The sequence below is a fragment of the Ambystoma mexicanum genome, chromosome 1q, assembly GCF_040938575.1.
Source record: "Ambystoma mexicanum isolate Mex_15411 chromosome 1q, UKY_AmexF1_1, whole genome shotgun sequence".
In the NCBI taxonomy this organism is placed as follows: Eukaryota; Metazoa; Chordata; class Amphibia; order Caudata; family Ambystomatidae; genus Ambystoma; species Ambystoma mexicanum.
In genome coordinates this window covers 1,459,487,858-1,459,632,036 of record NC_090922.1, presented here as the reverse complement: position 1 = coordinate 1,459,632,036, position 144,179 = coordinate 1,459,487,858, and positions in this window count along the sequence as shown.

The window sequence follows — 144,179 nt, the reverse complement described above, 5'->3', positions numbered from 1 at the left end:
AATCAGGCCATGGAACAATACTTACGCTGTCTTTCACTACAACATCAGAAATCATGGGTACACCTGCTACGCCCTCGCTGAATTCGCCCATAACAACTCCTTGCACTCCTCTACTGCCTTTTCCCCGTTCTACTCCCTCTATGGCCAACACCCCCGTACATTGCCCATTCCCGATTATGCATCCTCTTGTGCTCCTGTTGCCTCGTCTTGTGTTCGAGACTTGGCCACGGTTCATGCCCAGACTCTTGCCCATCTGCGGGAAGCCCAGTTGGCCATGAAAGCTTCAGCCGATAGGAAACGGGTTGCTGCTCCTGTTTACCATGTGGGGGACCGAGTTTGGCTGTCATCCCACTATCTACATTTGCCTGGCTGTCGCAAGTTACTTCCCAGGTTTGTTGGTCCTTTTCGGGTGTCTGGTGTCCTGAGTCTGGTGGCTTACCGCCTATCTCTTCCTTCAGCCTGGATGGTTCATCCATTCTTTCATACTTCCCTCCTGAAACCATGCCCTGGTCCTACGCGTCTGGTCTCTCACCCTGCCCCTGTGTCACTGGATGACCCTGATGTTTATGAGGTTGGGGGTATTCTAGGCTCTCGTCTCTTCATGGGTCGGCTCCAGTACCTCGTGGATTGGTTGGGTTACAGTCCTGAGGAGTGCTCTTGGGTTCCTGCCCGGGATGTGCATGCCCCTCGTTTGGTGGCCCAGTTTCATCGGGATTTTCCTGCTTGCCCACGGGTCGTGGGCCTTTGGGGGGGGCTCTGTTACAGCATCCACTGGTCACCTTACGCACACAAATACCTGTGCAACCACTAAGCCCTCCATCTCAGGTCCTGATCTGCCTTCCCCTTCTGACCTCATGTCCTCACTCCCTCAAGCAGCACGGCAGCGGCGCACACAAGGGCATCTAACGCGCTATGGTCATACTCACCCATTGCAACGTTGGCAGCTGCCCTGGCGTCTTGGAGACAGTCGACAACGCCGGTTTTTTTCTTTGCTTCATCACGCCCTCAGGAAGACCTGGCAGCGTTTTGAAAACTTGGTGGGCCATGTGACAGGGAAATGTGCTACATCATCGGTCACGTGATGGGGTCATGTGACACTCCTAGGCCCCTTCAAAACCGGAGAGGGAAACATTCAGTGCTTCACAGCTGACCCAATCAGGCACGGTTCGGCGTCTTCCTGTCTCCACATCTCGATTCTGGATTACAGACTTTTCTTCTTGGATTCCCCTGTCAAGCCCTTGGATACTGTTTTGCTCTGTTGTTTCAGGACCTTTTGGACTGTGTTTTGGATTCCTTTGGATTACCCCTGGTTTCAACGAACTTGACTGGCTTTTGACCTTGGAACTCTTAACGGACTGTTTTCGGATTTCTTCTTCTGTTACCTTTCGGAGTGCCTTCTCTATACAGGTGTTGCAAACATTTTACTCATGACCTCACACCATATATTCAGGGAACAAGAAAAGGAAAACCACTCTTAACACACCTCCTTCCATTGCACCACAACCAGACACACTTTTACAACAAGACAGCACAGCGCACGCACACATCACAATCACCCGCACACCTGACACATGCTCCTCCGCTCAATCAGGGGGGAATACGTTGACCAACCAGGCGCAACTAACATACATGTAGCGGCCCCACACCAACATTGCAAAGAACCACAACCACCTAGTCATCACACAACACATTCCACCCACCACTGCCACCAGTGGGTCTCCAGCCTGCCACGCTGGAACGCTACCTGCCCCATATTGGGCCAACAGACTACACTCAAAACCATCCTACAAAACCAAGATACCTTCTCCACCACTGCCACTGGTGGACCTCAGGGCTGCCACCCGTGAGCACAAACTTCCCCTACATGAGCTGGCATGTTGACCATTAATCCTCTCAAAAATCAGAACTAACTCTCAAAACAGAGCATTCCAACCAGATCACACTGTGATGGATTCGACCATCCGCACGGGAGTACCAGCGCTGGCCTCCCCTGTCATGTGCAGCGGACACCTGACAGCCGTGGGTACATCAAAAGCCTTTTGCCGTGGGCAGCATGATTAGAATTATTTATTTATTTATTTATTTATTTACATTTATATAGCGCACAAACAGCCCAGGGGCATTGAGGCGCTGTTACTTGCAATGACTTAGTTACATGGTGCAGGTAAGATAGCGGTTGTTGACACATTGTAAATGTTGCAGGATGACATACTGTTGTTACAGATATTGCTTTTGATCATATGATACAAAATACATGGGGTAATCGTGCTAGTATGTCTAGCCTTATGTGAACAGGGTAGTCTTCAGCGTTTTGCGGAAGGTGGTGAGGGAGGCCTCTCCACGGATAGTGTGTGGTAGGGCATTCCAGTGCAAGGGCGCAAGGTAAGGGAAGCTGGATCCGCCCGCTTTTACTTTTTTTACTAGAGGCACTGAGAGCATGTTGGTGTAGGGTGATCTGGTTGGCCTGGTGGAGGAGACAGGGTGTATCCTTTGTGAGAGGGATGCAGGCGCAGTGAGGTGGATGCACTTGTGGGTCAATGTCAGGGCTTTGAATAATATCTTTTCTTTTATTGGGAGCCAGTGGGCTAGTTTTCTGGCCTCAGAGATGTGTTCTCTTTTTGCAATACCTTGGGCTGCCCGGAGCGCGTTGTTCTGTATTACTTGTAGTCTCTCTAGGTTTTTTTTAGAGGTTCCTAGAAAGAGTACGTTACAGTAGTCTAGCCTAGAGCCGGTGATGGCTCTGGCTATGTTAGTGCAGTTCTCTTTGGAGGGAAAGGGTCTGACTGCATTGATAAGTTTGGCATGATATGCCGCTGCAGAGGCAATTGCATTGATTTGTCTGTCCATGGATAGGCTAGAATCCAGATAAACTCCCAGGGTTTTGACAGATTCGGAGACTGGAATTTTAATGGAATCAATGGTGAAGTGACTGAATTGGGCATCTAGATTCCTTAGGGTGTCGGGAGAGCCTACCAGTAGGAGTTCCGTCTTGTCAGAGTTGAGGCATAGACCGTTGTCTGCCATCCAGGCTTGGATGGTATTGTAAAGGTTGTTGAGGGCCAGGGAATCAGTGTTGTAGTTACCTGTGAGAGTGATGAGGATTTGTGTGTCGTTCGCGTAGTTGGTGTATGAGATGCCCATGGCGTCGATGATGAGGAAGAGGGGGCGTGTAAAAATGTTGTATAGCGTGGGGGAGAGGCAGGAGCCTTGGGGCACCCCACAGAGTATAATGGTTGGTGATGCAGCGGCTAAGTCAGAGAATACTTGCATGGTTCTGTCTTTTAGGAAGGAGGTGATCCACGCTGTGGCTACAGGGGAGAATTTGGCCTTGGTGGAGAGGTGGTGGCATAGGACGCCATGATCCACAAGGTCGAAGGCCGCTGAGAGGTCTAGGAGTAGGAGAAGTGCAGGTTTGCCCTAGTCTCTCGCATCGTCCATCTGGTTTTTCAAGTCAAGTAGGGGGGTTTTCTGTTCCGTGTCTGGGGCGGAAGCCAGATTGGCGGAGACCAAGGAGTTTGTTCTCTTCAATGAAGTGTTGAACCTGCAGGTAGGCTGCTTTGTCCAGTATTTTGAGGAGGAAAGGGACAGTGGTGATGGGTCTGTAGTTATTGGGGGAGGTGGGATCGAGCGTTGGCTTCTTTAGAAGAGGGAGGACCCAGGCTTCCTTGAGGGAGGCAGGGACTATCCCTGTGGTAAAGGAGGCATTTACAAAGGCTGTTAGGAAGGGAGCTAGCGGTTCTGCGCAGTCTTTGATAATGGAGGCTTGGCAAGCATCACCTTTGCAGTTAGAGGGTTTAATGTTCCTCATTATGTTGATGACATCTTTATCCTGAATGGGTTTGAAGGAGAAGGGTAAGGGGGGATCAGGGGCAGGCGGTGGGACTGGGATGTGCTTGTTCGGTAGGGCTTGTTTAGTGGCTAGTATTTTGTTTTTGAGGAGGCTAATTTTGGATTGCATGGCCTTCTGTATTTCGTCACACCAGTCCTTGTCTTTGGTGAAATTGTGGGGGCGGGAGTGGGTGTTTCGAGTTCTCTGAAAATGGCGAATATTTCTTTAGTTGGCCCCATGGATTTGCATCTCAATTGTTAAGCCTGCTGGTGGTGGTGAATACTGAAGAATGTCAATAAGCTGGCCTCAGGAAAGGCCTGGGTGCAGGACGTGACAATGGAGACCAGATGCCAACACCTCTTTGTAATGCAATGTGTCAACTTGGTACTAACACCCCTCCTTGGTATCACTCCTTTCAGAGCAGGGAAGTATGTAAATTGTAGGAGACAAAAGTCTGCCTGCAGCCCCCTACTTCAAAGGAGGCCCATGTTGTGATCAAGTCTGCATAGGGTTCAATTAATTAGGGACACACTGTGATGTACAGCAGACAGGAAGATGGGTGGGACTTAGAAGTTTATGTTGTAATCCTTCCCCTGTCTGTTGGCAAGCACCCTGGTTCTGACCTGATGCATCACTGAAGATTGTTGGTGGAGACCCAGGATTGGCTAATTTAAGTTAGGCTTGGCCTACACCAATCCCAGGGCTCCGTGAGGGCGGAGTCTCTCACTGATCAGATCATCTGAACACTTTGCAAGGAGTAAGAAGAACGACTCATTTGGACTTGAGCTGTTTTACCTTACATCTTTCGGCAGTGAAGGAAGGCCAGGAGCTCCAAGAGGGAAGCAAGATCCCTCCCATAAACATCTCCCAGGGAACAGAGGGAGATACCAAACTCAGAGGACCCATCCAGCAGCTCCAGACCGGTACCCAGTCAGCACACAGCGTGCCCTGCTAGGTTCTGACAGCAAGCTTCCTAGGTGAGGAGTGCAGGCGAGCCTCTGGACAAAGGACAAGGCTGTTGCCTGCTAAAACTGTCCTGAGCTTTGGGCCATACGCCTTGAAAGAACACCAGCCCTGCGAAGAAGCTAGGAGGAGTGCTACACAAGCATCATCCAGCGTCCATCTTTTTTTTTGTTTAACCACAATTTTATTTCTCAGCTCAATTCACATTTATAGATAGTTTACATCTCCTTGCGCATACTGTATATTACATTCCAGTCATCATCTTAATTCTTCAACATCAGAAATCCTTAACTTTTACCCCCTCACCACACACCAGACCTCACAGGCAGCCTTTTCAGTCCTCTCTCACATGCTTCGGCTCATTCCTCTTCTCCTTCAAGATTCCCAGTGCCTGCAACCTCTTTTGGATGTATAAATGCATTGTCTTCCTGATTGCATGTTGTATGAAAGGAGACCAAACTTTACCAAATGTCTTCAGTGTCCCTTGTATTGTCGCTGTCATTTTTTCCACGTCCACAGTGTCCCATATTGCATAGTACCAGTGTATAATGGATGGGGGTTCCTTCCCGTTCTACTGTCTCCCTATGCATCTCTTTGCAGCCATCATTAAATTTGCCCAGTCTACCGGCACTCCCCCCTACTCTTCGTTGCCTATCAAATATGGTGCCCAGAAGTATCTCTGCCCCCTCAAATTCCCTTTCCATCTTCATTATCTACAGTACCTTAGACTTCACCTCTTGCCAGAAATGCTTCAGTCGCTGGCATCCCCACCATATATGTTCCATCATTCCCTTTTCACCACACCCTCCCCAACACAACTCTGACCTTGTGCGAAACATTTTGTGGAGCCTCGCCGGGGTGTAGTGCCAGTGATGTAGGAGCTTATATTGTAGCTCTTGGTGTTGTACTGAGGTGTATGAGTTATGCCAGCCCCTCATCAGCGTTTCCCATTCCTTGTCATTGAGCGCCTTCCCTTGTCCCTTCTCCCATGTATCCCTCAGAGCCCCGCCTTTCCTCACTCTCCCCTCTCATTAAGATCTTATATATTGCTGAGCTCATACCCCCATTGTTCTCTACAGATGTCATAAGCTTTTCCCAGTCTGTGTGTTCCCACAAGGTCCCTTCCATCATTATGGGTGTCCCTGCCCAGTGCCTCAATTGTTGGTATGCAAACCGGTCTGCATCCTTTAGAGCCATGTCCCTTTTGCGGTCTGTCTGCAAATGCCTGAAATGGTGTCCCTTCATAGAGATCACTAATCACCCTTACCTCCCCTTCCATCCATCTCTTGAACCTGCCATATTCTTTGCCCGGTGGGAAGGACAGGTTTCCAAATATGGGTGTGTGCGAGGATGGCCAGGGCGACAGATTCAGCCTCTCGTTCACCTTTTCCCAGACCTTCAGGGTGTTGCTCGTTATTGGGATCCTAGGTAATTCCATCGGCTTGTCTCTTTTCCTTAATCCCGTCACTTTCCACAGGTGCTCTCCTGCCACTGCTTGCTCCATACCTACCCAATCCTTCTGATTCTCTGCCCTTCCACACTCTGCCAATGCCCTCAGCTGTGCCGCCTGATAATATTTAATTATACTAGGGCATGCCACTCCCCCCAGCAACTTATTTCTAAAGAGCATTTTCTTTCATACCCTCTGCTTTTTCCCTCCCCAAATAAAGCTCATAATGCATTCCTCGATCTCCTTCATCAGCTACGCGGGCAGTGCTGGGGGATTGCCTGGAATAGGTATAGCAGTCGGGCAACACATTCATGTTGATCGCCGCCACCCTTCCGAACCATATGTACAACCTCCCCCATCTTGCTAGGTCTGCTCTAAGTTGCTCAATCAACGGGCGGTAGTTGGCCCCGACAATCTGTTTGATGGACGCGGTTAGATTCACCCCTAGATATTTGACTGGACCCGATGCCCACCTAAAAGGATTACTTCTTTCCAATCTGTTCTTTTCCGGCTCCCCTATGGACAAGTTTAAAATGTTGTACTTCCCAAAGTTTACTTTAAAGCCAGATACCTATGCATATGCTCTTATCTCTCCCCTTATTACTGGTAATGACTTCCCAGGCTTGGTGATCATTAAGATCACGTCATCCGCAAATTTTTCTACTTTGTGTTGCGTCCCTGACCATCTAAACCCTTTTATCTCCCCATTTTCCCTTATCTGGTGTGCAAAGGGCTCCATCACTAAAACGAAAAGGAACGGCGACAGTGGGCACCCCTGCTTTGTCCCCCTCCTTATCGAGAACAGGTTAGTTAGTCGCCGTTTGACTTTTACCTTTGCTTGTGGTTGTTGATAGTTTGCCTGTATCATTCTCACAAAAATTGTGTACCTTGTCTATTACGCGTAAAACCCCCCATATATTGTCAAACGTGTCCCGTCCTTGTATAAACCCTGTTTGGTCCTGCGCCACCAGCCCCGTAGTATCCATTCTAGTCTTGCTGCTAGTATCCTTGCATATATCTCGGCATCTGCGTTGATGAGTGCTATAGGTCTGTATGAGGAGCACAGGATTGGGCTCTTCCCCGCCTTTGGTATCAGATTGATATGCGCCATGTTCATGGATTTTGAGACCTCCCCAACCTAAGTGCTTGAATAGATCTGTGAGGAATTGGGACAGTGAGTCCCTAAATATGTAAAATATTGCCATTTGTCCATCTTCCCCCGGCTTTTATTCAACTTCAATCGAGATATTGCCCTCTGCACCTCTTCTAACCCTTTGGGCACTTCTTGCTGATCTCTTTGCTCAGGCGTTACCCTTGGACCTTCCCAACCCGGCAGGCATGCCGCTTGCTTCCCCCTATCTGCGGGGTCTTCCCCATATAGGTCTGCAGGGAAATCCCTTACAACTCTTCTCTTGGCTCCCTCTGCCCCCACTCGCCTGCCATCTTTGTCTGCCAGCACGTCTATAAATGCTTTCTGTTCTCTAGCCCTCGTTTGTCTTGCCAACGCTGTTCCCACATTATTGCCCTGTTCGTAGAACCTCTGCCTGCTCCTTAGAAGAGTGCTTTCCACCGCCTTGTTTGTCATCTGCCTAAATTGTCCTCTCGCGTGCGCTAGTTCCCTAGCCACTTTATACATGCCTTTTTCTTTGTGCCTCTCCTCAAGTTCCCGTATCACTTTCTCTAAACCCTCCTCAGCCTCCCTCCGCTCCTCCCGCATCTCCTTTGCACCCTTTATTAAATTAACCCTTGATGTGCTGTTTGAACACCTCCCATCTCTCCCCTAGGTTACCCCCCTTCGCTCCTTCCCCCTCAAACACCTGTAGCTCTTCTCAGTCTGCTGCCTCACCTCGTGGTCCCTAAGTAGTATTCCTCCAATCTCCAAACCCCCGTCCCTCTCCGGGTGTTACCTCCCTCCCACTCTAATGTGAACGGAGCGTGATCTGACAGCGTCATGTTTCCCATTTTTATACAACGGTTCGCTTGAACTATTCCTCGGGTTGCCATCACATAATCTATCCTGGAGTAGGTCTTGTGGACATGGGAGTAATAAGAATAATCTCTTTTTTGCGGGTGATTAGCCCTCCACACATCACAGACGCCCTCCTCCTGGAACCTTCTCAGCAGTTGCTTGGACATCGTCCCCGTTGCGACCTGTCCCGGACGGGATCTGCTGCTAGGTTGAAGTCCCCGGCTATGATTATTTCCCCTTCCCTGAACTTGCTCAGCTCTTCCAGGCACCCACCAGAAATCCTTCTTGTTTCCTGGTTGGGGGCATAGACTGAAGCCCATGTGTATGTCTGGCCGCTCATTCTCCCTTTCACCATCACATATCTCCCTTCCGTGTCCCTTTTAACCTTGGTTCCTTCGATTTGCATGAATTTTTAGAGTAGGATTGCCGCCACAGCACGCTTGGCTCTTATCGTGGCATGGTGTTGCTGCAGGTAGTCGCTCATCTTCCTTCACTAGGTGTGTCTCTTGCAGGCAAACTATTTCTGGTCCCTCCTTATCTATTTCTATCAGTACTGCTACCCTCTTGTTGGGGCTGTTCAGTCCCCTCACATTCCATGTCTTCAGTCTATAGATCCCGCCTTAGTTAAATTTCTCCCTGTATTCTCCGGCACTGTCCGTTCCTTCTGCGTGGTTGAGCCATCTCCCCCTTGTCCCTTCCTGCCCTTCAGACTGGTTGTGAGTTCTCCTCCCATAACTGTCCCTGGATCCTCGTCCAGGTTCTTGACGTGGTCCCCACTTGGCAGACCGTGCGTGGCATTGACCCTCCCGCCCCTGCCTGCCCTTTCCCCCCAATTTCTTACCGAACATCAGGCTATACTCTAGTCCAAGAGTTATTTTTACTGTGAGCCCCAGCTCATCCCATACTGCTCATCCTCAGGTTTTCCTTGTCTTTATTCCTAGACCAGCCCTGCAGCCCGGCCCGGGTGTTCGCCATAGTTTCTTCCTGAAAGGTTCCCATATTGTCGCCTCTTGCCTCCTTTGAAGCCATCCCCAGGGCCCTCAGTCCATCCTCTACCTGGACGACCCTCTTCTCCTCATTGACCACGCGGAAATGGATCTGTGTCGGGAAGAGCTATCTATATCTTAGCTTCCTCTTATTAAATTCCTCTGTGAGTGGTTTGAAAGCCCATCTCCTTGACAGTGTGGTTTGGGATAGATCCTCATATCTGCACTTCATATCCTCTCACTCGGCTCTTACCCTTTGTCCTGGCCGCCACTATCAACTGGGCTTTGTCCTTGTATTTGTGCATTTTGACTAAAATGTCTCTGGATCTTGCCCCTGGGTCCAATCTCCTGTTTACCCACTCTGTGCGCTCTCTCTGTCCCCATGTTTCGGGCCACCTCTCCTTCCACCAGAGCCTCAAAGATTTCCTGTATGCAGGCCTCCAAGTCGGAGTCCTCCGCTCCTTCCCCCAGGTTCTTAATTGTTACGCTCACCTGGTATCCACGGGGACGCCACCCAGCCCTGGTTGGATGATTTGCACTCTCAAACCTTCTCCCGGTCCCTTGGTAAGGCCTCTGGTTAAAGATAGGTCTGCGGTGTAGGGGAGCTGGATTCAATACCAGATTGTTTTTATGTTTTCCCACCTCCCTTGGCCTCAACTCCTTCCTCCCCCTTGGGCCTTCTCCTCACCTTAATATTGTAAAAGGTGGATTCTCCGTCCTGCTACTCATGGCAGGGGCGCGTAGATGTGGGGGGCGAGCAGCGACCAAGTTACTTCACTGGTGTAAGCCCCCCTGTGGGAATCCAGGCCTGCTGCGACTCCGTAGGTTTGCTGCAATAAAGTCTTTATATGCAGTTCTTATGTTCCTCTCAGTTTGAATAATAATGTCTTGCTTCTTTCCTTTTAGGTATGGAAAGGTATTTTGGTGTTGTCATGCAGTTTGAAGATGAGCATGTGCCGGTAGGCGAAAGCGAGGTAAGAATTGTGTGGCTTTCTCCATTCGGGAGGAAACGTGAGTAAACGCTTACTAATGCTGTCTTTCTTTCTCCTCTTTCCAGGTTATGTTATTCCAGGATGCATGCGGTGCCGGATGATGGAGTTCATACCTTCAGGTGAGTGGAACTGAAGTCAGCGATGGATTGAAGACATCATACTGTTCCAGGAAAGATTCGTAGTGTTCTTTCTCTCTTTGGAGGTCCTTGGTTTCAGGTAAGCTGGCATAAAGAACTGGACACGGTGAGCGTTACGCTGCCCACAGCAGAATAACGCAAAGCATGTTCTGCTGGTTGGGTGCGGTTTAAATAGTCTCAGGTGAAAGTAGTCCAGGTAAAATAGTCCCAGGCCTGCCACACCCAAAGTAATCCAGGTAAAGTAGTCCCAGGCCTGCCACACCCAAAAGACTAGACCGCATAGCTCAGTTCCTTGTAACTGAGCTATGTGTGTGCCTCCATGTTGGCTGAACCCCCCAAGTTAAATAGTCCCAAGTAAATAGTCCCATTCTAATGTTGGTCTTCATGATGGTTATGAGCCTAGCGCCAAAGGCGCCAGGATTGACTCCAAGAGAGTCTTGGATGAGGTTTTAAGGCATTTGACCTGGCCCTAACTGGAAGGCTGACTTGCCAGTGCGGGCCAGGGGCAAGGGTCATGACATTAATCTGAATGTTGTCCCTTCTAAATCTGTTTTCCAGGTCCTCACACTTCTCTTCCAGTGCCCTTAGTCTCTCCTCTGTTTCCTTCGTTTGTTGCGCCCTTTCGGGCCCTTTTGCGTCCCACTCAGTTAGGCGCTTTTCCATCACCATCACTCACTCCCCCAATGAATCAATGTCTTTCCGGTTGTTTGTGATGGATTGAGATAGCTCTTCTCGTATGCTCGCACCCTCCGCCTTGACAGTATCCATTAGTTCGCCTTTAAATTTGGCCAGTGCTGCGAGTAGGTCTTCTTTAGTGTGTGCCATTACACCTTCGATCTGCTCCGTTGAGTTGCCAAAGGGGAGCTTTGTTTGTCTGTGCCCCTTGATGTGGCCTTCCTGCTCACGCCCACCCTGGTTAGGATTCCTCTTTTTTGGTCCCATCGGCTTCTCGCTAATCCATTGCAGCCTGTCCCCCTGCACACTGATCACAGTTGTCTTGGCTCTCCTGGTGCGGCCCCCCCAGGTTGATTTGTACTCCCCTGCTGTCTTTTTGGCTGAGCTGCTTCACCTTCCTATGTAGCTTGTGCTGTGCGAGCCTCTGCACCACCCTTTCTCTGCCAAGCGTATTCCTTCAGTGTATTCCGGAGTCACACCCCTTACATCCTTAGTCCTTTGGGCTCTGTTACAGTTCCAGGGCCCGCCCCTGGGATCTCTGGGCTTACCCCTCTGCTCTCTGGTTTGGGTATTATGTGCCCCCCTTGGCAATTGGGGCTGCTTCTCCTCCAGGGGTCTTGTGCGCAGTTGTGCAGATTCTCCAGTCGCCCCCAGACTGCTTGAGGGCTACGCTCTAGCCTGTAGAGCAGCCTGTTCCAGGATGCGTCCCACTGTCTGCCAATCACCCACTGGTTTATTGGGCCTGCTCCCCTCATAGTTGGATGTGTCTTTTCTGCCCCCTCCTGCCGGCCCTGCTGACACTGGCTTCTCCAGTGGTCTCTCCGTCCCTTCCCGGCTATTCAGGGGTTAAGTTTGCATGCTTATCACTGGATCCAAAGCCAATTTACCCTTAGGGCAGAGGCTCTGTTGACAGCCCTGCACTCTTGGCTGTTTGCTGCATCACTCCGTCTCCTCTCTGGGGAGTCCTAACCGACCCGGGCCTCCTCAGTGATTCTGCCCTTCAACTGCCACTCACACATTGTCTTCCGCCCGGGTCTCCTCCTGGTGCTGGGTCCTCTCACCATTTCGGTCACCCCGGTATAACCCGACGTGTAGACACCGACGTCCCCGTGAACCACGGTCCTTCTCCTGCGTTCCGCTCTGCAGCCTCTCCTCCTCGCCTGCTTCTACGCTGGGGCCATTGTATTTGTATTTTGTATTTATTTGTATTTATTTTATTCGTATTGCGCACCTTGCCCTGAGACATCTGGGTGCATAATTTACAAGAAAATGGTTACAAGCAGGCTTAGCAGGTTCCCCCAGGGAAACAATCTTAAAAATGATAATACAATAAAGCTTAACACAGGTTACATAACGGTGCAGAATTACATATATTACTATAGATAATACACATAATAATGCTATAGCAGAACGTCGGAGGTGCTAAGGTGAGAGAGTGATAGAAGCAATACAACGATGCAGAAAGGTGTATGAGACGCTAGTAGAGATACGATATGCGCCTATTATAAAGGTGTGGTATGCTCATCAATCTTGTAGAGCCAGAGTTTAATTTTGATTTTGAAGGAGTGGAACCTAGGTTCTGATCTGAGTGTAGTGGTGATGGTATTCCAGAGTTTAGCCGCGAGGACTGGGAAGCTTGATCGCCCAGCAGACTGCAGCTTGAAGCTAGGTATAGAGAGTGTGTTGACATGGGCTGTTCTCAGCGTTCTATTAGCGGAGTGAATCGGTTAATCAGATAAACTGGTGCCAGATTGTTCAGTGCCTTGTTAGTTAAGGCTAAGGCTTTAAACGATATTCTCTGCGCGACGGGGAGCCAGTGTAAGTTGCGTCTAGTGTCAGAGATGTGAGATCTCCTAGGGATGTTGAGGGCAGCCCTAATGACATTGTTTTGTGTAACTTGTTGATGTTTCTTTGGCTGGTCCCTAGGTAAAGAGCGTTGCAATAGTCTATTTTTGCCATGATTAGATTTCTAGCTAGGATAAGGCAGTTCTCAGCGCTCAGGAAGGTCCTGCAGGCTGTAATGAGTTTGCAAGTATAGGCCGAGGCAGACGTCACAGCATTTGTTTGACAAGTTAGAGATATAGTTGACTCCAGATAAATACCTAGAGTTTTTGCTACGTTAGACACTTTAATGATGTTTCCGTCTATGGTAAATGATTTGCAGGCAAGGTAAAGTTTGGCCAATTTGGAATGCGATCCAAGGATGAGTAGCTCTGTTTTTTCATCATTAAGGCAGAGCCCATGATGCGCCATCCACGCCTGGATGACTGAGTAGACTTCTTTAAGTGCCTTCGCGTATAAGGCAAAGTCACCCGAGATAGGGATGAGTATCTGGGTGTCGTCAGCATAATTGGTGTAGGAGACACCCGGATAGTCAAGTATGTCAAAGAGTGGCTTGGTACATTGTATAATGTGGGAGAGACACAAGACCCTTGAGGGACTCCACAGGGGACATGGGCAGGGTTTGCAGAGGCTAAAGGAGAGAAAACCCTCATAGTTCTAGTCGCCAGAAAAGAGCTAATCCAAGATGACGCAGAGTCTGAAAAGTGCACAGCAATTTTGAGGAGGTGACAGAGAATTTTGTGATCAACCAAGTCAAAAGCCGCTGACAGATCAAGCAGGAGGAGGAGTGCCACCTTGCCCTTATCTTTTAGGTCATTGATTTGAGTTCTTAAGTCAATCAGGGCGGTTTACTGTGCTGTGTCTGGGACAGAAACCTGATTGACGGAGACCGACTAGTTGGTTTGATTCAAGATAGTCCTGAATTTGCATGTAGGCAGCATAGTCCAGAATTTTTAGTAAAGATGGTACCGTAGTGATGGGCCTATAATTGGGGCGGTTGCTTGGGTCGAGTGTGGGTTTTTTGATTAGTGTGATAACCCAAGCAACCTTAAGGTTATCCGGGACAATGCCAGATCTGAAGGAGGCATTTATAAAGGTGGTAAGGAATGGGGCAAGTTCATGCGCAGCCTCCTTGATGATATGCAAGTATCACCTTGACAGTTGGATGGTGTGAACTTTTTGATAATGTTTTCAACTTCCTCAATGGATAGCGAAGAGAAGCTGAAAGGTTTGAAAGGGTGTTTAGGGAAGGGGAGGTTAAACGATGGTGCATTCAGGGTAGAGTCTGTAAGGTTGTGCTTTTTAGCATTTATTTTCGTTTGAAGTAAGGCAATTTTATCTAAAAGTGCCTTTTGAATATTAGTACACTAGGCAGTGTCAGGGGAGCACATCACCAGAGGGGCAACAGGGGACTCCAATTCCTCAATCACTGCTTTCAGCACTTCTTGCCGCAGAATGCATGGCGGATCCCACGCACCCTCTGCTCCGCTCCTTCTCGGTTCCGCGCCCCAGCCCTCCTTCACCTGCAGGCCTCCTGCCGTGATGCCAGACCGCCCAGTCCTCTCCGCTTCCCGCCTCCAGCTGGCTGCGCGCAGCTCACCTCTCTGTTTCTACCTGATCTCTTCACTTCGTTGGAGAAGACTCATTCCGCTCTCCCTATAATCTGCCTCCTGCTTTCCCGGGACTGTCTCCTTCGCTGCTCTGGGAGCTCCAGACCAGGTTCCGTTGCAACGCTCCACGGCTACTCATTGCCAGGCGCCATTTTCCCTCACGGTTCTCCTACTCCAGCTGCAGCTACGGTCGCTCCTCTCTCCTTCTCCCTTCTTGCCACAGCTTTTCCCAGTATTGGTCCTCTCGCAGGCTGCTTCCGGCTGTAGCTCTCTATTTCTTTTTCAGCGTGCCTGATGGCGGTTTTCACTTTGATTCGCCAGGCAGGGACGGAGCTACTCCACTGCACGTCCCCTCAGCTCGCCATCTTGGGAACGTCCCCAGCGTCCATTTTTTTAAGGACAATTTCGAGACAGTCTAGTCCCCGAACCGCATCGGGCAGCACTGCGCACTGTTGACATGCTGCAGTCACCAAAGCCGTCTGGGCCGCCTCGACCAGCATTCCAGATCCGCCAACCTGCACAGAGGCAACAATTCTTGGCCCTGAGCTGCCACGCCGGACAGCCTGCAGACGTCTGTCCAGCCTCATTTGCTGAACTGCCTGCCGCCTGGTACTTTTTAAAAAATTGTATTTTTTGTTTATGGTTAGCAAAGCAAACCTTTACAACAAAAAAAACAGAACATCAGTTCATAATTACAGTATGAAACATAAAATATTTCATAGAGCAATATAGAATTAAAAATGGCATTGGCAATACCATTCCCACGCTTTGTACAAAGGCATTTTCATGGCCCATTTCATTAATAATTTCTACATTTCACTCCAAACAATTTTTTTTTAAATATGTTCATTTTTTAAAAAGGCAGGAAAATAACAGTACCACTTTTTAACAACACTTAGAATGCATTACTGTAAAAGCCTGTCTTTTCACTCTTCCCACCCTCCTTGAGTTTATCAGTCCTTTTAAGTGTCACCCTCTTCATTCCTGTTCCTATGGACCATCCCAATTCTCTAGGACCCTCATGGCCAGCTGGGGTTTGTAAGTCAGAGCTGGGAAGTCTCGATCAAAGTCGAGAATGGGGTTCCAAATGTTCCGGAAGCGGTGGAGGAGACCCGCTCTAGCTGCCGTCACATTTTCTGCAATTAGTACATCCCATAGCTTCACCCACCAGAGGGGCAGGAGCGGGACCTCTGCAGATTTCCATGTGCGTGCCACCACAATACTACCCGCCAGCAAGCATTGGGACAAAGGTTTGGCTTTGGGATCTGTTCGAGGGTAGGTCCCGGGGACCGGGACGCCCAGGAGAATGGGTTTGGGGTCTAAAGGGAGTTTTGTTTGCGTGATTTCTGTGATGGCCGCCAAGCACTGTCTCCAGAAACTTTGGACTTTTGGGCAAGTCCACCACATGTGGAAGAAGGATCCTGTTTGGCCGCATTGTCTCCAGCAGGCCGGGTCCAAAGTATGGTTCATATGGTGTAGTCTTAGAGGGGGATAGTACCAACGCAGTAAGATCTTGTAAGCACATTCCCTATTCGTGATGCATGCGGATGACGATTGGGCGTGGGTCCAAATGTCCACCCAAGATTAGTCCTCTATGGGGTGGTGCCATGGATCGAGACTTTGAGATGAGAAAATCTTTCTGGAGGCGCTTGTATAGCACAGAGATCTTGCCCCGGATTGGTAACAATTCTGTTTCAAATAGTAGTTTTACAATTCATTTTCCACAACCGTTTTCAAACAGAGACACTTGTGAGGAGTTACTTCGATCGTAACCAATTGAAACCACACAACAGATTTGTGACAGAAAATAAACCACTGCGAGTTTCAATGACACTGATACTCCACGCAACATGTTCCACCATAAAGCACTAGAATTTACCCATTCTACAGTCGGAACAAACTTTTTAAAAACATGTATACAATCTGGGAGTAGTGCCTTACAGTACAAAGGTAAATGTGCAAGTGTTTCTTTCACTTCTTTTTCTTTACAAAACCGACAAACAAACGTATCATTCAATGTCACAGGAGACCTTTTCATTGATCGTATTTCCATTATTTCCCCCGTTAAACATACATTGTAACGGAATCTTATATAGACATTTCGCCACCATTTATTTGGGAATCTAAGCAAGTAGGATTCCGCAACAGACAACTTCTTTTGATGGGTAACCAGGTGAGCAAATAATTTCAAGGAGGCTACTTTATCCAGCCACGCAGCCCAATCTGCATATTGTACTAACTTTTTTACCCGTACTGGGTTTTCTATAAGATTTTTACAGGTAAGTCTGAAAGTTTCAAGTCTTTTATACATAGTGCCTGAAACTTTAACAATACAACCACCTGTAAATGACCAGACCTTAATCCCCCACCCAATATTGTATACAGATTGCTTCCTCAATCTACGACCAGCCTTCTACACAGGGACAGCTGACACCAAAGGACATGGTATCCCAATGAAAGTAACCCTAAGTCATGCATTATTGCCTCAATCGGAACAGATTGTGGTAACCAAAAGATTATGGTTTTCCATATTTTGGCTTTAAACTTCCTAAGGTCCACAGTAATACTTTCTGGGAACAATTCCAGGCCATAAATGATCTTTGGAATAACCTTCAAGTTATAAAACTGTATAAATGGAATCATGGAATACCTTCCATACATTTGTTCCGCCTTCTTCATTTGAATAATTTGAACAGATATTTTCTACTTCAGATACTCCTGGTATTAACATTTCTTACATTTATCGAATATGGGGAATTCCAGATATTTCATTGAGTTCTTTACTTCTAACTTTTCCCGATTTATATACCATGAATACCCTCTCATGAGCTTACAGCTTGTTAATTTCATAATGACTGTCTTAACATAATTTATTCGTAGCCGATTCAATGCAACATAGGAACTAAAGGCTGTGATCGTGTACTGCAAGCCCTTGAAAGCAAGCGTCTCAAAAAGGCAGTACCCTCCCCACAATGAGAGGCAATAAGGACACACCCCCAGGAGCGAATGAGACCAAGATCAAGTGCGGTTGATGTAAAAGGGGTTTATATAATCAAAATAGGGCATGCAAAGGACTCTGCAAGCTCCGAGAGCGCTCTGTCTGATAATAGCAAAGACAGTCATATTTATTACAAAACCACGTCATAAATCCTGTAAGCTTTAGGGGGCACATTTTCTCAGGGATTGGGTGGCGTTGACTAAGCTATAGATGGTACTTTGAGGAGCCGCTCCAGGATTGGTGGACATCAACGTTGGGTGGACGGGTCAGCTGGGCTCGTCGGGGTGGAACTGCCAGGCCAGGCGCGGTCTGTGTCGATGATTGATGGCTGCACTAACACTTTGCCCTTGTGGCCACACACACACAAACACTCATCCCTTAGACGATTCCAGTTGTCCTGTAAATCCTACAATATGTTACTCAAAGAAATAATAGGAGACCGGAGAAACAACATGCAATGTGAAGCTTCACCAATACATCAGTGCACTATTACTTTTGACCTGTTGACCAGGTGTCATAAGTCTGGGTGTCTTGTCAGAGGGCACAAGGTGGGCTGCCTTGTCGTTCTGTTCTGTTAGATGTGGTGAGGAATTGCTTTATGATATGTTAGTACAGGGTTGAATACCTATCTTCAAGGCCCATTAACTTGGGGTGAACTAGAGTAATACCTGATCAGCGAGGGCACACCTCTGGCCCCTCAAGGCAGGGGGGTTTAGGACCAGATTGTAAATAATTTGTTTGGCCGACTATGGCAGCCTCGAACACGGGGGAGGTGAATACTTGAAGCGGGTCCAGCAGAATGAGGGGAGGTGAGGTTGTGCTGCTCGAGTACCAGCAAGCCCTGGTGGTCCTTGGCGGGAGGAGGGGGAGATGGCCTTGTGGCTCTAAGCGATTCTCTGTGCCTGGGCTGCATAATATATCATACGGGGAACAGTTAGTAAAGTTACCATTATTGGGATGAGTACATATTTCTATCATCTATAAATTTGTTTACTTCTTCATACATGGCTATGAGAGTCTGGCAGTGGCACATGCCTTACATAAAATTAGTTGCACACGTATTGGTAATTCATAAGGCAACAGATAGATAACATGTGAGGTAGCATCGGTTGGATCGTGTACTCAGGAGCATAGAAGCAATACGTTCATATACAATCATGCATTTGCATTCTCGGTTATACCAACTTAAACGTGTTTCACTGTATTACACACAAATATTCTTAGTAGTGCTTTTTCACCTTCCTTTGTACACTAGCAGCAATCATTAGTTAGCATTAGATGGGGCTCTATCAAGCCCTTTCATTAAGTCTTCAAGGCACATGGTATCGTTCAATGGACTGAGGTCACTCTTGCTTTATTAACGTTATAAGCTTCATCCCTTCCCAACATCCGTATTATTATTTACAAACAACCCTGTGAATCGGTGGGCTTTGGTATGTAGTCAACACTTCATCTGGGGGATGTGGGCAGGGGTTCAGACAGGAAGGGTATTGACACCATATATTTTAACTGTTAGGGGTTAGATGCAGGGTCGAGGCCTGTTCGGGATGAGTCTTGTTATTTTCCAGACGCAAACCACGAGTCAGGTCACTCTGGGGACAGTGATGTACTGCGGAAGGTAAATGATACAGTGTTTGGTCTGATACTCGTTCGTGTCTGGTTGCTCGTGAGAATGGGCCTTTAGCGGATCTGCCATGGGGTGGAGGCACATGGGGAGTGCATGGCACCATGCACGCAGTGAGCGGGGGCCAAGCTGCAGCTCTCGCAGGCAGGCTGTTTCATTGGGGTTTTGGTCGTTTATATCTAAAATGTAGTCTTGAAGCTTTCAAAATGGTGTCTATGGTATGTTACCATAACTGAGTCGATTGGCCTTTGCGTATCGATCAGCAGCCCTCCTGCCTCTCGAGCACAGGTGCATGGAGGGCTGACGACTAGCCACGAGCCTCACGTAGGTGGGGTATGCCGGGGAGGGGGTCCTATAGACCTGTCCTCCCATACATTTCCCCCCTTTCAATACTTAAGTAACGAATACTGTAACTCGCCCAACCTCTGGCGCTCTTTCTCATTTGCAACAGCCTCATCCCATGCTGGCGTACCTTTTATTGGCATCCAGGCTCTACATACCCCCTGCAGGCTCTCCCCCCTCCTAGCATACTCATCTGGTGTGCAGGTCATATATATACATCCCCCATCTCCTTCCACGTCCACCCATACCCCTGTATACCATTCCTGTTCTTGGGGCTCCTTTATTGTGGTATGATATAACCTATTGTAACGCTCACCTGGTATCCACGGGGATGTCACTCAGCCTGTTCTGACCTCTTACGACCTCAAACCCTTCCCTGGAGTCTACATGACTGGAGACTGGGCCTGAAACACAGGATTGGTAGAGTTTAACTCCCTGTTGTCTCTGTGTGCTTGAACCCCTTCTTCACCAGGGTCCAACCCTTCTCTTTTATCCACAGCTCACCTTGTTTTGTTGGAAAGTGTGCTCTCCGTCCTGCTTTCAGCGCAGGGGTGCGTTGATTGATGTGGGCTCGTTGCTGCCTAGTTACTTCACTGGCAAGAGTCCGACAGGTAAGTATAATGAGTCTTTTGAACAGTTCTCTAACTTCGTTCCTTTCCTTCCTTAGATGATGGCCGGCGTCCGGGGATGGCGACGTGCTGCTGAGATGAGTAGCGCTGAAGGTGAGTGAGAGCGCGATGCGACCCTTTCGTATTTGTATTGAACTGAGTTATTTTTCTGTGTCTTTTAGGTGCCGCGACGTTTTCAGCGTGGATGCCGGTTATGAAGAAGAAATGCGGTGAGTAAGTGTGGTATGCAGCGTCTCTAGATGTTTCCACGCTAACCAGGAGTGTCTTTTCCCTCTTGCAGATGGATGAGAAGTTCCGGAGACAGAGTTTCCCCAGAGCGGTTGGGATTCAGGTAAGCGTTTGAAGCTCGTACAGTCTTTAAAAATAAGCAAAGATTTGCTGAATGCTTACTAATGCCTTTCTTCTGTTCTTTTCCCTTTTCCTTAGGAAGCGACGTGCCGGGATGGGAATGACACCGTCAAAGATGCCCGCAGAACAGAAGAAGCGATGAATGATGGGCAGAAGCGCCGCAAGGTAAAGCTGTTCCTAACGGTGTTCTCGTTCTTGCAGGAGCTGAGCGCAGAAGAAAGATGCAGGCCTACTGGAGATCGATCCGAACACGGTGAGTGTCACGCTGCAGGTGCAGAAAACACAAGCATGTTTCTCAGCCTGGGCGTGGCTTAAATAGTCTCTGGGTATCCCACGTGTCTCTGGGCTGAACCACACCCAAAAGACTAGACTGCACATGCAGGTCTGGGAACCGAAATATGTGGGGGCATCCATCTTGTCCCCATCAATGCACTACAAGTCCAATCCCCAATGTTATCCTATGGGAGTGAGTGAGTCTGGTGCCACAAGCGCCCAGTCTGACTCCAAGTGGGTCTTTGGAGGGATGGAGAGGCCCTTGAGGGCCATGTAGGTGATCGTGGCCTGGCTCCAGCCTGACATCTTGGAGGGCTGGGGACATGAGAGGCAGGAATCATGACAGCACTCCCCCCCAAGGCCCCTCTCAAGGTGGCTCTTCTGTCTGGTACTGGTTTGTTTGGATGGTTGTGATGAAATCGTCTAAGCAAGCGAGGTGCATGGATGTACTCACAAGGCTCCCATGTCCTGTCTTGTGGACCATACCCCTTCCAGTTTACTAAGTAGTATAATTTGGATCTGACGTACTTTAAATCCAGGATGTCCTTGACTTCGAATTCTGGCTCCTCGGCGCCTACTTCTGGCTGCGGTGGCGTCGCTACCCGGGTCCCAGGTTGAGCAGGTTTAAGGAGAGACACGTGGAACACAGGTTGAATCTGCATGTTTGACGGCAAAGCTAGTCCGACCGCCACAGGATTTATCACAGAGGTGACGGTGAATGGACCCAGGTATCTTGGACGGAAAGTTTAGGTTCCTTTAATGGACACATGTTTAGACGCCAGCCAGACTTTGTCTCCCACTTGGTAGTTGGGGCCCTTGGCTCGGTGTTGATCAGCAAACTTCTTCTGGCGATTTGTAGCTTGAAGTAGGTGTTGAGCTGCCCTTTTAAAGGTTTGAGAAATGGTCATGTGCAAGATTTTGACTGCTGGCATTTCCAGGGTTGTAGGAACGTCCAACTCAGAAGTACATGGGTGCCTGCCATACATGGTATAAAAGGGTGTCTGCCCAGTGGTGGTGTGTAGGGAATTATTATAAGCATATTCAGCTATCCATAATAGGTCGAACCAGCTTCCTTCAGCTTGGTGTAACATGCAACGCAGATACTGCTCGAGCGTCTGATTTGTCCTCTCAGTTTGACCATCCCTTTGGGGATGGTGACTGGTGGATAGCCGGATGTCGATCTGGGCCATAGAGCAGCATTTTCTGGAGAAGTTAGATATGAATTGAGTACCTCGGTCTGAGACTAAAACTGAAGGAAACCCATGGAGCCGTACGATGCCTTCAAGAAATACCTTTGCCAGAGTGGAACCATTTGGGAGCCCCTTAAGAGGAATGAAATGTGCCATTTTTGAAAATAGGTCCACGACCACAAGAATAGTGTTAAACCCTTGACTGGGTGGTAAGTCAGTAATACAATCGAGCGACAACGTGTGCCAGGGTGCTGGTGGGATTTCCAATGGTTGTCATAGCCCAGCCTGTTTCTGCTTGGATGACTTGTTTTGAGCACACACCCCACAAGACAGGATGAATTGGATAATGTCTTTACGCCACGTGGGCCACCAATAATTTCGTTTTACCTTGGCTAGGGTTTTAGCGATTCCGGGGTGGCCCTCGATCAAGGAATTATGATAACCGGACATGACCTGTTCTCGTAGTTCTTGGTTTGGTAAGAATAAAGGATTCCTGAAGTAGGGCAAGGAACAAGTTACTAACCTGTAACTGTTGTTCTCCAGCATGGGTCTGGCATGGATTCACATGCTCATGAATATTCCCCGTCGTCAGGCTGGGAATCCTCGGTAAAGAAAAAATCAGTATCAGTTTCGTTTCTGATCTGTCTTTCGTAGTAGTAACCAATCACTGATCTCTGCGTCATACTGACCACAGCCAATGACTGCCATCTCCCTAAGCCCCGCCTCTGGCAGCCATCTTCAGATTTGGTAGCACGTGAAGTGACAGTATGACCAAGTGAAGAGCCACAGAGGGGTAGGCGGGAGGGTACGCATGTGAATCCATGCCAGACCTATGCTGGAGAACAACCGTTGCAGGTAAGTAACTTGTTCCTTCTCCAGCATGGGGTCTGGCATGGATTCACATGCTCATGAATATAAGAATACATAGCAGTACACACATGCACAACCACGGGAGGTGGCAACAGGCTCAACATTAAGCAATACAACAACTCAACATTAAGCGTGTCTTACCTCCTCACCAGGCTCACCTTAAGCGAACAGGTTGCGCAGCACTGCTTGGCCGACCCTGGACTCCTCCCTGGAATCCCGATCGACGCAGTAGAATCTCGTGAAGGTGTGCGTCGACCTCCACGTAGCAGCCCTGCAGATGTCCAGCAGGGGCACACCAGATAGGAACGCCGTAGTAGCAGCGATCGTTCTGGTCGAATGGGCTCTCGGACGGCCTGGCAGCGGTCGGTTAGCCAACCGGTGGCAGTGCATGATGCAGCCGGAGAGCCATCTGGAAATAGAAGACTTAGAGAGAGCCTTCCCCTGATTCACAGGTCCAAAGTTCACAAAAAGCTGTGATGTCCTCTGAAAACTCTTTGTGCGGTCTACGTAGAACTTCAGCGCTCTAGCCACATCCAGCGAGTGCAAAGTCCTCTCGGCCGGCGACGAAGGAGACGGGAAGAAAACAGGTAACACCAGGGGCTCGTTAAGATGGAAGTCCGTCGGCACCTTGGGCATAAAGGAGGAGTGCGTCCTAAGCACCATCCTCGAGGCATGGAAAGTCAAGTACGGTGCTTTGCAGGATAGGGCCTGGATCTCTCCCACTCGTCGTGCGGAGGTAATGGCCACCAGGAATGCTGTCTTCCACGACACAAACGTCATTGGTGCGGAGTGCATCGGCTCGAATGGGGGCCCCATGAGCCTAGTCAGCACCACGTTAAGTTCCCACGCCGGGGCCGGGGCCTTCACTGGCGGGAATGACCGGAACAGTCCTTTCATAAACTCTTTCACCAGTCGATGGGACCACAGGGATGTCCGTCCTGTGGTTCTGGTATATCTGGAGATCGCCGCCAGATGAATCTTAAAGGAGGCATGGGCTAGCCCAGCCTTTGCCAGCGATAGCAGGTACGGCAACACCTGAGGGGCCGTAATCCGTAGGGGGTTGATCTTCTGTGCTCGGCACCAGATAGAGAACCTCTTCCACTTGTGACCGTAGCATTTGAGAGTTGAGGACACCCTGGCCTTTGCAAGAACCTCTCTGCAGTCGGCCGGTATATCGTACCCTCCAAACTCTAGTGCTGCAGGAGCCAAGCCTGCAGGTTCAGCGACGCCGGGTCGTGGTGGAAGATGGCGCCTCCTTCTCTGGAGAGGAGATCCGGGTCCGCCGACAGCTTGATGGATGGGAACGTTGACAAGTCCAGAAGGTCCGGGAACCAGATCTGCCTCGGCCACGCCGATGCGACAAGGATCATCCTGCACCGGGACCTCTTGAGCTGGTTGATGATTCGAAGCAGCAACGGCAACGGAGGGAACGCATACTGGTATAGGCCGTCCCAGGGGAACGAGGACGCATCGCCCATGCTTCTCGGCTGGGGAAACCTGCTGGCGAACCTCTGGCACTTCGAGTTCGTCGCTGTTGCGAACAGGTCGATTTGGGGTTTGCCCCATCGTCGGAAGAGTTGATCCACCTGATCCTGGCGCAGGTCCCACTCGTGACACGCACGCAGCTCCCTGCTGAGCGAGTCGGCGATGGTGTTTCTTTCTCCTGCTAGGTGGAAGGGAACCAGGAACATCCCCTGGGCGACCGCCCAGTGCCAGAGATCCTGTGCCTCCTTGGATAGGGCTGGGGATCTGGTACCTCCCTGCTTCCGTATGTAAAACATTGTCGTGGTGTTGTCCGTGAAGATCCACACCACCTTGCCCTTGAGCGACGGGAGGAACGATTTGAGAGCCCAGAACACGGCTCGGAGTTCCAGGATGTTGATGTGCAGGAGCTTCTCCTCCGGGAGCCAGAGGCCTCTTGCGTGGAGATCTCCGGTGTGGGCGCCCCAACCTTCCAGGGAAGCGCCCGTCGTCACCGTCTCCTGAAAGTCCTTGCCCGCCGTGAGGTGCGCTCGAACGCCCCACCACTGAATCGCCCGCCGGAACACCTCGTTGAGGGAGACCCTGTCTTCGAAGGTGCCTGTCGCCTGCATCCAACGGGCGTCAAGAAATTCTTGAAGAGGGCGCATCCGTAGTCTGCAAAGGCGCACCAGGTAGATGCAAGAGGACATCATCCCCAGGAGGGACTTGATGGACCTCACCTTGGCCACGTCCGTGGCTAGCAGGCGCTGCACTTTGCCCAGAATGGTCTTCGCCCGTTCTTCCGACGGTGCCGCCAGGCGCCTCACTGTATCGAGCTTCGCTCCCAGAAACAGGGCCACCTGCGACGGCACCAGGTGGGACTTTGGGTAATTTATGGCGAATCCCAGGTCTGTGAGTAGCTGGACGGTCCTCGCAGTGTGTTCGATGGCGAGTTCCCTCGTCCTTGAGCGGATGAGCCAGTCGTCCAGGTAGGGGTAGACGTGAATCCCCTGCAGACGCAGCCGCGCCGCCACAGGTGCCAGGCACTTGGTAAAGACCCTGGGGGCCGACTTTAATCCGAACGGCAGTGCTCTGAATTGGTAGTGGCGTCCCTGGACGACGAACCTGAGGAACTTTCGGTGACTTCTGAGGATGGGAACGTGGAAGTATGCATCCTCCAGGTCCAGCGACGATAGGAAGTCGCCTTCCTCCAGCTGTCCCAGCATGTGCTGGAGGGTGACCATCCTGAACATTTGTGACCTGATGTATTTGTTCAAACGACGAAGGTCCAGGATGGGGCGCCAGCCGCCCGTCTTCTTCCTGACGAGGAAGTACCTTGAGTACACCCCAGAGCCCCGGAGCCTCTTCGGGACGGGCTCGATGGCGCCTTTCCTGAGCATCGCCAGTACTTCCAACAGCAGTTGCGGGACATGATTTTCCTTCCTGGCCACAGGTGGAATGTGAGGGCACTTCTTCAGGAATTTGATAGAGTGTCCTCTTGCCAGAGTATCCAGCACCCAACGATCGGTGGAGATGGACTTCCACACGCCGACGAACTTCGTCAGCCGGCCTCCCACTGGGGTGCTTCGATGGGGGCCGAGGCCACGGCCGGTTCAGTCCTGCTTGGAGGTGGTGGCCTTGCCGCCCTGGCCACCTTGCCGACGGCGGCGAGGCGCTCCCCGCTTGCCGCGACCCCTGTAGGCCTCCTGAGACGAAGAGCGTGCCGCCTGGCGGTAGGACGACGAGCCACCGCTGGATCCCTTGGAGGCCCCCTGTCTGCCTCCGGAGCTCCGAAAGGGCCGTCGTTGCTGAAGGGCTCCTAGAGCGCGGGCCGTCTCCGTGTCCGTCTTTATGGCTTGGAGGGATTCGTCCACCGCCTTCCCGAACAAGTTGCTGCCGTTGAACGGCATGTCCAACACCCTGGTCTGGACGTCCTGACGGAAGTCGGTCGCCCGGAGCCAACCCCGTCGTCGTAGGCAAACTCCGTTGCCCAGCTGGCGGAACCCGGTATTGGCAATATTGGTTGCCACCGTTATGGCGTGGTCCGACGCCACCTCGCCTTCTTGAAGTATTTCCAGGGCCTCGGACCTCTTGTTGTCCGGTAGGAAGTCCAATATGGGGGCAAGTTTAAACCAGAGCTACCTGTCGTAACGGGCCACGATCGCCAGGGCGTTGGCCGCTTTGATCATCGTCGCCGCCGACGAAATGACCCGTCGCCCCATGGCGTCCAACTTCTTTCCCTCGCCGTCCGGAGGGGAATTCGACGTTGAGGCTCCTGACCCCGCCGCTTTCTTCTTCGCTGCCACCGAGACGACCGAGTCTGGCGTTGGCTGGGACCTGAGGCACAGGGGAGCGGTCTCGGGGACCCGGCACTTCTTCTCGTACCGGTCACGTTTGGCTGGTGCCATGGAGGGGTTCTTGAGTACCGACAAGCCCTCCTCCCAGATGTCATTGATTAGAGGTACCGCGATGACAGTCTTCCTCTTGGCCTCCTGGCGCTGATAGAGGAAACCTTCCTTTTTCTGCTTCTCCGGGCAGAGCTGGAACAATTCGGACGCCCTGGCGATCATGGCGTGGAATGAGCCAATCTCGTCGGGCGGAGATACCCGTGCGACGGGAGACCCGTTCCGTCGTCGTCGCTGTCGCCCTCAGAACCCGTCGTCGAGCCCACCGCACCGTCATCTCCAGACTCGTGGGAGGATGAGGAGGGAACTGCAAGCCTCACGAGGGCGAGCGGAGGAGAGGGTTGGGTTCTCTGTCGTTTGTTCTGAGGACTTCCCGACGGGCCAGGTTGCGGGTCCTCCGGCCGGGGCCGTGGAAATCTCGTCCTTATCTCAGAGCATAAGGACTGGATCGCAGAAAAAATGGCCGCCGAGCTATCCTGAGGCCTAGGTTCCGGCTGCGCCGGAAGGGAAGGCTGCTCTTCCTCGCCATCGTCGTATTCCTCGGTTATCTCCCGAGGATCTTCCTTGCGGGACCGAACCTTCTCGAATTTTACTTCGAGATTCCTCGTGACCTCCGTCAGTTCCTCCTCCGAGGCTGACTCCGAGCTCGAGGAGGCTACCGTGCCCCCCCCCCCCTTGTTCCATCATGGTGGCCATGACGATGGGCTGAAAAGAGGATTCCCTCCTTGGCGGCAGGGAAACTCTAGTCCCGGAGGCAGTCTCCGCTGGTGGCGTCTCTGCCGGCTTGGCCAGATTCGCCGCGATCGCCTTGATAGAGGCCTTTGCCTGCTGGATAGGGGCCTTCACCACCTTAGGTGCGTCCTGGGCTTCTCCTTAGGGGGAGGGGCGACGCCTCGCTCCCCATCTCCCGAGATCGGACGGGGCTTCTCCCGAAGCTTACCCGGGGTCTCGGACTTCCTCTTCCCCGAACCGGAGCACTAGCTCGTGGTTGACGGTGCCAGGGAAGGTGCGCCCTGCCTGGCAACCGAAGAGCCCGACCTTTCGGCGCTCCCGGAGCCAGCGGACTCGCGGCGCTTGGCCTGGTATTGGGCCCCCATCGCCGGGGCGCCAGCACAGGACTTAGAAGCCCGCTCGGACCCTTTCTTCTTCTTCTCACCCGTTGAGCCCTTCTCCAACCAGCTGGCGAGACGAGATCGACGGTCCCTCATGGTCCGCTCCGACAAGTTCTTGCAGAACTGGCAGTCCTTCTCTACATGAGTCTTGTCCCCATGGAGACAGTAGAGGCATCGCGAATGTTCGTCCTCCTTAAACACATTCTGCAGCCCGCATCCAGGGCAGCTGCGAAACAGCTTGGGTCCGGGTGACGAACTCGCGTCCTGGGCCATCTCGAAGTAGGCTGCGAATCTTCTGGAATCCTCCAAGAGGTTGATTCGACGAAATCTTCACCCTTGAGGGGCGTAGGAAAATCCTGCAACGGGTACCCGTTAACGGGAGTAGAAACGGTGGAGCTTGAGGCTCGATTAACCGAAAAAATGTGAAAATTCACCTGAAAAAGCGCAAAACACGCAGTAAAAGCTCGAGAGCTAAGCACGGGGACTCCCAACACTTGAACCTGCGGTACAAATCTGAAGATGGCTGCCAGAGGCGGGGCTTAGGGAGATGGCAGTCATTGGCTGTGGTCAGTATGACGCAGAGATCAGTGATTGGTTACTACTACGAAAGACAGATCAGAAACGAAACTGATACTGATTTTTTCTTTACCGAGGATTCCCAGCCTGACGACGGGGAATATTCATGAGCATGTGAATCCATGCCAGACCCCATGCTGGAAAACAGATCTTTTATCATGTAATGTTCTCCTTGTGCACTCCACGCTTGTAATTGCTCCGGACTCATCAGGTTTTGGATTTCTTCATGTAATTCTTTCTGAGTTATGGTTGCTGTGATTCCTAGGATCTTGTCACTCGGGATGATTGCTATTGGGTCAGGGGTCTGATACCCTTGCTCTTCCACCCCCATACGGGAAAGGTATCGGCCATCCAGTTTTTCACCCCTGGTCAAAATGTAATCACGTAGTCATATTCAGCAAAAAAAAGAGCCCAACGTAGTTGTCGTGAGGATTGGGCCTTTGCCGTTTTTAGGTACTGGAGGTTCCGGTGGTCAGTTATTACAGTGATTGTGTGTCTGGCACCCAGGAGGTAATGCCACCATGCCTTAAAGGCTGACTTAATGGCCAGGAGTTCTTTGTCTGTGATAGCGTAATTGAGTTCAGGGGGTGTGAATTTACGCGACCAAAAGGTAACAGGGTGTAACTGGCCCGTTTCGGGGTCCTTTTGTGAGAGGACGGCTCCCATAGCCATGCTTGAGGCGTCCGTTTCCACCAGGTATGGGAGATAAGGGCGAGGGTGGTGTAAGATTGGGGCAGATGTGAATCTTGCTTTGAGTTCCTGGAAAGCTTCCTCGGCTTCTGTTCAGAAGAAGCAATGAATGATGGGCAGAAGCGCCGCAATGTAAAGCTGTTCTTAACCGTGTTCTTGCAGGAGCTTTGCGCAGAAGAAAGATGCAGGCCTACTGGAGACCGATCCGAACACGGTGAGTGTCACGCTGCAGGTGCAGAAAACACAAGCATGTTTCTCAGCCTGGGCGTGGCTTAAATAGTCTCTGGGTATCCCAGGTGTCTCTGGGCTGAACCACACCCAAAGGACTAGACTGCACATGCAGTTCTGGGAACCGAAATATGTAGGGGCATCCATCTTGTCCCCATCAATGCACTACAAGTCCAATCCCCAATGTTATCCTATGGGAGTGAGTGAGTCTGGTGCCACAAGCGCCAAGTCTGACTCTGAGTGGGTCTTTGGAGGGATGGAGAGGCCCTTGAGGGCCATGTAGGTGATCGTGGCCTGGCTCCAGTCTGACATCTTGGAGGGCTGGGGACCTGAGGGGCAGGAATCATGACACCTATCTACTATGTCCCCATCATAGTATAATGGCACCATTGCTACCATCATCATTGCCCCATTTGGCACTGCATTTGCGCAGCATCGAAGACCCAGCTGGCACATGCAAAAAATCAGGAGTAAAAATACCACGATGAGCATCAGCATTTTGACCGTCAGTCCTAGCCATGATGGTACCCAGGAAAAAAGATTGTGGAACCAGGTGCTGGCGTCTGCTCCACCTTCATTTTTCATTTGTTCCCCTAGGTTGTGCACCGCCGCAATAACATGTGATAATATCCCATTGTCTGCGTCTTCAGAAGGTACAAATGTGCAACATGCACTCACGATTTTTCGGCAAACACCTCCATCCATCGCCGTTAACAGGTCTAAGACATACCTGTTCTGCATGGTCATTAACCGTAGTGCCCTTAGCTCCACCTTGATCACATTAAACCCTTCTTCAGTGTCGTTGGCCAGTTGGATCAGCTCCAAGCGCGTGATCTGGAGCAATTTTGCGTTTGCTCGAGCCTGGATGCTCGGGATAAGGGAGGCAAAATGTTTCTGCGGAATTGAACAGCCGGTACTTGTCTGGAATCTGTGCCAACAGGTCTGAAGAGGCTTTGGATATGTAATTGGATGATCTCCGCTGCTGTGACAACACATCTTGCACATTGCCTGGGGACAGGGCATATAATTGGGGTTCTTCTGTTGGCTGTGTATTGTGTTCACGATGGGCAACTGGCACTCCTTTTCCTCCACTAATGTGGCTCTTCAGGATTACCATCAAAGCTGAATGCAACGTGCCAGAGCACATATGCCCCTCCAGGATTGCGAGAGGTGCAAGTACGCCTGTTTGCCGCAGACCCAGTAAGTGTCCATGAGTGCTGCTGTTCCTTTCTTCATGTCTGGGATAATGAGTGTCCGATTGCAGTTCTTATTTGCACCAATGATGTTTTTTCCTTCGCCATGGAAACACAGTTCGTATGAGATTTCTTTTTGCAATTTAAACGGTTTGTCTATGGCGGTCACCCAGGTTAATTTTGTGATATGTTCCTTCCAAACTGGTGTACAGGTTTCCTCGATCCATTGCAGTTTTTCTCCCGGCAGCCCTCGTAGCGCTTCAGCTTTACATGATATTACTTAATCTTTCCACTTATTCGTCCGAAAACAATGTCCCTTTGATCACGAAAAACAGTTATTTTAAACATATCACTCCTTTAGCCCTTGAATAGCAGGTTTTTTCGTTTTGCAGAATTTCAAAAGAGACATTGTATGCCTGGAAGGTGTTCTTAATTCTGCACAGAGTGAGATGAATGAGACACTGGGCATCTGCAAGAGGCAGTTCTTTAGGCAGCAGGACTTTAGGTGTACCTGAGGCATGGGGAATAAGGGAACAGACATAACAACTCTTGTTGGTTGTCTGTTTTGCAGTGGAGCTCATGTGTGCATACCATTTATTTGCCTGATGTGGATGCCTATGGTCTTCTGTTGTGTCTAGGCCCAGGCCAGAATATTCGTCATATTTTTTCCTCCCCGCCTCCCTCCTTCTCCTACTGCTTTTAAGGTAACTTTTCGCTTCTCTTGCCGCTTGTGACATCGTCCCCTCTTTCCCTGCGCCCCCCTTTTCTCATTCATCATATAAAGCCAGAAACCTTTGTGCCATTTCTACATTCTCTTCCTTACTACGTGAAGGTGGTCTAGTTTCTGCAGTTAGGGTAACTTCTGGTGTAGGCATTGTGGCAGTAGTGACGTACAACCATGATATGACAGAAGGGTTACGATCATTTAAACCATAAACATTATATTCTAAGACATTTGAGGGTGGAGCTGGGCTTGTGATCAATCTGTTGTTGGTGTCATTTGGAGGCTGTACATGGGTAGGGTCTGTATCATAGCCCCATATAAGCTGAAATCCATCCCATATTAAATAGGCCCCCTCCTTAACCATTCTGGTTCCATTCACCATGTTAGTTCCATTCCCTCCCCCCACATTCATCTCGATAGAGATGAATGCCAAAAACCAGTAAAAGACAAGAACAAAAATCATGGCAAAAAATAGAACAGCGCACACAAACAGGCCACATTCATACGAATATCTACGTAAGTCAAATGAATTATTTACATCTCTAACTGCCCTAATGTTATTCGTTACAGGCTGCCCGTTCGCTGCCATGGTTACTCCTATATGTTAAAACATAAGAGTGCATTAAACAGTTGTATTCATCATTTTTACTGTAGAACGAAGGAGAGGTAGAAGGAGAGAAAGAGAGAGAGAGAGAGAGACATTTCAATACTTACAGTTCAACCTTATTTACATGTTTTCATCTCTTATAAACACAATGTTACCTCACTACATTTTCTTTTCATCATTCATTATCCTGTACCCTTGTATAACATAGATATTTCTTGTTCTTTCTTTTTTCTTTCCTAGTGTGACACGTCTGCTGTGCTTTGTATTTCTTCCTCTTGCTCCTCTCTGATACTGTCATAGGCTTTCCGTATGTCGGTCAAATGTATCCAATATCTCAGGCCCTTTACTTTTACAGCTGTTGGTGTGCAATACACCACCTCATATAGGCCATGAAATCTTGGGGCATTCCACCTACATACGAAGCTCCTCACATATATCAACTCCCCTGGCATTAACTGGCCTTGTGGGTTTTCTTCTACAAACTTAACTGCCTCATTTCCTTCTTCTCGTATAAATGGTGGTGCAAGCTGGCTTGATATCATGCGAGCTGCTCTGATGAGTTTTGTCAGATAGTCATTAAATTCTTCACCCAATATTGTGGCGCTTTTATGGGCATATGAGTTTCTACGGAGTGGAGAGTGTGCTGTGTGCATGCACCTTCCAGTCACTATCTCGTGCAGTGACAGATGGTGGTCCTTGCTGGGCTGATTTCTCAGCTCGAACAAGGCCAGAGGCAGACAATGCACCCAGTTTTTTTAAGGGAGAAACACAGTTTTGACAACCTCCCCTTCAGGAGGCTGTTGATTTTCTCGACCACGCCATTACTTTACGGATGATAAATCGAGCATAGTTTATGTTTAATTTCTAACAGAGCTGTAACTTCTTTGAAGAGATCATTGACAAAATGTGTGCCATAACCCGAGCGAATCACATCGCAAATTCCCCAGCGTGGGAATACTTCCCTCACTAAGAACTTTGCAGCGCACTTGGCATTTGGACGTGCACAGGGCCCTGCTTCGACCCATCTGGAAAATGGACAAACTACCACTATCATGTATCGTGCATCATTGCACCTTTCTCCCATGTCTGCATAATCAATATGCAGTTCTCTGAAGGGCCCTACAGGTTTGGGTATTGTTCCTCACAGTGTCCTTAGGGGTCATTCCTGAATTGTATATTTGACATGTTGTACACTCCATTGCCAACTTTGATATATGTTCCTGTAGCCCTGGCACAAACCAGTCCTCTTGTATCTCTGCGGCAATATGTTGTTTTGCATTGTGCGCTTAGAAGTGCAATTGTTGGAATGCTATTTCTAACAGTTTGACCAGCATTACCACTTTCCCTGTGTTATTTTGACGCCATAAAAGATCTGTTGCTGAGTGGCTACATCATCTTTTTTCCCACAGCCTTTTCTCTTCTTCACTTGCTCCTTCCTGTAACTCTAGTATTTGTGACAAAGGCATAGTGTTGTAACCATCTGGGGGTTCTTCCTCTACGCGTTGGTGCATTAAGTACTAACCTGTCTGTTACTTCACTAGATAAGAGGCTTCCTTGGCTGCAGCGTCTGCTGCTGTGTTTCCCAAACAGATAAAATCTGTGTTAGTAGTATGGGCCTGGCACTTCACGATAGCTACCATGGTGGGCTCTTCCAAAGCTTCAATTAGTTCCTTTAGGAGATCTGCATGTTGTACCGGGGACCCATCTGCTCTGTGGAACCCTCTCCGTCCCCACCTTGCTAATCCGCCATGTACTGTAGTGGTCGTGTAAGCTGAGTCTGTGAGATGGTTACTGCGCACCCTTTCACTGCATGTAATGCTTTAATGAGTGCTATGAGTTCTGCTGCTTGAGCTGAATAATGGGCTGGCAGGCGCTGCTGTACTATTTGTATTTGTATTTGGTTTATTTATAAAGCGCAACCAGGCCCAGGGGCATACGGGCGCGTACATTTTTTGATCATGTTACATAAGAGTACAGTTACATTAGCAAGCAGTACGCAACAGTTACAATAGTTGCGGTTACACATAAATACATACATTGGTATTACAGGTACAAGCATACATGTTGCAATTAAGGCGGTTAATCACTTCGTACACACCTTCTTCCATCCTCACAACAGCTACCCCCACATGTTTTTCTCCTGTGTCTGGGTTTATTGATGCTGACCTGTCTATGAAGAAGACCTCTCCTTCGTTTAATGCATTTTCGCTCACCACAGTGCTTTCTCCTTCCTCCCCCTTGTAAGTTGCACCGTCGTGTGCCTGCATGTCTTCTCATGTACATGGTTCTGTAATGAATCTTGCAGGATTTACTGTTTTACATCTAACTACGTGTATGTTTGCACTGGATAGTATTATTTCATAGGCAGTGGCTCTCTGTGTTGTGAGTGTGCTTTTTGATCTTTCCAAGATAGCAAACAGGGAGTGTTCCACAAATAATGTAACGGAGCATCCCATCACTATTGTGGCACTTTTTGCAATTGCGAACGCTGCGGCTGCGAGAGATTGCTCACAAGCGGAGTGTCCCTGCATTACTGCGTCTAGTTTGCCACTATAGTAGGCAAGAGGCTTGTGTCCCAAGGACGTTTTTTGTGCCAGTACTGTTGTAATGAGGATCCCCTTACAGTGGGAGAATAGGTAAAACTTGCGTTCGTAATCTGGGTTCGCGAGCACGGGTGCGCTCGAAATCAATTCCTTGAGTGACGTGAATGCGTCACTCAGTTCCGCGGACCATCGTATTTCTGTGTTTTCTCGTTAGACCTCCTTGAGTGCCTGCATTAGTGGTGTTGTGTATGCTGCATAATCTAATATCCATGCTCGGCAGTAATTACACATGCAGAGAAATGTTTGCATTTCTTTCACTCTGTTAGGCCGTTTTACTGCTGTGATGTCAGTTACTCTGTCTGGTATTATTTTCTTGCCATCTTGTGAGATTAGTTGTCCCAAATACAACACCTCTCGTTGGCAGTACTGTAGTTTTCCTCTGTAGACCTTGTAGCCTTTATAGGCCAGCAATGTCAAGAGAGCAATGGAGTCTTTTCTGCATTCTTCCTCATTTTTTGCGCAAATGAGTAGATCTTCTACGTATTGACTAATCATGCTCTCTGCTGTCATATTCCCTAGGTCTTCATGTAGGATGCGGTTGAAAATACTGGGACTTTCACAGTACCCCTGGGGTAACCTGCAATGCTCGTATCTCTTTCCCTCCAACGTAAATGCTGTTAGGTATCTGCACTCTTCTGCAAGTGGTATTGAGAGGAAAGCATTTTTCAAATCCACAACTGTGAAATGTGACACATTTTTAAGGGATGCTACACAGGATGAATGCCGGGTTAGGGACCAAAGGGAAATCTTTTTGAATGACGTTGTTGAGGGGGCGTAGGTCTTGGATCATCCTCCACGCCCCTCCTTTTGCTTTCTTGATCGGGTAAATGCAAGTATTACATGGCAAATTTGAGGGCACTATTATTCCTTGGGCCAATAACGCACTAATTGTTTCCTTTTTTCCTTCTTCTGCTTCTCGGGACAGGGGACACTGGGTAATATAGCTCCAGGTTTGAGTTTTATTTTAACTGGTGTGACCCCCATGTAACAGTCCCACATCGTGGGGGCCTGTGGTCCACAAGTTGCTGGGCACTGATTTCATGTCATCATCAAAAAAGGAAGGAGGTGCCCCTACCACTGCCATTAGTTGTACAGGCACTTGTCTTTCCTGTATCATAATATCACAAGGTATGGCTATCTCCATGATAATCTCACCATCACTTTCTGAATCTGAGAAAAGGTCTTCATCTGATAGATTTCGCAATGCAATATCAGCATTGATGCATAATACTGTGCGCCACTCACAGCCGTGTATGTTCATTGCAATGACGGCTATTCTTTTAGCTGAGATTTGAACTGCATGCAAATCTAATGACATCACTGTCCCAGGCACAATCTCTGGGCGTGCTATCGGTCGAAAGATGAACTCTGCGGGTACTCTCCATTCTAGATTTTTCAACTCTGGGACCACCCGTGCCAATGTTTTTAGTCCTTGAATGAACACATCAGGGTCTACCAGTATGCTGCGCACTTCCGGTGCTGTTGCTCATGCATGCACCAGCAGCATTACGCGCATGGGACGGATCCCGGGAGTTGAACAAACTATCCCTCTTTCCATGAAGGAGACAGTCATATTAAGCTTACTGAGGAGGTCCCTTCCCAATAAGTTAATTAGGGATTGTTCATGCTACAGTAGGGGTGCCCTTACTGTCTTTCCTCCCACTGTGACATCTAAATCTTCTGTGTAAGGAACTTCGACAACAGCTCCAGAGAACCCCTGCGTCTCCAACTTACGGTTAGATAGCGGAAACCGGCCTTCATGTAAACATGATGTTTCAGCTCCCGAGTCCAACATAAATATTAACTGTTTATTCCCTATCTGTGCCCCTATCAATGGTTCCTCTGCTGCATTGTAGGTCATAGATAGTACAGGACATGTGCTCCCTGTGGGCTATCCTATGCTGGGTGTCTCGTGTTACCCCTTGGCTGAAGACATTACCTGATACCACTGCCACTCCACTGTACGGTGCAGGCGCGCCGTTAGTTGTTGTGGCGAAAGGGTTTCCCTGTGTGTATGGCATATGCTTGCGGCTTTGTGGGTGATGTTGTACGTTATAGGGTTGTTCCCTTCATTGCTCTACATACCCCTGCTCTGGTTGTCCTTGTGCCCCTCCCATGGGTAATCCGTATGGGCTTCCCGGGTTTGGGTGACCATAGGGTTGATCCTCTTTGTACATGTTATTTGGTCTACTTCTACATTCCCGTGAGAAGTGTCCCCACCTTCCACAATTCCAACAGTTCCCTTGCCACCCTCTAGGACCTTGCCCTCCGTACCCGCCATTTCCCCCATAACCTTGACCACCCCCTCTACGTCCTCTGTACCCACCTCGTACTCCGCGGGGGGCCCACACTTGCCACTGCGGTCCTCCGTACTGCTCCTGTCCATTCCACTGTGCCTGCTCATTGCCTGCCCAATTTGCTGCCATCCTCCCCTGTATAGCTACCAGTCCCTCCTCCTCCTCCCCATCCCTGTCTTGGGGGAGTGCTGCTACAGCTGAGGCGACCTTCACCAGTTTCGTTTGTACTAGCTTGGCCTCGTCTGCCAACCTTTTTTTGTGCAATTTCTTTCTCCCTTTCCTTTATCCTTTTGCAGTGGTGTACTATTATGCTTTGAATTTCTGGCCACCCTTTTGCTTCTATCCCCACTATTTTGTCAAGTGCTTTTTGCACTTCTTTTGGGAGCCCTCTCTTTATTATAAAGTAGAATAGGGACGTTGACTGGTCCCAGGCCGTACCTGTCTCGGCTCTCCACATCTCCTGCACCCGAAAAATGAAATCCATAGCATCCTCCCCATCATTCATGGTGCACTGCATCACTGACTGTAAGTGGCGTATGTGGAAATGTTTCTCTCAATGCATCCCACACTCTTGCACGCACTGTGTTAAAAGATGCTCCATCATGGCGATCACAATCCAATGTTACTCCTGGGAAACCAGCTTTTGCCCACACTCTATCTGCCTGGCCACCTACTGCCAACACCAGCAAGATTTTAACATCACCTACCACTAATGGCACTCCCGCAGTATGCTTCTCAAATGCATATATCCACTTACTTGCCCCCCCTGATAGCAGAGGAAAGGACTTTAGCATATTGGCTTTGTCCATCTGTGCCTAGGGTATGTAATTCGGCCTCCCACTTCCTCTATGTATCAATGGGAGTTGTAGTTTGCTCTTTGTTGTTTTGCCTGTTCTCACCTTCGATCCTTTCCTCCCTAACATGGCCATTCTTCCCATTCTATTCCTTAGTCTTCCTGTCCACTCCTCTTCCATGGTTCTTTCCAGGGGTGTCTCATCTACTCTACCTGATCTCCCTCCTGCCGCCACACCCAACCTCCCATTTTCCTGCTCTTCATCCTCGATGTCACACCACAGCTCTTCCATCCCCCCAGTAGCCACTCCCTCCTCACCTGTGTTTTCTTCCAGTTCATGTGGTCCCAGTTCTATTATTCGAGTTGGTTCTTCCCGAATTCTAAATAGTATCTCCCCTTTCTTCCACCCTTCTTCAGATGACCTGTCATGTGTCTGTGCCCTAGGTGTTTGCTCTGTTCTTGGGACGCATGTTCCACTCTGCTCACATATATCTCTTATTCTCGATAACTCATCTCTGGCCATTGAGAGCCTAGAGTCTAGGTCCTCTGTTAATTTTTCAGTATCTACTGCTGGAGTACTTACCTGTCCCCCCCGCTGTCTGGGGCACTCATATGGTGGTGGTGCAGTGGGTCGTGGGGTGGTTGTAGGGGCCGTGGTGGGCACTTATGTGGGATCGCTATACCCTTCTGCTGGCACTGGTTTGTTTAGGAGGGGGTACAATCGTGTTACCTCTATCGATCCTTCTTTTCCCACACTTTCACCCTCGTTCTCATATGTTGCTAGGGGAGTGTTAGTGGTGGTGGGCTGATAGGGTGCTATCTCTTTCTTTTTGAGTGGAGGCACTTCTTCAAATAGTCTCCACAGATCTAATATCTCTCTTCTATTGTGAAACTGCTTTCCCTTGTATTTTATGGATATGCACGTGGCTACCATATCCAGGACACTTGTATCAAATTATCCCCCTTGTGGCCATACCTGGGGTAGTCCCTCTCCTTTTAATTCCGTGACCCACTGGTCATGGTATTTGTTTATTCGTTCTGCATACCCAGGTAGATTTTTGCAAATGTTGGCCAGGGTTGTTTCCGCCCCCATACTGTCTTCTCATTGCTCACTTTCCTGTGTTGCTTGTAACTCTCACTGAGACTAGTGTACGTGTGTGTGTCTTTTATCTCTAACAAGTCTTGGTTATTTATTATATATATATATATATATATATATATATTTATATTTATTTTACTTTTTCACAATATTACTATCTTTAAATTTTGCCAGGTCACACTTACAATGACCATGCCGTAGAACTATTTAGTATCACTAGTTCAACATCATTTCTTGCATAACACAATTCTCTAAAACGCTACGTGCTTAGCACATGCAACATGGAACTGACATTTAACAAACTTTTAACATACAACACATAACAATTTTTTCCCCCTTTTCTTGCCCTGGACTTCTCTCTTTGACAAGGCCTTCGGACTCTCACCCAATGTTTCTCCCTTCCCCCTTAAGAATCATGGCACTTTTTCCAGTATCGAAGTACCCATAATAAAGAAGAAGAAAAAGCAATTTCTAATGTATACACCGTGTCTCCCTATTCTCAGACACCTTTATTTTATTCTCCACTGTTCAATTTATTCCCAGTAATAGTCAAGATAGCACTACGCGGCACCGCCTTCTACCCCCTTGCAGAGCTAGGTTCCCGTCTTTATCTTCCCTTATTTCACCTTTTTTGTCCTAATGGCCATATGCAGAGAAAAGAAGATAGCAATAGTAGTTGAAAGTACCCTTTAACTGACCTTGTATAATCTGGCTCCTTTACCTTCTCCTTTTATGATCACTCGCACTTAATACTCACGTGCCCATCTTGATTTGAGATTCTCCGGACTGGGTCTGTCCAGGTGGCACTGCCTCACACTCAATGGCCACCCCGGCGAGCGGTACTAAAGGTTTTTTTGGAACGGGACCGTACCCTTTGGCGTACTGCGTGCGCACGTCTAAGCGTACCAGTTGCCGTAGGCGGGTAGCTCTCTTGAGCGGGTGCACCGTGCATCTCCACTGTCGCCCGGAACTTCTCGTGCCAGAGGGGACAACAAAAAAAACAAATCACGTCGGGGTCACCATTGAAAGCAAGCGTCCCCAAAAGGCAGTACCCTCCCCACAATGAGAGGCAATAAGGACACACCCCCAGGAGGGAATGAGACCAAGACCAAGTGCGGGTGATGTAAAAGGGGTTTATATAATCAGTACACGGCATGCAAAGGACTCTGCAAGCTCCGAGAGCGCTCTGTCTGACAATAGCAAAGACAGTCATATTTATTACAAAAAAACGTCATAAATCCTGTGAACTATAGGGGGCACATCGTCTCGGGGATTGGGTGGCGTCGAGTAAGCTATAGATGGTACAATGATGAGCCGCTCCAGGATTGGTGGACATCAACGTGGGGTGGACGGGTCAGCTGGGCTCGTCGTGGTGGAGCTGCAGGCCAGGCGCGGTCTGTGTCGATGATTGATGGCTGCACTAACACATTGCCCTTGTGGCCACACACACACAAACACTCATCCCTTAGACGATTCCAGTTGTCCTGTAAATCCTACAATATGTTACTCTAAGAAATAATAGGAGACCGGAGAAACAACATGCAATGTGAAGCTTTACCAATACATCAGTGCACTATTACTTTTGACCTGTTGACCAGGTGTCAGAAGTCTGGGTGTCTTGTCAGAGGGCACAAGGTGAGCTGCCTTGTCGTTCTGTTCTGTTAGATGTGGTGAGGAATTGCTTTATGATATGTTAGTCCAGGGTTGAATACCTATCTTCAAGGCCAATTAACTTGGGGTGAACTAGAGTACTACTGGATCATTTAGGGCACACCTCTGGCCCCTCAAGGCGGTGGAGTTTAGGACCAGGTTGTAAATAATTCGTTTGGCCGACTATGGCGGCCTCGAACATGGGGAGGTGAATACTTGAAGCAGGTCCAGCAGAATGAGGGGAGGTGAGGTTGTGCTGCTCGAGCACCAGCAAGCCCTGGTGGTCCTTGGCGGGAGGAGGGGGAGATGGCCTTGTGGCTCTAAGCGATTCTCTGTGCCTGGGCTGCATAATATATCATACGGGGAACAGTTAGTAAAGTTACCATTATTGGGATGAGTACATATTTCTATCATCTATAAATTTGTTTACTTCTTCATACATGGCTATGAGAGTCTGGCAGTGGCACATGCCTTACATAACATTAGCTGCACACTTATTGGTAATTCATAAGACAACAGATAGATAACACGTGAGGTAGCATCAGGTTGGATCGTGTACTCAGGAGCATAGAAGTAATACGTTCATATACAATATTGCATTTGCATTCTCGGTTATACCAACTTAAACGTGTTTCACTGTATTACACACAAGTATTCTTAGTAATGCTTTTTCACCTTCCTTTGTACACTAGCAGCAATCATTAATTAGCATTAGGTGGGGCTCTATCTAGCCCTTTAATTAAGCCTTCAAGGCACATGGTATCTTGCAATGGACTGAGGTCACTCTTGCTTTATTAATGTTATAAGCTTCATCCCTTCCCAACACCCGTATTATAATTTACAAACAACCCTGTGAATCGGTGGGCTTTGGTATGTAGTCAACACTTCATCTGGGGGATGTGGGCAGGGGTTCATACAGGAAGGTTATTGACACCATATATTTTAACTGTTAGGTGTTAGATGCCGGGTCGAGGCCTGTTCGGGATGGTTCTTGTTATTTTCCAGACGCAAACCACGAGTCCGGTCACTCCGGGGACAGTGATGTACTGTGGAAAGTAAATGATGCAGTGTTTGTTCTGATACTCGTTTGTGCCTGGTTGCTCGTGAGAACAGGCCTTTAGCGGATCTGCCATGGGATGGAGGCGCAGGGGGAGTGCATGGCTCCCTGCGTGCAGTGAGCGGGGGCCAAGGTGCAGCTCTCGCAGGCAGGCTGTTTCATTGGGGTTTTGGTCATTTATATCTAAAATGGAGTCTTGAAGCTTTCAAAATGGTGTCTATGGTATGTTACAGTACAAGTCGATTGGCCTTGCGTATCGATCAGCAGCCCTCCTGCCTCCCGAGCACAGGTTCATGGAGGGCCACCGACGAGCCACGAGCCTCACGTAGGTGGGGTATGCCGGGTATGGGGCCCTATAGACCTGTCCTCCCATACACCCTTTGGTGTTAAATCAAAGAGAAGAAAGTTGTCGGCATAAGTGCACCAAGCAACCCTCTTCCCACCGATTTGGGGAGGCACAAACGAAACCCCAACCAAATAATTTCCAGCAACTGACACATAAAGATTAAAGAGCGTCGGGGCAAAAATGCACCCGTGCCTTAAACCATTAGCAGTTTTTATCAGTGCTGTCAGCATACCCTCTATGTTCACTCGCACCTGTACTTGCCAGTCAAAGATGTAGATGTATTAAAATGGATAGTATATTACCAGGAATCCCCATTGTTTTTAGTTTTAGCCAAAAAACATCCCGGTCCACTAAGTCAAAGGCCATGGAGAGGTCGATCGCCGCCAAATATATTGGAGAGGACCGAGCCCTCCATGCCCTTTGCTGTAGAACTGTCAACAAGAGACCCCCTGCATCTGTTCCTGTTTGCTTCCTGAAACCAAACTGTTGAGCTGACAGAATATTATTTGCCTCACACCATTCCTTAATTTTATTTAAAATAAGCTCTGCAAACATTTTGGATTCAGCATCCAAGATCGCAATTGGGCGGTAGTTCTTAGGTTATTTTTTACCCCACTGTTTGTAAATGGGAGTGATATTCGAAAAGTGCCAAGACAATGGAATTGTTTTTATAGTTATAATATCCTCAAACAAAAATGAGAGAGTCCAAAGTCCACTATTCCCCTTCATCAATGCGTTGGATACGTTATTCAGTCCCACAGCATGAGACAAGCTTTTAATTGATTCTCTATTTGATTCTCAATTTCATCCACCGTAAATGTAATGTCCCAGGACAGCATCAAGGTAGACTTCCAACATTTTGGAGTTGATTTATGAACATATGTTGTGCCCTAGCCATAGTTCTTCGGATATGGAATTTGTTTGAGAAACACTTTGACTTTACTCTAATTTATTAATCAATAGCCAAAAGTTTCTATTTGAACTGTCTTTGATGGCTGCCAGCATGTTTTCATTCTCTGCTTGTAGACAATACATCCTATGACCTATGAATTTTTATCCAATTTTTACACTTTTGCATTATTTTCTTTGTCTTATCGATAACTACTAGTCTATTTAGACCAGAATTTTCTAGGCGTCTTATTTCCCTATTACGTTCATTTTTCTTTTCTCTGACTTGGTTGTCATACCCATGTTTATTCTTAACTCTCATATGATGACTAGTTACTAATTTACTGGTTATCGTTCCAATTAGTCTGTCTCTATATACAACAAAGTCATTATGCGAAAACAACAATCGCTTCTCTGTTATTGTAGATTTTGCAGATTCTTTCTCAAATAGTTTATTTATTTTCACTATGTTCCCAGAATGCCAGTTGAGTCTTGTTTTGGCCTGGTTAACATATAGAGTAGCTGTTTTACAGAAAGAGTTATCCCTTTGCTTCCCCAAATCACAAGATAGTTCCTACATGCTATGGTCACTCAACCTGGCTGTTAGTATTCTCAAAGAAGAGGCCATAATCAGACAAAAATTTGGACATGAATATATAATCTATTACAGACGACCTCCGGCCATCTGACCATGTTGCAATTTTACAATTTGAGCTGTCCATTTCTCTGGCTGAGAATAAACCCCAATTTTGGAGGAAGTTACACCACTGTCCCATCTGCTCCCCCTTCCTACCACTCCAGGGACTAGCTATCAGTGGTGATACCCGTTTTCCTTGTGGACACTTTAGTCCAGGGGACGATTCTTCTTCCTGGGGAGCAGAGGAGACACTAAGATGTTCAATATGTACATTTAAATCACCTGCGACTATTACCTGGAGCCCAATACAGCTTGTCATTTCTTCCAAAATAAAGTCATTCACAAGTCTCAGGGCTAATCGCAGGTCATTCTTTGAAGACCAGTAGACTTTCAACAGCAGTAGGTGGACAATACAGTTTATAGTGTGCACATCCATCTTCAAAGCAAGAAAACCTTCAACAATATTAGTACCACCTTAATGTTTCTGTCAAACTTTACTCCTGTTAAAAGACCCACGGCCAGGCGCCCTAAAGTGCCCTGTATGGATAATTTGTGGTAGCAGTCATAGCCATCTAGTGAGTACACACATGTCATCCACGTCTCCCGGAAACACAGAAATTAATATTTCACCAATTGAGCACACAATTTCACAACTGTTAACATTTTGCTTTTAGATCTTTCAACTGATGAATGGAATCTCCAAGTGTCAATGCCAGCCAACGCCAACTGGTTATATCTTCCCAAGAGCCAAGAGGATTATTGGAAACTAAGGGCCCTCCATCCTCCATATTGGCTTCCCTTCTCTCAGGAGCATTATAATTAGTTTCCGCTCTGGCGTAACCCAGTGAGAATGATAGTACATCATAGCCCATTTTATTAAACACGTCTGTCTGCTGTAGAAATGCCTCATACACTGACCTTGTATTGAATACCAGCCGAACATGATCATATCGCTTTGGGTGAATGAAATCTACACGCTTTATGTCCACAGAGGAAAAAGTTCTCAGAGCTGGAATCTCATCCAGTAAGGCTAGAATTCGCATCCTATTTAGTGAATCAGTCTCCCCATAGTCAAAAAGATAATACAGCAAGACACTGGGATAATCTAAGTGGCATGGGTGTCTCCATTGACCTTATTTCAGATCACTATTCTGTACTGTTTTATATGTAGCAGATCTCTCATCTACTACAGATTTTTTGTTATTTAACATGTTTTGACCCATCGGTTTGTCCCAGATGTGTTGTTTTTTACTACCAGTGTCTACCAATGGATCTTTCCATTCACTCACATTGGGATTTACGCCCCTCCCGCCCTCTATATGTTTTGCTGGATCAGTTGGCAGAAGAGTAACTTGGGCACCCACCTCAGGACTTTCTCCTCTACCTCTAGTCTTTAGGTAAGAGGAATCCTGATTGAATGTCACTTTCTGTTTCGCTATACATTCAATTTGGGGTTGATTTTCCATTTCTTTTGTCCCATTGACTGGAACTATCACTTGAACCGTAGGGGTTTTTTACTTTTCAGAGTTGTCAGCCATAAGTTGTTTCACTATGTTTCTAATCATGTCCTCTATAAGAGAATCCACCCCTTCTCTTAATTCTAATTCTTTTAAGCACCTAGTTTGCTCCTGCACTGTTGGATCAGGCAATCCTGTCTTCCTTTCCGTCCTTATAGACTGAGTAGCACTAGCCCTAAAACAGTTAGGTGGCATTCCAGTCTTCAAGGTTACTTCACCCCGAGGACTAGCCGTCTTTCCCCCCACTGTCGAAGAAATGTCAGTCAAATCCACATATTTCATAGGTGTAACGACTGTAATAACATCCAGTTTACTCGTAGCATTTACTTTTGGTGAATTGCCAACATTTGGTTTTCTCGTGCAATTGTTGCAAAAAATGTCAGCCCTCTTTTCAAATTAAAAAACGGGCATAGCGGGAGAGCCATCCGACTTACCCATTGACTGCCTAGCTGTTTTCAAACCCTTAGTTTGGCTGAGCCCTTCTTAGTTCAGAACTGCACCCTTTGGCTGAGCCCTTCTCATTTTCACTTTTCAGGGTTTCTGTAATAGTTTCAGCTGCTAAGGTGTGACTTCACGGTTAAAGAGAGCAGCCGCCTCACCCGATATGTCCAAGTACGATGACCTATGGGAGCTAACCATATCCTCTTTAATCAAATTCCTCCAAGTATTCCTGGCGGACTTGTTTTGCCATCTGCCGTACGTACGCTTATCGATTTTCCTTCTTACAACAGGTTCCTTAATTATAGAAGTAGGACATTCAGGGCTGATGAAAATACCCTGAGGACTCGTAACACTGTTATCAGCCTTACTGTCTTGTTTCTTCCCTACTACACGTGGTATAGAAATTTTAGCTGGCTTACTCATGGGATGTGTAAGCGATGTCCCCACCCCAATTGAGGTCCCCAAAACAGGTATTTTTGCCCCAGAGCTTTGGGCTCGAGAGAGCTCTCCCCTTCCTCTCTCCCCTTCACTAGCCGAAATGAATTTTTCCAACAGTATCGTATGTAGCTTCAGCTCTTCCAACATTTTTGCCTGAAGAGATTCTTCTACAGCCATCCCTGTCCCTTCCCCTGGCCGTTCTCATCTTTTTGCCCACAGGAAATCTCCCACACTCCCTCCTGACTCAAAGGGTATTGTGAAAGAGCCAGGACGGAGTTGTCTAGTTTGTCTGTGCTTATAGGGTTTATACTTGGGGAGTGTACTAACCCTTGTGCTTCCTCAATTCATGTTCCCGGTGATTGCTTTACCAACTATCCTTCTGTCAGTATCCAGATTGCATCCCTTTCCAGAAATGCAAGACCTGTTTCCATATTTTATCTTCAAAATGCGCCCATTTTATTGTTTGTGAATTGTGAAATATTTCCACTCCATAAAGCAGAGACGTGATAACCATTGCTTTATAAAAATCTATCAATGGACAAATAGAACATTACAGTAAGTGCCGTAGATTTTCCTCATTTGCGCAATCAGCAGGATCATTTTAAGATTCAAAGCACTATGTGTTGGAAGTGATCGAAGTCTAAAACTCAAATAGGTTAGTTCAGTTACCACAGGAGTCCCTGGCCATAAAGCATCCATTTAAAACTGGGCCTGGCCTTATGGGGACGTTTGAAAAACAGTATCTCGGATTTCACTGGATTAACCTTGACCTCATTCAGGGCATCATACTGTCCAAAAGCAGACAATAGACATTGCAGTACACTTGGAGTATAGTCCAGCAGGACAATAACCTCTGCATAGGCTATCAAAGAGGCAGATTTCTTACCTATTTTCGGGCTGACCAAGGAGTGAGCGGCCAAAACCTTGGCCAGATCATCCAAGTAGAGGTTAAAGAGGCAACCCTGCCTCACACCTCTTTCAGTTGAGACTTCACATGACAGGTCACCTTGAGCATTCAAACGAACACGAAAAGTCAAGTCTTGATGCATTGCCACTATTATGGCTAGTAGACCTTTTGGGATCCCCCACTGATACCCTACAAATTGTATCAAATGCTCTAGATAGATCCAGCCAAGCACCATACAGGATACGCCCATCTTTGCCCACAGATGGTTCAGCAACCACAACATCACCATCCCATTAAGAGAAGTGAAATGACCTACGTTCCTCTTTCTTTATTACTAAAATTGATGGGATTCGCTCTAACATCACTAAATCTTCTGCAATAAATACACCAGTTGCTATTACACCTGCATCTGTCTCCTCTACTGACCAGTCAGCTAACTGGTCCACTTTTCCTCTCTTTAGCGAAGAAGAGGTCTTAGCTGCCATCCTGAAAATTAAATCCTCATCTCCTGAGGATGCTATTCCTGTTGTTGTTATGAAAAAGATAGCCCCAGATCTACTAACAGACATTACCTCGGCCATTAATGATTCATGCCAATCGGGCCTCGTCCCGCCGGAGCTTAAATCGGCCAGGGTTATTCCCCTTCTTAAGAAGTCCACACTTGACCCTACGGTCCTTGCTAATTTTCATCCAATTTCTTTACTTCCCTTTCTGTCTAAACTTCTGGAGTCTCTCATCACTCCCCTCCTGTCGTTGTTCTTGGAATCTTCTAAAATCCTTAATTCCGCTCAGGCTGGCTTTAGACCAGGGAGAGGTACGGAAAGTGTACCGGTGTCAGTACAAGAGGATATGTCCAAACTTGTTGATGCAGGTGGAGTAGGTGCTCTGATTTTGTTGGACTTGTCGGCCGCTTTCGATACGGTTGACCATCCAATTCTGCTTTCACGTTTGGCTCAGATTAGTATATCTGGCCAAGTTCTCGCCTGGTTTGCCTCTTTTCTCTCAGGTCGTACCCAAACTTTGGCCGTGCCCCCTTTTCTTTCTTCTCCCTGCTCTCTTACTTGTGGTGTCCCGCAGGGTTCTTCACTCTCACTAATTCTGTTTAACATATACATCTGGGCGCTGGTCTGTTTTATCCGCTCCTACGGCCTCAATTGCTACTCTTTTGCAGACGATACCCAAATCCTGATCCGCTTAGATAAAGACCAGGATAGGGTGTCGTTGTACCTTCATTATTGCTTGAGAGCCGTGGGGGACTGGATGGACCAGAATTGGCTCAAACTCAATGGTGACAAAACAGAGGTAATGGTGGTGGGCTGCCCACCGGACCGCTTACTGTGGACCGCATCTTTTTGGCCCTCCTTGCTGGGCCCGCTTCCGAGCCCAGTTGATAAAGTGAGAAATGTGGGCGTCATACTTTCTGCCACTCTTTCCATGTCTAATCAAGTGACGGCTGTCTGTCAATCCGCCCATCACCAGATCAGGCTCCTTAAGAGGGCACTACCTATGATACCTGAAGCCCTCCACCCCCCTGTGGTGGCTGTGCTAGTGCTCTCACGCTTAGACTATTGTAACTCCCTGTATCTGTCGCAGCCTTCTGGCTTAATACAGCGGCTACAGCGCATGCAAAATCTGGCAGCTAGGCTGGCTACGGGCACCCCTTACAGTGCCCACATCTCACCAGTACTCCGCCAATTGCATTGGCTTCTGGTGGGTCAGCGGGTTCTTTTTTTGTGCATTGTGCACAGGGCAGTTCATGGCCAAGGAGCTGAGTTCTTGCAAGCAAAATGTATTCACTATGTCCCTACACGGGCTCTGCGCTCTTTCGCCACCAACCTTCTAGTTGTTGCAAAGTTCAACCGTGAAAGGATTGGAGACAGATCCTTCTCTATTGCTGCGGCTAGACTTTGGATCAACCTCCCCCCGACATTAAGAAGCGCCCTAAGTCATCTTGGGTTCAGAAGAGCTCTTAAGACCATCCTTTTGTGGGATTTGCTCTCTCTCCCCAGCGCCATGATGCCTCGGCAACAGTGCGCTCTATAAGTTAAAAAAAAATAAAAATAAATTGCGGATGCCCAATTGTGCCCTGGATATAATGTTTTCCTTCTCTATCCATGCTTCCAAATTTTTGAATACTACAGCTGCAAAGATTTACCCATCTGCGTGCAGAAGGACGTTTGGCTGATAGTTCACTGGATCAGACCGTTCACCCTTCTTTAGGATGGGAATCACAGTAGCTGTTTTTCATGAAGAGGGAATACTTGAGAACTTCAAGATTTCCACAAAAACAAGCAGGAGAACAGAGGCCTATAAGTCAATATTTGATATTAAAACTGAGTTAGTGAGACTGTTAGGTTCAGGGGCACTAGATGCCGATGATTTTGTGATCAGATCTACCAACAACTCTCTATCGAAGGACGCCAAGGAACTAATAGATCATCCTTCCTTGTAAACATAAGCGAAAAGTACTTGCACCATGCATCCTCAGAGATGACATTGCTTTAGAAATCACTTTTATATTGATTCAAATTATTAATCAAACTCCAGAAATTGTGGATATTTTTTGATATAGGTGTAGTCAGCATTGCGTCTCCATCTTGCTGATGGTGGAGAAACCTATGGGCACGCGACCAATTTCTGTAGTTATTTTAAAGCGATTTTACCTGTAACTTATACTCCATATGGGATATACATTTGTATTTTAGATCTTTAATCTGCTTCCATAGGACTCTCTTTCTAGCCCAGGTTTTGTCATCGGATACATGAGCATAGTTTTTTCTAGTAACAGAGAGCTGGGGTTGAGGGCGAGTCAAGTCTCACAAAAAGTTCACCACGTCAAGTGGATTACAGAGGCTAACAAAGTTCTTGTGTGGTATCTTGTTTTTTACTCTGGTTAAATTATCATTTAGCATCGAGACGTTATGTTTAAACTTAACAACTTGATTTTTCCCATTATTCAAAATCAAATGTTAATCTTGGGACAGAGCTACATACCTGTGCTGAATTGTTAGCTTCACTGATAAATTATTGTGGTCGCTAGAGCCCCAATACAAAACCTGAAAGGCAGAGCATAGCGAGAACAGCTCTTCTGAGAGCAGAAAGAAATCCAATATTGTACTGGAGGCTCCCCCTGACCATGTGCTTGCAGGGGGAATATCACCCTTCACGCTACCATTTACCTACTTTAAATTCCAATTTTCAAAGAAAGCAAATCATTTCTTACAATTTGATACATATTTCCCCCTTTGTTTTGAGACAATTTCCTGCTTCAAAGGAATACAATTTGAGTTTAGATCCCCTGTTAGAATAATACCAGCCAAACCATATGTAATCTTTCCATTCGATAGAAAATCAGACAATAATTCTAAGAAGTCTATAAGGTTTGTAGTGGCCTTGACAGTTACTAACTGCTTTAGAGATGTACACACAGTAGTGCATACCAAGATTGCATGGCCCCCAACTGGCCTACCCTACTCACCTGCAATAGCAGTCTGATGGACCCTGGAAAATCGTCCAATTTATGAGTTGAACAGCCAAGAAAAGAAATTAGGTCATACTTGTCAAAACTCTAATTTTTACTAGATTTCAATTAAAACCCCAAGTGTGCCAACCCAAAATTCTCTGATTTCCCTCTACTAAAGTAAGTCTTCATTGCCCCTCATCTTCTCACACACTTGGCCTATTATATAACTGGCAGCATTTCCCACAATCGCCCCGCCTATGACTGATTTCAAGTGTGCTGTTCTTAGGACATGAGCCCACAGATGGAGTAGAGTTTATCCCCCTCCCTGACACATTAGTATCTCCACCATCTCCTCTGCTTAGTCGTGATTGTTCTTGATGAACAATTACGTCCTTGGATATCTCCATGCCGATACTGTGCAGTTCAGACATCATAGACATTAGGGGTCCACACCCATTTTTGCTTTCAATCCCAGTTCCACAATGTATGTACAGTTATGATATGGGAAGTGGACACATTCAATATTGCTGGATGAAAACAGATAAAGATTAAGGATCTTCCTCAGAAGTAGCAAGATGGAACTATGATTAAGGGCTCTAAAGTCTTTGCCTCTCTTAAACTGGTGCAATGGCAAAGGGGGGGGGGCATTAGTAGATGAGTCCCCGAATTTAGCTATTATTGATTCCTGTGAGCCACCACCAGATTTTCCATTGGATTCTTCCACAGGCGGTTAGGGTCCCCGTATTGAGGCCACTAAGAGGTCCAACCTCATTGAACCCCTCTCTGATTGAGCCCCTGTGATTGGCTGTAATTCCTGAGAGGTTGGAGGAACCAGCTTTGAAGATTTTTTCCAGAGGTTTTCTTTGCAGTATAGAAAATTGGTTCCCATTTTTCCATCGTATTGCCATAGTTATATTACATGAATGATACCCTTCAGTTGGCTCACTGGCAGTATCTAATGAATAGAACTAAGCAACAGGTTAATCTTGCAACTAAAGCTTCACACCTGCACATCCTAACAAAGGTTAGAAAATCTAATATATAGTAAAACATTAACTTCTACTCCTGTGACTCTGTTCACTTTGCTGTTACTCGGTACACATCCTTAAACAAACCAACATGGACACTCCACACATTCACTCAGATCACCATCACTATGAGCCTTGGGGGCCCGCGCCCAATGTGTTTCATTTGCAAAATGCTTGCAGGATAAATGCAGCTTACCTCATGTTACGCATGCCACAGCGTGTAATTAATATTGGCTGGATATGGACGTTTGCGATGTTGCTTTGCACATCCTTCCCCACATTTCTGGACTTATTTGTTTACCTAGGTCTCTCTCCCATCTTATTCTCAATGGGTCTGTAGTCACATCTCCTGCCTCAACCAGTTCTCTATACATGGCAGATATCAGGCCTTCCATCTCTGTTCTAGAGTCTAATAACTTTTCAAAAGGGGTAAGTTCTCACATCAACTTGTCTTTCCAAGCTGGTTTGGTTAGAATGCCTTTAATCTGTATATATTGGAAAGTGGACAGTGTGCCTATCCCCAGAACTTCAGTTAATTCCAGTAGTGTGATGAAAGAATATTTTGTCTGTAGCTGCCACACCCTCTCTAATCCTGCCTCATACCATTTTTGAAATCTTTCTACGTTGGGGATATGATCATCACTTCCCAGGGACCATAAGTGACTCAGTGGGGATGGCCATGTGTAGATCGTTTGCATCCTTGTACTGTAACTCCAAATTCCCCATATGGTATTCAAATTTGGATGGTTTTTGGTTCTTTTATGGAGTTTCTTTTTAGGGGCCCAAAGCCATTCTGACACTGTGGCTGGCGTTAGGTAGTGGTTGTCTATATGTATCCATTGGGGTTCTTTGTGGTTGCGTAAATGGGGAATTAGAATGCGCAGTTGGGACGCTTCATAATATTTTCGAAGATCGGGGTGTCCCACTCCGCCTTTATCTCTGGGGAGTGTTAGGGTGTCGTATGCAATTCTAGCTTTCTTCCCCTGCCAAAGGAATTTCACTATGGCGTTCTTGGCCTCGGAGAAGAAGTATTGGGGCATCTCTATGGGTAACATTTGAAAAGGGTACAAGAACCGGGGGAGGGAAACCATTTTAATAGTATTGAGACGTCCTAGCCGGGAGATCGTCAATTTACTCCATTTATTAAGGTCAGCGTGGAATTGTTGGAGGAGTGGGGGGAAATTAGCTACATATGAATCTGCCAGGACTTTGGTGATCTGTATCCCCAAGTATTTCAACCTGAAGTGTTCAGTTTTGGGTCCAAGTGGGGAGTATCTGATTTCATTTACCCCCACCGATCCCCATAGGGGAAACAAAATGGATTTGGTTTTATTCACTTTAAACCTGGAGAGTCGGCCATATTCTACTAGTAAGTGGAGAGCCCGGGGAGTGGACATCAAGGGGTTAGTCATATGCAAGAGTATATCATCGGCATAGAGGGCCACCTTATATTCCACCTCTCCTAGTCGGATTCCCTCTACCTGGGGATCAGGCCACAAAGTTTGTGCTAGGGTTTCAAGGGAGAGTGCAAAAAGGATTGCGTAGAGGGGACATCCCTACAGTGTGCCGCGTCCTAGTTCGAACCATCTGGAGTATTCTCCATTGACAAATACAGATGCTTTGGGGGATGTGTACACTGCCTGTATTCCCTTCCTGAATCTAGGGCCAATCCCCACCTTACCCAGAACTGCTCTCAAGAGTCCCCACTCCACCCTGTCAAAGGCTTCTGCGTCAATTGAAAGAAGGACAGGTTCGTTGTTCATGTTCTGGGCTGCGTGAATGAGATGTAGGGTTTTACGCATTGTGTCTGCCTATTGCCTTCCCAGTATAAATCCGAACTGGTCGGGGTGTATGAGTTGTGGCATTAGTGTCTCCAGTATAGCGGCCAGGACCCTTGTGTATATTTTCGCATCAAGGTTCAGTAGGGAGATAGGGCGGTACGATCCACATTTTTTGGGGTCTCTGCCATCTTTGGGAATTACCGTAATCAGGGCGTGGGTGAAAGAGTCTGGGGCTTTCCCTGTTTCCAATATGTTGTTGAAGAGGCCCATCAAGAATGGTGTTAATTGTGTACTGAAGGAGTTATAGAATCCTGCTGTGTACCCGTCCTCTCCCGGAGATTTACCTAGCGTTAGCCTCTTTATTGCGTTTTGAACTTCTTGCTCGGATATGGGGGATTCTAAGAGATCTGAGCCCTGGCCTGATATCTTGGGCATCTCAATCGAAGATAGGTAGGTTTCAGTATCAGGTTGATCAGGGTTTGTCTCTGAGGTGTATAGGGTTTCGTAGAAGGAGGCAAAGCATTTGGGGATGGTAGGAGTTGTATCAGGACGGACAGATAAATTATTTCTGATACCTTCCGCACCTCTCTTTGTTCTCTTAATATTGAAGCCAGATGTGCATCAGCATTGTCCCCTTTCTCGTAAAAGTTCTGTTTTAGGAGTAGAATTACGCACTATCTGCTCGTGTTCTAATAATCTCAGTTCCTCTCTTTTTCTTTTTGCTTCGTTAATTTTGATGGGATCAGTCACCTCGTCCCTCCTACTTTCCCCCTCCAACTGACAGATTTCAGTTCTGAGCCTGTGTTCGATAACGTTTCTTTCTCTCTTCTTACAGGACCCTTCTTTTATTAAAATGCCACTCAAAGTGGCTTTCCTTGCCTCCAGACCATTTGTTTGGATAGCTCTCCGGTGTCATTTAAATTAAAATATTCATTTATCTCAGTCTCCAATGTTGTTTTGAAGATAGGGTCCTTCCAGAGACTTTCGTTACATCTCCATTTCCCTCCCATCACCGGTAGATCCTCCCACTGAATGTCTGTTAGCACCCTATCGTGATCTGACCACGAAACTGGGGTGATCTCTGAGTGTGTTGTAATGTTAGAGAGGTCTTTGGCCAAGTATATATAGTTGATTCGGGTGAACGTGTTGTGTGGATTAGAGTAAAACGTGTAGTCTTGTTCGTTTGGGTGCATGTTTCTCCAGATATCTATCATTCCGTGCGTGCCCATCATCCACATAAATTCTGTGCGGAAACTTCGTGTTTGGCTTCGCACATCGGGATTCCCAAGTTTCCAATCTCTGGTTGGGTCTGCCCATTGGTTAAAGTCCCCTCCTAAGATGATATGGCCGGAGGCCTCTAGCATGAGTTTAGGGATCGTTTTGGCCAGAAATCTAGCTTGCCCAAAGTTGGGGGGAGTGCAGTGTGGCAATCGTGACCTTCACTTTGGCAGTGCTTCCCATCACCAATAAAGCCCTCCACTCCACGTCTGACCAGGTCTTGATTACTTCAAATTCCATACCTTTTCCGATGAGAATCCCCACTCCCCCTTTCCTCAGTGGCCCAGATCCCCAGAATTCCATCCCTGTACGTTTACCTAGTATTCGCCTTTCCTCCCCCTTAGCGTATTTTGTCTCTTGTAACAGGAGAATATCAATCTTGGCCCTGCAGAATTCTCTGGATACCAGCGATCTCTTAGTTGGTGTGTTGAGCCCTTTAACGTTGAGTGTCCCTACTCTTAGTGTGTCTCTTTCCATTACTTCAGTAGTCAGTGCCATTGGGTATTCTCATTGGACGGTAGCTTATCCTTTGTGACCAATGTTTTGTTTGCTCATTAAGTTTCCCACTATGTTGAACATTTCAGACCATTTTAATTGCTGCTTCAACCCTTTTCCCTTGTTTACCCTCCTACCCACCCTCCTTCCCTTCTTCACCCAGTTGGTGGCGTCCGATCGAGCCCGGTTGATAGCACCAGTCTTGCATCGAACCATCTGTGGGGGACGTTACTTCACGCCCCTTGCCCAAGTTTGATACCTCATTCTGAATTGAGCCTCTGTTGTGTCCCCCCCCCAAAGTTTCAATGTTCTGGCCGTACTGTAGTCTCAAAAGTGGGCCTTTATTCAAGTCACAATCAGCTTAGTAGAATACGTTTAGTCTTACCACATTCAGGAATGTTTTTAGTTCTCTGCCTCCGGGGAGACGTTACCTCTCTGGTACTTCCTCAAGCCTTTCACCCGCTTTCTCCTGGGGCTGTGGATGTGCCACCCTCGGTCCTCCCGTCTCAACTCTTCACGATTGTCTTCTTTTTCATATGTTCCAATGAATTCCGAGATGCATGCCTTAATTTCTTTTTCGGACTGTACTCGTATTTTGTTTGTTTGTTTGTTTGTTTATTTTTTTGGTAATGTGCACCAAACACTTAGGTAGCCGGGCGCAAGCAGTACAAGAAGTTTAATAGCTTAGTTAGATGGCATAAACAGGTGCATACAGGTAAGTACAACAGGTGCATAAATACATATAATACAGAGCGTAGCCTTGGAGGGCCAAGGAAACATTGACATACAGATTTGTATATACATATTCGCCTACAGTACAGTATGATTCCTCAGGTGCATGGTTCAGGTGCAGGCTAAGAGTTGTAGGAATAGGGTGAATCAGGTTCAGTGTCATTGGTTCGCAGCCATTTAAGTACCTTATGTCTACATTTAGGGTAGGGTTGTTCTAGTCTGAGGTCAAGTGGTAGCTTATTCCAGCATTGCACAGCTTTGACAGCGAAGCTGGTTCCTCCCGCAGTTGAGCGTTTAAACCTGGGAATCTCCAGCATAAATGTATTAGCCGATCTACTAGGGCGGGTGACTGTTCTCCTGGTGATTTTTTCCGCTAAGTAAGGAGGTGCTAGGTTGATCAGGCTTTTGGAAGTTAGGGAAGCTGTTTTAAGGATGATTCTATCCATTATTTTCTGCAATCTTTGAATTTTATCTGTGATGTATTTGTTGGCTCCTGAGTACAGGGCATTGCAGTAATCTAGTTGTGACATAATAGGAGCATTGGCTAGGGTGATAAAGCTAGCATTGGAAAGATTATTTTGCATGTATAGGTTGTGGTGGAGGCCAGGGAGTTGACTTGCTTTTTAAGTGTGAGAGAGGAGTCCAAGTAGAATCCTAAGGTTTAAACCACAGACATCATCTTGATAGTATTGTTATCTATGTTGAAGGCTTTGTAGTTAGGGCCTAGCTTTTTGATGTTAGTTTCCGAACCTAGGATTAGTAGCTCCGTTTTATCATTGTTCAGGCAGAGGCCATGTGATGCCCACCATGCCTGAATGATGGAGTAGATTTTGTTCACCAAGGCTAAGTCAGCCTCATAGTTGCCCGAAAGGGGTATGAGGATCTCTGTGTCATCTGCATAGTTAGTGTAGGTGACACCCAGTCTGTCCAACTTATCAAACAAAGGCGTGGTTAAGATGTTGTACATGGTCGGGGAGACACAGGATCCCTGTGGGACACCGCAGTTTATCTTGATAGGGTCAGCCGAGGCTAAGGTGGAGAAGACTTTCATAGTGCGGTTGGCTAAGAAGGATTGGATCCAAGCTATAGCCTCTCCAGTGAAGTTAGCGGCAGATTTAAGGTGGTTGCATAAAACTGCGTGATCCACCAAGTCGAAGGCTACCGATAAATCCAATACGAGTAGCAGAGCTGTTTTTTCCGTTGTCTTTTAGTTCTTCAATTTGTGTCTTGAGGTCTAGCAAAGCTGATTCCGTGCCATGCAGGGGGCGGAAGCCAGATTGCCGTGAGCCTAGTAAGTGGTTGACTTGCAGATAGTCCTGGATTTGTATGTAGGCAGCTCTATCCAGGATTTTAAGTAAGAATGGCACGGTGGTAGGTCGGTAGGTGGTGGGGATGGTAGGGTCCAGTGTTTGTTTTTTGAGCAAGGGGAGGACCCAGGATTCTTTGAGGTTGGCAGGTACCATGTTTGATTTAAAGGAGGAATTGGGGCTAGATCCCTAGCTGCATACTTTATTATTTGCGCTGGGCAAGTATTGAGGGTTTAAGGGATAGTATTATTTTTTCTGTGTCGATTATGGAAATGGTCTTGAAACTAAAGGGTGTAGTTATCCTGGTCTCAAGGGGTTGAGTAGATTGTATATCGGAAGGTGGCAGTGTAGCCTTTTTATTCGCAATTTTACATTGGAGAGAGGGGATTTTATTGGATAGAGCGTTTTGTATGTTAGTACACCATTCCTTGTCCTTAGGGGCCTTGTCTACCGGTTGGATAGGGGATTCCAATACTCGGAGGATGGAGAAGAGTTCTTTGGTATTGGAGTTAGCTTTGGCAATTATATCATTGAAGGTATTCTTTTTAGTTTTAGTTATTTCTTTTTTGTACAGTTTGGCCAGTTCAGTTAGATTGTTTTTGTTGTTTTCAGTAGGGGAGTGACGCCAAATGGATTGGAGTTTTCTTTTTTGTAATATTAAGGCTTTGAGTTGGGGAGTAAACCAAGCATTCAAATGTGCTTCTTGCCTGGCTTTGCACATTTTGACAGGGGCAATCATGTCCAGTGCCTTGGTCATAGCATTATTGAAGGTGTTTACTAGTATGTCCAGGTTGGTGTTACTTTCCAGTCCAGAGATGGCTGGAAGGAGGAGAGGTATAAGTTTATCAGCAGTAATATCCTTCTTACTTCTGGTCGTGGAAAGGGGGTTACCATATAGTTAGTTTTGGGGTTGAGAAGGGCTAGTGTGGCGGAAAAGGTTATTAATTAATGATCTGTCTATGGTTGCTGGACAATATTGCTGATGTCAATATTACAGTTTAGTTCCGATACCCAGTCAAGGGTCCTTCCTTCAATGTGAGTTGGAGATAGGACTTTTTGAGTGAGACAATGATCACTTAACAGGGCTGCTATTGATTCAGCATGTTTGTTATCTGTGTCATTGAAGCCAAGATTAAAGTCCCCCATCAGTAGTGTTTGAGAGTGGTCTTTAGTGTTGTTGGCTAAAAGACTGGGTAGGTCGTCTTCAATGGTGCCTAGAGGCCGTCGTGGTCTGTATATCAGATGGATTGTTAGTGTACGGTTGTTGGGGAGAGGCAGTTTGGCTGTGAGTATTTCACAGGATGAGTAACGTCCTGACATGGCAAGTCTAATAGGAAGGGTCGTTTTGAAAATGATGGCTAGACCACCACCTCTGGCATTAGGCCGGTCTACTCTAAGCATCTGGTAATTTTCAGGTACCGCTAGCCTGAGAGTCGGTCCTGCAGCCTCATGCAACCAAGTCTCAGTTATGGCCAATAGGTCCAGGTTATCATTATTTAGGATGTCTGCAATTTCGGTAGCATGGGCTAACACTGAGCTTGCTTTATTGAGGGACCCTATTAGTGTTTGAGTACTATTAGATTAAGCTAGTGGTGAAGGTTTGTTTCCTTCATATTCAAAGGAAAGAGAGAAGGGGTAGCCCCATCTGTATCGAATGCTCTTTTCCTTCAGCCATTTGGTTAGTGGTCCACACATACGCCTAAGGGCCAGCGTCAATGAGGATAGATCCTGGTATATGGTTATTTGGGCACCTCCTAGAGTGATCGTCCCGCTGCCTCTAGCCTTCTCAAGGACTGTGGTCCTGTCTTGAAAGCGGTGGAATCGGGCAAGGACTCTATGGATCCGTTCCGTTTTAGGTTTGTCTATTGCATTATCTGCCACTAAGAACTTGATGATGTCAAGTAGCGTTTTCTTGAGATCACTTTCGGTTTCCCCTTCTCGTTCCGGAATCCCAAAGATGCAGAGGTTGTTACGTCTTTCTCTGTTTTCCAAGTCATCCATCTTGAGCTTGAAGTCCTCTTCTCGTTGCTCCAATTCAGTTATCCTCTGCTCGAGCTGTGCCTCTAGAGTGTCTATGGACGCTTGGTTGTTCTCCACTCCGTCGAGCCTTTCTTCCATGTTGTCTAGCCTCTGTGTGATCTTGTCGATTTTACCTCCTATGTTGGCTCCCATGGTCTTGATTTCTCCCAGCAAGGCTGCGATGTCCCCTTTCGTGGCTGCGAGTCGCTTCTTGTAGTGTCCATCGTTGCCATATTGGAGTTGTCGGGCCAAGTAGATGTGGTGATGTAGGCAAAGGAGGCTAATTTTTGTCTCGCGCTCAAGTGATCTTGGGAGATACGTTGGCAATGGGCCGTGATCTCACAGAGGGCGGGTTGATCCAAACTTTTGTTGGAAGTTGTGGAAGCGTATCGCTGGGTCCCCCTGAGCACCAAGAGGTGGAGTACCTCACGTAGTCCCTTTCAGAGGTTTACCAGTATTGCCGTTGGTGGGATGTTCCATTGTATATATAGGTGCACTGCGACCAGGGGGGCTCAGTGGTATCTTCTCGATATGTGGTTTAGCGCTCAGTTTTCCCACACGGCCCTTTGTTTGTTTGTTTGTTTGTTTGTTTATTTATTTATATAGCGCTCTTGACCCGGGGGTATATATGCGCTTTGAACATCAGGTTACAGGTAAAAGACAATAGTACAGTATTGATAGGGCATAGATAATAGTATTCAAACAATATACATAAAATTGGACATTCGGAGTGCATACATGTGTGGTAGGACAGTTATTTGTTGGTTAACCAGGAAATGACCTTGGTTCTGAAGGGTTGGAAGGTAGGTGTGGATTTAATATCCAGTGGGATGGAGTTCCAGAGTTGTGATGCCAGGGTTGGGAAGCTGGATCCTCCAGCTCTTTTGAGGGAGTATTTGGGAACTGTTAGTTGTAATGAGTTGGACGATCTGGTGGTTCTGGTGTTCTGTCTAAGTGTAAATTTGTTCGAGAGGTAGGGTGGGGCAAGATGATTGAGGGCTTTGTAAGTAAGGCATATGGTTTTCAAATCAATTTTCTGTTGGATGGACAACCATTTGCAGGCAGTTCTGGTGGCGGAGATGTGTTCCCTTCTAGGAATATTGAGGGCGGCACGGAGTGCGTTATTTTGTAAAACTTGCAATTTATTGATTACTGTTTTGTTGGCACCTACATAGAGGCTATTACAGTAATCCAGTTTAGATTGAATGAGTGCTCTGGCTAGGATGAGACAGTTGCTAGGGGAGATCAGTGGTCTGCAGGCCCTGATAAGTTTACCGGTGTAGGCAGTGGCTGAGGCGGTCATGTTGATTTGTTTAGCTAGGTTGATGTTCGTGTCTAGGTAGAAACCGAGGGTTTTTACGCTCTTGGCAATGGGTATGGTGTTACCGTCAATAGTGAAGCTAGTGTAGCCGGGACAGAGTTTACTGATAGTGTTCGGTGAGCCGACAAGAAGCAATTCAGTCTTGTCATCATTCAGGCATAGGCCATGTGTGGCCATCCATGCCTGAATGATGGAAAAGACTTCGTTGATCCATTTGGCGTCCTTGTTGTAGTTGCCTGATAAGGTGAGGAGTATCTGGGTGTCATCTGCGTAGTTAGTATAGGTGACACCCAGATTGTCCAGCTTGTCGAATAAGGGCTTGGTGAAAATATTGTAAAGGGTAGGTGAGACACAGGATCCTTGTGGGACACCGCAGGTGATGGGGATGGGGTCAGCCGCTGCTAGGGGGGAGAAGACCCGCATGGTTCTGTTGTCCAGGAAGGATTGGATCCATGTGACTGCAGAGTGGGAGAAGTGTGCTGCCAGAGATAAATGGTTGCACAGGATTTTATGGTCGACCAGGTCGAAGGCAGCGGAGAGGTCAAGGAGTAGAAGGATGGCAGCCTTGTTTTTGTCTTTGAGTTCGTCTATCTGGCATTTGAGATCAACAAGGGCCGTTTCTGTCCCGTGTTGTGGTCGAAAGCCAGATTGGCGAGTTCCTAGTAGGTGATTGGCCTCAAGGTAGTCCTGGATTTGTAAATAGGCCACTCTATCCAAGATTTTTAGTAGGAATGGGACGGTGGTAATGGGTCTGTAGTTCGTGGGGATGTCAGGGTTGAGAGTAGTTTTTTTTAGTAGCGGTAGGACCCAGGACTGTTTCAGATTGCTGGGGACCATGTTGTTGGCGAAGGACAGGTTTATTAATTTGGTGATAAATGGGGAGAGATCCCTAGCTGCATCTTTTATGATCTGTGCGGGGCTGCTGTCCCCCTTGCAATTCGATGGTTTAAGGGATGCTATAATTTTCTGAACCTCCAATATGGATACCTTTTTGAAGGTGAAGCCTGAATTAGTGGCAGTAGGTGGAGGGGGCGTGGGGAAGGAGGTGGGATCGAGAGTGAGTTGTTGTCGTTTGTTGTTGATTTTAGTTTGGAGCCCTGAGATTTTGTTAGCAAGGGCATTCTGGATCCCTGTGCACCAGGGTTTATCCTTAGTGCAAGCGTCAGTGGGGGTAATGGGGTTTTCTAATTCCTTTAGTATGTTAAAGAGCTCCTTAGTACTGGAGCTTGCCTGGGAGATCCTAGTATTGAGAGATTCTTTCTTGGCCCGTATAATCTCATTTTTGTAGAGGGTGGAGATGTTGGTGAGATTGGTTCTGTTATTTATAGAAGGCACTAATTTCCAGAGTGCTTCAAGTTTGTTTTTTTGTTGACGCAGGGTTTTGAGCTCCGGGGTGAACCATGTGTTCAGGTGCGCTTTGGGTATTCCTTTGCGCAGTTTCAGTGGGGCAATGATGTCAATGGCTTTGGCCATGGACTCATTGTAGGCGTTGACCAGTTGGTTCAAGTCCGTTGTGGCGGGTAGTGCGTTTAAAGTAGGGATCACCAGAGGTATTAGGGCTTCCGCTGTGATATTGCTCTTTTTCCTAGTAGGGCAGGCAGGTGCCATGATAGGCCTTTTATGTGCTGAGTTGCTGGTAAGAATGTCAAACGGGAGGAGGTGGTGGTCAGTCCAGATAAGTTGTGTGGGATCTTGCGTAGTAATGTTGCAGTTAAGGGTAGTTATCCAGTCAAGGATTCTGCCTTTCGAGTGGGTGGGTTTGGAGCAAAGTTGTTGGAGGCCATGCTCCTCTAATGCCAAGGCCAGGGCAGTGGCTGAGGTGTCTAGGGGGTCGTTAAACCCAAGGTTAAAGTCTCCGAGTATAATCAATTGTGCTGAAGGTTTGGAACTTTCAGCAACTAGTGAAGTGATGTCTTCCTCAAATGAGCCAGGAGGGCCCGGGGGTCGGTAGATTAAGTGCAGCGTAATAGTACTTTTAGGGGAGGTTTGAAATTTGACTGTAATGTGTTCACAGGATTTGAGTGGGGGAGCAGAGGATAGTCTGATGTCAAGCGTGGACTTAAAGATGATAGCTACGCCGCCACCTCGAGCGTTCGGTCTATCTGCTCTAAGGATGGTGTAGTTATCAGGTATGGCTAGGGTAAGAGAAGGACCTGCAGCATCGTGCAGCCATGTTTCGGTTACCGCAAGGAAGTCCAGGTTGTTTGTTAGAATAATGTCAGCGACTTCTGAGGCATGGGCGACTAATGATCTGACATTTAGGAGAGCTCCTTTAAGACTGGGATGGATAGTGTTGATGGGTGTTACAGTGCGAGGGATGATCTTATTGAGTGATTTAGTAGGGCCTTTGCTAGGTCTGTGGTGGGTTCTGGCGCCAAGTCTAGAATTCCGATCGGAGGGGATGAGGGTAGTGTTACGGGAGTTGGTTAGGTTAGCTAATGTAGAGGTGTTGTAGTCAATGGTAGGGCAAGATGCTCTCGTGTTGATGGGGTTCTGCTTATAGACAGCTAGGTGTGTGTTAGCTGCGACATGCGGAACGTGTGCATGTCTATGGGTGGGAAGGGCGGACTTGGTATCCGGGGGGAAGGCTAGTGTGGTGGGCAGGAATGGTGTAGGGCAGGTGATCGGGTGGTGTCTTGGGCAGGCGGGTCTGACTAAACCATTATTATAGGCTAGGTAACTGTTGCCAGTGCAGGGTATGTTACTTTGCATGACACAGAAAGGGAACATGATCGCAGTCAGGCAGAGTAGCATGCTGGGGCTAAGGTAATATACAGGGGAGTGGCGTGAAGGGGGCATGGGCGTTATAGGTAGGGCACAACACAATGCGAATGAGGTCTAAGCGACCATAGGGCACAACACAATGCGAGTGGGGTCTAGGCGACCATAGGGCACAACACAATGCGAATGAGGTCTAGGCGACCATAGGGCACAACACAATGGAGGTGGGGTCTAGGCGACCATAGGGCACAACACAATGCAGGTGGGGTCTAGGCGACCATAGGGCACAACACAATGCAAGTGGGGTCTGGGCGACCATAGGGCACAACACAATGCAAGTGGGGTCTGGGCGACCATAGGGCACAACACAATGCAAGTGGGGTCTAGGCGACCATAGGGCACAACACAATGCAAGTGGGGTCTGGGCGACCATAGGGCACAACACAATGCGAATGAGGTCTGAGCGACCATAGGGCACAACACAATGCAAGTGGGGTCTGGGCGACCATAGGGCACAACACAATGCGAATGAGGTCTAAGCGACCATAGGGCACAACACAGTTGCGGTGGTACGTTAGCGACCATAGGGCACAATGCGAATGAGGTCTAAGCGACCATAGGGCACAACACAATGCGAGTGGGGTCTAGGCGACCATAGGGCACAACACAATGCAAGTGGGGTCTGGGCGACCATAGGGCACAACACAATGCAAGTGGGGTCTAAGCGACCATAGGGCACAACACAATGCGAATGAGGTCTAAGCGACCATAGGGCACAACACAATGCGAATGAGGTCTAAGCGACCATAGGGCACAACACAATGCAAGTGGGGTCTGGGCGACCATAGGGCACAACACAATGCGAATGAGGTCTAAGCGACCATAGGGCACAACACAATGCAAGTGGGGTCTGGGCGACCATAGGGCACAACACAATGCGAATGAGGTCTAAGCGACCATAGGGCACAACACAGTTGCGGTGGTACGTTAGCGACCATAGGGCACGGCCAAATAGCAGTCATGAGGCATGGAGCACTAAGGGCTGAGGATGCCTGTACTATTAAAGAGGTGGCAACAGTAATGCATAGAGGCGGCGGCGTTGGAAGCATGAGCATATGTAGCAAACAGTTAAAGAAACCGAGTTCAAATGTTTTCTCCTTCCACCTTATGCGTGGGGTCGTGAATTGGTTGCTAGACTGTGAGGCTATGCTGGTTGGAGCGTATGGGAGGGTGACTTCAGAATTGTTTGAGGACCAATCTGCAGTGTTGAGGCCGCTGTCGGGTTCTTCCGTGTTCTACCCGCTCCAGGGTTTGCACTTGACTCCAGTTTGGTTTCCACTTAGGGAGTGGAGAGGAGTGGTGGTGCCTTTAGTCTCCAAGATATGCCCTTCCTCTTGCTGTGACCATGGAAGTGCGCCAGATAGGAGCGCTGTGCACGTTTCTCCCTCTGCAAGGGGGTATGTAGCCTGGTGGTGCCTGGTGGCTTGGTCTGGTTAGGTTCTCACTGAATCCCATGGAGGAATGCCATCAGGGATCACAGGCTTTTCCACCCTCTGCGGTGTCAAAGTGAGTGTGGCAGTTTCTTTATGTTTAAGAGTTCCTTCTGCAGCACTGGCTGTGTCGAGAAGTGTTGAGCTCTGAACTCCTTATCAGCCCTTTTCCGCTCCCTGCTCGCCTGGGTGTGATTATACAGTTATTCTGGGGTCCTCCCCTCCTGCGAGGTGGTGAATGGTCCTGGCTTGCAGAGTACTTGGTTGCGCTCCCAAGTGGCGCTTGGGGCTCTCGGGAGCGGTCTGTGTGACACGGTATAGAGCTGCAGGGACACAGAAGCGTGGGGGCGTCTGCGCGGCCACCTGCCACCTGCGGTCTAAGCGGGTTGTGCGCCCACAGGGTTCCCAGGCTTTTTTGGAGGGAGGCACTCCTGGTCGCCGGAGCCACAGAGAGAGCGGCGATACGCCCAGGGGCGCCGGGTGTGATACACAGGCCCCCGCCTCTGTTATACTGTGGGCAGGGGGGTTTCCCGCAGCCTCCACGACCCGGCTCAGGTCGGGGCCATAGAGCAGTGGGTCAGAGCAGTTGGTGTGTGAGTCTTGCCCCGTATCGCTGCCCCAGTGCTGATGTGGAACGGGGCGGGCCTACTGAGAGAGCGGTCTTGACGCTTCCCGGTCGAGGGCACCCACCTCTCTGGTTCGTTTCCTCACGGTGCTCCTCGCGGGGTTTCTCTACAGCTTGGGATCGTGGCAGTGTACTGGTCTCGCGGGCCCCGTCAGCGGATCTGTGGAGAAGCCTTTCACCGCAGTAAAGACCTACGGCACACATGTGTCAGATTGGTTTCGTTTTTGCCTACGTGGATATAGTGGGCCGTAGTTTCAAATGTTGATTTCGGGGGGATACCCGCTCCGATTTTCGCCATAATTTCTCCCAGTGCAAAGGGAGGCCTTCACACTACGGTCTCTCTCTTTGCTCCTGCGGGGGGGGTCCAAAAAGTGGGGGCTAAATCCGCTTTTTGGGGCAGTAACAGCAGAGCTCACGCGTAGAGCATGGATGTCTCTGCGCCCCTGGTGGCCAATCGTTTATTCCTGATTTTAACCACAATGAAGTGTTAGGTGATGTGTAGTTGGCCAGAATCATTTTGCAGAAGAGAGGGCCAAAATGGAATGCCTCCGGGGTCAATTGCATGAAGGCCCAGTCTACCTTGTCAAAAACTTTTGTAGCAGACAGTGCCAAGAGTACTAGTTTACGCCGTTCAGATGTTCCAGTTTCTATTGAGTTCAGAGTGTGTTGCATATTGTCCCTGTCCATCTCCCCAGGAAAAAACCTGTTTGGTCCAAATCTGTTAGTGTAGGGAGTACTTGAGTCAATACCTTAGAGTAGATGTTAGCATCAATGTTCAAAAGAGAGATAGAGATTGGCCTATAGGAGGCACAATCCTTAGGGTCTTTACCAGGCTTTAGCAGCAGCCTGCTCATAAACTTCTGCATAGATGGCATCATAGAACCCATTTCCCTGAAGGAGTTAAAGAGTGCTGCCAGCGGAGATAAGATTTGGGCTCCAAAGAGTTTATAACGTTTTGTTGAGAATCCATCAGGGCCTGGGACCTTAGTTTTCAGAGATCTGATAACTGCATCTGCTTCTTCATCTGAATTGGAGATTCTAAAACATCACTTTCCTCTAGAGAAAGATGTGGTAAGGCGGCCTCCGTGATATATTGCTTCTGCCCCTCTAAAGAGCAGGGGATGCAGACATAGTTTCAATCAAGTGGTACTACTCTCACTGTAATTTAGCCTGTTCCCCTGCTAGGCCATAAAGACTGCATATGGAAACTAACGCACAATAACCATATACTATAATGACGCGTCAGACGTAAGGTTTGTTTTCCAAACAAGTCTAGTTTATTTCATAGGTTTCTCAGTCGGCCGACTGGGTCTCAATGCCTCACGACGTGTGTTCCCAAACACTGTGAGATGCGAGAGAGCGAACAGCTATCAAGCAGAAATATATATACATTAGTCATATCCTTTGTTAAGGAAATTCGACCCACCCACATTCATGTCATACAGGCTAGGGTTCAGTAATTAACAATTATGACAATTATGACACGTCTTCATTCAGTCTAAACATAGTTATTCTAGCAAACGCAGCAGAGACAGCTTTCTGTTATGGGCAACATGGAGCTCTGGTTCGGCAAGGATATCGTGTTCTTAGCAGGGAAAAATTCCTTACTACGTTATCTGTGTGTTTCGGCTCATGAGCTAAGGGTCAGATAGTTCTGAAGCAGAAAATACCACACTCTGCGAAGGAGCACCGCTAGGAGAATAGAAATCATGTTTAACTGCCTTTTACAACAGCGCTTGCAAGACAAACCGGCACCTGGACTACTGATTATATGCAGCTTCTGCTCGACTTTCAGGACTTGGTGAGAGAGAAAAACAATGTATTTATGCACAGTTTGACATTCCTGTCTGTGTTAGTATATCAACATTCAGGCCGTGGCCTCGCACTGTGTGTGAGTTCGAAGCATAGAATATATTTGCAAAGCGTTTAACAGAAAAGAAAAAAGCAAATTGCCGACATTTCACAAAATGGACTTCCTGTGGTTACATTGACGATTCTTGGATTGCAATGTTTGTCACATGATGCGATTCGCTTCTGGCCAACATATTGTACGTATCATTCGACTATGGAATTACTTTTCTGGTCTAACACCCCCATACTGTATCGTCCCCTGCTGGTCACGCAGGCCCATAATCATATTACGTCTTTTAGATTTGGCCAGCTTCCCCTAAAAACTGGTTAGCTCTGTTACTCTTGGCATAGGATGCCTGTTTCATTATTAAAAGGGAATGCACTGTTTCTTCGCCAAAGAGGGCCTCTAGCTTATTTCTGCAATTTGTAGCGATCGATGGAGTTTTGGGTACGAGCCTTTTTTATGTCTTGCTTCAATCTCTGATATTGCCTGCTCCAGCTGGGATTGGGCCTGTCGTTTACGTTTAGGATACGCTGTTGTATGGGCTATTAGTTCCCCCCTAATTACTGCCTTCATGGCGTCCCACGTGGTTGCTGTTGACATGAGTTCTATTGGGTTCTCTTGGAAATAATTCTGTATTGCTTTAGCTATTGCATCCCTATGGTCCATGTAATTTAGGATCGGGTCAAAAAGGCACCACTGCGGCCTAGAGGGTGGGGCAGGATCGCAAACCCTGAGAGTTAAAAAGACTGGGGCATGATCTTATAGCACTCTAGGTCTGATAAACACTCCATCAACAAATGATATAAACTGGGGGGATGCTGAAAGCAGATCTGTACGAGAGGAAGAGCGGTGTACATGAGAAAAAAAGTAAAATCCTGTTCCCCCGGGTGTAGTACTCTCCAGGTGTCAACCACCACCAAGAATTTAAAGATCACTAGATGTGGGGTCATGCGTTGTATCTATCTGAGGGTCAGGGATCCCATTAAAGTCAACCCCAATGAGAACTTGACCTTCTAGTAAGGGGAGAACTGTAGCTTCTAGATCTTTGAAAAATTGTTCTTGTCCTTTGTTCCTTCGTGGGGGCATAAATCAAAATCAAAGTATACAATTGCTCATACAACATACCTTTAACACCAATATAGCGCCCCTCTGTATATCATGTTTAATTCCCTAAATGGGGTTCCTTTCGCCAACAGAATAGTTTTGCCACCTGTTTGAGCAACTTGGAGCTAGGAATTGTCTTGAAACGTCTTTGTTCCATAGGCGATTAAAGTTGGAAAGAAGTAGGTGTGTTTCCTGTATGAATATTCACTGTGCAGGTCTTTCAGCGGTCGCAAAATCGATGTTTGCTTTGCTGGAGAATTCAATCCTTTTAAATTGAGCAACACGAATTCCAGTTTCTGATGGGGCAGAGGAGTCATCTGAGAGTCGGTGTCCTCTGTTGTGGGCTATTCAGTGAGTTTAATTTGCCATTTAATCCATGTGACAACCGTAGTTTTAATTGAGCAAACAAACATAAAAACAACAATTTAAAAATAAAATGAAAAACACAGGGCATATTGCCCCATTGGCCTCCAAGTGGCATCTCATTCAGGGCCAGGCATGGGCCTCGTGGAGCCCAAAGTTCAATCAGCTTCTTCAGTGCTTCCTCTCTATGCATTTGTAGCCTTATACATTCAGAGGGTTTTCGCTTTGCGAATATATCAGCAGATTCAGGTGTGAGGTGGAGATTTTCCTGGTCTTTTGCCTTTTGGAACCTTCGCCCAGTTGTTCTGTCTTGGTTTAGGAGCTTAGCCATTGTCAGTCTTGTGAGAATTTGATAGAGAGTCTCGATTTTTATATGGAGGGGAGTTCCTCAAGATTTCCTCAACATCCTCCAAAATGTTTGACAGTGTCGGTTGTACCCTCAAACGTAAACTGTAGGGTTGAGGGGAACAACCAGCGACATTTGATTTGATTTTTTGGTCCCGCAGGAACAGTGTTGGAAGTCTGTGTAAACATCATTTCTGGATTGTTTTTGCCAGATCTTGTAAAATGTGTAACTCGGTGCCCTGGTAGGTCAGTTCGCCTTGTGTGTGACCTGCCGCTTGGATCTCCTGTTTGGGGGTAAAAAAGTGAACCCGAGTAATTACATCAAGGGGAGTATTTGATGACAGACCGCTGTGAGTGCATAGCCTATGAGTACGATCTAGGAGCAGCACCGGCTTATCACGATGAGGCAAATATGTTTGAAAAAAGTCACCAATATAAGGAATATAATTAAGGGAAGAGTTGAAAGTAACATTCTATTTCCTATCAGAAAAACTGATTTTGAAATTGTGGACTCAAGTCCCACAATTCACAAACTACGGGGATGAAGGAAAGGGCTACAGAGGCACAAGACTCCAAAGTAATAATGACCCATACCTGAGGAAGGAGGGGATGCATAAAAGGCCCCCTCACGAGCAAGCGATAGGAGAGAGTAGTAGTAGACGGTGGACTTGTTCTATTACCTCAACGTGGCGGCAGAAGCAGAGCTGAGACAATGGGACCATTGTGGTGCATCGAGCGAATGTCGGTCCTGAAAGGGTCTTTGCTATTTCATACCATGAAGGCAGATGTAGCGCAGCGAGAAGCGTGCGAGTTGACTGCTTTCCCCCTGAGGACCAAATCTGCAGAGGTCGCGTAGCGGAGCACGCAGCATTTCAAAGCTTTTCCCAATGTCAGTCAGACTCTGTTTTTAGACTAATACCGGTGAGCCGTGGGAGCAAGGAGAGATCCTCTAGTGACTGGTGCAAGTCGCAGGAAGCCGGGAAGCAGAGGATTACAGGCCTTGATGGGAAGCAGCAACAGAGGGCCTGGAGGCAGCAAGGTGAACAGACGCGCACGCCAGACCCGGTGAGTTCACTAAGTGATTGTGACTACGTAACTCTCTGTAATCGTTCACTTGTCAAGACCAGGTGCCTATACCTTAGATGTAACAAAAGTAGAGTGAAATTCAAATGGAAGCATAATTCTGATTGCCAAACTAAACTAAAGCAGGAGAACCATTATTTTGTAAAGAAAGCTGACTGTAAAAAGAGCAAGTAGAATAATAAGAACATAATCACCAGACCAGAAGCTTGTGATTGTATGTATGTAGGTTTGACTAGAGGACAACAACAGGCGGAGCAATAAGGTGATAAACTAAGTTAAACAACTATTTCCAAAGCCAAAAGAGAAATATAACAAGGCAAATGAAAGTGAACAACCATTGCCAAAGCCAAAAGAGAACTATAACAAGGCAAGTGAGACATAACAACCATTTTCAAGAAGGGTCAATTGAGTTTCCATGATTGTAAACCCTATTGCTCGAATATAAAGAAGCTCAGAAGAGAAATAGGCCCAAACCCATATTACAAGGAGGTGTGGGAGAGTGTAACGCTTACCTGGGACTCTGCGGGAGCGTAATGCCTTCTCAGCTAGAGGATCTGGTACCTGGGCTCTTATTATGTGAAAACAATAATAAAAAACAATAGAACTACTGTAATGTCTGTTGGCGGGAAAAAACTGTATTGCAGTGTGCCTTTGACAATCCCTCCCTCCTCACCTGTGCTTATGTTTTGTGGAGCTCGCCTTCCTGTATTCTACAGGGGCGCATTGGTTTGAAACTTTTAACTTGAGAGGCTCCAGTGTTCAAAAGATTCTTTTCAGAATAATGTCCTTGCCTCTTTTTAGAGTTATCTTGGGTGGTTTCTTTGGTGAAAAAAAATATATAGTTCTTCAGATTTTGAGCAGGTCCTACGTTGGAGAGATCTCTCTTTCTAAATGTTCCCTTTTTATTTTACAGGTTCTTGGTTCTCAGAAAAGGTTGGATGCTGCGGTATGTCTGCGATTGTACTTTGTTTGAGGAAACGTTTTAATAAAAGTGAGTTTGTCTTAACTGAGTAATTGCAGCCTTCAGAGACGAGTGCAGTAATAACTAAGCGAAGAATAACGTGCAGGGACTTCAGGTAAGCAACATATGTAAAACTTCTTCTTTCTTATTCACAAAGTTCATTAATTAACAAAAAGACCTTTTGTTTTACAGGTTTTCAGAAAACTGTACATGAAGTATCTTCAGGCGATGCAGAGACTGCTGAGGAAAACTTCTGAATGAAGGCACTGCGACCGCAAACGAAGACGTCTGTGAGGAAGATGCTGCGGCTGTGACAGAACTTCTGACAGAAGATGCAGAGACTACGAAATAAACAGGGGACTAAAGAAACACTTCGGAAATACTTCGGTTTGGTAAGTCTTTTCAGTAACTATAGAATTCTGTTGATTTTCTGTGGAAACTAATATCTCTTAACTTCTTTTTTCCTTTGACAGGTTCTGTCAGGAGATCGCTGGTAGCGTTACCCGCTGTCAGCAGAGAAGACGCGAAGCGAGCGCTCCAGCGGAGGCGGGGCTTAAGTAGCTCCCTCTACAATAGGTGTAGTATGTGCTGTGAGTTTACAATTGTCAGGAATGGCACTCTGTCAAGAGTGGCACAGGGTACCCAGGTAGGTTTTGGGTGGCTGTGCTGAAGTACGGTAGCAGATAAGCACACACAGCAGGAAGTTCAACAAGAAAGAAGAGTAGGAAATTGTACCTGTGAGCCAAAAGGGGCAAAAGATACAAAGGTACAAACAAACTGGATTCCCTCTTGGGGTGTATGCTGAAATGGGAAAGAGTGTTCCACGAACCTTAGGAAACTCCAGCCTTCTGCACAGATTGCTATAACAGAGGCCCATGCTGTATGCTCTTGGCTGGGAACAACAGCAGTGGGTGTCTGTAACACTGAAAACACGACAATGGAAGGGGCAGAGGTTGCCTGCCGGAAACCAACAGGCAAGCTCTGTACAAAGGGATTACATAAGACACATGAGAAGACAAGAAGAGATATATCCAGCGAAAAGGAAGTCAATGAGCAATCTAGCAGAAGGAAATGAAGGAAAGGCAGTTAGACTGAAGTAGATAACCTAAGGTGGAGTACAGAGGACTCAAGGAAGAGAACAAGGGAGCAGCAGTCAGGAAAACAGAAGGGCTGCAAAGTAGGAACCAGGTCTGCAGTCAAGAGTGGGACTAGGTGCAGGCAAACTGTAGTGGACTGCGGAGGACTGTAGTAGGCTGCAAGGCAGGGAGTCCAGAAGAACTGGACAGAGAGAGAGTAGTAGTAGGCGACAGAGAGCCCAAAAGAATAGGGTCGTGAGGTAGGGAGCCCAGAGGAGCAGGGCTTTAGGCAGCTAAGTGTAAAACAGGCTGTAAGGCAAAAGAGTGTAGAAAGCCGCAAGGCAGGGAGCCCAGAGGACAAGGGCTGTAGGCAGCGGAGGGAGACAGGCTGCAAGGAAGGAGCCCAGAGGACACGGGCTGTAGGCAGCAGAGGGAGCAGGCTGCAAGGAAGGAGCCCAGAGGACAAGGGCTGTAGGCAGCGAAGAGGTGCAGGCTGCAAGGTAGGGAGCCCAGAGGACAAGGGCTTGGAGACAGCAGAGGGTTGCAAGCTGCAAGGTAGGGAGCCCAGAGGACAAGGGCTGTAGGCAGCCGGAGTGAGGCAGGCTGCAGGGCAGTGAGCCCAGAGGACAAGGACTGTAGGCAGCCGGAGTGAGGCAGGCTGCAGGGCAGGGAGCCCAGAGGACAAGGACTGTAGGCAGCCGGAGTGAGGCAGGCTGCAGGGCAGGGAGACCAGAGGACAAGGACTGTAGGCAGCCGGAGTGAGGCAGGCTGCACGGCAAGGAGCCCAGAAGAGCAGGGCAGCAAGGAGTGAGCCCAGAGGAGCAGGGCCGCTGACTGTAGAGGGCTGCAGAGGACTGTGATAGGCTGCAAGGCAGGAAACCCAGAGGACAAGGGCTGTAGGTAGAAGGCAGCGGAGCGTGATAGGCTGCAAGGCAGGGAGCCCGGAAAGGGCACTGGATCAAAACAGGATAATGCAGCGACAGGAACAGCATACAAAGTAAAGGGTCAAGGCAAACAGGAGCGGGGAGATCTCAAGATGCAAGACACTGTGCTCCTGCAGGCAGCTGCTTATATACAGCCCTGCCCTGTTCTGAGGCAGGATAATTGGCAGCACCTGGAGCAGCACACCTGAAGACAATCTGCCTCCTCCCTCTCTGGTCCTGAGCAGGTGGAAGCAGCACTGGCTGCTAGGGCTTCTGGGGATTGTGGTCCCAATAACGATGAATGAGAATAGCCAGGAATTGAGGACTGTAGCAAGGTGCATTGTGGTTAACATAGTTAGTTGAATAAAATAAGAAAGAACCAAAGTCGAGCAAATGGAAATTAAAGACCAAGTCGTGAATAGGAGTTGTTCAAAGAGTATTAGGAGGATAAATGAGTACCAAGTAGACCATGACCATTGTCAATGCGTGTGCCAGCGGCGCGGGCATGACAACAATGGACTTGGCGGCAGCCATGTTGAGCATAGGAAAATCCAATGTAAGCACTATGTGAGCCTATGGGTGCAGTGCTATGAATGAGACAAATGCTTTTTGTGCCAGGCTTGACCCACGGACTGATATGAAGTTCTTTGCTTCCCTGGTAGTGAGAGGAAGAGGGAGCTAATCATTGTCAGCAGTTGAGCAAAGAAGAAGTGGGGAAGCAAGAGTGGCAGGAAGGCTGCCCTTCTGATAGAAAGCATTCAGAGGGAGTGGAGTACCTGCATTGTGTTGCAATCACAAGTGTGTAACAAACAGCGGCAGTGTGATTCTTGTTTTGCTTAAAGACATTTCTGAACTTGATGTTGTAAAGCAAGATACACTGCTGATTTGCTTGAGGTTTAACTTTACCACAGAAGTACTTTCAGTTATTTGTTCATTCTGGCATGGCAGGAGAGTACACCATGTAAGAAGACTTTGTAGTCGTTTTCTCTGTTCTGGCAGGAGAGCACACCAGAGCAAAGGATGCTGTGCTAGTAGGTCTGGCAGGTGAGTGGACTAGGTGGAAGCCACTGAAGTACTGTGGTGTTATTACAAATCTAAAAGAAGATGAAGCAGAACTACAACAATGTTTTGAATTATTGATAAATCATCCTGACATTACGGAAGCAAGTTGTGTAAAACCTTTGCAGAATCATATACAATTGCTGAAACAGGTAATTATGAACTGTTGCAGAAATATTCATACAAGAAGAGAAGAAACCATTGTAAGTTCGTTGTCGCAAATGGAAGGAGAAAAACCACTGTTGACCTATTGGTTAAAGTCAAATTGAACCAAACCACACTGTGCTGGAACTTTTGTTGTCAAGTTGTTTCAAACAGAACTGAGTTGGAACTTTATTTGTACAAGACAGGGGGCCTCATTATGGGTCCGACAGTAACCGTGCCGGTGCTACTGGCAGTTTGCCGCCAGACTCGTGATGATTTACCGGCTCCTGACTTCCCCGTGCCACCGGGAGATAACAACCCTGGCGGCCCGGAATGTTAGGCGCTGGAAAATTGTAAGTCCCCATTGCCATAGAGTTCTATGGGAATGGGGACCACGAAAGCACCGGCACTGTTGTTAACTATGCTGGTGCTTTGTGAAAAATAAGCGGGCGGGTGCCGTTCCACCCGGCAGTCTAACCTGCCGGGCTGGGACAGACGAATATCTGATTGTGAATCTAACTGTGATATTTTGCTTTGCCATATATTACCCTATTAAGTTGTAGTATTTATAATTGTGAGGCACAGGAAACCTTTTGTAGAGTGTTTCCTTCAGTTTATTTTAGGCAGGGAAATCCTCATCAGTGTAGAGATAGTGAGGCCTTTATTCAGCATTTTGAATTAATAAAATTACATCTTTTAAAAAACTTAACAAAGTTGTCCGCCTAACATGCCGGACCCCTCACAACTTGCCATGACTAGATTTTGGATCTTTCTGTTGCCCATATCTCTGGACTTTGCTTTGTAGAATAGTGTGATGAACCTGATGGTGTCATTACTCCTTTAACAGAGGTAGCCTCCCCTCATGTGGCCAGGGGGATGGCAGTCGCTACATGATACTGACCCTGGGGCCAGTTATTTGAGCGAGGACCACATGGGGGGGAGGCGACCCTCAGCGTAGTGAAGTAACATCATTGGGTGAGAAATTGTATCCTATATTCCCTTTTAGGGACAACCCTTCAATATCTCAGGCCCTCATGGCATATTATGGCAGTAATCATCAATTTTCCCCAACACTTAGTCAAAGAACTCTAAAACACCCCGCAGTGTTATCAGTATTCAAAGACTGACATGAGGAAGAGAGCAACCAGAATGAAGATTACTCAGCTAGACTAAAGTGAACGGTCTAGCTTTTGGATGAATCCAATTGGCTCCAGACAGCTCTTTTCACTTCCGCAGGAGTTCAAAGATGAAGCCATGGAGAACTAGAGAGAGACCAGACCGGTTAGTGATTAGCCGGGGACCCAAGCTGTCAGCTGGACAAGCAAGCGAAGAATGGACACGAGACCGAGCAGACCGCTGACGTGAAACACAGAGCAGGTCAAGCTATGCCACAAACATCAGAGCCGGCAGAGGACTGGCGAGTGTTGGAGACGCCGACACTTACCGAAGCACGACCGATGCAGAGAAAGGCACACACAGAGGATGCCAAAGCCACCTAATAATAATGGTGAGCCCGAGCAAGACAAAAGGGGATACCGGGGCGTGTTGTGGTATGGACCGCAGAGAAACCCTGAATGGAGGGCTCATTTCCCAGGGAGTGAACAGGGGAGCTGGGACATTGTGAAAACTAAGTGGAAAAAAGTGAATTCGGAAAAACCAAGTGTTGTACGAGTCTGAAACCCGCACCCATAATCACATATGGTCAAAAGAATTCTCAAGGAAGACTCTTACCCTTTGAGAGATTATGCTGGCAGGAGAGTACACCAGGACGACAGCGAGAGTGATAAGTATAATTAGGACCTCGCAGGAGAGTATACCAGGTGTTTTGTAAGCTGAGAGAAAGCTGGCGGGATAGCATACCAGGTGCTTTGCGAGTCAGAGAATCCAGAGGACAATTCCATTGCCTTAGGATTTTGAATTGCATTTGTGGTATTTTGAAAACAGGGATCCCAAGGAAGATTCATGCACTTAGGAATGTGAACTGCATTGGATGTGGAAAACACCTGGGGATGGGAGACATTTCCCTGAAAGTGAGTTGCAACACCAAGATGGGGTATCCTCTTGGGCTACAAAGAACTTGGTTATTCTTTTGAACTTTTGTTTTGCTGGAGAGAAACCTGGGGAATGGAGTAATTCCCTAGAACTGTGAACATTATCCATTTGGAAATTTTTTTTGTGTACCCTTTTGTTGAACTTGAACATTTGTGCACTTTTCAAGCCAAAGACAATACCCTTAACGCCTTAGTGTTACTTTTAGAAAGAGAGGGCTAGGATAGCATTTTGAACGCATTTGCTCTGGGCAGGCCCTTAGTTTTTGGTTGAGGTAGGGAAATACCTCCTAGATTAGGGACAATGAGGCATTTTCCAACCCCTTTATTATTTAAATAACATTTTATGGCAATTGTCATGAGTCCTCTGTGTCCAACTCTCATTAGAGTGTCCCAGCAGTATCCCACTTTGTGTTGTCTCAACCCTGGCAATTTCATACGGAAGTTTTTATTTGCAGATTGTTCTCTAGTTCCTAAAGGCATTTGGTCCCAGCCCTCCCATGACTTCACAAAGAATACATGTACTTGTTTGAACCACACCTGTTTTCTTTTATTATTGTTCAAGTTTCCTACACATCTCAGATATAATGTGAGCATGTCAGAGGGTCTGAAATACTATAACCATGGTCACTGAAAACAGACCCTTGTTGGTGCTGGCCCACCATACAGAGGATTTAGAGTGATACTGCTTGTTCCAGCATGGAAGGAATGATGTGTGTGGTGCATCACAGCCTTCTGGAAGTCACTGACTCCTGTTGTGCTACAAGGCTGAGGATGTGCACGCATGCAAGTATGGATTGTGGTCCATGACATCCCGACCCAAAAATAAAGGCCACATCTGTGGTTATTGAGATGGATCTGGGATGTTCGCAAGGTGCAATGCATCCTGGGTTCAGGCCAAACATGCCTGACATACTTTCATTCAGGTAAGGACTAAACGCTTTGGTCTTCAAGGAATACCTGGATGATATTAGCTCCCACCTCAGCAGCACCTCCTCTACTATGTCTGCTCCCCAAAACACCTTGGCTGTTGTTGTAGACCATTTGATAACCTTCTTTATCATTGTAAAGAGCGCCATTGTTCGCAGCAAGGTTTGTGCTATTTAAAACCACATACATGAATACATTATACCTCTGTAGCGTCCCTACTCTGTTAATATATTAGCACAACCTCCTGTGAATTCCAGAATTACTTAGTGGCACACAAATGTCTAAGTGCCCAGATTGATCTCATGAAGCTGTGTTAATTTAGATTTATTTATTTATTTATTTGTCATTTGTATCGTGCGCAAAATCCATAGGCATCAATGCGATGTTCGCACAGGAAACAATAGCATAAGAAATTATTGCATAGTACATTAAGAGGTAACTGTCTCATTAAAATAGGTAAGGATCGCCGTAACGCGCTTGGATAGTTCACACAAAGTATCAGTTAATTGGGAACTGAGTGTCGCCAGTGTCAAGTTCTGGTTGAGTAACAAGGTCTTGGGGTGCTTGCAGAAGAAGACTCAGTACGATTGTTCAGCTATGAGCGACGGCGGGAGGACATTCCAGTTCATATTGGCTATGACTGGAAAGCTCACCCCGAGCTCTTTTTGGCCTAAATCTGGGGGTGTTAAATCGGTGAGTGTTCATGGGACCGGCAGGTCTCGCTCAATTAGCTTTAGTGAACTTGAGAGTTGAGAGGTATTTTGGTGCAACGTTTGCGAGACATTTTTATTATTATACGCGGATGAGTAAAGAAAATAATTCAAATTCTGTTGTAGGAAAATAGTTTCTTTAAAGTGTTCTCATTGCGCAATTAGAATCACGGAAATCTTATGTCAAGAAGAGGGATTTTATGTTTCATTGCCAAGAAATGTAATTAATGTAGAATATATAAAACCAAAAATAAATAAAACAACATCTCTGAATGTGTCCAACAAATCCCCACCCCAACTTTGTTGGCGTTATACAGAGGGTGGGCGGCGATTCCCCATCGGGACTGTGATGTTGGTAGTGACCCCAGCATGACTAACTCTACTCCAGCTCGACGAGTTCCTCAAAGCTACCGACCTAGCAATTCCCAAATTCTGCATTGGCCAGTTCAAATCTGCTGGTGACAGCTGGAGTCGGCGCAGTAAATCGGGTAATTTCAATTGCTAACAGCGCTGGTTTGATTTGAAAGCAACCTCAGGGGAAAATAATCCATCTTCTAGCGCACTTGCTCAAACACGTCCAAGCCTCAGCGTGGTGTGTGGTGACGGAAGAGTTTACTACACTGCCATCTCGTGGCAGATCGTGAGAACGCTGCCGTGGTGCATATATGCCTTGCTTATCAGCAGATTCTGGTTTTGCACTGTCCCTGATTCTACCCATATCAGCCTGGTTGTACCAGCATAACCAAAGAATATTACGCATTTAAATGTTTTTTTAATAAACATATCTTTTTATTTGTATTAGTCAAATGACATATCCATATATAGAGATTCGTTATGCACTAAACTTAATGACCAGCAGAATTGTATTTTGAAAAAGCTAGCTTAGGTAGGCACACCATATGGACCATAAGGAGAATGTCAACACAGGGAAGCGGGAACGGGGTGCTCCGAGACCAAGTAAGGAACAGGAACCTTCGCCGCTGGAGAGTCCTTTGCGCACGTTGCCTCTGGACAGCAGTGGTCACATCCATCGTGGGGTTGCCTCCAGGTGCTCCATGAGGACCCACCAGTACAGGTTGCCTGCTAAGTTCACCAGCTTCGGGCCCATTGTTGGGCTATGGACACCATGAACTTGCAGCCTTGAGTATGTCATGCGCTTTCCAAAAGACCATGGACAGGCCTGGCGGTTTCCTCTAATAGCGTAACAACCTTTCGCACCTGAGAAATGATCCGCCTATATTTGCCTCTATGCCAGTTCCATTTTTTCCTACATTAACACCGTCCACATCCTGGCCAACCAATCGTCCTGTCTTGGAATACGATCGGATCAGAACAGCCATAGGCCGCAGTGTGCACATGATCCGAGCTATGTGCTTTGTTGCTTGGTTGTCTAGATTGGAGGTTGGGTCAATGGATCTATGTGATTACTGTGCCACCGGAAATGCAGACACAAACGGCGAGGCGCTGTGAAGACATAGATCGCTTTTGCCCTCATCCCCATACCCGCTATAAGCTTTCCCTCCCCACTTACCCCTCAGCGCCACACATCACCGACCCCCCTCCATCCCTGCGGTGTCAGTTCCCTTCCACTAACCTAGGTCGGAACTGGCGCTGCAGTGTTCTTTTACAAAAAAAACGTTATTGTCCCCCGCCATACAAGTAATGGAAGGGGGGGCGGGGGCACCCCTGCAACCCTTGAGTCGATTACACCGAATAAGAAGGGCACACCACTGCATCCCCGCTCCTCTTATTCGATGTATTTTGTCGCCGAATGGGCAGTAATCGTGCATTCTGCATTTTTTTAGTCCACATTCTAGCTGCCAAATACTGGAAATCTCTCTCTCCTGCCCTCAGAGTGGAGAAATCTTACTGGGTCCTTCGCAAAAACCTCAAGACCTGGTTATTTACCTAATAGCTCATTCTAGTGCATAGCCTGCCTGCACCATCACTATGTTCATGCTGTTCTGGTTTCTCCTGTGTATCTACTCTAGCAATCCGCATCTGTATTACCTTTCCCGTAACTATAGCTCTGCACTTTGTCCTATTGCCTGTAATGTTGTCTACTGCACCGAGTCCTGCCTATGCCCAACCTGGGCTCATGCAACTGGAACAAGCGCCCAGATGCCAACGGGTTTGTGTGCGCTCTACAAATGTAAAAAAATAAATAAAAATAAAAATAGATTTTGGGCCGAGACCGTGTCGATAAGCCCAAGTAGGCATGACGGAGTGAGACCTGTTACAGCATTTATACAATTGAGTGCATTTTCCCAAAAGATGGTGGAGAGCTTAAGACAGTTCCATCACATGTGCATACAACGTTTCTGCCATTCCGCTGCCTCGGCTACACAGGCCGGTTTCATCTTGGCTAATGTGTTGTAACCTTTCCGACGTCAGGCACCACCTCAAGACCATCTTAAAGCCCTTTTCAGCGTATTGGCCACTTCTTGCAGCTTTTTCCAAATTCTCATCCAACTCGTTAAGTTAATGCCATTTCTCTATGCCAGACCTCTGTGTATGAGGGGAGTCAATTGTTCAACTGTGCGTTAAAGCAGTTATATATTATTGAGCCTGTTTAGAATAATACTTTTCCATATTCTGTAAGAGCCATAATAGCTCATGTACTATTGAGTGTTTGCATATCTTTTCTTTTTAATAAACTTTTTATTTGCTTTTTTAACAGCACTTAACCAACAAACAACAAAACACTTTACATACAACACTACACACCGTGTTGGGAGTGTCTTACAGCTACAGTTTCTTGGCACCTGTTTTGTTTTGTCCTTCCGCTCATCTCATTGTCTTGTTAGGTGTTCAATTATGTTTTTTCGGGGTCGGGGGGTTCTGCGCTACAGTCTGATTCCCTGCTTTCCACCGTGTCCTAGCCAAAGCTGTACCCTCACTGTCTCCTGGTGTTCGTATCTGCGCTCCCTTGTTCGCTGCGGCTCTCCGAATCGTTTCCAGCCGTGTATGCAAATAGTTCTTGCACCAATGAGTTCCATGCTAGTATTTTCTCCCTGTTTTTGCACGCTCCTCTTTGCAATGCCACAGTCCATACTGTTGACTCAGCTGGTGACCATTGTTTCGGGTCTGCCCACCATGCTTCGACTGCTGGGCCGGTTTTGGTTTTCCAAGCCATCGCTATTTCGCCAGGATGCCCATTAAGTCTTTCCTTTTGGCTTGATGTGCTCTTTGCTTGCCGGCTCTCGGGAATAGTCCCAGCAGGTAGGATTCTGGTGACCAAGCCTGCCTTTGGATTCCACCTGCAGCTGCTTTTGCTTTGATTTGGTCCCAGAACTCTGCTATTACTGGGCAGGCCCAGAACATGTGCAGCATGTCTGCGTCATTCGCTGTGCATCTGGGGCAGGTCTGTTTCGTATCCCATTTTGGATATTCTATTAGGGGGTGAGATATGCTCTCTGCGTGACATACAATTGTGTTTTCGGGAAACTCGAATTTCTGGAGACCTTCTTTATGTACATTAAGACCCTTGCCCATTCTTCATCTGTGAAGGTTTTTTGAAGTTCCCTTTCCAATCTCTCGCGTGCCGGCAATACTGTGGCGTTTTGTTTACTCAGGAGCAGTTCGTACAGTCTGGACACTGTGTGGCCTCCTTCTGCCACATCATACCATGCATCTAGTACCCTTTCCGTACCTGCTTCGTCGCCTAGGCCTGGCCACCTTTTTTTCATTGCCTTCACCATACTGTTGTATAGCATGAACTGGGCTTTGTGAATGTTGTACTCATCTATTAGACTTTGAAACTCCACCCATCATCCCTCTTTCCATAAGTCTCCTACTTGGGCAATTCCCTTGGCTTCCCAGTGTCTTTGGTAGGCCTTCAGTGCATCTGATCAGGAATTCACCAGTCCTGCTGGGGGACCTGTGCTGAGCCGGGGTCCGGGCTTCCCAGGATTTTCCACGCTTTACGCCATAGGGTCAGGCCCAGTGTAACAATGGAGGTGAGTGCTTGGGGCAGAGGCTTTTCCCATCCATATAATCTCTCTTGGGTAACAGTGCCGTAGCGCAAGCTGTAGGAGTAGTGTGTCTATGGAGGTATCGTCTCCCAGATTCAAAAGTTAGGGCTCCTGGTTGGGAGCCTATTCTACCCAGGAGGGTTAGTAGGGAACAATGATTACAATTGAATAGGTTCAAGAGAAATAGGTGCTATCAGAATACTCCTGTTTTTTGTCACCCTCTGCATCAAAGAAGAATAAATATTTCCAAACTCTGTTGTAGAATCAATCTTATTTTTTATCTAAAGTTAGTGCAGTTCAAAATAAAATGGACATTTCAGAGTTAGCAACAAGAGAAAAGGGAGGTCATTGACCTAAAGTACAGAAAATATTTACATCACACGGAGTCAAAAGTTTTTCGGTAGGACAACCATTTTGTGTGTGCCAGACAAAATCAAATTCAAATTTCATTTGTCAAGGAGTTCGCATGAAAATGGCAAACATATAAACAATTGGATATTTACAACATCACTTGAACATTTCGACAAAAACAAGTCATTTTCATTGTGTAAAGCAGCATGGATATACTGCAGTTGGGGATAGTGCGTCTACACCACAGTGTTTCAGCCGTTTCTAGGTGGGCTTAGTATGCCACATCTGGTATACGGCCTTCATCAGGACGGGGGTCTGTACTGTATGAGGTTTGTGCTGCAGGGGGAAGGGAGACAATTGTCAGGGGAGTATTCAAGCACCGATTATTTAAAGAAGAATAAATCATGCGCTGTGCAGTATTGAAAACACACACAGCTTACCTATGGGTGTATTAATTCCAAAGGTTCTGTTATTGGAAGTTGTATAAGCCACAAGGGCTAATCTCTGTCTGATCTTATTGTGAAAAAACAGAAAGAAAGGAGTTTCTTGTTGGTATGAAGATCACCTAAGAAGGGATCGGAAACAACTCGGTTATGGCGGGCACTCTTCATAACACAGACTCTTACCTCTCGGCTGGAGGTGAAGTTTCACTTGTAAACAAGCCTAGTTTTTCTTTAAAATGGTCCCGTGGCCAAAAACCTAAATCGAACAGGAATATCCAATTACTATTTTATGGCACTAAGGGCACCTCAGTAGTTCTGAATGTTGAGTGCAGGCAAAATGGCTTTACCTGGCAAGGTACAGGACCTGCTCGCAGTCTGCCGCTGTAGCGTATGAACCGCCGAGTCATTCTACGATTCATAGGGACCTGGTTTGGCGTTAGTAACGCTGTTGCTAGGACTCCATGATCATTTATACGGCGGCCATCTTGAGTGGGGATGGGTAGCCACTAATTGTGGAAGCGAGTGAACTTTCCATCAATTGCTCAGATTGTGAAAAGAAATAATTTACATGGGTCCCCATGTATATGGGGTCCAAGTGTGTAAATTAGCCACTGTGTGTAATACGGGTTGCTATGGCAACCGACAATGGGCAAAAAAGGGCGTTAAATGTTGTGCCAATCGCTCGGCTTGTACACCAAAAGTGTTTGTGTAGGTCCTCAGGTGTGTGGAGATCTCAATGGGTGATCTTAACCCTATGTTGGTGTGGGTTGTCATGGCAACCAGCACTGAGAGTCCAATTGTAGGAGAAAGGGCGAAAAAAAAGGGAACGCCTCCAAATGTTTCTACAACATCTAATAGGTGTTTAAGGTTCTCTTGTGGGTTATTTACATACAGGATCATATTGTCTGTGTACAATGAAACCAGGTGGATGGTATTATCTATGCTCATTCCCCCCTTACCGTACTTCCCCCCTGAGGAAGACTGCAAGCGGCTCTAGGGCTAGTATGTAGAGCATTGGTGACAACTGGCACCCCTGTTTTATGCGCCTGTATATTCTCCATGCCACCGAGATGTGTTTGCCAGTTTTGTCCCTTGCCCTGGGCTCCGTATATATCTGCCTGATACACTGCAGGAAGCCCTCATCTATGCCAAAGTGTTCGAGTGCATGCAGGAGCCAGTTCCAATTCACAGAGTCAAAAGCCGCGACCGAGTCTAGGGAGGCAACTACACTCTCCTCCTGTCTAGGGTTAGTCTGTTCTATTACGTGATGCAGCGGTCTCAGCTTTCACGTGGTGTTTCGTCCTGGGACGTATCCCGTCTGGTCAGAGTTCACCAGGGTATGTATAACCTGTTTGAGCCTGTTGACAAGGTTGCTGTAAGGATTTTGCTGTCCTGTTTAATCACAGAGAGTGGTCTATATGATCCGCAGTCTAGGGGCGGTTTCCTGGGTTTCAGGATAGGTATTTCTAATGACTTTAGCGTACTATCCGGTAATTTGCCCTGTGTATGTGCCTCTTCATAAGTTTCTAGCAGTTTGGGTGCTATTATCTTCTTGTATTTCTTGTAAAATTCCCCAGGTACTCCGTCAAGCCCCAGGGTCTTGGCTGTTGGAAGGTTTTCTATTACTGTTTCGAGTTCCTCTACTGTCACTGGGTTTTCTAATACCGCTGTCTGTTCCTCTGTCAATTTTGGTAATTCTATTTGTGTCAGGGCCTCCTTAATCACTCAGGTTGCTGCCATCTGTTGCGAAGAGTACAGATCCTCATATAATTGCGATAATACCTGGTTAATGCCCTCTTGGGTCCAAACCACTTCTCCTGCCTAATTTATTATTGCATTTATTGGTTCTCTTTGTATCTCTTGTTTTGTCAGCCATGCGAGAAGTCTGCCTGGCTTGTCTCCCTCAGCGTGTCGTTTTTGTACATATTTCCCATAATATAGTTTCACCAACTTCTCCCAGATAACGATGCACTGCATTCTCAATTATATTAGTTCTCGGCTCCTCCCCAGTTAACCAAGCTTTTTTCTCCGCCTCCTCTATTCTCCTTTCTACATCAGAAAGCTCTTTCATGATGCTTTTCTTAAGTCCCCCGGTTTTCACTATTGCTGCACCCCTGACCACTACTTTAAAGGCATCCCATAGTGTTCCTGCCATAGCTACGCTGCCATTGTTGTGGCAGAAGTATTCTTCTATGGTCTCCAGCATGTGTTCTTGTAATTCCCCCTCCAGTAGCGCGTCTGCCCTCAGTCGCCACGTTGGCGTGGGAGCCCTTCTATTTGTGTATCTCCACATTGCTAATAGTGGGGTATGGTCCGAGAGGGGCCTTGCCTTAAATTCTATGTCTGTGAATTCCCCCAGTGTTTCCTATCCGGTGAAAATGTAATCTATTCGCGTATGTGTGCCATGTGGGGTGCTATAGTGGGAGTATCCTCGGGTTTCATTATGTGTCTTCCTCCAAATATCCCCCAACCTCAGCTGGCTTAAGAGTGTTTACAGGGCCTTCGCTGGTGGTGCTGGTTTCTTATATTTAGTGTCTGACCTGTCTAGTATCGGGTTGAGTGTACAATTGAAGTCTCCTCCCCATATGTATGTCGCTCCTCTGGATGGGGCTAGGCGGGGAGCAAGTGTCTTAAAGAATCCGGTGGCGTCTTCATTCGGGGGCATACAAGTTCACCAGGCACACTTCTCTATTTTCTAATAGTCTGTGCACTATTACCAGTCTCCCCTCATTGTCCTGCTCCACTGTTATGAGTTGAAAGGGGATGTTGGGAGCTACCCATGTTAGTACTACCCTGGCATAGTTGGAGTAGGTTGATCCATATACTTCACCCCTCACTTTTCTGCTATTTTAGACTGTTTTACCTTCGTCAGGTGGGTTTCTTGTAGCAGTGGCACTTTCACTTTCGATCTGTTCAGCCATGCATATATCCTTAGCTTTTTGACATAGTTGTTTAGTCCACATACATTCCATGTGGCTATACTTAATTCTTCAGAACTCGTCATGGCAGCTCTTGCTACAACAAGTTTCTTCCCATGGGCCTATTTGTTCCGCTTGTTCGCACTTCTGTCTGATTTCACTAAGTTCTTTGCCTCCATGTCCTTGACTTCTATTCTGGGGTTCATGTTGTCTTTGACCACTCCGTCCGGTGGATCCGTCTGGCTGCTGTGGCTTGTCCCTTGTACCTCCTCTCTTCTCTGTGAGTGTGTCCTTTCGTCCCGTGCGATATCATGCTGTTCTCTGAAGACGGTGTGTACTCTCGCTCCCATTTCCACTTTCATCCAACGAACTTGAATTTTTAACAAACTCCCAGCCTCCCTCCCTCCGCTCAGGCTCCGCTGCTTCTCTTGCACAGTCCCAGTCTCCTGAGAATGGGCTGCCACAGCGCGATACTTTCTAACTCCCATCGTAAACTTTTTGACGTTCCTTGGGGTAATTTGCCATGGTGACCGCCTGGGCAACCGCACGGTTCCACTCCCTCAGTCTCCTATTCCACAATCATTCTGGTCGCACTTCATGTCTTGTCCATCTGCGTTCCTCCAGGCCCTACTAGGCGTGTTCAGTTGGATGGTTATGAAGGTGCTTTTCCATTGTTGTGTATGTTCTGGCTTCCAGCTGGGGTATGCCTTGCTGATCCATCCAGGCGTAAGCTTATTAGGTGGTTTCAAAGAAATGGGATCTGCCGTTATGCAACACCTTTAACTTGGCATGGTATAGAAGCATATATCTTAGGTTTGCTTTCCTGAGGCGCTCTTTTGTTGGTACAAACCGTGCCCTTTGCCTTTTTACCAATGTAGTCTGGATAAATTGATATCTTGGAGGAGCTTCTGGTGATCGCTCCCCCTTCCCTCGAGAAAGTCAGGATCTTTTCTCGGTATTTGAAGTTCATGATTTTGGCTACCATGGGTCTCGGTTGGGCTCCAGGAGGGTTTTTTCTGGTTAAGGCTCTGTGGGCTCTTTTTACTGCAAAACTCTGCGACAGTTTTTCGTGCCCACCTCTTGCAGCAGTAGATTTACTATATAATTAATAGGGTCTCTGCCCTCCTCTCCCTCTGGCAGACCAACAATACGTATGTTGTTTCGTCGAGCCCCCCCTTCTGCATCCTCAGCCCTGTGCTCCAAGGTTTGTATCCTTCCCAGCATATCTGTGATTTGGGTTTGGGCACTTGAAATGTTATCAGTATTGTCCTGCACTTGCGCGCTGTGTTCATGCGGTCCGCCAGGGCGTGGACATCTTGCCGTAGCAAGCCCACATCCATGATTACCGCGTCCATTTTGTGCTCAAGTGATGTTTTCAGGGCAGCTATCGCCTCCAGGATGGGGTCGTCTTCCTGGCATTCTGTTTGTTGCTCTGGTTGCGTTAGCTGAAGTGTGCAGGCCCGGTTCATTCTTGCGGGCATAGGACTCCATGATTGTTTGCTTTCACTTACTCCCTAGTTGCTTGTCCGGCATATCTCTGGTCTTCCGAGTTGTATTATGGCATTAGTTGCTGCTGCCTTGTCTGGGTGGGTGCAGCCTGTTTCAGTCAGTTTTGACTCTCTGTGGGCTGTTAGCGTGTCGTGCTGATTGCGAGAACCTTCTTCCCGGTGCCTTCCTGTCTCCGTGGGTGCCTTCCTGCCCTGCTCCGTGTGGCAGCAGTTCGGCCCACCACTCCCAGTCCCCCGTCTTGAGCAGGTAGCTATGTGCTACACGCTTCTCTCCTCGCAATCGTCTTGCCTTCGCTATGGGATGGTCTGGGGGCCAGTGCGCACCTCACACCCATGTCTTCAGTGAAATCGCCTTCTTATCCGTGTTGGGTCTTGAGCTGTTTGGCCCCCTTCCCGGCCGTAGCTTGGTGCACCCCCCTCCCAGAGCGCAGCAATATTACTGTGCGAAAGCTGTCGGTGCTCTTTGCTGCAGTCTACCTGGTCTGGTCAGTAATCGTGTTGCGAAGCACTTGTCCTTTCCCTCAGATGTCCACGCTGTGATATGCCGCTCTTGTCTTATCCAGAGGGTTAGTTAGGGGAAGCCAGCTGCGCTGTGCACCCCTATTTTTCCTGTTCTGTTGCTGTTGGCTGCTACTTCTCCTTGCAGTGTGCTCTGCTGTCCGTGCCCTGCTTATGATAGATGGGGTTGACACTCCCCGTTAGTGAGTTGACCTCTAGATCTGATTGTGTCACTCCCACCACCTCTTGTTCCTCGGCCCGGGCGGGACCGCACTGGCCTAACTTGCGGGTTGCGTGTGTCCACCCGCTGCGCCACTGTGCTGCTCCCTTCCTGTCCTCCTGTTTGGCGCCGTTTGACTAATGGGGTGAGGGGTATTGGTGCCTCGTGCTACGAGCGCCCTTCCAGCCTCACCGCCAGTCCCCTCTCTCCGTGGGCACGCCTGTTCCTCTCTGCTGTCTCCTGAAGTCACTGATGGGGGCGGTCCGCACCGCTGTGTTATTCGGCAGCCTGTGCCCCTCTTCAGCACCTGCTTCCCCCGATGCTGTGTCTTGCAGCAGATCCGCCTTTTCCCCAACGCGGCTGTCATGCCTTGCTCACACAGGGCACCCATCTCGGTAGCGTCTTTGTTACTCCACCGTCCTCACTTCAGTCACCTTGCGGTCCTCTGCCTGAGTCTCTTCGTCTTCTCACTCTGCCGGCCATCTCCCGTCCGCCATCTTGTCTCCCGTTCTCCGCTGCTCTGCTGTCAGCTGCTGTGTGCCGGTTCCTCACTTTGCAGCACAGCGGTTTTCAGTCTGGGTGCTCCTGACACTTTCCGACACCCTTTGTCAAAGTTTCTGCGCAAATTGGACCAGATTGGTGTATTTGCTTTTAGGATCTCTCAGGAGCTTCGAGGTTCAACTGCCTCACCTCATGGCCACCAAGTCACACCCCCGTAGTATCCCTTTCTCTCACTTTCGTAGATGCCAAACATGGCCTTGCCTGATTCAAATGAACGGATCTCACAAACAAAGGAGATAGGAATTTGCACCCCCCTTAGTCCATAAGCGATAGGTATGCCCATTTTATGCCGGTGGAAAATCTGTATTAAAGCATATGGGGATGGTAGCAAAGGCAGCTCAGGCATGGCCAATGGTCTGTCCCTATGTGGAAGCCATGGCATGTTTCTTTGGGGTCTACCAACGACATCCACTTCTAACTACTAAATCTGCCTTCCTCTACTCTCTGCCCTCTGCAACTAATCCAGAACAGGACTACAAGATTTGTCCAAGGACCGTATCTCTCCAGCCCTGAAATCCCTTCACTGGCGGTGGATGCAAGGATCAAGTTCAAGACACCCTGCATCGTCCACAAGGCTTTCTGGGGCCAGGGCCCACACTACATCCAACTCTCTCTTCCAAAACACCTTCTCAAGCCCTTCTCTCAGCCACCTACAACTCTCTGAGGGTCAGCCGTATCTCCAGGCATGAGTTGGGAGTAGATCTCTCCTCTGCAGGTGCCCCCCTCTTGAATGACCTCCCTGCCCCTCTCAAGCTTGAGCCGCACCACCTGAAGTTCGGAAGACGCTCAAGACCTTCCTTTTCGCCTCTGCTTTTTCTCTCTCTCTCCCCTGATGGCCTTCCTGGCTGCTGCGCTGACTAGTTGCCTGGCTACCCTCAGTGTCTCACTGGGTACCAGGCTGCATCTCCCCTGCACTACCTCCGGGCCCACCGCGCACTTAGGGTCTGTAACTGTAACACTACAGTTCCCTGCCTCCTTGCACTTACCGAGAGCCGTAATTCCTTGGCTGCTCGTCCTCAGAGCAGTACTGCCCTAATGGCACACCTCCCTTCCCTCTCCCTAGCACTTCCTCCTTCTGCCTCCCCCTGGACTTTGCGTTATTTTGCACTTGCACGATCTGAATGACACAAGGCCTAGTAAGATGTTGTTTTGTCTTCCCCCTTTCCCCCACTCCTTGTCTTGTTTTATGATATGATATGTAATGGCATTTATAACGCACCTATACACAAGTGTTGTACCTAGAAACACTTGTGTACTAGCGCGTTATAAATGACTTATCATATCATTTCATAGCTTTGTCCATCCTTTCTGCACTGAATGGTCCATCCAGTCCCTAAGAGCTCTAACTTGGACGGCAGGAAAATATGGACGGCAGGAGACCTGAGACCCCAGCAATGCAGTCAACCTGCGGAAACACTTCGCCCAGAATATTTGGATTTGTGCGCACTCCCATAATATATGGAAAAAAGTGCCCCCTGCTATCCCACATCGCAGACAGTTGTCTTGGTCTTTTGCACCCTAGCGTGCCAGTGCATTTCGCATGGATATAGTGGAATCTGATGGGAACTGCAACCTCTCGTGGAAACATTTGTGCCTCATCCCATTCTTACGGGTCTAGTGGTCCGACATACCTCTCCCATTTGGCCTTGAGTCGGGAAAGCTACTGGGCCCCAAATGCCGCCAATATCTGGTACAGTGTTGAGGTGACCCTGACAGCGATGCGGTTAGGGAAAATATTGGCTTCTATGGGTGAGCATTTGGGAATCTCTCCCAGGGTGGGTAATTGGGATCTGATGGTGTGAGCCAGCTGCATTTGTCTGTAGTGTTCACTCTTTGGCAACCCAAATGTGTCCTTCAATGACTCAAACAGGATGAGTCGCCCCTCCTGCACCACATTGGCCAGGTCTTTTACCCCTCTTTCCTCCCAGTTCCTGAAGTGACCCCTGTTGCATATTTCAGGAAGGTGTTGGTTGTTTCAGGGAGGGTTGGTCCAGCGTTGGTTTCCTCCCCCACCCAACTTACTGATGTACATCAGCCCATACCAACCGAGTGTGGCGTATCATCATGGGAAGGGCACTCCCCGAGTTCAGCCCCCTTAAAGCACTTGTTCGGGTGACTGTTCTCCATTTGAGTCCTGGGGGCTTTCTGCAGTTTAATCGCAACCAGCTCTATGTGGCTATCTGGCACAATCAGGCTAAATTCAGAATAAGGCTGTCTAGTACAATGAGGTAAAGTGTGAAATGAAGCTGTCTGGCACAGTTAGGCTATCTGCCAGAGTCAAGCTATGTGTGAAATGGGGCTATCTGGCACAACCAGGCTATCTGGCAAGAGCAGGTTAAATGTGAAAAGTGGCTATCTTGCGCAATCAGGTTAAATGCAAAGTATGGCTATCTGGCACAATCAGGCTATTTGGCACAATCAGGCTAATTGTGAAATGTGGCTATCTGGCACAATCAGGTTATCTGACACAGTTAGGCTAACTGGCACAAGCAGGTTGACTGCCAAACGTGGCTATCTGGCACAATCAGGTTAAATGCGGAATGTGCTATCTGGCACAAACCAGCTATCTGGCACAATCAGGCTAAATGTGAAATGTGGCTATCTGGCACAATCAGGTTATCTGGCGCAATCAGGCTATCTGGCACAAGCAGGTTGAATGCAAATTGTGGCTATCTGACACAGCCAGGCTAACTGGTACAAGCAGGTTGACTGCCAAACGTGGCTATCTGGCACAATCAGGTCAAATGCGAAATGTGGCTATCTGGCACAAACAGGCTATCTGGCACAACCAGGCTGTCTGCCACAATCAGGCTATCTGCGACATGTGGATTAATGTCACTGGGGTAAGCTCAACTACATTAGCTTTAGGCCCCACTTATTAGACAATACTGGCTATGCCTCTGCGTAAAGGGGTTCCAGAAATGAGGTTCTGCAACAGAGAAATGCTGCTTCTAGGTCTGGGTTTATTGCCCTCCAGAGTAGTAACAAATGTCATATGGTCATAACTACTAAAAGCACAAGCCTTACCAACAATCATAATGTGGGAGGTGTGAGGAGCCAGGAATGAAACGTGGACACAGAGAACGCATGGTTTTGGCCATAAACCTTTATTGAACTGATAAGGGGTTGGAAAATTCTAGGAGATATTTCCCTGCCGAAAACAAAAACTATGGCTCTGTCCAAAGCCAAAATGTCCAAAGTAAAAACATCCTGTGTCCGAAATACTATCTAGTTCCTCACACTCTATAAATCAACTCGAAGGTGAAAAGGGGAATAGCTTTACTCTTGAAAAGGTCACAAATGTTCAAAAAGGAAAATGCGTAACTCCAACACAAAAGTTCCAGATGGATAAAGTTCACAGGTCCAGAGGATGAATCCCTTCCGTTGGATTTCTCTTCACTGTGCTTTAAATGTTTTAAGGACATGAGTTTTCCTTGGATTCCTTTTGGTCAACAAAACAACTTGTATGCAAAACAACTTAGCTGTCAGTCTTAATTTTGGTAGGATACCTGGTATACTCTCCTGCATGGTTTCTACTCTTTTATAATTTGCTTTACACTTTGTTCATCTTGTAACTGCCTGGTATACTCTCCTGCCAGGAATGTGCTCTGTGCTTTGCTTAACACTCTTGCAGCTTGAATCTGCCTCGTATAATCTCCTGCCAGGACTTTCTTCTATGCTTCAATTAACACACTTGTACTTGAATCTTCCTGATATACTTTCCTACAAGGGCGTTCTCCTGTAGTTCACTCAATACTCTTGCAACATGTAACTGCATGGTATATGCCCCATCCTTGGACTTTGTCATATGTTTCTCTGGGCACATTTGGAAATTTGACAATATTTTGTATTTATCTTGTTATATTTCTTCAGGGAATATCTAGTCTCCTGTTCTCTCTCATATGCTTTATTTACTCTGATGTGCCTTCTGTAGGGCTGCTGACATGCCACGGAGTTCCAGTTTCGCTTGGGTGGACTCACCAGCTTTATGTGGCATTTGTCAGTTCTCCCGCGGTAAGCCTGCAGCGGCTCTTCATTGTCCCATTCCTTCCTCCTGGGTTTGTTGCCTCTGCTTTGTGGCTTCCGCGTCCCTCGCGGCTTCCACTTGCCGGTTCTTGGTTGCTCGGTGCTCAGGCGGCGTGGAGGTTGCTTCTCACTGACTGTGTTCACCATGAAGTCTTCCCTCGTCTCATGGCGTGCTCGCAGCAGACTGGCATCTGCAATCTGCTCTCTCCTGCCTCCTCTGTGAGCCGGTTGGCTCCACGGATGTTCTGACAGCGCATCCGTCCCTCAGTGACTAGCGAGAAGACAAGATTCTCCCGGCCAGCATCTCCCTTGAATCAGTTGGCTATGCGGTTTAAATGTCTCCACCCAACGAATACACAACTTGTGTGTAACCTATGTCTTCCTTTAGAGACTGCAAAAAATACAGAGTAACCCATTTTCGTTAGGAGAGCAGCATCTATCCCTTATGAAAAATATACCAAGTATTTGTCACTGAAGTTCTTACGGTCAGCTTAAGCAGTCAATGAAACAAGAACAATTGAATATGCCTACACTGGCTCTGTACTGGGAACAACAGAAATAGAGTTCTGAATTCCACTCATATGTCAATGAAGTCGCTCTAGGTTGGTGGGCAGTTGAACAGCCTCTTACCTTGGCACCTAAAGAAGTAATGTTATGTGGGGGATTTCTATGCCAATTGCCTGGATGTAGGCCTTGTTGGAATCAGCCCACAAATGGTTCACAGCACCACCTTGAAAGTACCGCAAGGATTTCAAGGGAGAAGAAAGCTGTGTGATGTCAGGGTCCATAGCATGCAGCTGCCATTGAAATTGTGTATTCAATTTTGTGTTAATTTTTAATACTCCTATGCAGGAGACCACTTCAAAGTGAGTAGCAGTGGAGAAGCTGCTGTGCAACCAGACCTAACAACCCTGGCCTGCCTGATGTCCAGCCTGCCACGCAAGGTTCCTCTTAAGTGGCGGCAGATGCTAGAACATACAGTAAGCATCAGTAGCCCAACACACACACAACTGCCAACGCACACAAAACTGCTTTTGCCCAACAACCACAGGAGGGGTTTCCGGCACATTCCACGAGAAGAAAGACTAATGCAAAATGCGTAAAAACATGCATATGAATGCCCGTTGGCCCAAGTCTTTCCTAAGCCGCTACCCATCAAACACAGGCAGTTATGGGGGTCTACCCAAATTTGAGGCACAGGATCGTGCCCTGTAATGTCTTGGAAAGGACAGTGTTAATGGAGCTGTGCAGCTTCGTCACTGAGCGCATGCATTCGCATTGGATTTATCCCGTGCTTGGCAGTTCGCCGGCACCAAGAATAAAGCACAGTTCACTCCCTCTGTGTCTCTTGGTGATAATTGCACAACGTGGCATCTTGTGCATGTGTCTTTCTCTGAAATTCCCTGTTGAACATCTGAGGCCACATTCAAAGCACACATATAGAGAAAAAGCCAATGGCGATGAGGATGGTATCATTTTTCACTGAAGACAAACTGAGCTTCACCCCTACAGCACAAGCTGAACCTCAAAGCGCAAGAAAGTATCCTGTATTCCCGAGATGTCAGAAGGTGAGCCAAATGAACAAGAGGAGCGCAGCAGCTTTTCGCCGACCTGGGCCGTTTGACATGGGCAACCAGCAAGCACTGGGACCATGCTAGGAGAGATGGATTAGGAGGTTTGAAAATTACTGACAAGCTCATGATGAAAATGCACCCGACAAATTTGTTAGGAGACTACTGATGAATCTAGTTGGAGACAAAGTAGAAGACCTTGTACTGTGAGATTGGCATCATGGAGGGAGACACAGACAACCAATTCAATGTATAACAAAAGGTTTTATTAACAAAAATGGCAGGATGGAGTAAGGCCGAACCTGCACTATGCTAATGTGGGATCTCCCTACCTAGAGAATCTAAGGAAATTCTGTGTCAATATGTTCAACTGAAATGTCTGTCTGTGTCCAAACCCATACTTGCCCTCACAACTAAGACAAGACAATGTGTAGGGATGTTAACCATAAAGTAAACAATGTTCCAAAAGTAAAGTTCAGAGCTATTTTAAGATCAGGCTTACTCTTCAGCTTCGTTTCCCCAAATGTCAATAAGTTCATTACAATGCACAATTTACCTTTTTTCGGACTTGAAGAAAGAAAGTTCCATACTTTTGAAAAGGTCAGAATGCCCTTTAAGGAACTCATAGTGGCAACAGTAAAGACAGACACAAGTGATCACAGTTCAAGGGTGTTTATTGGACTTTGTAATGGGTGAGATAAACGCCTAATCTAAAACTAAATCTAAGATGGGAGCAAGCTACGACCATTAAATAATAATAAGGCAGTCTTAGTGGCATCTTGTCAAATGTCTTAGTGGCATCTTGTCAAATAAAAAGGGCCTATACTAAAAAAGAAACTATTGCCAATCTAACTGCTAAATTACAAAAAGAGTGTGGGATAATGTTCACTAGAAAAGAAAGAAGTGTTCACCAAATGAAAGGTCAGGAAGATATGGTTGGGTCTCCCTTCCCTCACATTTTAAGCATGGGACAAGACTGGACTTCTGAGCATAGCACACTCCTGGGCTTCGCCAGCATGAGGTTCACAGTTCCAGTTCAGTTATACCAAAACCTTCAGAGGCTAAGTCTCTTTCCTGACAAAGTCTCTTGCCTTACAAGGCCTGCTGTTTCACAACAACAAACAAACAAAAGTTCTCTCAGTGATCTTGTACTTTGGACGATTGGTCTTCGCCCCCAGGATCTCCCTTCCGCCTGGCTCGCTTCATCTTTGCAGTTTGTGCCTCCCTCCGTCGGGTTCACTACGGCCTCTCTTTAACACAGTTCATATATTTTTCCTTTTCATCAGAAAGCAGGGTTTCCTTCTCCTAGCTTTCTTTCGGCATCCCTCTGCCAGGTTCACACTTGCCTCATTCCACAGCTCACAATCTTATCGGAAAGCAGGGTTCCTTTCTCCTAGCTTTCCTCTGGCAACGGGTCAGAGACTTTCGATTGTACAAGGGATTTGACCTGACCCCTGTAAGACCACACGGATACCTCTCCCCACCCCTTCCTAGGGTCTTCAGGTTCTTGTAGTTTCAAAACAGGTCTCGTTCAGAGTCTTTCGAATGAGCGCCCACGTGGCGCCGGACCCCTCTGCACCTGGACCTCAACTGGGCTTTCTTTAAGTTCAACCACATACAGATGTTCTTGAAACCTTGGGCTCAACAAAGTTCAGTTTTCTATCAGTGTCCTCAAACTCACCGGCTGTGCTGAACCTGTGGGTTTCTTTGATCTATGGAGTCAAGGATAGTACCATGGTAGCCAGCTTGCCTCTCTGCCTGCGTTATCAATGCTGGAGACCCCTGTGTACCGTTGACATCTGCAGCTCTGCATGCCAGCTGTAACTCCACGTCTTACGATTTCCCTTTCGGAGGCTTCGCGGTTTTGCGTTGAAAAGGGCATGGGTAATCCCCCCTTCATTGTCCGTCCAGGACTTGCCACCTTTCTTCTCCGTTTGAACTGCTGGTTTGGTGTAGCTGTCTCCTCGTGCGTTCGGCCTTGCTCGAAGTGTGCTTTTGTGCTCTGCCTTTTATCACTGTGTGGAAGATAAAGGGGCATCAGGTGTGCGAGTTCCTGTCAATTTCCTCACTCTGCCTGACCCGTGTGTTGGGACATGTCAGGCTCTGGTGTTAGTCCTTTGTTAACATGTAAGAAAGTGTTTGTGTGGAAAAGTGGGGAGGTAGAGCTTCTAAATATCCTACAGGGTAGGATGGGGAAAAGGTGTTACAGGGAAGGGGATACCGCGTCTCAATCCTCAGTGTCCCACTTCCACTCCCTGAAGACTGGATCCAATAGTGATGGCCGTGTCCTGGCCACCTGGACGATAGATCATCCGGGGTCTAGTGGGTGAGACACCTTCAGGTTTCTCACAGCCCTTCCCAAGTTCAATACAATTCCAGGGCAACACGTCTAAGGGTTTCCTTCCCCAAGTTCAATATAAAAAGATGACACACAAAAGGAAGTATCTTGGAGCTTTGTTTTTGTATTTCAACAATTCTTTACAACTCAGGGCCCCCTTCCCCAGGTCTGGCATACACCAATGGTTGTTATCCTTCTTCCATAACTGCAGACTTTCTTGTTAGCATATATGGGTTCTCTGTTCTTGGCCCAGTTTTAGGCCATATGGTCCACCCATTCCAGGTCACACAGCCAGGAAATTCCAGATCTCCGTGAGTAGTTCAATATTCAGCCAAACAAGTTGTTCCTCCAATGTAGCTCCACAACTTTAATATACAAGTGGTTACTCAGCTTTGACTCCAACTTTGCTCTCAGAGTCTATTTCATTCAACTTAGGTTCCCAATTGCTTTTATTTCATTGTTCAATATTTAGCAAGTTTGTTCAGTCTTCAGTAGATGTACATTTTTCTTACTTAATTCAGTTCAGTACTCAAAAAGTGCAGTCTTGCATGTTTCATTCAATTCGGTATTAAATAAATGTAACTTTGCTTCCTTCATTCAACTTGGTATTCCAAAATTGCTGCTTTGCTTTGTTCATTCAATTTGTTAACCAATAAATGCAACATTGCTTCTTTCATTCAATTCTGTATTCAATAAAGGCAACTTTGCATATTTCATTCATTTAGGTTTTCAATAAAGGCAACTTTGCTTGTTTAATTTCTTTTCGGTATTCAATAAAGGCAACATGGCGTGTTTCATGTGATTCGATATTCATTAAAGGCAACTTTTCTTGTTCCCGTTGACCGTTACTACATTCACAGTCTCTTGGAGCACCCAGGTGGTCCTTGTGTCCCCAACACATACCCGGACCCGGCAGCTCCTCTTAACAGTGGGAAAGCATGTTCGCCGGGTGCTTTGCTCAGCACACTCCGGCTCTTGTGCGCAGCGCTGCCTCTGCTTCTCGGCAGCGCCTGCTGCCTGCCTTTCAGTCGGTGGAATCTCCGTCCTGCCCAATCACACCAGCAGGACTCCCATGGTTTTGGTTGGCTTCTCAGCGTCTTGGCTTCTCTCGCTGCTGCAACGACTCCTTCGGCTGTGCCTACCTCTTTCCCTGCTTCCTTTTTGTGCTATTGCCTTCCACCTTTTATACACCTGTGGTCCTTTATTGGGCTGCAGGTGTATACCATCAATGAATACTGCCTGACTCGGATTAATCGGACATGCTTGACCTTCATGCATCTTCTTCATCCCAGTACCAAAGTGGTGAGAGTAATTGGTGTCTATTACTCTCAGTTGCTTCTTCCTCGACCCAGTACTAGAGTGGGGAAAGTGTGTACTATTCATAACTCTCAGTTGTTTATTCCTCGTCTCAGTACTAGAATGGGGAAAGTATGTACTATTCATAACTCTCAGTTGATTATTCCTTGTCTCAGTAATATTAGTTACCCCAAGAGGGGAATAAAAGGAGATTGCCTTATATTGACACATAAAGGTCGGGAGAGGGTTAGGCTGATTGCCATGAGGACAAGTGGGATACTGTGTTTTGGCCCGTGGTACCTCATCACCAGTTTTTCTCCTTCTCTGTTCAACTCATCTGGGATGATAGTATCTCCTGCTCTTCTCAGAGATAAGGGAACATGAAAGGAGGGTGTGAAATACTGTGTATTACCGAAGGGTATCCCACCTCCAATCCCCAAGGACCCTCTATCCAGGTGATCCTCCCTCGCTTGTCTGCCCCCAGGGGCAGGATCCAAAAGCGATAGCTTTTCCCTGGCTACCTGCACAGAGGATCCATGGTGAGTAGGCGTGAGAAGACTCTCAGGTTTCTCACAATACCTACTTTCCGCCAAAAGACGTTAAAACGTTCACAGGTTGCAAAGAAGCTCTAAGCACATACTTTAACCCACAATGCAATATTGACCACGAGAGACACACCTTCAACACGGCATCCCAAATAGTGGGCGAATCCATGGGACGCCTTTGTAACTCATCTTCGGCTACTAGTGGCGCGCTGTGAATTCCATAAATTCACGAATGAGGAGGCGATCAGATTAAGGATCATTGTAGGATGCTTATTGTCATCATTTTGAAAGAAATTACTCAGAGAACCACTCCCTCTGGACAACATACTACAAATGGCCAGGACAGAATCCAGAGCAGACACATAGGCCTCACAAACCGAAACCTCCAAGGTCACTGGAAGAGAACGAATATATCAAATCTCACAAGCAAATCGAAGGAAATACGTAAGTGGCAACACGTCCAGGGGACCTGCTCTGTCCGGGAGATGTTATTGATGCAGTCTCCCATTCCCTCATGGTTTCAAGGTTTGAGGTGCCCTGCAGTTGGACATACCTGCCCCAAATGTGGCAGGGAAAACCACCTGGCAGTTGTTTACAACTCCCCACCTGGACGGCAGCAAGGACACAACATCATGCCTCCCAAACAAGAACATGGCAGGCGCAGTACTGGTCTGAGAAGAGATGCAGGTGCACAACAAGATCTTGTGAGCTACATCCAACAAGTCACAAAAAGGTCTCCATTGCCCTCACCTTCCAGGGAAGCGACCCAGAATGACTATGCCTACATGATGAACGAGACGATGACCTCACATAAGAGCAACATCAACCTGCTGCTAGGGGATCACCAGACCAAGTTCGTCATTGACGCAGACGCCCCCCTAAATATCATGTGTGTGTTTGAATATTGCAAAATGACGCCACCTCCGCTGCTACTGCCATCCCACCTGAAGGTCTTCCAGCAGGCAGCAAAAGGCCAAGTGCCAAATCATTGGAAGTTCTCCACAACACTACAATACAAGGGAAAGTGGAAACACGCTGAACTTCACATACTACAGGGGGAAGTCCCCGGGAGTAACCTACTGTTCTCGAGATGGAGATTGCGGCCGTGTTATATACCATGCAACAGTGCCCCTCGATTGTGCAATCTTTCCCGACTCTATTGGAAGGAATTGGGTGCCTAAAAGGAGATCCTGTGACACTTCACACCGACAAATCCATAACGCCCGTAGCCTAACACCCGAGAAGAATACTGATGCACCAACAACCGCTCATAGAAAAGGAGATACTGGCCCTCATCACGAGTTTGGCGGTAGCGCTGATACCGCCGGATTTAAGGGTCCACCAAATCACAGCTTCGGCTGATTTCCCTCCAGCTCTGAGCTGGAGGGAAATCTGCCGAGATTTTGCCGATTTTCGGCGCGTTTACCACCAGCAGGAAATCCGCCAGCGGTAAAAGCGCGAAATTTCCCCTTTGAGCCCAATGGGGAATGGGGCCTTCCCGAATGGGCTCAATGGGGAATGGGGATTTCCCGTTCCGCCAAACTCGTAATCCGGTGCTAATAGCACCGGTGGGTTTGGCGGTAGGGCTAATAACACCAGCGCTATTAGCGCCGGCGTTACCGCCCAACTCGTGATGAGGCCCACCGTGTCTGCTGATTGAAGGCATTACAGAACCGGCTTTTGGTCCGACTCCCTCTGTGTCCTCCATAGTGGCTGTTCTCAAGAGAGGTTCATCAGACAAGATACGCATATGTGTGCACATGTTGCAGGCGAACAAGGCCATAGGGTGTGAAAGGCACCCAGGAATGAAGATAGATGGCATGGTCAGCCTACTAAATGGGGCAAAGGTGTTCTCAAAACATGACCTAAACAAGGGGTATCATCAGACCAGAATAGATGAACAAACCCGGTACATCACCACTTTTGCCACACACTTTGAACTCTTCAGATACAAGAGGCTTAGTTTCGGCATCTCCTTGGTGGCAGAAATATTCCAGGAGAGCGTGCGGAAAATCATTCATCATGTGAACATCTTTTTAAATTACAGTGACAATATTCTGATCTTCAGAGCCACCACTGCACAGCACCATTAGGCCCTTCGACAAGTCTGCACAGCATTTGTAGAGGCCGGTTTGACACTAAACCGTGAAAAGTGTGCCGTCCACAAGTCTCACCTACGGTTCTATGGTCACATTTTTCTCACACAAAGGCATGAGCCCTGACCCTAGCAAGGTTGCTGCCATCTCGGAGATCTCGCTCACCAAAGTTGTCAAAGAGGTTAGGTAAATCCTAGGCATGGCAAGTTACTGCAGCTGATATCTTCAAGACTTCACGACCACCAGTGCCCCCTCAGAGAACTCACTAAGCAGGGTTGAATCTTTAAATGGTCACAACAATGTGAAGAGGCATTTATGCAAATAAAAAGCAACATTGACTTGTCGAAGCATGTGGGATACTTTGATCCAAACATGTGTACAGAGTTAACCATTGACGCCAGTCCCGTTGGTTATGGGGTAGTTTTAGCGCAACACTGGCCAGGACGAGAAACCCTGAAAAAGAATGACTTGCAGTTGTATGGGCGGGTCACCCCTTTCAAATATTCCTTCTGGGGAAACTATTCACAATTGTGACAGGCCACCAAACCCTGGTGACCATCTATGGAAGTTCTCAATGCAAGATGCCCCCACAAATTGAATGGTGGGGCTTATGATTACAACACTTCAATTTCATCATTACTCACAAACCAGAAAAGGAATACAATCCAGCTGATTTTATGTCTCGACACGCGCTGCTGGACTCATCCACTGATGACTCGATGGCAGAAGAATATGTACATATCCTCACATATCACGGCCCCCCGAGGGCCATAACGCCAAAGATCATACTGAATAAGACAAGGCAAGATATCAATCTGAAGAAAGTGCAGAACCTGATTAGATCCAAAAGATGGAGGGACACAAACATCACAAGCATTTAAAACAGAGTAAGTTCCACGGCAGAATTATATGCATTCAGGAATGTACAAGAGGAGCTGTCGATATCTGCAGAAGGACACTGAATAGTAATTTCCATGGATTTGTGACACCACGTCATAGATCTAGCACACAAAGGTCACCGGGGGATGGTGGCCACGAAGAGACAGATTCGGGACACCACGTGGTTCCCGGGAATAGACCAGGTGGTGGAACGCACGATCAATGCTTGTCACCTGTGCCAAAGCACCTCCAAGCTCAGTCGTGCAGAACCCTTAAAAATGTCTGACATGCCTGAGCTCACCTGGACTCACCCTGCAATTAACTTTTTCACGCATTTTGCAGACAGTAAATACAGGCTAATCATCATGGATGAATGTTCTCGGTTTCCTCTGGTACACCTGATATCTTCCACCGCATCCAGTACTGTCATACCAATGTTGGACCACATTTTCTCTGCATGGAGCATTCCAGTGGTCCTGAAGTCAGACAAAGGTCCACCTTTCAACAGTATGGAGTTTGCGAAATTCATGCAATATATGGGCATCTACTATAGGAAGCTCACGCCACTATGGCCTCAGGCAAATGGCATGTTGGAGAGGTTCATGAGCAGTTTGAAAAGAGTTCTCCAGCAAAATGTATGACGGTCCACGTCACTTAATCAAGCCGTGTGCAACATGCTTAGGGATTACAGCTACTCACCACATGACAAGACTCAGAAATGTCCTTCAGAACTCATGTTCGGCAGAAAGATAAGAACTAGACTCCCTCACCTGGCAAATGACCCGAGCGAGGACACAAAACGACTTTGAGAAATAGATGCCTGCAAGAAACAGGATATTAAAGAATATACAGACAGCAGAAGATGAGCCAAGAGTTCCAACTTGCAAGTGGGGGACCAAGTTCTCCTAGGCAGACGGCAGGATAAAAAGGCAGTAACAAGATTTGATCTTGATCATCTGATGGTGTCTCACATGACAGGAGCAATGATAACTGCTAGCTCCCCCGGGCGAGTGGTCTCTCGAAATGTGGCTCGCTTCAAGCTATACAAGGAATAAGATCAAGATGATGAAGATTACAGCAGCATCAAATGTTGAGCCATCGAGGGAAGAAGCTGAAGAAGTGCTGGAAGAACGCAATGCCGACAAGATGCATCAGAAGACTGGTGTGTCTATGTCAGGTTGCTTGATTGTCGTGAAGAGTATTGAAGCCTCCGTCCCCAAGTACCACAGAGAGAGAATACAAGATTACTCCCTATGCGATCATTGAGGCCATAGGTGGGTAGTTCTTGAAGCTTAGATCCACGGAAAATGTTGAAACCCGAGGCAGCTGTAAAGGAAAACCTTTATTAGCAATCAACTGAGCACAGTACAAGCAAACAAGCAGAAAAAAGAGCAGGGCTTACCTAAACTGATGGGTGAGGAAGCCCAGAACCTATGATGGTTGATAATTCCGTGGAGAGGCACGTGAGCTGGTTTCCCCGATGACAGTGGGGAGAAGAACTGTAGGCTGGGTTTTAACCCAACTTGCCCTCCTGTAACTTGATGAAACAAAAGGACCAAAAATCCAAAGTACTTGATAACGTAATGCAGTGAAGAGGAAAAAAATGCCAAGTCCAATTCAGGGTAATCCAAGACAGTCCAAAAGGCGTTCCGAGTTCGAGATGATCCAGCAAACAGAGCCAAAGACGTGAGCAAAGCAAATCCGAAAACAGTCCAAGAGTCAAGAGCCGTGAAACACAAGGTATCCAAACGCCGTACAGAGTCCTCCAAAGAACAGCTGTGAAGCGCAGACGTGCGGAAGGAAGTTCAGCGCTTAAGTAGCAGAGGCTTCCGCCTCACCTGATCCGCGAGTGAGACGGATGAACGCGTCACGTGACCCGCAGACGCGACACGTGAGCGTTGTTTTGATCTCAATGGTCTCCATGATCGCGGAATTGACTTTCTGCGGGCAGCGTCCTGTAGCTGGCGCCTGCGAGCTCCCTCTTGCAGACGCCATGGCAGACGCCAGTGAAGTAACGGGGAACCCTTGAGTCTGCATCTGTGGCCCTTGGGGTAAACCCGCTCATGTGACACCCGTCCACTGTGAGGGACATGGAGTGGAAACCTGACTGGGGTAACTGGTGTATTGTGAGTGTTGCCTTTCCTAGATAGAGTGTGAGTATTGTCTGACCTAGATGCTTGCGAAAAAGGGACAGAATGAGGGGACAGCGTGACAGAGCCCCCCCCCAAAGGCCCACGACCCCGTGGGCACAACGGATTGTCCCTATGGAAACGGGAAACCAAACGAGGGGCATGAACATCACCCGCACGAATCCATGAGCGCTCCTCCGGGCCATAACCCTTCCAATCCACTAGGTACTGCAAACCCCCTTTGAAGAAACGAGAACTCAGAATAGCAGGCACTTCAAAGACATCCGGGGAGGAAGGGGAAACCGGAGCCCCAGGGGAACGAAGACGGGTAGGACCAGGGTAAGGTTTGAGAAGAGAGAGATGAAAGACGGGGTGAAGCCGCCATGAAACCGGGACTCGAAGGCGATAGGCCATGGGGTTGATCCCCCAGGAGACCACAAAAGGACCAACGAAACGGGGCAACAACTTGCGGCAACCCTGTAGATGCAGATGGCGAGAAGAAAGCCAAACTCTATCCCCCACAGCAAACAAAGGGGCCTCAGAACGCTTCCGGTCCGCGGCAGCCTTCATGGAATCCTGGGCTTCTTTGAGGTGCAGCAAGGTCTGCGCGTGGACAGCCGAGATGTCTCTGATGCAAGAAGAGGCAGCCGGATTACCAGAAAGCGAGAAATCCGGGATGGGCAGGACTTTAGGGTGCTGACCATACAAGACATAGAAGGGAGAGAAACCAGTGGAGGAGTGCACCGCGTTGTTATAGGCGAATTAAGCCATATGCAAGATGCGAAACCAGGACTGTTGATGCTGGAGAATCAGACAACGCAGATACTGCTCCATGGTTTGATAAACCCTCTCGGTCTGTCCATCCGTCTCCGGATGGTAGGCCGAAGAGTAACGTGAATCGATCCCCACTAATCGAGTCAAGGCACGCCAGAAACGAGAAGTGGACTGAGGACCCCTGTCAGACACCAACACTGATGGTAAACCGAAAAGGCATACGATGGACTTGAAAAACAATCCTGCCAGAACAGGAGCCGAGGGAATGCCCGAGCATGGAATAAATCGTGCCATTTTGGTGAACGAGTCTACCACAACCCAGATGGAATCAAAACCCTTTACCCTGGGAAGGTCCGTCACGAAATCCATCGTCACGGTATGCCAGGGCCTCGGGGGTATGGGAAGAGGCTGTAGGAGACCCAACGGTCGTCCTTTCCTATGTTTGGATTGGGCACAAACAGAGCAAGTGTTAACATAGCATTCCACATCCCTTCTCATGGAAGGCCACCAACACCAACGTTGTAGAAGCGAAAGTGTCCTTCGCTGCCCAGGATGTGCATGAACAGGGAGATCATGGGACCATTCAAGAGCCAGATTGCGAACATCAGTGGTAGGTAGAAACAACTTGTTCTGAAAGAAAGGCAGACCGTCTTGTAATACCAAATCCCAATCCGAAAGTAAGGATGGGTGAGTGGAAACCCACTTACGGACCATATCCAGCAGAGTCAGAGAAGGAGTACAGAGACATATCACATGTTTCTTATCTAACAGGGTCTCTGGATAGACTGGCAATGAAACCTCCCCAGGAGAGCGAGACAAAGCATCAGCTTTTCCATGAACGGTACCAGGACGATGCATGATCTGGAAATCGTAAGCGGCAAAAAACAGATGCCACCTAACATGTCTGCTATTTGAGCATTTCAGAGAATCTAAATCGCGGAGATTATGATGGTCCGAGAAGACCGTCACCCGATGTTTTGCACCCAGGAGATGGTGAAGCCAAACTTGGAAAGCTTCTTTGACAGCCAGAAGTTCTTTTTCGGTCACCGTATAGTGACACTGTGGGTGTAAACTTCCAGGAATGAAAGGCGACTGGATGCAAGCGTCCAGTAGAGACACATTCTTGAGACAGTATTGCCCCTAAGGCGAACGAGGACGCGTCCGCCTCAACTATAAAAGAGTGATCACTGTCAGGGTGTTGGAGGACAGGAGCAGTGGTAAACACAGCTTTTAGGGTATCAAATGCAAGCTGTTTATCATTGGACCAATTGAATGGAACTAGAGGACTGGTCAAAAGAGTAAGAGGTGCTGCTATGGAAGAAAATCCAGAAATGAATCTTCTATAATAGTTTGCAAAACCCAAAAAAGACTGCAATGCTTTAAGGTTGGTGGGAGACGGCCACTCCAATACCTCCTTGACTTTGGCATGGTTCATAGTGAGACCATCAGGAGTGTTGTGGAACCCTAAAAATTCAATGTTGTCAGTGTGGAATTGACATTTTCCGGGTTTTGCAAAAAGGGAGAACATGCGTAAACGTTTTAGTACCTCCCTTACGTGTCGGATGTGTTCCTCCTGAGAACGTGAAAAAATGAGAATGTCATCCAGATAGACCACCATGAATACATCTAGAATATCGCTAAATGTTTAATTCATGAAGCGCTGGAATGTAGCAGGCGCATTGCAAAGGCCGAAAAGGCATGACCAAATACTCATATAACCCATAACGAGTGCAAAAGGCCGTTTTCCACTCATCACCCTTTTTCACACGTACTAGATTATACGCACCCCTGAGATCCAACTTAGTGTATACTGAACCATGCGTGAGGCGATCTAATAGGGGCGTGATGAGAGGTATAGGATACCTGTCCTTTTTAGTGATGGCATTTAGACGTTGGTAGTCAACACATGGGTGAAGGTCTCCCTCCTTCTTTGGGACAAAGAAGATAGGACTGGCTGCTGGAGACGAAGATGGACGTATGTGACCCTTACGTAGGGACTCTTGAATGTAAGTTCTCAAGGCTTGTTCCTCAGTGGGAGATAGCAAATATATACGACCCTTTGGGACTACAGAATCTGGTAGTAATTCAATAGGGCAATCGTACAACCTATGAGGTGGAAGGATTTCTGAGAATCCCTTATCAAAGACGTCCAGGTAGTCCCAATAGGGCTCTGGAATTGTCTCTGCTACAAGACCAACAATGTGCGTGTCTGCCAAGGGGACAGAAGAAGGTTCCAAAGGGAGTTGTGAAACAGTACTGAGGAGTTGGGCTGGAGTGCTCTCAGCAGGAGGTGTAGTAAGGCAAAACTCCTGGCAAACTTGTGACTCAAAAAACACAGAACCTGTCTTCCAATTGATCAAAGGGTTATGCAGACACAACCAAGGGATGCCTAAAATAAGGCCGTATTGAGGCATGGAGATCAGGTCAAAGCTAATGGTTTCTTTGTGGTTAGTTTGTATGACCAAAGTGAGAGGCGCTGTCTGCTATTTAACTGGGCCAGAAACTAACGAACTCCCATCTATGGTCTGTACGGGTTCTGGTCAGGTCTTGGCGATAAGAGGGAGATTAAGTGTGTGGGCCATATTGATATCGATATAATTGCCAGTGGCACCAGAATAGATGATGACAGTTACTGTATGTGGGACCTCAATATTGGGTTGTAACAATGCATGTACCATTGCAGGTCTGATGGTGCCAAACGCAGGTACCTGGTCCGGGGAGTGACTTATAGCGCCAAAACCCACCCCTGGATCTATGGTCGAGCTGCCTGAAAACTCTGAGCTTTAGCGTTTGGGCGACGTGGACATTCTTTCACAAAGTGACCAATCAACCCACAATAATAGCAAGCATTGTCCACCCTCCTGCGCTCCCTTTCCGTGGAAGTTAAAGGACTACGTAGACCTCCCACTTGCATAGGTTCTGAAACAGAATCAGAATGAGAGGATCCTGCAGAAGGCATAGAACCAGAAAACCCAGCTTCAGCTTTCCGTTCTGAGCGCCTGGCATCGACCTGGAGAGCCAGACCCACTAAATCGGGGAACGCTGTGGGCAAGGGTTACCAGTCAAATGGTCGAAAACATTTGGTCGACAGACAATTTGGTCGACACCATTTGGTCGAATGCCAAATGGTCGAATCTTTTTTTTTTTTTTTTAACCCATTTTTTGGTTTTTTTGGGGGGGGTCCCCCCCAACCCCCTTTTTTTTCTTTTTTATTTTTTTTCCCCACACGAAAACCCACAAAACACATATATATATATATATAAAAAAAAAAAAATTCGACCATTTGGCATTTGACCAAATGGTGTCGACCAAATTGCAGTCGACCAGTTTGTTGTCGACCAGTTGACTGGACACCGTGGGCAAGGAAGGAACTACTGATAATGCATCCTTCATAGAGTTGTTCAGACCCTTGTAGAATACCACAGCCCTTTTGCTCTCAGGCCATGAAGTCTCGGCTGACAGTTGGTTGAATTTTGTGATATATTCAATGAGTGTTCCCCTGCCTTGATGTAATTCTAATAGTTCTAGATCCCTGGACTGGGCTTTGTGGCGGGTGTCAAAGACACGTGACATTTCTGTCACCAGGAGGTCGAAGTCGTATAATGCTGGGTTATTATTCTCAAGAAGTGGGTTGACCCAGGCAGCGGCTGTACCAGATAAATGTGATAACAGAAAGGCAGCCTTAGAAGTAGGATCGGGGAAGGAGGTAGGTCGACACAGGAAGTGTAACTTGCACTGATTTATAAATGCGCGGTACTTGGTGGGATCCCCTTAGAATCTTTCAGGTGCAGCCAATGGTAAAGGAGTGTGTAGAATCACAGGAGCAGGAGTGGTTGGGCCTGGGGTCTGGGGAACTGGGGCAGGTGATGCCGCGTCCCCGAACTCTGCCTCAGCAGGTAATGGGTTGCGGGTACTCTGAATAGCATCTAAACACTGGTGAAGGGCTGTGGTGGCTGCAGCCATGTCCGCTCTTAGTACTGTGATCGCTTGAATCATAGCTGCCATGGGGACGTCCGCGGCACCCTGCATACTCTGCACGACAAAGAATGGCTTCACAGTCTGTCAGGTTGCTTGATTGTCGTGAAGAGTATTGAAACCTCTGTCCCCAAGTACCACAGAGAGAAAATACAAGATTACTCCCTATGCGATCATTGAGGCCACAGGTGGGTAGTTCTTGAAGCTCGGATCCACGGAAAATGTTGAAACCCAAGGCAGCTGTAAAGGAAAACCTTTATTAGCAATCAACTGAGCACAGTACAAGCAAACAAGCAGAATAAAGAGCAGAGCTTACCTAAACTGATGGGTGAGGAAGCCCAGAACCTATGATGGTTGATAATTCCGTGGAGGGGCATGTGAGCTGGTTTCCCCGATGACAGTGGGGAGAAGAACTGTAGGCTGGGTTATAACCCAACTTGCCCTCCTGTAACTTGATGAAACAAAAGGACCAAAAATCCAAAGTACTTGATAACGTAATGCAGTGAAGAGGAAAGAAATGCCAAGTCCAATTCAGGGTAATCCAAGACAGTCCAAAAGGCGTTCCGAGTTCGAGATGATCCAGCAAAAAAAGCCAAAGACGTGAGCAAAGCAAATCCGAACAGTCCAAGAGTCAAGAGCCGTGAAACACAAGGTATCCAAACGCCGTACAGAGTCCTCCAAAGAATAGCTGAGAAGCGTGGATGTGCGGAAGTTCAGCGCTTAAGTAGCAGAGGCTTCCGCGTCACCTGATCCGCGAGTGAGACGGATGAACTCGTCACGTGACCCGCAGACGCGACACGTGAGCGTTGTTTTGATCTCAATGGTCTCCATGCGGCAGAATTGACTTTCTGCGGGCAGCGTCCTGTAGCCGGCGCCTGCGAGCTCCCTCTTGCAGACACCATGGCAGACGCCAGTGAAGGAACGGGGAACCCTTGAGTCTGCATCTGTGGCCCTTGGGGTAAACCCGCTCACGTGACACCCGTCCACTGTGAGGGACATGGAGTGGAAACCTGACTGGGGTAACTGGTGTATTGTGAGTGTTGCCTGTCCTAGATAGAGTGTGAGTATTGTCTGACCTAGATGCTTGCGAAAAAGGGACAGAATGAGGGGACAGCGTGACAGTCCAATTGAAGAAATATAAAAGCACAGAACTGGAAGTTTCGTTTGTTTTCCCCAAAAGTGGGAGATGTAGTGTCATGCAGAGGACAGTGTTAATGTTCGTTACATTTTATTTTATTTTATTGTGTTCAGCCGACATTTCAGCTTTTCACAAAATTAGAAACATAAATACATTCATACAAATACAAATTCATGCATAAATCATACACATAAGTCCAGAATGGAAAATAATTTGGCTATCTTCAGACTTCGCATAGACTCAATAGTCTGAATCCAGTCTCGATCCAAAATCACCCTTTTGACTCCCTCTGGATTCTAAATAAAGTCCTTAGGTAATTTATTAAGTTGAGACAGACTTTTCAGGGCAAAGTCTTTAAATCTTAGTTCAAGTTACGAGTCACCCTGGTTCACATGGTCGGCGACATCTTCATACAAAGAGTTCACCTTAGTGGCCAACAGTGATCGTTAAATGGAGGCTATTCTGTATTCCATTACAATGCCTCTGAAGAGCTCAGACCCAATTCATATCGCAAGCTGGAAATCGGGAGGGACTGTGGTGAATTAAGAACCCTCTTCCAAAGTCTTCCCTCTATTTTTGTCCAGCCCAGTGACCAAGCTTGAAAATCAGAATCCGGGCCATAGAGGATTTTTGGAATCACCTTACCTTTGTAAAAGCAAATAAGGGGCACCAGCGAGAATTTACAATATTTTATCATAAGCTTTCTCATCTGAAAACCAAGTTGATCTATAGACCCCTCTAGGTGAGTTGTCACTTTTGAGACAGAAGGGGAAGCATATAGCATTAGACCCAAATATTTTACTTACGATTTTACAGGAACTAGAGAACCATTCAGGTACCATTTATAACTCGGGATACGACGTCCAGCGTTATAGAAACAGACTATGGTGGTTTCCGCAGCATTAATTATTAGATCATTATTTGCTGCATATTTCTCAAACCCCCTCAAAAGCATTTGGAGGCCCACTGGAGTGTAGTTCACAAGGACAACCTCATCAGCGTAGGCGATCCAGCTTAATGATTGACTCCCTATCTTAGGGGAGCTGAGTGCACAAGGCAATAACGCCTTGTACAGATCCGCCAGATAGAGGTTAAATAGACAGGGAGCCAAAATGCATCCCTGTCTAACTCCTCTACCTGTGCCAATCGGACAAGACAGTGTACCACTCCCATCTAGTCTGACCTGGATCTGTGTATCTGTGTGGAGATGTATAATTATGGCCAGCAGACCAGGAGGGAGACCCCATTGTTGTAATTTAGACCAAAGCCTGTTTCTATTAATGGTGTCAAAGGCTGATAAGTCAACCCAGGCACCATAGAGGACCGGACCACCCCGTGACCAAGATTTCCCAATCAGGGAATGTATTATTGGGCCATTCAAGGAGGTTGATAGACCTCTCCTAAAGCCTGCCTGTTGCTTGTTAAAAATTCCTGTGCTCTCTGCCCATGATTCCAACTCTCCCAGAATCGCTGCAGCAGAAATCTTGCTGTCAGTTGCTAGAAGGGCGATCGGGCGATAGTTGACAGGCTTCGCCCTATCGCCCCCCCTTGAAAATAGGAACTACAATGGCAGGAGGGAGGAGTTTCCCTAAATTGCAGAATGTTCTCAAACAAATCATAGAGGATCCTGGACCATGCAGGGACATTCAACTTCAGAATTGAATTAGAGAGACCATTCGGTCCCGGGGCTCTAGAGGAATATGCCCTCAATATTAAGTCTTCAATGAGTTCCCTAGAAATAGTTAGGGTCCACCGGACCAGAGAAGGATAGACATCACACGTCGAACCCAGAGATCCATACAACTTCAAGAAGTGAGTACACCAACCATCCCCCGAACCAGCATTGGCCTGCAAGGCCAATTGCACCCCCTTACTCCGGGTGACAATTTCCCAAATGTTACAGGAGTTATTCTTGGTAAGGGCCCTCAACATAGTCTCCCTGTCCCATTGTAATCTCATGGCCCAGTGGGATTTGGACCAGTTTTTGTAGTCAATTGTCAAGGATTTGCGCTTAGCAGCCAATGCCAGGCCCCTTCCTGCTCATATTTGAGGGCTCTAATCGCTTTTCCTAGTTCCCTTTTCTTGTCATAAGTGATTTCGTCATATTTATGTTGGTGATACATAACCCCTTTCAACTTCACTGAATCCGGGGCCTCAGTATAGTTGAAAGGTTTACAAGCTTGCAACAAATCAGTATCATCTATGGATTCCAAATAGACATCAAGTTTTTGATTCAGAGTTTTACCGCCATTTTGGAATTTTACCAACCTGTTACCTTCCTGGTTAACCTCCAATAGAGTGTTATATTTCAGAGGAATACATTGATCAACAAAATCAAAACTAGCTGTTAGAATACTATGATCACTTCTGCTGGTCTCTGTGATTTCAAAAGTGGCACACAAGGTTAATAGATCCTTTGTTAGAAATAGGTAATCAATCATTGAGCTCTGACGGCCATTGGTCCAGATTGAATTCACTTCAAGGGTACCCCCAATTCAACCATTTACCATATGCATATTCCAATCATTAAGAAAATCTAATCATTTCCTCACATTAATTGTAGAGATCTTATTTACAATCTTGGCATTCACTGTTGTCCTGCAGCATGAATTCAAATCACCTCTCACCCAAAATTATGTCCACGGGCTTATCATTCATCACAGTTAGCAAAAGAGAGGATAAAGTCTCCAAAAATACAGATAAATTGGATAAAGCAGGGTTCCAATATAGGTTAATCAAAACTAGGGATCTAATCGACCCCTTGCCCCCCATTCTTCCTAATGGAGCATGAATTCCAGGTGTTGCTATCAGTATCTTCTCTAGGCTTACAAGTATAGAGTTTCTAACTGCTTTCAAAAGTCCACCCGAAGGTTGACCCACATTCAAATGTGTTGCCAGTTGTTCCACAATAGTAATGCCATCCATAGTGGACAGTATTAATATCCATGTCTCCTGGAACAAAACCACATCGTAACCACCAAAGATATAATCCTGCATAGTCGTATTCCTAAAACTACTGGAACCCTGCGTATTCCAACTCACTAGATTCACCTACTCCTTTACTAAAGTTGATTCTCCGCTAATCCAAATCGCTGAAAGACCTCAGATAGGATATTAGGCAATAGTGAGAGAATATTATTCTTGTTTCTGCCATTATGGCCTACGTCCTGAACCTCCAACCCCTGCACTTCCTGTCTTTGTTTCAACTCACTACTCTTCCTGTCAACTGTTAAGGAATTTGAGATTACAAGACCGTGCTTTTTCAATTCCACCACCGCCACCCACATTGCTTCAACCCCTATTTGGGATTTCAAGCCCAGTTCCACCAGGTCAGTTCTTGACTCATATGGAAAACAGACATAAGGCCTCATTACACGGTAGGCGGTGAGCCATGGCGCTATTAGCGCCATGGCTCATGCCGGTAAAATACCGGCACCGCCTTGGCGGTAAGGGGATTTACCGCCCCATCCCAAGGTTGGAGGGGCGGTAAATCCCCCTTCCGCCATTGCCCTTCCCCATTCCCATTTCTGCCCCATAGGGCTCAATGGGAATGGGGAAGGCGCTAATTACGGCACCGCAATTTAGCGGTGCCGTAATTAGCTCCGAGGTCCATTAGCGGGCTGGTATTTAACGCCTGCAAAAAGCAGGCGTTAAAACTCCAACCCGCTAAGGGACCTCGTAGTAAGGCGGCAGGGATTTACCGGTACCGGTATTTTACCAGTACCGGTAAATCCCTACCGCCTACCGTGTAATGAGGCCCATAGTCCAAGTAGTATGTCGAAAATAGGCATAGAACAGGTCTTTTTTTCATAATTGATAATATATTGCTAATATTCAGGACCTTCACTCCCATTTTTTATGAAGTAAGTTCAAACCACAATTTTAGGACACCAAACGGTAGTAGTGTACTTTCTATATTTAAGGATGGTACCCCACCCTCTTCCTCGTGGATTTTCAGGGCTCACATCAATATCAAGACCCTGCATGTTCCCCAAAGGACCCAGATCTGTATTTGTTGCTATAACTGTAAGATCCACTACCGAACTAAAAGTGGGCAATGAAGAGGAATTCGTAGTGGAGATATATATGTTTTTTCTCTCTATAGAAAATTGGAACCCATTAAATGGCTTTTTTTGGTTGTTCAAAAGAAGGGCCTGCTTGAGCAGATTCCTGAAGGGCAATATTGTCCGTTTGAGACACACAATCCAATGACTGTACAGCCTTTTTAACAGATGCCTGGATAGAAGCCTTTGCAGGCTCCTTGCCATTCCTAGGTTTTTAGTTCCCCTTTCGTTGAGAACCTTTTGAAATTACCAACTGTTCAGGGACCACCAGATCTCAATGGCAGTGACAAGTCGTATTCATTGTATTAAAAATGTGTCGGTTCCCAGATTTTTTTGTTCTTCTTGTCAAGGGTTTTGACCCGTGTTGAATCAATAGACTGGGTAGATGTGGGGATGAGCTGTCGCCGCCCATTATTCTATCCCAGAACAAACTAAATCAATAGACTGGGTGGATGTGGGGATGAGCTATCGCCGCCCACATTCACGCCAGAATAGGAGAACTGCGCAGTTGGCACGAGACCACTCCAAAGATACAACCTTCTTGTGGGGGGTTCCACTCTACTGTAAGGATGCCATCAACACAATGTTAAGCAAGGGTCCTATACTATCAAGCAAAAGACCCCTCTATTGAAATGCAGTAATTCAAGACAACTCAAAAATGGATGCAGTACCGACAAATTCCCCAAGGTGGCGCTAGCAGTCTAAACTCTGACAGGGAAACTGTATTTAGGAGTTGCAAGAGGGGCAAGGACTTCAAAGCTTGTTGGTTAATTGAAAATCTAGCCACCTGCTGTTCCCAGAGGCCAAGAGGCTGGGAAACCTTAACACCTCAGAGATTCCCACACTAGGAGGCAGGATATCACATGACCCTGTTGATTGATTGAGGAGAGACTTCCAGGCAGCCTGCTGGAACCCACACAAAAGGCTCTTTCTGTTGAATGGGGTATGTTAATTTTGAGTGTTTCCTGTCAACAGCCCTCTGCCAGCAAGGAGAGACATGTGATCACTGACCCACCCAGACTCCTGGAGGCGGACCCAAACACTTGGGGGAGTTGAATTGCAACAAATATATATTTTATAGAAACAGTGATAATTTATTGTAACCAAATGACAGGAATGTACAACTTTGAGAGTCTTAGTTTGAAAAATGCCCTCACGATTTGAGTCCAAACTCCAATTTGTACCATGTTCTGGGGCAAAACCCTGCTAATTATGATTATTGTAGACAATGTGTTTAAGCTAGAGACATGGAAAGTTACTGGGATATATGTGGAAGGGAAATGTACCTTTGTATAATTTTTGATGAAAAACCCATGTTGCAAACCCCACTAAAATCGAAAATAAGTTGCCGTTTTTGAATGCAAGCTCCTAGAAACGCCAGAGTCGGGACAGGGACTATCTTTAGTAATATATGATGTGTGTATGTGATGTCAAACAACTGTGTACCTGGGAAATATGTATTTGGATTAGGAATAGGTTTGTGTGCACATTGACCAGGGGAGTGTCATTTCTGCAGGTCATAAAAATGACATCACTCTGACACACTATTCCTTCCCAAATCAGGGACCAAAGAATCTATTGACCTATCAAATCAAGAGAGGGGCAGGCTCAGTTATGCCACGCACACACCCACTTCCAAAACACATAAAAAGAGACTGCTGGGACAGGTAGAAACATTCAATTCCATTTTCTGCGGGACGCTCTGCCGGGAGACTCCAGACTTCACATCCATCAATCTTCAGAGACCAGAAATTTACTTCAGAACTTAAAGCAAGGGCCTAAACCCACAAACTGAGAACTCTTCTCAGCAGGCCTCAGCATCCTTAAAATCATTTGCAAACTATTCCACAGCCGGGCAAGCTGTCTGAATTCTTTTGCCAAGAACCTTTGCCAGTAGCCAGAAAGCAGTGTTACATCCAGAATCCACTTGATACGGACCGGAAAGCAGAGCAGTATCCAGAACCAGAGGCAGCTGTATCCAGAGAGGCTAGACCGGCAGAGCAGAGCTGACCCAGACCGCTGTGAGCAGAACCAGAGATCCGGATCGCTGTGAGCAGAACCGGTGCCTGATTGACCCGCCGAGCAGACAGAACCGCCGCCGGACGTGTTGACCAGATCCGTGATGAGGCCTAGTTCAAATTTATATTGTGAGTACCTAGCAGAACTGTGCAGAACCAATCTCTTAGTTACAATAATCTAATTCAAGCTATTTTAACCTAAGTAGAACTGCCTCCTAGAAATCGTGTCATCTGTCATTTTAAAGCTGCACAGCTGTCACCTGTCAATTCTGCAGCTGCAAGCTGTCACCTGTCATTTTGAGTATTACTTTAAATCCGAAAATCTACCTTTATTAAATCATCCGTATCTCTGGAACCGTTTGGGCTAGGAACGGAATTCTATTTCATTTTAAAGCTGTGATTCTAGGCTTTCCAACGAACCTAGGACCGACTTCCTACTCCCTATACTTTTTCCGCAATCGTGATTTACGCACTCGCGAAATTTACCACGATTTGCGATTTTGGCTCAATTTCTCCACTTGTCAAAATAGCAGCTCCATTCTTTCCTTTGTTAAAATCCGTTTGCAACCTGGTAGTTACGCATAGAGTATTGCTAAAGTGAGCCTGAACTAATATAAAGTATCTCTCCCTCACCCTGAACCTCCTGCAGGGAATTAAAATCAATTTTAGCATTTTCACTTCATTGCCACCACATTTCAAAGTAATTCGCCTGTGTTTAAAACTCATACCTGTTTTCTCTAAGCTTGCTGGGGGAACTGGAACTGTGTATTGCATTATAAAGTGTGATTTGTTGGGATTCTTGAAGACTGTTTGCTCTCCTTCCATTTCTTACATTGCATAGGGGGGGGGTGAATTGTCAAGGAAAAGTGATTACATTGTCGTTTGTTGAAGCTATAACAAGTTCTTCTGTTCCTATTCATAAGTTACCTCTTGCTGATTACTGCTCATATTCACAAGTGTAATATCCATTATCAATTTATTTATAGAAGTGTGATATATATATATATATATTGTTTAAATTTTCAAATAAACCTTTTAATTTGGAAAACAAACCTACTTCTTGGCTCAGTGGGGTCAGGGGGATTCTAAGAGGGGAGTGTTATACAAGGGTTGTCATCCAGAGTACTGAACTGGACATAAAAATACATCAAAAAGGGTTTTCCTAAGCATCCCAGACTAGGCGTTGACTTAGCTGTAGTGTTGATTGAATATCGCTTACATTCTTGCACTTTGGTTTTTGGTCTTCTTTTTTTGATTTTTCCTGCAAATCCTGGCAGCTGGGGATTGCTTGTTTTTTCTTTTCTCTGTTGTATTATCCTTCACAGAACCAGACGAGGACTTAGGTGCAGCTGGCGCCACTAAAGGAGCGGATTCCGGCTTCCCTCCTGCATCTTGGGATTCCCGCTCGGGGGGGAATGTGAGCCAGTCTAATGAATTCCTCCATCATCTATTGAGACAAGGGATAGTCATCTAGTTCATCAGGTTGGACTTCCCGCACAGCAGGTGCCATCATAAAAGCAGATGAGTTCACCAAATTTACCAAACTCTTTGTTTTGTCTTTGTAGTTGCAGAGAGTTGTTGATTCATCCTACCCACCTCGTCCTGTAGAGTGGTGCGAGCTGAAGTTTGAATGCAGGCATCATCCTTGATGTCTGTTTGATTTTCCAACATAACTGTATTCACTGCTGACTTAAATCCAACCAGGGTGGATTTGCACTCAAGCACTTCCTTTGAAAGGTCCAGTAGGGTTCCAGATTGAACTTGTACCTCCCCCTTTAAAAGTTCAAAGACCTTCACCATAGAGGTTAAGACATATTGGGCCTCATTACGAGGTTGGAGGCAGCCATGGAGATATTAGCTCCATGGCTGCCTCCAAAACCCTTCCGACTCCGCCCTGGTGAATGGAGCAATTACTGGTTCATTCCGAGGTCGGAGGGACCGGTAATTCCCAATTCATCACAGCCATTCCCCATTCCCATTTGAGCCCCCATAGGGCTCAATGGGAATAGGGAAGGCGATAATAACGGTACCGCAAATTGCGGTACCGTTTTGAGCTCTAGAGTCCCTTTGCGGGTCCCGTCCTTAACGCCTGCAAAAACCAGGCGTTATGGATGGACCCGCAAAGGGACCTCATAGTAGGGAGGTAAGGGATTATCGGCACCAGTGCTCTTACCGGTGCCGGTAATCCCTTACCTCCCACCTCGTAATGAGGCCCAATGTATTGCAACAAGCACTGATTGGGGAGAGTTAGTTGAGTCTAGAGACACATAAGGCGTATCACTTTTTCCTAAGCAGTCAACTGCCTGAGGAGCATCCTTTATCGACATCTCGACAGATCCCTCCTCCATCATATTATTAGAATGGAGAATGGGACTCATTAACGAACTACTGATAATACAGAAGGGGATATTGTCAGGTTTTTCACTCATATACAGGTTGATGGGCGCATTTTCCTACAGCTTCCGTACCGTCAGGTTGTTAAGACGGGGCCAAATAGGGAAGCATCTCCTGGAGTTTTTACCCTTACCCCTTCCAAAACTCCATCATTGGTCAAACTCCAATTCTGTCCTTTAGGAAGGCAGTCATTTATTTTCCTCCTTCTTGATGAAATGAAGAGGATAGGGTATATTGTTTGCAATTCACAAATAAATGACACACACCAGAAGAAATAGGAAGAGAGCTAGTAGGCATCACGGTAATTGAGTTAGCTGGTACCGATTGCAGATTTGCACACAAAAATATAGTATCAACGTCAGGAAGTTGGGCACTGCCTTCCCCAAAGGCCACCTCAATAGCCTTTCGTTCATCTCTGTAAATGCCAATCCTCAGGTTATACATGAGGTGTTCCCTGGATTTTCTTTTTCGCTCTCAGAATTGTCACAACAGGAAACAAGAAACCAGCTTAATCTGCTTGCGAGACTATTGAATTCAACATTGGTCTCGCAAAACAATTACTAACCCTCCAAGATTACTTTTTGACAGAATGAAACAGTCAATAAAGTAAAAAAACATTCTGAATCAGGCTGAAGCTCCTGTCACGTGTCTTAACTAGGTTGCTACTAGCTTTCATCCATGTGAAGTGAGAGTCACTCCAAAGAATTCCTCAAACGAATGAAAAGCAGCAAGGATGGCCACCGATTAGTATCACAACACCGGTCTACCAGCACATCCAGCTAGAAGAGTTAAGTCAGGATTTACAGCCAAGCCGCACCGTGCTGTCTGATGCACATGCAAAATCTACGCAGGTCAGTCACAATAACACACAACATCGTGTTGAAAACCCTCACCTCACTTCTGTAGATAACGCATAGCAGAAGTCATTCAGAAGTCAATCCTTAAACTATGTAGTGTTGTAGCCACGCAAGCAACGGACTGCAAGTCTTCGAGCAACTCCATGGTGCTCCACGTTGTAGTGGAGTTTTTATAGAACTGCTCCTCCTCTTCCTTTCTCAGACCGCTGAAAAATGACAGCAAGGAAAGACTTAGCGCTCAAGACTTCCACAGACTGCAACTCTTCTAGGAACTCTGCGGTGCTCTGGCCTGTAGTTGAGTTTTTATAGAACTGTTCCTCCTCTTCCTCTATCAGACCGTTATTAATCGATACCGATGTTTGTGAGGCGAGAAGTGACACAGACAGTTGGAAAATGGAAATGTGTGCTCCAGGACAGTGTTAATGGAGCTGTGCAGCTTCATCATAGAGCGTGCGCAGCAATCAGAATACGCGATGTTCGCACATGAGCATTGAAGTTATCCCGCACTTGCCAGTTCGCTGGTGCCAAGAATAAAGCACACTTCACTCTCTCTGTGTCTCTTGGTGATCTATTTATTTATTTGAGTCTTAGCCAAATCATGGCTTTTCACAATTTAACAACAAATATGAAGGAAAAAAAAACAAATGAACAGCATAAAAAGTGTATATATTCAATTTCATAAAAAGAAAAGATAGGAAAGCGGAGAAGAGAGAGTGGCGACTGTTGCCAGGCATTACATTAAGAATACATCACAAATCTCCCCTTTAACACAGAACGCTCATATGATCACCTACGGACGTGCCTATTTCTAATCAGAATTTAGCAATAAGGCCTAATGTTTGGAACACTCAAATCACTTGGATTGTTAGAGCGATTTCTTCTTCTGCAATCAATCTATTCCAAAACATCTCAGAATGTAGGGAATCTACTCCCTCCACTGCATGGAACAAATGTCTCCTCACCTCCCACCACTACAATTCACCAGAATATGCTTGAGGGACTGGACTATATTTTCTTTGCACCAAGTGCAACCAATTCCTCAAGCGTTACCCTTCTCACGGGACATTAGGTCTTCTCCGGTAGACACAGGATTGAGACTTATACTTAGGAATTCCTGCCTCAACCTAGAATTAGGGAATCGTCTAAATTAACTCAGAACATTACCAATTTTTTTGTTAATCGGGAGGAAGGATTTTGCTAGAACTAAGGAACTCATTATATCGATGGTGCATATCCAATCCGATCCTTTTCATCTGTCTCTTTGTGCAAAGTGTGTTGGAGATAAGCTCATCCACATCACTTTCACAGTCTGAGAGAAATTTCGTTACCATCAGTTTTAATTTTTTTAGTAGCCTCAGAGGATTCAGTCCCAATGTGGATGCAATATTTTCATAGAGTGGGTATGCTTGTGGATCTATAATCCATCTATACAATGAGATGATCCGCCAGTCCACACGCATTTTCTAATGAAGAAAGTCCTAGTTCAAATCTTAGACTGGCCATAGGAAGGGAGAGAGGCAGCCCAATACTTTTTTCCAGAGTCAATCCTCTACTCTTATCCAGTTGGTCTCCCAGAGCAGAGGTTTGTTGGCCATATAGAATTTTAATAAAGGCTCCAAAGAGATGTGATCATTGCCACAACGTGGCATCGTTTGTTTGTTTGTTTTATTTATTTCTATAGCGCTCTAGACCCAGAGGTAAAAGGGCGCTTCGGGAAACGGTTACATAGTATATTATATGCAGTTTACAATTATACATTTATACGGTTTGTAAGTAAAAAGCACAATTACGGTATAGGCAGTATCATCAGATATAGTAGAGAGAAGAAGGTAAATGCTCATTTTTATTCAGTAACCATCTAATGACCTGTTTCCTAAATGACTGAAAGGACTCGATAGATTTCATGTTGAGTGGTAAGGTGTTCCAAAGTTGGGAGGCAAGGACCGAGAAACTGGAACCTCCAGCTCTTTTTAAGGTGAATCTGGGCACAGTTAGGCATAATGTGTTGGAGGGGCTAGATGGTTTAAGGCTTTGTATGTGAGACAAATGGTTTTTAGGTCGATTTTTTTGTTATATGGAGAGCCATTTACACGATATTCTGGTGGTAGAAGTGTGCTCTCGCCTGGGGATGTTTAATGCGGCTCATAGCGCATTGTTTTGGAGTACCTGTAGTTTATTAATTATGGATTGGTGTGCGCCTAGGTATAGACTGTTACATTAGTTCAGTTTGGACTGTATAAGAGCCCTGGCCAATATGAGGCAGCTATTAGAGGACAAGAAGGGTCTGCTGGCCTTGATCAGCTTACCAGTGTAGGCAGTGGCTGAGGCAGTCATGTTAATTTGTTTGGAAAGGTTAGTGTTGGCATCAAAATAAATGCCAAGGGTTTTCACACTTTTAACAATGGGAATAGTGTTACCATCGATGATGATGCTATTGTAATTGGGGCTAAGTTTCAATAGGTTATAGGGTGAGCCGACAAGGAGAAGTTCAGTTTTCTCATCATTCAGGCAGAGGCCGTGTGTGGCCATCCTTGCCTGAATGATGGTAAAGATTTTGTTAATCTGGATGATGTCAGCATTATAGTTACCTGAAAGGGTAAGGAGTATCTGGGTGTCATCTGCATAATTGGTGTAGGTGACACCCAGATGGTCCAATTTGTCAAAGAGTGGCTTTGTAAATATATTGTACAAAGTAGGCGAAACGCAAGAGCCTTGTGGGACACCACATGTAATAGGGATGGGATCAGCTGCCGCTGCAGGTGAGAAGACCCTCATGGTTCTATTAGCCAGGAAGGATTGTATCCACATGACAGCAGAGGAGGTGAAGTGAGCAGCGGAAGATAGGTGGTTGCACAGTATTTTGTGATCGACCAAGTCGAAGGCTGCTGACAGGTCTAAAAGGAGTAGGATGGCGGCGTTACCCTTATCTTTGATTTAATCAATCTGACTTTTGAGGTCAACAAGGGGAGTTTCTGTTCCGTGTTGAGGTCTAAAGCCACATTGACATATTACTAACAGTTGGTTTGTCTCTAGGTAGTCCTGAATTTGCAGGTAGGCTACTTTCTCAAGGATTTTTAGCAAGAATGGGACCGTGGTGATGGGTCTGTAATTGGTGGGTATGGCCGGGTCTAGTGATTGTTTTTTTAAAAGTGGGATAACCCATGATTGTTTCAAGTTACTAGGGACTGAATTAGTGGAGAAGGACAGGTTTATTAGTTTGGTGATCAAAGGGGATAGATCACTGGCTGCGTCTTTTATAATCTGGGCAGGGCAACTATCTCCTTTGCAGTTGGACGGTTTTAGAGAGGCTATAATTTTTTTGTACTTCTGGTATAGTAACCTTTTTGAATGTGAAGCCTAAATTAGTGTCAGTGGGCGGTGGTGTACTTGGACTGGTAGACTTGCTACTAGTGAGTTGTTGTCGTTTACACTCTATTTTGGTTTGGAGCCCTGTGATTTTGTTGGGACCGGTGTTCTGGATACTAGTGCACCAGGGTTTGTCTTTCGTGTAAGTATCTGTGGGTGGATTCGGATTTTCTAATTCCTTTAGAATATTGAAAAGTTCTCTGGTGTAGGATCCTGCCTGATTTATCCTAACGTTGTAGGCTTCTTTCTTGGTGCAAATGATCTCATTTTTGTATAAGGAGGAGATATTTGTAAGATTGGTTTTGTTTTCAGCAGATGGTGCCGCTTTCCATAGTATTTCTATCTTAGCTTTCTTTTTTCTCAATACTTTGAGTTCGTGGGTGTACCAGGAGTTAAAATGAGCTCTGGGTTTTCCTTTGCACAATTTCAATGGGGCGATGGTATCAATGGCATTGGCCATGGAATCATTGTAGGTGTTGACCAATAGGTTGAGGTCGGCAGTGGCCGGAAGTGTGTTGAGAGTAGGAAGGACCAAAGGTATTAGGGCTTCAGCAGTAATGGTATGCTTGTTCCTGGTCGGACAGGCTGCTGCAAAAGGGCACTTTTCTGGATCTGGGTTGTTGATATTAATATCTAATGGGATGAGATGGTGGTCAGTCCATGCGAGTGGTTGGGGGGCTTTGCAAGTCATATTGCAATTGAGAGCAGCTACCCAGTCGATGATTCTACCTTTCTGATGAGTAGGTTGAGCAATAAGTTGTGTGAAGCCATGCTCAGCTAGAGCGTTAGCTAAGGAGAAGGCTGGGGAGTCATTAGGGTCATTGTACCCAAGGTTAAAATCTCAGAGGATGATAGTTTGTGCTGATGGCTTAGAGTTCTCAGCTATTAGAGAGGTTATGTCTTCCTCAAAGACTTCAGGATGACCTGGGGGTCTATATATTAAGTGAATGGAGATCGTGCTATTGGGAGAGGTTTGCAGCTTGAGTGTAAGATGCTCGCATGATTTTAATGGAGGGGAAATGATTGATCTAAGGTCTAATGAGGATTTAAAGATGACAGCTACACCTCCTCCCCGAGCATTGGGTCTGTCGCCTCTGAGGATGGAATATTTGTCAGGAATAGCTAAGGTTAAATAAAGTCCTGCTGCCTCATGTAGCCAAGTTTCTGTTATGGCAAGGAAGTCAAAATTGTTAGGATGATATCAGCGATTTCTGTAGGATGGGCAACAAGGGACCTGACATTTAGTAGTGCTCCTTTTAGGGGGAGTGATTTAGGCTTGTTAGAGGCTGTATCATTTTTATTAGTCTTAGTGTGGGGTTTGGCAGAAAGCTTACTAATCATAAGGGGGAGTCTGGTGCCTAGTCTATTGTTCCGGGCTGTGAGTTTAGGGTTGACTGAGTGTGTTTCCCGGAGGATTGGTTGTGAAAGGCTTAGTACTTGGTTTGGTAAGGTTGGGCTTAATACTAAGATTGGCGCTCTCTGTCGAACACGGAACGCTTGGTCTAGGGAGACACAGAGTTCTGTCAGAGATAATGTTGGTTAGGGTGTCAACTGGACGGTCACTGTCACTGTCTTTGGTGCAGTGGTTTTGGAGGTAGCTAGGTGGGAAGGGTGACCTGGTGGGAAGGAAGGGTGTGGGGCAGGGGATGGGGGAGTGTCTCAGGCATCCAGGTTTGGCTAGGCCATTGCTGAAAGCTATGTAGTTATTACCGCTGCAAGGTACACTATCTTGCATGACACAGAAAGGGAACATGATGAGTGTGAACCCGGTGAGCATGGTCTTGGCTAAGGTGTGATCTAGGGTATAGGGCTAGGGTAGGCAGGTTCGACAAGGGCTATAGATGCACACCAATCGGCAGATTCAACTTTGGCTAAGTGCACACAAATAGGCAGATTCAACTTTGGCTAAGTGCACACAAATAGGCAGATTCAACTTTGGCTAAGTGCACACAAATAGGCAGATTCAACATTGGCTAAGGTGTCCAGAAATAGGTAAATTCAACTTTGGTTAAGTGCACACAAATAGGCAGATTCAACTTTGGCTAAGTGCACACAAATAGGCAGATTCAACTTTGGCTAAGTGCACACAAATAGGCAGATTCAACATTGGCTAAGGTGTCCAGAAATAGTTAAATTCAACTTTGGCTAGGTACACACAAATAGGCAGATTCAACTTTGGCTAGGTGCACACAGATAGGAAAATTCAACATTGGCTAAGGTGTCCACAAATAGGCAGATTCAACTTTGGCCAGGTGCACATAAATAGGCAGATTCAACTTTGGCTAAGTGCACACAAATAAGCAGATTCTACATTGGCTAAGGTGTCGAGAAATAGGCAAATTCAACTTTGGCTAGGTGCACACAGATAGGCAAATTCAACATTGGCCAAGGTGTCCACAAATAGGCAGATTCAACTTTGGCTAGGTACACACAAATAGGCAGATTCAACTTTGGCTAAGTGCACACAAAAAGGCAGATTCAACTTTGGCTAGGTGCACACAGATAGGAAAATTCAACATTGGCTAAGGTGTCCACAAATAGGCAGATTCAACTTTGGCTAGGTGCACATAAATAGGCAGATTCAACTTTGGCTAAGTGCACACAAATAAGCAGATTCTACATTGGCTAAGGTGTCGAGAAATAGGCAAATTCAACTTTGGCTAGGTACACACAAATAGGCAGATTCAACTTTGGCTAGGTGCACACAGATAGGAAAATTCAACATTGGCTAAGGTGTCCACAAATAGGCAGATTCAACTTTGGCTAGGTGCACATAAATAGGCAGATTCAACTTTGGCTAAGTGCACACAAATAAGCAGATTCTACATTGGCTAAGGTGTCGAGAAATAGGCAAATTCAACTTTGGCTAGGTGCACACAGATAGGCAAATTCAACATTGGCCAAGGTGTCCACAAATAGGCAGATTCAACTTTGGCTAGGTACACACAAATAGGCAGATTCAACTTTGGCTAAGTGCACACAAAAAGGCAGATTCAACATTGGCTAAGGTGTCCAGAAATAGGCAAATTCAACTTTGGCTAGGTCCACACAAATAGGCAGATTCAACTTTGGCTAGGTGCACACAAATAGGCGATTCAACTTTGGCTAGGTGCACACAGATAGGCAAATTCAACATTGGCTAAGGTGTCCACAAATAGGCAGATTCAACTTTGGCTAGGTGCACATAAATAGGCAGATTCAACATTGGCTAAGGTGTCCACAAATAGGCAGATTCAACTTTGGCTAGGTGCACACAGATAGGAAAATTCAACATTGGCTAAGGTGTCCACAAATAGGCAGATTCAACTTTGGCTACGTGCACATAAATAGGCAGATTCAACATTGGCTAAGGTGTCCACAAATAGGCAGATTCAACTTTGGCTAGGTGCACACAGATAGGAAAATTCAACATTGGCTAAGGTGTCCACAAATAGGCAGATTCAACTTTGGCTACGTGCACATAAATAGGCAGATTCAACATTGGCTAAGGTGTCCACAAATAGGCAGATTCAACTTTGGCTAGGTGCACACAGATAGGCAAATTCAACATTGGCTAAGGTGTCCACAAATAGGCAGATTCAACTTTGGCTAGGTGCACACAGATAGGAAAATTCAACATTGGCTAAGGTGTCCACAAATAGGCAGATTCAACTTTGGCTAGGTGCACATAAATAGGCAGATTCAACTTTGGCTAAGTGCACACAAATAAGCAGATTCTACATTGGCTAAGGTGTCGAGAAATAGGCAAATTCAACTTTGGCTAGGTGCACACAAATAGGCAGATTCACCTTTGGCTAGGTGCACACAAATAGGCAGATTCAACTTTGGTTAGGTGCACACAGATAGGCAAATTCAACATTGGCTAAGGTGTCCACAAATAGGCAGATTCAACTTTGGCTAGGTGCACATAAATAGGCAGATTCAACATTGGCTAAGGTGTCCACAAATAGGCAGATTCAAGTTTGGCTAGGTGCACATAACTAGGCAGATTCAACTTTGGCTAGGTGCACACAAATAGGCAGATTCAACTTTGGCTAGGTGCACACAGATAGGAAAATTCAACATTGGCTAAAGTGTCCACAAATAGGCAGATTCAACTTTGGCTAGGTGCACATAAATAGGCAGATTCAACATTGGCTAAGGTGTCCACAAATAGGCAGATTCAACTTTGGCTAGGTCCACACAAATAGGCAGATTCAACTTTGGCTAGGTGCACACAGATAGGAAAATTCAACATTGGCTAAAGTGTCCACAAATAGGCAGATTCAACTTTGGCTAGGTGCACATAAATAGGCAGATTCAACATTGGCTAAGGTGTCCACAAATAGGCAGATTCAACTTTGGCTAGGTGCACACAGATAGGAAAATTCAACATTGGCTAAGGTGTCCACAAATAGGCAGATTCAACTTCGGCTACGTGCACATAAATAGGCAGATTCAACATTGGCTAAGGTGTCCACAAATAGGCAGATTCAACTTTGGCTAGGTGCACACAGATAGGCAAATTCAACATTGGCCAAGGTGTCCACAAATAGGCAGATTCAACTTTGGCTACGTGCACATAAATAGGCAGATTCAACATTGGCTAAGGTGTCCACAAATAGGCAGATTCAACTTTGGCTAGGTGCACACAGATAGGCAAATTCAACATTGGCTAAGGTGCACACAAATGGGCAGATTCTACATTGGCCAAAGAGTACACAGATGGGGATATATACCTACTACGGTGGCTATATCCAGGATGCATGAGTCTGGATAACCCCATGGAAAGGAAACATAAAGCAGTGATGCAAAGTGGCCTGATAAAGCATGAATTTAAGCTCAATGCAGCAGGACTCTAAACACAGTGTGGCACATAAGCACAGTACTGTAGAAACAGCGTGAGATTAAGATGCACAGTGAATAGGTATCAAAGAAGCAGTGATACATAAAGACCTGGAGTGTCAGGGGTCTAAATAACACAATGAATAGGGATCGGAGTGCGCGTAATCAAGTATAGCACTAACCAGGAGTGCAGGTCTAGATCGTACCTTAAATGCAGGTGGCGTGTTTAAATGCAGCACGACATTTGTTTCCCTATGTACGGCATATGCAAAATGCTAAAGAGTTGTAGTTGCGTCCATGGGTAGCTTCGAAAGTTTGTAGGCCATAGCAGTAAGTGGGTGGGGTAGGAGTTTGCATGTTGACTAGGAGAGCCGTGTTGATTCGAACAGAGTGGAATTTGGGGTCAGCGAAACAAGCAGTGATACATTGTCAAGTAATGAGCAGCATAGGAGGGGCTGTAAAGTTAGATGGCAGCAAGCTTACCCAGTCAAACGGTGTCGGCGGCAGGTGAGCGTCACGGAGGGAGCAAGGGTGCTGGCCCTAGGCTCGACGGCTCCTGACAGGCTCACAACAGGATATGGTGCCTTAGGAAGTGTGCCTTTGGACGTGGGCCGGCTTGAGCCTGCCAGCTCACGATTGGATGAAAATGCAGTGTGCATCGTGTGCATGTGTCTTTCTCTACAGCTGCTTGTTGAACATCTGAGGTCAGATTCAAAGCACCAATAGAGAGAACAAAACATGCCCCATATCAGTTCTCCACCATAGCTGTCTAGAACAGTGGCAGCAAACCAAAGCAAACAGTCTACAACCAAGTGACTTTGAGATCATTTTCAATCACCATTTGTAATGACAATAAAAGATTGCTATTTCTCTTTTTGCTAGTACATCTCTGTATTCTAGTAAGCTATAACAGCATTGGCACAGAGCCTGCCACCAGTCAAGAGTGGAGTAAGTCTCCTTTCTTTTCTCATGACCGAATGTAACATCATAAGCTTCTCTCCTTAGGAGCTATCACACAGGAACCAGAAATGCACAACCCTTGACCCTGATAAGTCTAAAAGTAATCAAAACCGATAGAGGCAGGATTGTGACCTAACATGACCAAACAGAGAAGTGGCAGTTACAAACCCTGATGATTTGAAAATTACACCTTGTTGTCGATTACTGTGTGACAGTGGAATGTCTGGTCGCCAGGTCCTTGCTAGGCTATGGGACCACGGTGGGGCAGAAAAGCATCCATACCACAGCCGCTGAGGGTGCCAGTGACCGTCAGGCAGCTCATCTGAAAGGTGGAATTGCAGCATTATTGGGGTGCAACCAAAGTCATTGGGGTTTGCCACTGCCACCCTGATGATCCTTAAATGACGTCTTGCCGTTAGTTACTGAGTCACTTAATGTGTGGTCACCTAGATCTTGCTAGTACACCCCATTGGACAGGGTGCAGAAAAGCAAACGCACTGTTGCCTTGGGTGCCAGTAACTCAAAAGGCACCTCTTCTGTAAATTGAAGGTTTCAGCAGCATTAGGCTTGCTACTGAAATCATTGAGGTTTGCCGCTGCCAAGCTGATGTTCTCTAAATTAGGTCTTGACGTTAATTACGGTCTCACCCAATGGGGTCATTACAAGGTAGGAGGTAACCATGCCGCTATTAGCGGCATGGCTACCTCCTTACCATGTACCGGGTTCCTTGATTGAGGAATTACCGGGCCATTCCGACCTTGGAGGACCTGGTAATTCCTCATTCAAGGAACTCATCCCCATTCGAGCCCCCATAGGGCTCAATGGGAATGGGGAGGGTGCTAACAATGGGCCCATTATTAACGGCCCGTTGTTAGCACCCTGGTCTGCTCGTGGGACCCGCTAATGGCGCCTGGTAAAACCAGGCGTCCTTAGCGGGTTCCCGCGAGCAGACTCGTAATGAGGCAGTAAGGGGTTGACGGCTCCTGCAACTTTACCGGCGCCGTTAACCCCTTAGCCTCACTCATAATGACCCCATTCCTTGCTAGTATAGAAGTCCACATGGCAGCGGGAACGCAGAAAAACACCCGTATCTCTGGTGTGCGGGGGCCAGTAGAGGGGTGACTCGCCTGAACAGTGGGTGTTTTTAGCAGCATTGAGGTTGCTACTGAAATCAATGTGGGGTTTGCGACTGCGACCCTGAATTGTGTCCAAGAAGACCGATGTTTTCAGGGATCGCTCTCTGCTGGCATTGCCTTCTGCTGTAGCCGAGTCGCAGGCCTCGAGTTGGGAAATGTTTTCTCAGTCTGCCTTGATTATGAAGTTATGCCGCGGAATCCCCTCCCCCTCTAATTACAGCATGTATATTGTTTATTTTTTCTGCTGGAGCGCCGAGGCCCACGTCTCCAGTCTGCAGCAGACGTGCTAGAGCAGTGATTTTCCTCTCGGCGAAGGCGCTCTCGCAACGCATGGAAATTACTGACAATAATGGCGCAATAGCCGGCCCATGTGGAAAGGCAAGGGCGGCAGAAAGCATTGTGAGAATGTCAGGCGCCGGCCCAACGCCGGCTACCTCACGATACTGCCCTTATCAGTGGCTTCCGTACAACAAATCCCGTCTCCTCATTCCAAAACTGTATTTCTTCAAATGCTTTGAATAATAATATTTTTTATTATAGTGCCTTTGACAAAAGCGCTGTACGGAGAACATTTCCATGTTCAATTACTATTTCCCAACCGAAGTTGGTATTCATTTAACAACGTTGTAAGGATGATAGCCTGAGTTGGCCCTTGCTGGGATTTCAGCAGCGAACACGTAACCCACTAGGCTATCTCACCCACCAGAGCCCATACATCCCCCAATCTGTAAACTCGTTTCGACTTCTCCCTACCTAACCCGGAAGCCCTCCTGCGTATCCCAATTCCTGCAGGGTATGGACCACTATTCTAGATTGTTTACCTTGCTAGCTATACGTTCGCCTTTGGTGCTCTATCCTCTTTAATACGTTTGTCAGGATCTCTTAAGGCAAAGGCTGAAGTGCATTTAAACATTTGGGAAGGGTTAATTCATAGGTGGGCGATTTACCCAATGTTTTGTTTGGCCGGCCTGTCCAGTGTTTAGCTTCCACGCAAAATATAGTCTGTATGAGATCTCTGATTTAGGAATTTTGTCTCTGTTTTCCATTATCTCTGTTTCAAAGTATTGAAATTCATTTTTCTTTATTTATAGGGGGCAGTTTCTCAGTTTCCTATTTTACATGCATGTCACTGGGAGGAGAACCAATGTCTGTTAGTTCATTTTTAATCCTGTCACCCCAAAAATATCTTGATCATGTCTGTGAGATGTGGGACTGCCAACCGTTTCTCCCTCTAAGATGCACTGAAATATAGTCCACTCACATTGAAATGGTTTCCTCTCCACTCATTGGCCAAAGTAAGCATCTGATGAGGGAATCTCGTCTGACCGTTTGGGACAGTGGGCCATGCTTTTTACCGAATAATTATAGCAATCACCAGAGTGTCAAGGGCTGTTGCGGACTGGTAACCACCAGCCAGTCCAAACCCAGGCAAGCTTAAGGCCGGTATGCCCCCCAACAAGTGGGTGATAGCTATTCTCAACCTAGGGTTTTGAAATTAATGCAATTACATTCTCAGTGTGATCAATTCAACTATATGGCCATTATGGTGCACATTTCATATAGATTTCTCTGGGAGTGCTTTAGATGCAATCTTTTTCATACAATACTCCATCCTCAACATGGGCTACGCTCAATGCGAGCTTTCCCAAAGGGTTACAAACAAACTTAATATCCCAAAAACCCTTAAAACACAAATCTTCTTGCAATCAAAACAAGGGAAGCACACACAACACCACATTTCAACCTGCCTGCGCCAGATCCAAGACGGGATCATAGATAACAACCTCTGCCTGTACTCCTCAAAAACTGAGATCATCAATTTTGGCAATTGCATTCCTGCTACCCTTCCCTTCACCTGGATATCGTCCCTCGGTCTCATTACCACTCCTGTGACCACTGCCCAAACAAAGCCATCCTGTCAGTTTTGATAATGTCTTGTCCTTTGTTCCGTACATTCAAGAAGTCCCTAAGAAATGTAATTTCCAACTGCATATTTTGAAGCACATCCTTCGACTCCTTACATGTCTCAAAAGGATCAGGTCACCCCTGAAATAGTTCTCTTATGCCTGTACTATTGTAATAGTCTCATATTTGGCTCCTTCATGGTCATACTCAGCAACCACGAGCAATCCAGAAAGAAGCAGCAAGACTCCTTACTGGTCTCAAGCCCAGGGATCACATCATAGTCTCACTCCCATTCCTTGATTGGCTCCCTGTTAAAGCTGGCAACAACTTCAAAATCCTTTTCTTTATACGTAAAGCATACTGGAACAATAGTCTTCTTTATCTAAATCTTATAAAAATCCAATAAAATAACTAAATACTCTTTCAAAAAATACCTCTATGAGAAAGGGCAGTGCAACAACTATTGCCCAATGTGGTTTCTGGCTGCTTTGCATAAAATCAAACAGCCTTTTAGGAATGCCCATATATCTTTATGTTGGACAAATACACCTGTGATGAAAGGGTCGAATGCCTGAACCACAATTAGCTTGGTGCTGTTTTGATTTTTCACAGCACTCGTCATGTGTATATTAAAATGTTTGTAACCATGACCCATATATTTGTAGCTTAAAAGAGGTACGTCACCTTGCAGTTTATGGGCCCATATTGTGGAACATGCACCTGTAGATCTCATACTCAAGAAAAAAAACACCTGGCATTCTGGAAGAAGTTAAAAAGACAATGCTTCCAGAAATCCTATTCATTATAAAGAGATGATAGAGGTGATTCCGTTTTCAGCATAAACCTGTACTGCTCAGCTCACCCGTGCCCTTGCAAGTTACCATAACACTCTACAAAAAGGTATGCATAATGGACTAGCTAGTGAAAATAAGTAATTTCAGCATTATTGACTGACACAGCATCATCTCTGAAGTCTCTAAAAAATCAAACTTCCTACTGCACCTCCTCAGAGGTACTCTGCCTTTCCTCTCCTTCCCCAGAAGCTCATGGTCTCCCAAGTTCTGGTTCTCTCTAGGTTGGACTATTGTAACAGCCTCTTTTGAAATCTACCTGCCTCTACTCTCCTTCCTCTGCAACTAATCCAGAACAGGACTGCAAGACTTGTCCTTGGCCTCAATCCCTGGGATCGTATCTCTCCAGCTCTGAAATCTCTCCATTGGCTCCCATATGGATGCAAGGATTAAATTCAAAACCCTCTGCATTTTCCACAAGGCTTTCTGGGGCCTGGGTCCAAAATACCTTCAGCTATCCCTCCACAAATACCTCCCCTCTTGAGCTCCTCGCTCCTCTACCTCTAACTCCCTCAGGGTCAGTCGTTTTTCAGAGAAACAAGCTGGGGGGTAGATATCTGTCTTCATCTGGGGCTTCCCTCTGGAACAGCCTCCCTGCCACTCTAAAACTTGAGGAGAACCATCTCCGGCTCCGGAAGCACCTCAAGACCTTCCTCTTTGCTTCTGCCTTTGCTCCCCCTCTCCCTTGCTGATCTATTCTCTCTTGGCACCGTGCACCTGGCCACCCCCTGTCCTTTGGGCCCAATTAGCTGTTCACCCTGCCACCCTCCCGCACTGCCTCCAGGCCACCCCTTGCACTGGGGTCTGTATCTGTACCCATACAGCCCCCCCTTTTTTTCTTCCTGCACTTATGAGACCTACTCTGTCTGCTGCCTGAAAACCTAGCACTTGCCAATTACTGGCTGCACTACCACTGTTTGTTGCCTTTATTATTTATTATTATTTATCTGTTTCTCCTTTACTCCCCACTCTCCACTTCTCCCCGCTTCCATGCACTTTTCCCCTCCCTCTCTCCCATGCACTTGAACGTTCTCAATGCACCTGGGCCTAGAAAGATTGCTGTTTTGTTCTCCCCTGTTCCTCTCCCTTGCCTTGTCACGCTCTGAAACACTTGTGCACGAGCGCGATAGAAATAAAATATCAATATCAATATCAATAACCAACATTAGTACCCAAGAGTGGTGGAGTAGTCACTCAGGTTTTTTGGGTCAAAGGCATGTGTTCTGAGTAGAATGTTGGCTTCTATGGCTTTCCCATCCATCTCTCAACCTCATCCCCACCCACTTTCCCACAAATACATTCTGCCTTTTCTAAACTTACCAGCCTCCCGCTCCACCTCCAGACCAGCCCTCTACTCCTATATGGTCTTCCTTAGGCCACCATGCAAATGGAAGTGTGGGCCCCTCAAAGCCGGCACTGCTGCAATTTCCAAAGTGGCCTTCTTAGTGGTATTTGTTTCCTTAGGACCATGGATCCTTGGATGTTATACCAGAGTGATAATGGCCAAAATAAAGTGTGTGGTGGGTGGTTACTACCCTGAACGGCCCACCACAAATTGTATAAATTGCCCAATTATAACAATGCAATATTGGTGGGTTATTACAAACAATGGGTCAACAGAGGTCCAAAGCCTGCTGTTTCCCGCCCAACTTTCCACCTAAGTACACTGTAGTTCTCTTAACTAACATTACACCTCAACAAAGCTCACTCTGATGTTCTAAGCGTCTTCCTTAACTTTTCTTCTTTGCATTTTAACATGTTTTTGTAATTTTGCCGTAATATAATTGAGTTACATATCTGGATGGGATGTAAAAGTTGTTCTCCAGCATTGGATCTTCCATAGATTCACAAGCTGTTGTGACAAGGCTGGTAAATTGACCTTGTCATGAGGGGAATAGATGCTCTTGATGGGATCTCTACCAAGGAGAAATCCAGAGTCATACCCACCCCTGAAGTGGACTGTTGCAGTTCAGAAGGTCCCATCCAATTCATGCCCCGTGCCAAAATGTTTCTGTGCAGACCACTGTTTACTCATGCCATGTCACAACATATTGCTCGCCAGTCTTCCCTTGTTTGGTTTTAGAAATATTGTGCCAGAGCCAAAAACCAAGGGCACCCATCAAGACAGACATACAGAGAAGGGAGCTGTGCAATAATACGACCGCAACAGGGATTGACTTCAGAAAAAGAGAAATTCACCAAGAAGAGGAGGCACGGCATGCAGGATGGAGAGAGAGAGAAGTCACTGCCATTTCCGGCTACGCCGAAGCCCTCTGGGAGCTTCTGAAAAGAGTAGAGTAGCCGTAGGAGTCCTAGACTCCCAGGGACCGAAAGGGAAGGAAGGCCCTCTCGCCTCTAAGAGACTTACCGTGAAACCCCACAAAACAGGATCCTAGCACACAAACATGAACATTGACCTTTCTGAGCCGCCAGCTTCGATACGTGATATGCCAGCACAAAGAAAGTGGGTGTGGCTTAGCCCCATAGTTATGACTTTTCACTACTCACACACACCCTGAGTGGGGAAGACAGGGCTTCATTGGCCAGGCAAAGAGGTCCAACCCTGGAGCAGAAAGCAGGAAGTGTGGGTTTTTCGGATGGGGTTTGAGGTGGAAGATGATAAAGAGACCAGCAGGAGGATCGAAAGAGCGGCGGAGTGTGGAGGTGATTTGTGGAATAGGCGAGGTATTGACTAAGGAATGAAAGTGGTTCTGCTGTGTGAGTGTGCATGGTTGTGGGGTGAGTAGACAAGGTTATGCAAGGAGTGATTGTCAAGCAATTGATACTGAGTTAAAGGAGGGTGTTTGAGTAGTAGCAGTTTGGGGGACAAATAGTGCTTTGGAGGGAGGTGGAGTGGTTTGGAAGGAGGAGCAGTAGTATAGAGGGAAGAGTAGCAGTGTAGATAAGAAAGTAGAATAGAGTAGGAGGTTGTAGTGGTAGTAGCCGCAGGACGACTAACATGAAAAAGGGTTGAGGCAAGACATAGTAAGAGTGAGAATATTGAAGGGATAGAAGAGTGGTGGGAGGATTGAGGCTGAGGGGAAAAGAGGACAGAATAATAAAGGGAGGGGTGAGAGTAAGCCTGTTTGACAAAGCCTAAATCAAACAGAGTATTTATAAGGGACCATCCCAAATCCCATTAGATCACTACCACCTGGATAGAGTTGTGGCAGTCAGGAAGTGCCTGAATATGTTTAGACAGCCAGTATTTTGATTATCATCTCTAGCACAAGTCAGCTTTTAGACAGTATGGGTCAACATTTGCTAGAACTAACGATGGGTTATAGATGGCTAGGTAAGGGAGTAGGGTTATAACAAGACAAGAGAGTGAGAGTTGGTCCTAAGCACCACAAAGAGAAAAATAAAAACCATTGAACCATCTCTGCAACTTGGAGCGGTTCTTGCGCCAACTGTGACACCGTTGACTACTCCTTGTTGTCATGCTGGGAATCTTTGGTATGTAAATATCAGAGTGCATTGTAGAAATAATGAACTGCATTCACTTTAGTGATATATCAGTAATTTTTGGCTCAACTGCTATGCAGCCTATAGGTGCACTTTCCCTTAACTACTCTCCTGCAGGACATCTTCAGATTTTGTACTGCACGTTCAGAGTTGGCAGACCTCTTTACCATTCTAACTTCTTTCAACGATTTTACATCCATCTTTTCACCTATTGAAGTCAAAGAAAAGTGCTTTCATATTTGTGGGGTGTTCAAGCATTGACATTCAGAAAAAGCTGGACCTCAACTGGCCTTCCTTTAAAGTTCAAACACAAACACAAGGTTGTTCTCGTTCTGATTCCTTGCGTTCAAAATGTTGCTACTTGCAATCTTGGGCTCAACACAGTTCGGTTTGCTATCCGCTTCCTCCGACTCACTGGCTGTGCTGAACCTGTTGGCTTCTTTGTTCTCTGGAGTCAAGGATAGTACCACGGTAGCCAGCTTGCCTCTCCGCATGCATTATCAAAGCGGGAGGCCCCCGTGTACCATTGACGTCCGCTGCTCTGAATGCCCGTTGAAGCTCTCGGTCTTATGCTTTCCCTTTCTGAGGCTTTGTGGGTCTGAGTTGAAAAGGCAAATGGCAATTCCTCCTTCGTTGTCCTTCCAGGTCTAATCGCCTTCCTTCTCCATTTAAACAGCCAATTTAGTGTAGCTGAGTCCTCGTGCATTCGGCCTTGCTCAAAGTGTGCTTTCGTGCTCTGCCTTTTATCCCTGTGGGAAAGGTAAATGGCTGTCATGTGTGAATGGTTATTGTTAATTGCCTGACTCTGCCTGACCCGTGTGTTGGGACATGTCAGGTAAACGGCTCTGGTGATAGTCCGTTGCCTGTTATCATGTAAGGAACTATTTGTGTGGGAAAAGGGGGAGCAAGTGGGCAGAGCTTGTAAATATCCTACAGGATAGGATGGGGAAAAGGTGTACAGGGAAGAGGATACCGCATCTCAACCCTCGGTTACCCATTTCCACTCCCTGAAGACCCCAATCCCAGGTGATACTCCCCCACTGGTCCACCCCTGGGAACTGGATCCAATAGCGATGGCTGTGTCCTGGCCACTTGGCCGACAGATCTCCGGTGAGTAGCGGGTGAGACCCCTTCAGGTTTCTCACACAGTGCAGGGAAAAATCCATTAGATAATCCTATCCATCCCTACCCTGGAAGACCACTGGGAAGACGGTTTGGTAACCATGAGGAATCCCAATATGGCCCCAGCCAAACGGAATTGTTTAGACAAAAAGTACAGGTAGCCCAACAAAACCCCTAAATGTCTGCAAACACTGCCAAGTGCAGACTCCGTAGTCTCTGCAGCTGTGATGAAACGGTGCTCCAAACCCTCTTTCCCATTAGCAGTCCCTCCTGACATGGTAGGGAAACAACTGGATGCATTTGTCAAAGGAGCAGTGGCGAAAGTTGGGGCCACTCTTGGAGTTGTTGCCTGATGATAACAAGCAGGATGCCTTGTCGCCCTAAAATTAATTAATTAATCTTTTATCATGCATCTAATATAGATGTGGTGTTCCCCAAGGAGCTAGTCTTTCGCCACTTATCTTCAATCTATATCTACGCCTCTTGTGTGAGGCACTAGATAACATGAAAACCTTTTTCACTAACTATGCTGATGACACTCAGCTGCTAGTGGAATTGAGTGGGGACTACAAGAAAGACAACAAAATGGTAAATGAACTCTATAACATCATTGAACAGTGGATGGATCATAACTGGATGTGTTTGAATGGGAAAAAACCGAGCTGATGGTCTTGGCAAAACTACCATCCAGTTATGAGTCTTTCACGATAAAAGAGTCTGATATCCAGGAAGTGACTAGCGTCAAAACCTTGGGCATGACTCTGGAAGCTTCCTTGAGCTCAGATGCTCAAGCCTCTTATGTTAGTAAGAAACTGCTCTTACTACCTAAGATTGCTAAAAGCCATCAGACCTATACTCAATGAATCAAACTGGGCTACCATAGCGAGAGCGACTATACACTCTATACTGGACTATGGCAACGCCCTGTTATTGGGCGCCAGTAAACAATGCTTGACAAAATACCAGCATATTCAGAATCATGCTGTGCAAATAATCAAGCACAAGGCAAAATCCGATCATATCAGTTAATTAAGGAGGCAACTACACTGGCTAAGGGTCGAAGACCGTGTGATGTTCAGATCAATGACACTCACACACAAGTGCTTATATGGAAAAGCTCTGGCCTACCTTAAGTCCAAAATTGTGGGCTACATTCCAACCCGCACTCTAAGATCTGAGGCTCAAGGGCTTATTATAACTAACCTCCACAGGAAAGCAAACGGTCTGGGTAGAGCCTTCCCAAATCGGTCTGCCTACCACTGGAACAAACTGCCACTAAACCTGAGAATTGAAGCTAACCTCCTCAGGTTTAGAAAGCAATTAAAAACTCTCTTATTCAAATGAACTAAGCAATCCAGAGGAATACCTGTTTCCTTTCTGTGTCTTGGCATGCCAAGCGTCTTGTGCCTTTGTACCTGTTAGTCTATGGGCCTCATTACACGGAAGGCGGTAAGGGTAACGGTCACCGGTAATGGTACCGCTGACCGTTAACCCTTACCGCCTTACTACGAGGTCCCTTTGCGGGTTGGTACTTTAACGCCTGCTTTTTAGCAAGCGTTGCAAACCAACCCGCAAAGGGACCAGTTTGCTAATTACGGTACCGCAATTTGCGGTACCGTAATTAGCACCTTCCCCATTCCCATTATGCCCTATGGGGCAAAAATGGAAATGGGGAAGGGCAATGGGGGAAGGAGGAATTACCGCCCCGCCAACCTTGGAATAGGGCGGTAATTCCCCTTTCCTCCAAGGCAGTGCCGTTATTTTACCGGCATGGACCAAGGTGCTAATAGCACCTTGGTCCACCGCCTACCGTGTAATGAGGCTCTATGTGTTTCATGTGAATGACTGTCTTCATGTGGCGCCCCGATGCTTACAGGCTTTCAGCGCCTTATAAACAAATAAATAAAATAAATAAAAATAGAGACCAGTCTCTAATCACGGGCCAGGATGTAAACCTGTGCTGCTATGCGTTGCTTTGCTTCCAGGAAAAGTGCCTTGCCCCTGAGCTATCACCGGCCTCTAGGAAAAAGGAATCTGCATCCAACCACGCCATCTCAGTGACAATGGACGCTGACAACACGAAATTGAGGCAGATGGTAACAGAGCTATGCTTCACAGCCAGGGCTGACTGAAGACCACTCATTTCAGACTTGATGTCCAAACCATTGTACCCGAAGTAGTCTATATGCACTTTCAGGGGGAGGACCTGTTAGTCACAAAGGTAGACAGACCACTCCTAGCCATCAAGACAAACAAGGAAATAGTGCATTCCCTCACAGTCCGTATGTCACAGATGGCCTTAAGAACACACTGACATAGAGGGCTCAATGGTCTTTATTGAAATATTTTGCAGGCCGCTAATGGCTGCCCCGGGCTCTCTCATCTTAAGTAAGCAAGTCCCATCCTAACCCACACACGTCCCTACTTTCCCGGTTAGTAGATAGTACCGATTTACCCCTACTATCCAAATGCTACCCTGCTGGTAGTGACATCCTAAAGGCTATAACCTTGTCTATATAAACTCCTGCAGGGACTTTCTAGATGAGACCCACTCTCACGTTTAGCGTAATTCTAAGTGAAGTGTAGGGATGTGCCCTGTAGATACTCAAGCCCCACTAGGACCTCTTCCCCACACGCCCTGATGTTCCACTCCCTATATCTGTCTTATCTCCTCCTCTTCCATATACTCTCTTCCTCCAATGCCTCTACCTGTTCTCCCTTCTCTTCCCATGCCTTACTTCTCTTTTCTCCTTTTTCCCTGCAATGTCTCTCTCACCATCTACTGCCTATCTCCACCTTCCGATGTTATCTCCCCCTGATTCCATCTCTCCGCACTACTACTCCCGTCTCCACACCACTACTCCCACCTACACAATACTGCTCCCTCCTCCAAACTACTTCTCCCTCCACCACACTACTTTTCCCTCCTTCACACTACTCTTACCAGTGCACCCCACCTTCTTCTCAGTCACTCTCTGAATCACCTTCCAGTCACCCTCTACACTTCTGCTTACACTCTCACTGACCCTGCTGCATATCATCAGACAGTACCACTTGCTCTCACCAACAAATACCTCACCTGTTCTTCTAAACGCCTCCACACTCCATTCCACCGTCCTTCCTCCTGCAAGTCACTCGGTCTGCCACCTCCTACTCTGACATCACTCAAATAACCATCATCTTCCTGTTTCCTGTTTCACTTCTTATCCTCCTCCTCTGAATCTAAATAAACTAGTTCTGTTTTTCCTGCCCGGAGGTTGTTACAATGGTCATTGTTTATAGAAAAAAGAATGTTAAGCCCTGCCACTGAATCCCTGATGGACAGTGTTTGATGGTCAAGTCTTCAGCCTGCACTGCCACGGCAAGCTTCTAGACTCAGAGTGTGCGATGCTCTCGACCAGGCTGCACAGCTCTTCTCCCAGCAGCATGCTTTGTGTCGTTTTACACTAAGTGGGGCTCATTCCATCCTCTTCTCCATTACTGAAGTCCTTAAGCACCTCTGGCACATGCCTGCTTGCAGATTATTTCTGCTCTGCCTGATAATCAGATAGCAGGGCTGGTACGTTCTCCTGCTTCACTGATGCGGTAGCTGGCCCTCCTCTCCTCGTTGGCCATCCAACTCACAGCAGACAGATGAATACACAGACCTCACCTCACTGTGGGCTTTTTGGGACAGTTGGGGCACTGCTCACTGCACGGGTTGATTGCGCCATACCAAAAATAATTATCTGTGGTGACTCTGGAGCCAGCTTGTGTTTGTGATTTAACACATGGGTTTGGTTTTCATATGTACGCCAACAATACCCGATTGATCCTTCACTTCAGCATCGGGGGGACAAAGCGACTGTGGGGGCTTTGGTCAGGATACAGCCCTGGAATGGGAACAGCTATCTTGGCCTCAATGCTGGCAATTTGTAAGTTGTTCTCTTAGGGATGGCCCTCGCACCCGAGATAATGATGTGTTATTTATATAGCGCCTTGATCCAAAGCGCTTTACAGAGCACATATTTACATACAATATCACCCAACCGAAATTGGTACTCATTTAACGACCTCGGAAGGATGAAAGGCTGAGTTGGCCTTGCCGGGATTCGAACTTGCGACCTGCAGATCATGCTCAGATCGCAGCAGCGAGCGCTCAACCTGCTGAGCTATCTTACTATGCTATGATGCCTTTTATGCGTCCAACGTGCTCGAGCCCATACCTCTGACAGTGGAGGTGGTTTGCAGTCTGTATGATGTTGCGAAGATGCCCTTTCCCGTCTAGGTCTCTAGGACAAACTTCAAATGGTGCAGAACAGGGGAATACTGCCCAAAACACATGCTACATTCAGAACCTGAAATAAGGTTGTTTTCTATTGCGGTTAATAGGAAATATTTGGGGGACAAATGTCTCCAGGCCGGGTGTGGCACTTTGGCATTGGCAGCGGGAAACACTATGCTTGCTTGTGTTCACATGCTAATTTGTATAGTACTCTCAAAATTCTTGCCCACAATCATGGTTGTCTTGCTGCCCTTATGACCATTTCCCCGAGCTGTTGCTATCCCTTTTCTAGCTGTATGTTTGTTTATGGTGCAATGCTGTTTCTACATTATTTTTGCACTTTGTGTTCGTTTTTGTCTTATGTTACATTGTTAATATATAACATACTTACGTAGCATTTTTCTTTTGCCGTATTATTGGGATTTATACCGTGCACAGCTGCCATTGTCATGGTCTGCAGGCGCTTTCGTGGATGTAAAAGAGAAAGGGGGTGTAGGGGTTAAGAGGTCCAAGACACGGTGTTGTGCTCAACTGTTAGAGCCAGTAGCAACTAGTATCTGTGTGGGTGAGTTTTGTGGAGGTTTCCCCAGAGATCTTTGTTTCCAGATGGGAGACTTGAGGGGGTAGTGGGTATATGCTGTTTTACGTTTTCTTGTGTGAAAATATTCTAGTAATATGTTCACTCCTTGTTTGAATCCTCCATTCTCTGTGGTGGTGGTGGTGGCTCGTCAGTAAAACAAAGAAAAAAAGGAATGTGCTAGCCTTGGGGGCTAACACTGTTTGGTGATGTTCCTTTTCTTTTTTTGAAGGATTTGTTGTGTTGTTCCTTAGAGGATGTGGTTGTTCATTTATTGAAAAGGAATCAGGTCATGTTATTTTGTACCTTAGACGGTTCTTTGGTAATAGTGTTCATGTTGATGTGTTTTTTGTTAAGTAAGGTATCAGGTTGTGTAGTGTTGTTCCTTATGGGTTGTTTTGGTTTTTGTGTTCATTCATTGAGTCATTCATTGAGAAGGTGTCAGGTTGTGTAATGGTGGGAGGGTTGTGGCGGTCTGTTGTAGTTGATTTCCTGTTTTAATGTTGTGGATAAGTCTATCCTGGTGTGTTGAATACTAGGTTTTTTAAAATAATTTCCAAAATGTCTGATTGTCTTCTGTTGTCTAGGTTTTTGGGGGATTGAGTTCCACAGTTTTTCTATGGGGATAGAGAAGGCAGTACCTTCATTCTTGTTTTTCGTATAGTGACTTGATTCATAAGTATGTCACTAATTTATCGAAGTGTCCTTCGTGGTTGCCAAAAGGTGAGGAATTATGCTCCCTGCCCCTGCAGTACTCTGTGAGTTGTTATGTTTTGAAGTCGATTCCTTTCTCTCACTGATAACCAGTGTAGGCTTCTCAAGGCTTGGGTGATTTGTTCCCTCCTGTCTCTTCTTAGTAAACGTTTTTCTGTCATATTTTGGATCCGTTGTAGTTTTTTCATGAGGTAGCCATGCATACCTAGCTATAAGCTGTTTGCATAGTCTATTCTTTGACAGTATCAGTGACCTTATGGCTAAAGGCCGTTGTGGGAAACATATGTATGGAAAGATTAGTCTGATTAGGTTATAGAAACAATTTTGTCCATGTCCACTGTCTATGAGTATTCCCAGGATTTGTATTACTGTTCATGTTTCTGGGCTTAATCCCATTTCTGGTGGCCAAGGAGGGCAGGCCCACATATATTTGTCATCGTGTGGGGTGATCAGTATTTCTGTTTGGCTTGGTTTTAGTTTTAGGGTGCTGTCAGTCATCCAGAGGTTTATCTCATTGAGGCACTCAGTGAGTGAATTGTTTGAGGCAGTGCTAGTAGTCATCTTGAAAATTATTTGGGTGCCGTCTGCATAGTTGTAGCAAGTAAGTCTTTTTTAAAAATAAGTTTTATGAAGAAGGTCATGTATATATTGAAGAAGAGTGGTATGAGACTTGATCCTTGTGTGACACTGCTGTTGGTGGTTCTGTTTCTTGAAGTGAAAGCTGGTAGGCAGGTTGTTTCAGTTCTATCTGTGAGGAAGGTTTGTAACTGTGTTGTGCTGTGCGAAAGTGTCTGCTTGTCTGACATTTAAAGTAATTTATTTAGGTGAACTGCTGCTACCTTTCGTTAATTTAATAATTATTTAGGAAGGGCTGTTAGCTTTTAAGAAATTGTATGTTCTCTTACATGCTCTACATTTAAGCTATTAGAAGGGATTTATTTGTTTGCTGTTTGATGTGGCTAATCACGGACTATAGATTCCATGATTCCTGAGTGACTTGCCCTATTTAAGTACCTTCAAGCACGTCAGCGCCAGCGCGTCTTCAAGAGCCGCCCATTGCTGGTTTGTTTAGGTGAGTTGGTTGCCCACCCTGTTAGTTGTTGTATGTATAATATTGAGTTAACAAGGTTTGTCCATTGCTGATCACTATTCTGTGATGCTTATTTTGGGTATTGTGGTGTACTGAGGTTTATATTATAGGCCTCCCACTCTCATTTTTTTACCACTGTCATTGGGAGCATTTCCCTTGTTGCTTATTTCCTCAGGACTGTTTGTTCTCATCCAAGGTATTATGAAGATTGGGGTTTACTGGAGCGTAATGTGGTCAAGAAGTGCAGGTATTATTGCACGTTATTTGGATATGGACTTTAAGTTCCCTACTATGACTAAACAACCACGGGAGTCGGTGTTACCTGTGTGTATATCTGAATCAAAAACACCTGAGGACTCTTTACTGGTGACTTCATTTCTATGATATTTCTGACATAGAATTAGAGCAAGTGGGTCTGGATGGCAGAGCTCTCCGCTCGGCTATATTGCCTGATAATGGGCCTCATTACACGGAAGGCGGTGAGCCATGGTGCTATTAGCGCCATGGCTCATGCCGGTAAAATACCGGCACCGCCTTGGCGGAAAGGGGATTTACCGCCCCATTCCAAGGTTGGAGGGGCGGTAAATCCCCCTTCCGCCATTGCCCTTCCCCATTCCCATTTCTGCCCCATAGGGCTCTATGGGAATGGGGAAGGCGCTAATTACGGCACCGCAATTTTGCAGTGCCGTAATTAGCTCCGAGGTCCCTTAGCGGGTTGGTTTTTAACGCCTGCAAAAAGCAGGCGTTAAAGCACCAACCCGCTAAGGGACCTCGTAGTAAGGCGGTAATGGTTAACGGTCACCGTTACCATTAACGGTGGCCATTAACCATTACCGCCTTCCGTGTAATGAGGCCCAATGACATTATACCTACCAATAATTGTATTGACTACGAGGAAAATGATTTAAAAGTGCATGATTTAGTTCGTAATGAGGTAAGAGCTGTCAATACTGACCATTCTCCCCAGACTAGTTTAAATTGTGACGTTAACGCCATTTTTAAAAACTTTAATCGCAATAAGTGCCAGAGCGCCAGAGGGCCAAGGGGCCACGCAGGTGGCAACAGTACGTGGTATAAAAACCTTTAACATAACATGTCAACACTGATACATTAAAAGTAGCTCTGCTTAACACAAGCTCTTTAGTGTAGCATACTTTTGAATTGGCTGATCTTTTGGTCCATTCATCAATTGATCTCCTTGCTGTCACGTCACAGAGACTTGGCTATACAAATCTGACATTCATTCTCTTATTTTGGCAATACCCGATGGTTCCAACTCATATAGGTCAGACCAGGTCTCCTCTATACTGGGAGGGATGGCACTTATTTATTAAGATTCTTTGAAGATACATTCTTCTAATAGAATTTCACTAGATAATTGTGATACACTCTTAGTGAAACCTAGCCTAAATTCTACCACCTCGGTTAGTCTTTTGGTCTTATATCGACCACCTAACTCAATGCACCATTTGAAGAGCAAATTCTTGCCCTCTGTAGCGAATAATTAAAAAACTTGTGACACTTTTTGGCACTCAGGGATTTTAATCTATGGGCAGGAAATTCCAATGATGTAGAAGCATCTTCTCTTATTAGTGCTCTTGCATTTATTGCGATCAGTCAGGAAGTACATTCTTTCACGCATCAAGAAGGCAACATTCTTGATTGGGTGTTATCCCGTAATATTGAGCTAGTTTCTATTGTCCTTAGACTGATCCTTAGCTTGTTTCGTTTGATCTTATTTTGCCAGTCACTACTGTCAAAGTGACTTTATATTTAAATAGACAAAAGAAGAAAGGGAATTTTTAGAACGTAACCCCTCTGGCTTAGATTCATCTATGCAAGTTGAAGAGTTGGTTTTTGAATTTCAGCAGACCATTACTGAAGCTATTGATACCCATGCCATTGTAAGGATTACAAATATCAAAAGGGATGCAACAGGAAAGTAAAAAGGATGAGAGAACGTATAGGGAGAACAAATCTTGCCCTTTTTTCACTCCTGCACTATAAAAAGGCTGTGGCCTCTTATAAGCAGGCCATTCTGTCTGCTAAACAAGCGAACTACAATAGCAGAATTG